Below are 142,913 nucleotides of genomic sequence, written 5' to 3'. Positions count from 1 at the left end.
CTTATTGAAAACTGAATATGTATATTCACCAAAGAAAATTTGGAAACTATATCAAACAGAAAGACAAAATTTAAAATCACTTCTATTTCCTATATTTACAGAGAACAATGTTATCAGTGTATCTTCTAGTATATATAGTTTTATATATATATAACATAGATATGTACACACTATAGATATGTACATGTATGTACATATACACATAGATATGTACATATATAATACACAAAATATGTAATACATAGTCTATATATGTACATGTATGTATACACAAATATGTACATAAAATACATAAAGTACGAAATCCAAACTTATACATCATGTATGTATATATATAAAGTATGCAATACACACATTACAGGTGTGTACATATGTGTCTATATACACACATATATACGGAGATAAAACAATATATGTTTGTTTTTTGTTTTAGAGGGGGAGGGGCAGAGAGAGAGGGAGAGTGAGATTCCCAAACAGGGTCCAACCTGTCAGAGCAGAGACTGATGTGGGGTTTGAGCTCCTGAACCAGGAGATCATGAATGTGCTGAAATCAAGAGTCAGAGGCTTAAATGACTGAGCCACCCAGGCACCCCAAAACAATAAATGTTAACTGTGGGAGGAGCCAAGATGGCGGAACAGCATGGAAGCTTTTTGTGTCTCTCGCGTCCGTGAAATACAGCCAGGCCAACATTAAACCATCCTACACACCTAGAAAACTGACTGGAGGATTAACACAACAATCTGCACAACCTGAACCACAGAATTCAGCAGGTACGCGGCGCGGAGAGCTGAACTTGGGGAGCGAGAAGGTGCAGGAAGGGAGGTGCTTCTGTGAGCGGAGAGAGGACAGAGACTGGGGGGGCGGGGGAGAATACGGGAAAAGCATTCCCCCCAAAAGCAGCTGGAGACAAAGTGGAAAAGTGGAAACAGCCGCAGGGACTGAACTAAAACGGGAGAAGGGAGAAAGGCGAGGGTTTAAATTCCATTAAGACTGTGAACAAGGGGAGCGCAAAGGCTGCAACTCCGCAGCTCCCTACCTGGCGGTGCTCTGGTGGGAAGGGCGAGTCCCCGGGAGCCGAGTGGGGTCCGGGAGGTTCTCGGGCCACACGGGGAGAAGCGGTTCCACTGCCGGAAGGACAGTTGGTGGAGACTGTGGAAGCCCCCCGGTCCCGGCAGACCCCGAAGGCGGCCACGTTCGCTGGTGCTGGAACAAGGTCGTTGAGGGTGAAGCCTGGTGCCAGGTGTGTGTCGCGATTTTCCATCATCCCTGAAAAGCTGCTGCTACGCTGTCTCGCGAACTTTTTCGGGGGGGGGGGGCTGGCACCCGGCCGCAGTCTCGGGGCACCGGCAGCAGCAGGGTCCCACGGGCGTTCCTGGGTGCGGCCGGCATTCCGCCATTGCTCATTCTGCCATCGCTCGGGGAGACCCTCCCACAGAGGGGCGGAGCGGGTCAAGGCCGCGGTCCTTGGGGAGTAAGGGGCCGGGGAAAACAGCCGGTCTGAGACAAACCTCGGGAGAGAGGTGCTGCCTGGGGCCTGGTCACAGACCAGGGGAGCGGAGGAGAGCTGAAGACAGAGGACGGGTGCGCGATTGCTGACCCGGGAGAACAGATCGGGTGGCTGGGTGACGCCATTTTTACCATTTCCGCGCAGGCGCATACGCACCTACGAGCACTGCAACACTCTACCCCAGGAGTCTAACAGCGCCATCTGGTGGAGAGCGGAGCCGTTACACTGAGCCCCGCCCAAATGGGCCAACCTCGTTCTTCAAGAGCAGAAGTCTCACCGCCTGCTTAGTTTACAGACTATAAAGAGCTACATAGACTGACTTCGAGGGGAAATGAAGCAATTTCAGTCCTACATCAATCTGTTAGCAGGTCCATCTATTCAAATTTCTTTTTTTTTTCTTTTTCTCTTTTATAATTCTTTTCTTTTTCTTGAATACAGAAAGAAAAAAATTCACTTTTATTTTTAATTTTTATTAAAAATGTCTTTCTTTAATTTTTATTACTATATTTTTTACTTTTGTGTAAATTTTTTTAAATTCTACTTCCACCATTTTATTTTAGTCTACTTCAATGTACTCACCTTTTCAAATTTTCAAACAATTTCCATTTTTTTCCTTTCTTTTTTTTTCTCTTTTTCATTTCTTTTTCTTGAATGCAGAAAGAGAAAAACTTCATTTTTACTTTCAATTTCTATCAAAAATATTTTTATTTAATTTTTATTACTATATTTTTTGCTTTCATGTAAATTTTTTCAAATTCTTACTCCCATAATTTTATTTTAGTCTACTACAGTGTATTCACTTTTTCAAATTTTCAAACAATTTCTGTTTTTTTCTTTTTTTATCTTTTCTCTCTTCTTTTTCTTTTTTCTTAAATACAGAAAAAGAAAAATTCATATTTATTTTTAATTTTTATTAAAAATATTTTTCTTTAATTTTTTTCTCTACTATATTCTTTACTTTTGTGAATATTTTTTCAAATTCTATTTTACCCCCATCATCTCATTTTAGTCTACTTCAGTGTATTCATTTTTTCAAATTCTCAAACTATTTCCTTTTTGTTTTCTTCCCCCCACCCTTTCTTTTTTCTCTAATCTGTCAAACCACTTTCAACACCCAGACCAAAACACACCTAGGATCTAGCATCATCTGTTAGATTTGTGTGTGTGTGTGTTTTAATTTTAATGTTTTTTTATTTTAATTTTTTTTAATTTCAATTTTTCTACCTCACTAATTCCTTTTCTTCCTTCAAAATGAAGTAATTCACCCCAAAAGAAAGATCACGAAGAAACAACAGCTAGGGATTTAGCCAACACAGGTACGAGCAAGATGTCTGAACCAGAATTTAGAATCACGATAATAAGAATACTAGCTGGAATTGAAAATAGATTAGAATCCCTTTCTGCAGAGATAAAAGAAGTAAAAAATAGCCAGAATGAAATTTAAAAAGCTATAACTGACCTGCAGGTACAGATGGATGCAGTGGCAGCAAGGATGGATGAGGCAGAGCAGAGAATCAGCGATATAGAGGACAAACTTATAGAGAATAAGCAGAAAAAAAGAGGGAGATGAAGGCAAAAGAGCACGATTTAAGAATTAGAGAAATCAGTGACTCATTAAAAAGGAACAACATCAGAATCATAGGGGTCCCAGAGGAGGAAGAGAGAGAAATAGGGGTAGAAGGGTTATGTGAGCAAATCATAGCAGAAAACTTTCCTAACCTGGGGAAAGACATAGACATCAAAATCCAGAAAGCACAGAGGACCCCCATTATATTCAACAAAAACCAACCATCAGCAAGGCATATCATAGTCAAATTCACAAAATACTCAGGCAAGGAGAGAATCATGAGAGCAGAAAGCAGCAAGGGAAAAAAAGTCCTTAACCTACAAGGTAAGACAGATCAGGTTTGCAGCAGACCTATCCACAGAAACTTGGCAGGCCAGAAAGGAGTGGCAGGATATATTCAATGTGCTGAATCAGGAAAATATGCAGCCAAGAATTCTCTATCCAGAAAGGCTGTCATTCAAAATAGAAGGAGAGAGAAAAAGTTCCCCAGACAAACAAAAATTAAAGGAGTTTGTGACCACTAAACCAGCCCTGCAAGAAATTTTAAGGGGGACTCTCTAGGGGGAGAAAAATATAAATAAATAGATAGATAGATAGATAGATAGATAGATAGATAGATAGATAGATACCAAAAGCAACAAAGACTGGAAAGGACCAGAGAACACCACCAGAAACTCCAACTCTACAAGCATCAAAATGGCAATAAATTCATATCTTTCAGTACTCACTCTAAACATCAATGGACTCAATGTTCCAACCAAAAGACATAGGGTAACAGAATGGATAAGAAAACAAGATCCATCTATATATTGTTTACAAGAGACCCAATTTAGACCTAAAGACACCTTCAGATTGAAAATAAGGGAATGGAGAACCATCTATCATGCTAATGGTCAAAAAAAGAAAGTCAAAGTAGCCATACTTATATCAGACAATCTAGACTTTAAAATAAAGACTGTATCAAGAGATGCAGAAGGGCATTATATCATAATCAAGGGGTCTATCCACCAAGAAGACCTAACAATTGTAAACATTTATGTGCCAAATGTGAAAGCACCCAAATATATAAATCAATTCATCACAAACATAAACTCATTGATAGTAATACCATAATAGTAGGAGAATTCAACACCCCACTCACGGCACTGGACACATCATCTAATCAAAAAATCAACAAGGAAACAATGGCTTTGAATGACACACTGGACAAGATGGACTTAACAGATATATTCAGAACATTTCATCCTAAAGCAGCAGAATATACATTCTTCTCCAGTCCACATGCAATGTTCTCCAGAATAGACCATGTACTGGGACACAAATCAGCCCTAAGTAAGTACAAAAAGATCGAGATCATACCGTGCATATTTTCAGACCACATTATGAAACACGAAATCAACCACAAGAAAAAATTTGGAAAGGTAACAAATACTTGAGACTGAAGAACATCCTACTGAAGAATAAATGGACTAACCAAGCAGTTAAAGCAGTTAAAGAGGAAATATATATGGAAGTCAATGACAATGATAACACCACAACCCAAAACCTCTGGGACACAGCAAAGGTCATCATAAGAGGAAAGTATATAGCAATCCAGGCCTTCCTAAAGACGGAAGAAAGATCTCAGATACACAACCTAACCTTATGCCTTAAGGAGCTGGAAAAAGAACAACAAACAAAACCCAAAACCAGCAGAAGACAGGAAATAATAAAGATTTGAGCAGAAATTAATGCTATTGAAACAAACAAACAAACAAAACAGTAGAACAGATAAATGAAACCAGAAGTTGATTCTTTGAAAGAATTGATAAAAATTGATAAACCACTAGCCAGTTTGATCAAAGAGAAAAAGGAAAGGACCCGAATTAATAAAATCAAGAGTGAAAGAGGAGAGATCACAACAAACACAGCAGAAATAAAAACAAAATAAGAGAATATTATGAGCAATTATATGCCAATAAAATGGGAAATCTGGAAGAAATGGACAAATTCCTAGAAACATATTCACTACCAAAACTGAAACAGGAAGAAATAGAAAATTTGAACAGACCTATAACCAGTAAAGAAATAGAATTAATAATCAAAAATTCCCAAAAACCAAGAGTCCCAGGCCAGATGGCTTTCCAGGGGAATTCTACCAAACATTTAAGGAAGATTTAACACCTATTCTCTTGAAACTGTTCCAAAAAATAGAAAAGGAAGGAAAACTTCCAAACTCTTTCTATGAAGCCAGCATTACCTTGATTCTAAAACCAGTGTGGTCCAGAGACCACACTAAAAAGGAGAACTATAGACCAATTTCCCTGATGAACATGGATGCAAAAATCCTCAACAAGATATTAGCCAACTGGATCCAACAATACATTAAAAAAATTATTCACCACGACCAAGTGGGATTTATACCTGGGATGTAGGGCTCATTCAATATATGCAAAACAATTAACGTGATTCATCACACCAATAAAAGAAAGGACAAGAACCATATGATCCTCTCAATAGATGCAGAGAAAGCATTTGACAAAATACAGCATCCTTTCTTGATAAAAACCCTCAAGAAAGTAGGGTTAGAAGGAGCATACCTCAAGATCATAAAAACCATATATGAATGACCCAACGCTAACATCATTCTCAATGGGGAAAAACTGAGAGCTTTCCCTCTAAGGTCAGGAACAAGACAGGGATGTCCACTCTCGCCACTGTTATTCAACATAGTATTGGAAGTCTTAGCCTCTGCAATCAGACAACACAAATAAATAAAAGGCATACAAATCAGCCAGGAGGAGGTTAAACTTTCACTCTTCGCAGATGACATGATTCTCTATATGGAAAACCCAAAAGATTCCACCAAAAAACTGCTAGAATTGATTCATGAATTCAGCAAAGTTGCAGGATATCAAATCAACACACAGAAATTGGTTGCATTCCTATACACCAACAATGAAGCAACAGAAAGAGAAATCAAGGAATCGATCCCATTTACAGTTGCACAAAAAAACCATAAAATACCTAGGAATAAATCTAACCAAATAGGTGAAAAATCTATACACTGAAAACTATTGAAAGCTTATGAAAGAAATTGAAGACACAAAAAAAAAAAAAAATGGAAAAAGATTCCATGCTCCTGGATAGGAAGAACAAATATTGTTAAAATGTTGATACTACACAAAGCAATCTACATATTCTAATGCAATCCCTATCAAAGTAACACCAGCATTCATCACAGAGCTAGAACAAACAATCCTAAAATTTGTATAGAACCAGAAAAGACCCCAAATAGCCAACGCAATCTTGAAAAAGAAAACCAAAGCAGGAGGCATCACAATCCCAGACTTCAAGCTATACTACAAAGCTGTAATCATCAAGACAGTATGGTACTGGCATAAGAACAGACGCTCAGATCAATGGAACAGAAGAGAGAACCCAGAAATGGACCCACAAACGTATGGCCAATTAATCTTTGACAAAGCAAGAAAGAATATCCAATGGAATAAAGACAGTCTCTTCACCAAGTGGTGCTGGGAAAACTGGACAGCGACATGCAGAAGAATGAACCTGGACCACTTTCTTACACCATCCACAAAAAGAAACTCAAAATGGACGAAAGACCTCAATGTAAGACAGGAAGCCATCAAAATCTTCAAGGAGAAAGCAGGCAAAAACCTTTTTGATCTTGGCTGCAGCAACTTCTTAGTCAACACGTCTCTGGAGGCAAGGGAAACAAAAGCAAAAATGAACTACTGGGACCTCATCAAAATAAAATCTTCTGCACAGTGAAGGAAACAATCAGCAAAACTAAAAGGCAACCGACAGAATGGGAAAGATATTTGCAAATGACATATCAGATAAAGGGTTAGTATCCAAAATCTATAAAGAACTTATCAAACTCAACACCCAAAAAACAAATAATTCACTGAAGAAATGGGCAAAAGACATGAATAGACACTTCTCCAAGGAAGACATCCAGATGGCCAACCGACACATGAAAAAATGCTCAACATCACTAATTATCAGGGAAATACAAATCAAAACCTCAATGAAATACCACCTTACACCTGTCAGAATGGCTAACACAACTTAGGCAACAACAGATGTTGGCGAGGATGCGGAGAGAGAGGATCTCTTTTGCATTGTTGGTGGGAATGCAAACTGGTACAGCCACTCTGGAAAACGGTATGGAGGTTCCTCAAAAAACTAAAAATAGAACTACCCTACGACCCAGCAATTGCACTACTAAGCATTTATCCACAGGATACAGGTGTGCTGTTTTGAAGGGACACATGCACCCCCATGTTACAGCAGCACTATCAACAGTAGCCAAAGTACGGAAAGAGCCCAAATGTCCATCGATGGATGAATGGAGAAAGAAGATGTGGTCTGTATATACAATGGAGTATTACTCAGCAATCAAAAAGAATGAAATCTTGCCATTTGCAACTACGTGGATGGAACTGGAGGGTATTATGCTAAGTGAAATTAGTCAGTCAGAGAAAGACAAAAATCATATGACTTCACTCATATGAGGACTTTAAGAGACAAAACAGATGAACATAAAGGAAGGGAAACAAAAATAATATAAAAACAGGGAGGGGGACAAAACAGAAGAGACTCATAAATATGGAGAACAAACTGAGGGTTACTAGAAGAGGTGTGGGGGGGGATGGGCTAAATGGGTAAGGGGCATTAAGGAATCTCCTCCTGAAATCATTGTTTCACTATATGTTAACTAATTTGGATGTAAATTTTAAAAAATAAAAAATTAAATTAAAAAAAAAAAAACAAGATAAATGGCAACTGTGATTCCCATATACATATACACACACACACACACACACACACACACATATACACACACACGCCTATAGACAGATAACTATATATAATACATATATCTATAGATAGACAAATATATATAATACATATGTCTGTAGGTAGGTAAATATGATTCACTTCTATCGTATGTATATGTGCATACCCATACATTTGTCTGAAGTACAATCATGTTTTACTTACAAATTAAGGTAACCTCTTTCCACGTAGACTGTGAGCATGTTGCCATCCATAAAGGACCCACATCACTGCAAGCACCTAGTTCTGCTTCGACAGCACAGCCATAATAATATCTGGCCTTGGGGGACCGTGGCCATGGGGGTTCTCAGCAATTCACATGCACCGTTCCAGTTAAAGCATTTAAAGCTTGAAGCCGCACTACGAAAACTGAGGCACCCAAACTTACACAGATAAAATGTGTTCAGCTGTTGAGATACTGGGGTATAACATGAAACGGATTCTGGTCTTCATCTCCAGGTCCTGGCACAGAGCTCCCAAAAGCCATGTCAGACTCTTGGAGGGTCCCCTGGGTAGCTCCTGGGTGGAGACCGGTCACCAGAAAGAACAAAATTTGATTGAAAGCTGGGAACGTTCAGCCCCACCCACCTTCTTCAGGGAGGGGAGATGGACTGGATATTGAGTTAATAATCATCCGTACCCACGTGATGAAGTTTCCTTTAAAAACATCCCTAAGTGACAAGGTTAGGAGGCCTTCTGGGTTGGGGAGTACACTCAGGTGCCTGGAGGGCGCAGCCCCCAGAAACAGATCCTTTTGGACCCCTCCTTGTGTACCTCTTCATCAGGCTGTTCACTTGTATCCGCAACGACATCCTTTATCATAAACCCATAAAAATAAAATGTTTCCCAGAGTTCTGTGAGCCCTTAGAGCAAACTGTGAAACCTGAGGCAAGGGGTGTGGGAACCTCCCAGTGGCCAGTTGGTCAGAGCCCAGGCGATAGACTGAGACCTATGGTTGGTGTCTGAAGTGGGGGCCGTCTTGTGTCTGAGCCCTTCACGTGTGGGGTCTGTGCTATCTTGGACTAGTTCGTGCCAGAACTGAATTAAATTGTACGTTGCCATCCACAGAGACTTGGAGTACTGCTTGGTGTGGAAAACCCGTCATTTAGTGGGTCTTCCTATCAAAACTCACAGAATCATAGCTGTCCCCAATGTTATTACTAAAAACGATCTAATGAATATCTTTATGGCCAAATATTCATGTGTATCTGTGATTATTTCTCTAGGATGACATTTTTAGAAGCACAATTGCAGAGCTTAAGTATATGATTACGGTAAAGACTTTTGGTGAGCGACTTCCTAAATTGTGCTCCACTGTTTCTTAATTTGTGGGCTGGTGGGGGAGATATGGCTATTTCTGCTTTTACCTGTCATATCATGTACCACAGCAAAACTCCTTGTCAGTCAGACAGGACCTCCATCCCAGAGAAGCGAGGCTCCGTCTCTTCTCTTTCTCTGGGTGGGCCAAGCTGATTCGGCATTGTTGCTGGTAAACCACATGGGGCACTTTTCTGGAGCTGGGGCGCTGTGTCCTCTGCGATCCGGGACTGGCCCTCCACCGCACCTCGTGCCGACGCACCAGTCTGGAAGCGTGGCCAGCTTGTCGGAAGGACCCGCCATCAAGGTCTAACAACAGCTTTATTTGAAGAGAGCCCGTGCCCCGAGACGGCAGCTATGAATGCAGATCAGCATGTGAACGGACACTAAGTCTATTTATGGTCCTGCCCAGCAACCCTTTTCTTTCATTTCCCCTTTACCAGAAGCTTCCGAGTATAATGTGCTCGGCACTGAATTCAATCAATATCTGCATTAACATCCTTTCAAAGGCAACGGCCCATCAGCGTTCTCGCTTCCCGCGACCTTGCTCCACACGTAGGCTTGGCATGTGCTCAGCACCATCCTCGTGACTGCCCTGTCAGCGTGGGGCGGCGTCATCCTCAGATAGCGTCCGGGTTAATTAACCTTTAGGTGAAAATGCCGAGGATCCCTGTGATACGTGCTTCCTTCTCGCTCATTACATTCAGCTGGAAAAGCAGCAAGGTGCTGCAATAAATGCATTCATTAGGAAAATGATTAAATGCAGTTGCCTTTATTACCTTGGCAGTTAATCCTCTCTGCAAGGTGCCTGAAAAGTCACCCTCATCAGGGGGGAGCCCATGCAGGGGAGAGGCAGCTGTGAGAAGCCCAGGGTCCCTCACTCTCTCACTAGAAGATGAACTCGAACTTCTACCAGTTCCACAAAAGTCCGGCCCGTCACCCAAGCACAGCATCCTCCCCTGCTTTTCCCCAGAGCCACCCTGCTGAGCACGTGTTAGAAGAGGGTGTGGACATCTGTCACCTGTCACCAGTGGGGAGTACAGACCGCGTGGCCCACAGGTGGGAAGGCTCCCTGGCTGTCTAGCATCTCTGGACACTCAGTGTAGAGTTCTACCAGTGGTGTGAGTGGAAATTAGTAATGACAACTGGTAAGATTGGGCAACGTTTTGAAAGAGAGGTGAAGGGTTTCATTGACAGATGCCCTTACCAAGGAGACATGACCAAGGCCAAACAGCATCCTTCTGGGATGACCGTGCCATCTGATGTGCTGTGTCTCACCCTGGACGGTATGTTGGAACCTGATCTACCATTGCTCAACCCGGAAGTCTCACGGGGTCAAGTTAAATTGCATCCAGTGGGTAAACCGTCCAGAGAACCACTTTCTCTCTCTGCTTTGGGATGCACTGCCTCTCCTCGTTCCCCTTCAAACCCAACCCTGACACCTCTCACCCTTCCCGGAACCACCAGGTTCCCTCCTACCCACACAGACACCGTTCCGCTGACCTTCCTGCCAATCTCACTGCCACACTCTTCCCCATAAAATGCAATTCATCCACTTACCTCACATTCATGCTCACAGCGTCCATTGTCCAAAAGGGGCCTACCGCATAGTAGGTGCTCAGCAAACGTTCATAGAAACCGACTTGGAAGCATAATACATGATATCTTCCGTAAAGATTCAAGGAAAGGGAATCCGCTGTGCTACAGACTCCATGTGAAGGCAATAACTAAAATGTGTAAAGCTGACTCTGCAAGCTGACGTAGGACAGAAGGGAGAGGGGCAGAGAAGAAACGATTCTCCCACCTCAACGCTCCTCAAGACGGACGTGAGTGTCCACTCAACACCAGCAAACCTCCTTATAAAACCACCTTCTGCCCCTCTCTCTGCAGGGGTCCCTGACCTCCTGCCTCTCTGTCCTATCTTCTGTATGCCATCCCGGAAAATGCAACTGAATCTCATTAAAGGTAAAGTCCGAGACTCAAGAATTGTGACATTTACCAATTTCTATGGGGAAAACAATATCAAATTATTAAAAATTAAAATTCTTACCTGCGATGAGTGAAAACCTCTTTTTCCCAGTCGGTTCTACACGTTTGCTGTTGACAGAATCACTGCAAAGCCCTGGTGCATCCTGTTCTCTCCAGCCCCCCGTCCCGCACCCTAGGCCTCCACCGGATGGGACCGGGCTGTGTCCAGCTGAACATATGCACTGAGTTTTCTCAAGGAAATCTATGAAGGAACTCCAGCTTCCTAAGACTGATCTTCCTTTTAACCTGAGAGAAGATGGTATTGAGTCACTTAACTATTTACAGAGTGATTTGCTACTCTATTTGGAGAATGACAACAAGGTCCCCCAAATCCTGGAAACATCTTAAAAACTAAATTAACTTCAGTGCCAGAAGGCTTGTCTACTTTGGGCCTCTCATTCACGGAAATTGAAAGTGATGTCAGTGCTCTGTCTACGAGGCCAGTCCAACGAGGGCAGCGTAGGAAACGCCAAGCCCTCAAAGCCGGTCTTGGCCCACCACGGGTTGACTTGCACCAGCAAATTGCCCTGTCTGCAAAATTCACTGAAGTCCCAACCCCCAGGACCTCAGAATGTGACCTTATGTGGAAACAGGGTCCTCGCAGGTGTACTTAAGCTAAGATGAGGTCATACTGTAGTTAGGGGGCCCTCTAATCCAACATGGCTAGCGTCCCTAAGAAAAGGGGAATTTTGGACACAGAGACAGGCATACGCCCACGGGGAGAATGCCCGTCCCAGAGGCGGGAGAGAAGCGACAGCCAGGCCTCCCACCCCGCAGAGCGGCAGGGCCCCAACCAGGCGCCTGGGCCTGACTTCCCTCTCGACCCCGGCCCACCGCCCCACCTCAGAGGGCTCCTCTCTCTCCTCCAGGGCCAGTTCTTCAGCGACAGGAGCCCCTTGGGACTGGCCTCCATCAATCCCACTTGGAGAAAGCCAGTGAGGACAGGACACAGGACACAGAAAACCAGTGAGGACAAGAGACAGGACACAGCGAGCGCGTGGGAGGAAAGGGGATGTCCTGGCAGGGCCCCGCCTCAGGGAGATGCCCCCAGGTGGCCCTGTTCAGGCCTTTGTGCTGCAGGGGCTCCCTTGCTCCGGCCCAGCTGGGGCTCAGAGCCAGAAGGAGGACATGCTTCTGCTCCTGACCTTCCCCACCCAAGTCCCTAAATCTCCCCGCCTGGATATCCTCTCAGGAAGTTATCTCCACCCTGGGACTCACCACAGGGGGATCATCCCGGGCACCACCCCACTTGGTGCTTGGCCAATGGGACTATTTCCAAAAGTGGTTCTTTTTTTTCGTGCGCAGACACATTCAAAGTGCTCGCCCACAGACGCTGAGGGATGGTGCCCGTGCCACCAGGCGCTGGCATGGACCCCACCCCCGCCCCTGGCCCCGCCGGGCCATCGAGTGGTTATGCACCAAGCTTGGAGAAAGGATGCAAAGCTTTTGTACCCCACCCCTGGGCACCGGAGTCCCCCCTCTCTGCTTCCTCGACCCCAGTGGAGATGCACGACCCAGGATGTCTCCCCAACCTCCGTTGCAAGAGCTGTGTGGGCTGAGAAGCGTGGAAATGAGCTCTCTATCACTCATCCGAGCCAATGTCACCGCGAGGCTGCTCTGACGTTCCCACATTGAGCTAACCTTGACACTGTGCCATCTGCGCAGAAGCTCCCCGCCGTCGCATCCTTGCGCCTGCGACGTTAGGGGAGGTCTGTTTGCAGCCGACTCACCTGAAGCAAGCGTCACTCCTTCCTGGTATTCACACCTAGGTATTTTTTTTTTGACATTCTAATGACTCTTAAATATGCATAATCATTTTCCAGAAAGGCATTCCACACTTTATAATCACTTGCATAAACCGACCAATTTTGAGAGCTCGCCCCTGGAAAGGGGGCACAAGTGAGCCGTAAATTTAATTTGCTCTCACATCTGCTGTCATTACGCCGGGGCCTCCTGGGCTCGATGACCGTCCAGGACTCATATGTTCTAACGCCTCAGTTTTTGTTGTGACTGTTTTTAATTATAAGCGCTTCCACCAAAATGAATCACCGTTCACAATTCCAGCCGGGGAAGTCATTTTTTTTCTGCTGAGCCACACTGAGCCCAAAGCACATTCCGGCTAGAAACGCCGAGGCTCAGAACGAATCCATTACAAGAGCGTCCCGGTTTGCTGCTGTCACTTTGTGTCCTGGCGTGGGGAGGGCCGTTTCCCTGGCTCAGTGCACCCAGCTAGAGCTCACCACCCAGCGGGAAGCCCCGGCCAGAGGATGCGGGGGGGGGCTGGTGCAGGAGCACAGGCCCCCAGGGCCGTGGGGGAGGCTGAGGTGGGCTAGGAAGGGGGGCTGTGAGCCTGGAGCCCCCTCTCCCCATCCTGGGAGGTCTGAGAATCTGTATTCAAACTGGCCTTCCCCAGACGCTCAGAAAGACCCAGGGACAGAATGTGTTTTATTCAGCAGCTGTAACTCTAACTGCCCTGGATTATAATCTGCACTGACTTTGAACCTCAGTGGGGAGATGGTGGGCGGGGCGGGGGGGGGGGAGGGTCTACCTTGGCAGCTGGCCAAGTGCCCGGTGCCCCCGTGCTGGCCTGCCCTGGCTTCCTCCAGCGAGGAGGCCCTCTCACAACGGTTCGGTGAAGTCTGGAAAGAAACAAGAGCCCCAGATCGTAAAAAGCACAGCCCTGAACATAAATTCTTGTTGAAGAAGAAAACAAAAAAGCCCCAGGGTGACCCCGCTGTGTTTTATATGGCTGAGGGGGTGTGATCTTTTTCTCTTAGAACCCAGCTTTTTTGAGGGTTAGTAAAGAGAAAAGGTGCTCTTTGGCTTTTGAAGGATAGTTTGAGTCTCCCGCGGAGCGGAGTCCTGACAGAAGCGGCCGCCCGTGCTGCCTCCTCCCCTTTCGTATTTGCATCGTTCATTCATTTTTCCTGCGTGCTGCCTGACCACTCTCCAAGTCTCAACTGGGGGCCGGGGGGCAGGTAGATTGCTACAGGGGCCCTGGAAGCTCACGGAGAGGAGATGTGGCGTGCCCGCAGGAGCAGCAGCAGCTTCAGTCGGCTGGAGGGGCCATGAGGCCTTTGGCGGAGGACAGAGTTGAAATGGGCTTGGGGTGTAGGGTTTGGTCATGGGGGGTGGCAGTGAGAGGCAGCTCCAGGCTACGAGGGCTGAAAGGAAGAAACAGGCAAGAAGTGATCGCAGACACAGCATGGGATCCAGGAGGGCGCGGATACGAGGGGATACGGCTGGGAGTAAAGGTGGAGACCAGTCACAACGGCTTTGCACAGCCTGCTGCAGGTGTGGGATGCTGTGAGGCTGCGGGCGAGGGCACGGCGTGAGGGAGGTGGCCCTTTCTACGTAAGATGCTGCCACTGTGATCATCCTTACAGGGCGCAGCCGATAAGGAGCCGGAGCAAGGAGCCAAAGGCACAGAACTGGGAAGGGAAGGCTGTGGCCATCGGAGGGCCCAGCGCGGGCCAAGGCCACCGCTCGACAGCCCAGCGGGCCTTTGCGGGTGGTGCCCACTGTGTCCTCAGGCCTCCGAAAGCGCGCGACGCCCACCTTAGAGACCCAGCAGAGACTGGGTCCAGTAAGTTGCCACAGAAAAGCCTAGATAAGACACCAGGATCTGCCCTTGCGTCTGCCTAACCCCGAGGACCATTTCTACCCCTTACTTCACAGGGAGGGTATTAGAAATTAAAAGTATATGTACCTATATTTCTGCAAGACTTGGTGATGCCTTAATCTGGGGGTTTGGAAAAAGAAGGAAAATAAACATGGCTCGGTCACCATACAAAAACATGGAAGTTCGGGGGGGGGGTGGTTATTTGGGGAAAAGATCCAAAGCCAAGTGTCAGGCTTGTGTGCTTTATGATGAAAAGGGGGCATCCGGGATATGCTCAGGGAACGAACTACGTCGCACCAGGGGCGAAGTCTTTGGAGACGGGGACCGAGAGGTTCTAGTCGTAGGTCTGTGCAGAAAAGTGGGGCCTGGGTCAAGGACTCAAGGGAGTGGTTCATTTTATCAAATCAGGAAAGTAAAAAAAAAAACAAAAACAAAAACAGTATGGCCTTAGTTTGGTGATTTTTCTTTAATCTGAGTAGAAACGATCCATGTCTCGCCCCCCTGCCAGGGCTAATTAGAATTAGAAGATGGATCTGTATACCACAGAGGAAACCAACCAAGCTAAGGCTATTCCAACACCCCATCTTCTAAGGACTGCCCCTCCAGGAGCGGGATGTGCCCGGCCCGGTGGCTTCTGGAGAGTGGGCTGGATTTAGTGACTTGCCTCAGAAGACAGAGCGTGGCAGGGAACCAGGTGTGAAGGGTCCGGGTTCACCAGCACCTCTGCCCCTCTCTCCAGGGATGTCTCCATTCTGCAGGTGCACGAGAGGTGACCCTGTCCGGTGGGTGAGCTGACACCATGTGGCTCTCTGCAGCGCCTCCCGTCCCCTCTGCCCTCAGCCAGCCGCACGCCTCCCACGGTGTCTCTGCGGAGAGGTGGGCACACAGACCAGTCTGGGTTCCACTGAACACAGACCCACAAACAAACGGATGATGGGAAAGGGAGAGCCGGCCGCTGGAGACATTCTGAGCCGGGGAGGGAGGGAGCGAAACCAGATAGGTCTTGGCAGCCTCCCCAGGGGAGGGCTGGGGAATTTCACATCCTGACTGTCCCCAGGGCCTTCCCTCCCATCTCTGTCCCCTGCAGGGAAGCTGGAGAGCAGTGATAAATGGCCTGTCACCTCCCTCGCCATCAGTCTCCAGCTGTTTACTGACACTGGGTTCAACTCTACGGATTCCAGTGACCCTTTTAAAATGGCTTCAAAATGCGTCATCCACCGCTGAACACAATCCCCCACTTTTGAGTCCTAAATGTTGTCACCGCTCGCTTTTCTCAAACCTGGTTTCTTTTTGCCCGGGAAAGGATGCTCGCAGAGAGGCCCCGGTCGGTAGAGTAAGCTGCAGTGAGGTGAGGCCAGCATCTGAGGCGGAGGGAGGGCTCGTGGGGCCCGCGCCCATGAAATTTCACCCCTGAGCACGCCCCTCCCTGATGACACTTCTTCCCCACGGGGGGGGGGGGGGGGGGGGGGGGTTACATGCGTCATCTCATTTCAAAGAGAAAACTATGAGGCAGAGGTGAGTAATTCGCCTGGTCACAAAGCCGAGAAGTGAGCAGGCCCCTCCAGACCCCTCTAGACCAGGCCCTGGCCTTGGGCTGTGACTTCCGGCTTCTCAGCTTGTAACCCCGCCTCCTTGCAGTAACCATTGTGCGTGTGTGTGCGCGCGCGCGCACTTTTTACAAAAATACAATACTGCATAGACTGCTTTTTCAAAAATAATTTTATGGAGGTGAAATTCACGTAACACACAATCAACCATTTTAACGCGAGTACTTTGGCGGCATTTAGCGCATTCATCATGTCTCGCAATCAGATCTCTGTCTCATTCCAAAACATCGTCATCCTGCAAAGCGAAATCCACTCATCCTCGGGCAGCGTCTTACCATTCTCCCCTCCCCCTCCGGCAACTGCCAGTGTGCCTTCAGTCTCGGCGGATCAGTATGTTCTGGACTTCTCCTATAAACGGAATCATGCAGTATGTGACCTTTGATGTCCGTCTCCTTTCGGCCAACACTATCCTCGAGAACACGCATCCACTTGATAGCACGGATCAGGACATCGTTCCATTTTACGGCGGAATAAGATACTACTGTGTGGATCGACGACCCTTGATTCATTCATCCCTTATGGACATTTGGGCTCTTTCTGCCTTTTGGCTGTTGCACTTGTGCTGATGGCTATAAGCATGTCCTTGTTGAGTGCTTGTTTTCAATTTTGTTGAGTCTATACCGAGGCGTGGAACTGTAAGGTCACAGGGTAATTGTATGTTTAATTTTTTGAGGAACCACCAAACTGTTTTCCACAGAGGCCTAACCGTTTTCCCCCCACAGGCAATGTACAAGGGCTCCAATTTCTCCATACCCTCATCAACACGTCATATTTTCCATTTTTTTTTTTTTTACTACTATTATAGCCATACTGGAGGGCGTGATGTGGTATCTCGTGCTTGTCGTGTTCATTTGATAACTAATGGTGCATTTTTCTTCATCAGCTTGGTGGCCATTTGTACATCTTCTTTGGAAAACACGTATGCACATCCTTTGCCCCACTTTCTTAATTGGCTTTTTCTGTTGTTGATTTCTAAGTGCTCTTTACATATTTTAATGTATATATCAATGATCGATGTATAATTTACAACCAATTTTTTCCATTCCCGTATGTTGCCTTTTCACTTCTTCGTAATGTCCTTTGATGACAATATTTTGACGACGTCCAATTTTTGTTTTTTGTTGTTGTTCGTGCTTTTGGTGTCATACCTAAGAATCCATGGCCAAGGTCATGAGGATTTACCCTGATGGATTTCAGCTCCTATATTTATATCACTGACCCGTTTTGTGTTAATACCTGCGTGTGCTGTGGGTAGGGGTCTGACTTCCCTGTGTTTTGCGTGTGGAGATCTAGTCACCCAGCACCACCCGTCCCAGAGATGATCTTCTCCCCGTGAGGAGGTGACTAGTGAGCAGTCTTGGCACCTTTGTTGAAAATCAATTCACCATAGATGTATGGGTTTATTCTGCACTCTCAGTTTTAGTCCATTAGCTATTATCTCTATCTTTATGCCATTTTTATTATTGTAGCTGCATATACGGGTTTATAAACTTTTTGGCTTTACTTAATAAACCGAATATGTTCTGCAATGACAGCACTATAAATATCCTCCTATAACATCATAACAAGTCAACCTTTTTTGGTTAAGTGGTCCATATTTCTTCATTATCAAGAGCAACATAATAAACATGCTTGTAGTTTCATAAATGAGATGAACCACAATCATTCCTCAGAATTGCTTCTTGCCCAAGATTTTGCAAAACTCTGAGAGTTTACATAGCTGTTGCTGAATTCCCTTCCTGAGAAGCTCTGCCAGCTGGTCCGGTCCCCGGACCGAAGCCACCAGCTCAGTCCCTGTGCCCCACTCTCTCTTCCCCGCTACCAGACCCCAAGGACAATTGTCCCCTCTTTTCTTCTTTTTCCAACTGCGTTCCGTATCATCTCTTCTTCCTTCCAGTGTTGACATGAATCACACGTTGGAAAATGTAGCACACCCTCCATATTTCTTTAGCCCAGAGATTGAAAAAGTCAGCTCCCTTGGAAAAGCCTGAAAGCCCCATTCCTGGTGCGATGGCCCAGTGAGGACGGAGCCTGATCACGAGTGGCTCCTGGCTGATGCCTCCACTGGGGCACAACTGAAATGATGGGTCCCTGCATCCCAACCGCGCAGTATCAGCTCTCGGTGATCACCTTCAGAATGGAGAGATGGTTGAAACTACCCAGCATAAATAGTTGCTAGTCTCAGCTGAATTATGCTGCTGAACAAAGTCCTCTCGCGCCCGCCGGTCAGGGATGACACAACAGAGACAAAAACATGCCTCCTTTGACGCCAGACATTGACCCTCCTCTCTGATTCCCTGAGAAGACACAGTTCTGAAAAATTCATGCTCTGCGGCTGACACCTCATCAAAGCCACATGGGCTGCGAAGGTTCAGTGAGATGGAAACGTCCTTCGCCAACGCACTCAGAGCAGGGACTGCTGGGCCGCACGTGGGGAGAAATGGAAGCGGGCTGGGGCTGCCGCCGTGCACAACAGGGGAGAGAATCAGGTCCCCCTCCCCTGCATGTCTGATTGTGAGATGCACTCTGCAGCCCGGGGCTGCCCTGCAAAGCTTCCTGCCCGGGTCCAGTCCCCGGGTAGGAGCACTGAACCACTCGCCACGCCGAGAAGCTGCTTCCGTAGCTGAGTCCCGGGGACAGCCGCTGGGAAGACAGAGCTTCTGGACTTTGCCTTTATTTGCAGGCTCTTTAAAGACTATGGCACAGAGCAAATGAAGAATTGGCAATGAGGAGGGACAGAAAAGCAGGTGGGGAAAGTCAAGAACGCGCGGGACAGCAGGAGAGAAGGAGTGACGAACTGGGGGGAAACAAGCGAATACAGACGCGACTTTCCGTTTACAGGTTCCCTTCACAAAGCACTTCAAACACCATCATCTGGTCATCTGCTAACTGTACCCCCGGGGCGGGAAGCATCAGCCCTTGTTTCCAGATGAGGCGCTGGGGAGGGGAGACCCCCATGGTCTGAGCGAGGTCACGGGGCTCCTTCGCAGCAGATGTTTGCTAACCCAGGTCTCCCGGCTCCTGTTAGCGTCTCAGCTGATGCCAGATAGACAAATAAATGCACAAGGAAGAACACGTTTAAGAGCCCTGATTTAAAGCAGAGCAGAAGGGAGTTAGCAGAACGACTTGGGAGGAAACAAAGGGGGGAAAAAGAATAGCTCTGAGCGGAGGAAGGGAAGGGGAGCGCGGGCCAGGAACAGGGCTTGGGGACACGGCCATCCCATCCCCACGGCCTCTGTGGGCGGCAGGGAACTCAGAGGCCGGGGAAGGTCACAGTTCAGAAGGAGCCGGCTGGAGGCACAGAAGCCAAGAGTCGAAAGGAGAGCAGCAAACAGCAGGTGAAGAGAAACTTCCAGATGGAGCAGAGGAAGGACGGAGCTCCACGGAGGACTATGCCAGGGCTCTCGCCAGGTTCAAAGCGGGAAACACCAGGGGTGGGGTGGGGAAACCGAGGCAGAGGCGACGCACACATCCGGGCTCTGATCACAACCTTACGACACTTGGGATTCAAGGAGGCTCCCCGGGTGCCTTCTCTGCCTATTTGTCACCTCCCTTCCAAAGGTGGATTGAGGAAAGGATATAAAAGTTCATCTAAAGGTTTCCACTGCAACTCTCTGATGAGGGACCGCCTGCCACGGCTCGTGTTTTTATTTCAGCGCTGTGCATTCACAAAACACGGTGATTTGTTTTCCTTGGAGAAAAATCAGAACAGAGTGGCTTTTAGTAGCCAATCCCTGCGACGTCATTTACCTTGCTCTTCAAAGAGGGCAGAACCAGAAACAGATTTCAAAGGACGGCTCCTCTAATGAGCAGAGACAGACAGGCAATCTGGGAGTAATGATCCCTGAGCCTGTAATCAGCCACTGTGTTAAAAAGTGTCCCCAGACAAGAAAACCCTCGGAATCCAAACAAGCACGCATCTTACCTGATGTGGCTTCCTCTCTCCAGAGGAACTCTTCCCCCTGTAATTTCTCACTTCCCCCCCCTCCCCGCCCTCCTTCCCACCAAGACCCAGGCAAGGGGTTTGGGGAGTGAGAAGTCTGTTTATTTTATCTCGCCCTGTGGTTCTCAAGCAGAGATAACCCCCCTTCCCCCGCCCCTGCCGAAACCACCACACGTACCACCCAGGAGACATTTGCAGCGTCCAGAGATACTTTTGAAGGTCATGACTGGGCAGAGGTGAAGGGTGCTGTTAACTCTGGTGGACGGAGGCCAAGGGATGTACCTCACCAGCCTACAGTGTGTAGGATGGCCCCTAGGACAGGGATCCCGGCCCAAATGTCCACACAGCAGAGGTGGAGAAACCACAGCTAACTGCATGACAGGAGAAGTCACACCTCGCCTGCCGCCTCTGACCTCAGAATTACTTCACACTCAGATCCTGGATCCGCTATCTTTCTCACAAGTACGGGTTCCAATATTCGTAAACCCAAATAGGGACGTGAGTAGGTGGCTCATTGTTGCCGCCTTATCTACTGCTGAAGTGCCATCTTCTTGTTCAAGATGTTGCTGGCAGAGAAGGTTGGCCTTAATTACACACTGATCTGGGTGGGGATGGCTCCAGAATGTGTGACTGCCTGGGGTAGGGATGCGCCACAAAGAGTTAACTTCGGCACAGTCCACACATCAACTCTTTTTCTGCAAGAATCTCAGAGGCTATATTCTTACCTGCCTCATTTGCTGCACTGCTTTCTAGAAGTCGGCTACCTTCTGATGACTCATCCCGTCCTGACGGGATACTAAGAAAATGAAAGCCCCTCTTTAACCCTGGGCAAGAGGCTGCTGGGAACTTGGAGACTATATGTGTCTAGAGGAAGAAAGGGTTGTGTAACTTTTTTTGATCGTGGTGAAAACAACAGAGAAAACATCCTTTACAAACTGAGCATGTAGAGGCACCTGGGGGGCCCAGTCGGTTAAGCCTCTGACTTCGGCTCAGGTCATGATCTCACGATTCGTGAGTTTGAACCCCACGTCGGGCTCTGTGCTGACGGCTCGGAGCCTGGAGCCTGCTTCGGATTCTGTGTCTCCCTCTCTCTGTCCCTCCCCGGCTCATGCTCTGTCTCTCTCTCAAAAATAAACATTTTAAAAAGGCATGTAACAATAGCTAACACGTGGAGACAACCCAAATATTCATCACCTGATGGATGGATTAACAAAAGCAGGAATGAAGGCCTGAAATAGTCTGCAGCGTGGACGAAGCTTGAAAATATTGCACTAAATGGAAGAAGCCAGATGCAGAGGCCACGAGTGATATGATTCCACTTATATGAAACGTCAGTAAGCAAGTCAGGTGAGAGAAGTGGATTAGTGATTGCCAGCTTCTGGGTAAGCAGGGACTGGAGAGTTTGGGGGCAGATCTTGGGGCCCTACAGGTGTATCAGGCAGATTACCTACCTAGTGCTAATTAAGTGACTTCTGATCGGCTTCTGGGTAAGCAGGGACTAGAGAGGGGAGTGGAAAATGTTCCCCAACTAGGTAGAGGTGATGGTTTCACAACATTGACAATGTACTAAAAACCACTAACATGTAGGCTTTCAAGTGGTTAAATGGTTAATTTTACATTATGTGAATTTATCTCGATTTCCAAAGGGGGGGGGAACATGTTTTGGGACCCTTCACTTGGGAAAATCTGATAAAATGAGCTCTCTTGAATGGGAGGGAAGTTAAGTATGAAAAACCATTCAGAATCTATTGACTGATGAAAAATAAAGCCAAACAAGTAGCAGGAATTATCACAACGCCAGGTGTTCGTGGATGGTAAATTGTATCATCCCCTCTTGGCACCCGGTCCCCCAGTTCTGGGACAGAATAAATGAATACATGTCACTGAACGTAAGTCAGTCCCTGATCTCTGTCCTGGCATATTGTTCTGTCATTTCCATTTTTAATAGCTTTATGCAGCTTAATTTCACCAAGACTCGGAGGGCTGAGTGTAATCATGGTCAATGCCAACCCCCGGCACAGGGGGCTGCCTATCCACTGGGACCCTGAGACCTCCCTCCCCAACCCTATTTCTGCCAGTGGCATCAATGGATCCCCAACTCTGGAGTCAAAACCCATTCTGCAGGTAGTCCTGGGGAGGAGACAGAGTGCCATGATCTGTCATCTGTTCTGCATGACCCTCAACAAAGTGAATAGCATACGGGATGGTGACCAGCCTCTGAGTTACCTAAACCACACTGCGCTTCCTACCAAAGCCTGGGTCAAGCTGGAGACCCTGCAAGCTTGCAAAGGCAGAAGACAAGAAGGAAAGGCATAGCCGTTCTGAAAAGGAGGTGGTTTTCAACAAAAGAAGATGGGGTGGGCTCCAAATAGGAAGAGGTAGGGCCCTGAAGGTCAGCTTCATTGCTTCCACCTGCCTGCAGACTCCACTTTGGGCTCAGTCCCCTGTCATCCTGTGGTTAGATCTGACCGTCACCTACACGCTCCAACCCTGCCTTCTTTTTGGATGCTGCTAGGAAAGGCAGACTTCAGGGTTCCAGAATCTTCCAGCAACTTGTCAATCCCACAATCAAATTCACAGGGTCAAGGTCATTGCAGAAAAGCAGAAGCCATTCCAACCAAGGCATTTTTTACAAAGGAGAGCAGGTGTGTCCGGACACTCAGACATTGGACATCGTTTCTCCTGCTCATTGCTCACTGCTATGCCGCAATCACATGTGAACATGTTTTGGGCATTCGGCAGTGTTTAAAGATTAACTGAGGCCTATTAAAAAATTTAAGAGCTTATTTGAGCAAAACAGCTCATTCGGATTGGCAGCATCCAAGCTAGCAGGTAGAAAGGAGATCTGGGGTGCTGTACGGAATTAAAGATTTTTAAAGGCAGAGGTGACTGGAAACAAGGAAGTTCTACCGGCAAAAAAGAAAAGCAGGTTGGCTATTGCAAGGTCACCTTCCTTTAGGGAATCGAAGGAGTTGTAGGAAAGGAAAAAAAAAATCCTTTCTACCCCACAAAATCCTTCCATCTGGTCTACTAATTTGACTTACATGAGACAGATTAACAGGAGGAAAAAAGCCAAAGTTTTATTACATGTGCTCGGAGACCCAATGACAAAACTGGGATCCAAAGAAGTGACCAAGGCACCCAGTTTTTATGCTTTTTAGACAGACAATAAATCTGGGAGGAATTGATAAGACAAAAATAACTTAACTTTAGGAGCTTTAATTAGTAAGGAATTCTAAACAGAATTTGGGCTGGGGTAGTAAAGTAGTAAAAAGTAACAAAGGGTGTTTACACAGCTTTCGGGCTGTAAGTTCCATATCTCTGGCGATCAGGGTGTCTCTTTACCTCGTGGTACAGGGAGGGTACCTTTCACACGGGACATTTATTTCCTGCTTTCCAGAGGCAAAGTGGGGGGCATAGTGTTCTTTTTGCACTGGCTGTTCTTTTTTTTTTTTTTTTTTCAACGTTTATTTATTTTTGGGACAGAGAGAGACAGAGCATGAACGGGGGAGGGGCAGAGAGAGAGGGAGACACAGAATCGGAAACAGGCTCCAGGCTCTGAGCCATCAGCCCAGAGCCCGACGCGGGGCTCGAACTCACGGACCGCGAGATCGTGACCTGGCTGAAGTCGGACACCCAACCCACTGCGTCACCCAGGCGCCCCTTGCACTGGCTGTTCTTAAGTATCTCTTAATTCAAAAGTAATTAATCAATATGTCAGAGTGGTGCAGTTTGGGGCAGGTCTTGGACCCTACAGGTGTATCAGGCAGATTACCTACCTAGTGAAAATTAAGCGACTTCTGATTGACTTATTTCTGCTTCCATTTCTGGGAGAGCCCAAACTTCAAGTCAGTTAGTTCTCAGCTTGGTGACATGGGGCTTAGCATAAGCAACCCTGTTTTGAGACTGTTGTCTTGTTTTTGACAGCAGCCTGGGTTATTTTCTTTGATTTGAAGCAGGGTTTAAAAATCACCATAGCCAATGGAAGCTATCCAACCCTTAAGAAAAAATAATGTCCGTCTTAAGATTGTCTCAAATGCTAAAATGGGTTTTGTTTTAAACGCTCAAACAACACCAGAAGGCTTTAATAAAACTGAAAAGAAAAACAAACTAACATATAAAGTTTCGAAAATCATAAACCCTCCTAGGCTCCTCCGGTGTGCACTCCGTATGCTTGTCTAAAAATGCACACAGAGGGGAAATGGAGGTTGTTTCGAGTTATTACCCCATCACATAAACAAAGGCAAACACCTTGCTTAGTTACATGCATGGTACCTGATGGCCAAAGCCACAACGTGATCCCTCACGCCGGTCAGAGTGGCTGAAATTAGCAACACAGGAAACAACAGATGTTGGCGAGGATGTGGAGAAGGGAGGACCCTCTCGCACTGTTGGTGGGAATGCAAACTGGTGCAGCCGCTCTGGAAGACAGCATGGAGGGTCCTCAGAAAGTTAAAAATAGAATTACCCTATGACCCAGCAATTGTACTACTAGATATTTACCCAAAGCATACAAAAACATAGATTCAAAGGGGCACGTGTACCTGATGTTTATTACAGCCTTGTCAACAACAGCCAAACTATAGAGAGAGCCCAAGTGTCCTTCGACCAAAGGAGATGTGGTATATCTATACAATGGGATATTACTTAGCCGTAAAAAAGAATAAAATCTTGCCATTTACAAGGATGTGGATGGAGCTAGAGTGTTAAGTTAGACAAATTAGACAAGTTAGAGTGTTAAGTGAGACAAAATAGACAAGTTAGAGTGTTAAGAAAGACAAATACCGTATGATTTCACTCCTATGTGGGACATAAAAACCAAAACAGATAAACATAGAGGAGGAGGAAAAAAGAGAGGGAAGCAAACCATAAGAGACTCTTAACCATGGAGAACAAACTGAGGGAGGTGGGTGGGAGATGGGCTAGATGGGGGATGGGCATTGAGGAGGGCACCTGTTGTGACGAGCACTGGGTGTTACACGCAAGAGATGAATCTTTGAATTCTACTCCTGAAGCCGGTGTTACACGATATGTTAACTCACTAGAATCTAAATAAAAACTTCAAATTAAAAAACAAATTGTGGTCCCATAGGCTACGAGAGCACAGCGGGGGGAGGGGGGCAGTCACACTGCACGGCCCCTCCTGCCTGCACTGACCTAAAACCCCTGTCTCCTTAACTTCCTCCTTTGGAACTTGATCTATTTTAAGACTGGGATCAAATATACAGTTGTGTACTAGAGTTGCTCCAAGTCAGTGCCCAGGCCCTTGCTGAGGGTTGCGGTCAACTCCCACGGGCCACCACCCGCCCCTCCGCACCGTGAGGGAGGACACCTGTAGATCGGTGACCGGAAGACGAGGGGGAGTTGGTGTGTCGACTGGGGTTGAGTGGATCCCAGGTTTCTCGTCACCCCCTGAGGGAGGGGAGAGGGAGGCCAACAGGGACTTCAGGGTGTAGGTGGGACCATTTAGGGACTTCTTTATACATCTGGAAGATGCACTGAATGTGAGCGTGTGTATGTGGTGCCCATGTGTGCGCACAAACTTGTAAACACATATAAGCTCATACAAAGATGGGGCTATAAGACACCACCGCCCCCTGTACGAGTCAGCTGGGCTGTCATGAAAAGCACCGTGGACTGGGTGGCATAAACAATCCTTTTTCTCTCGGCTCTGGAAGCCCGAAGTCCAAGGCTCCTTCTGAGGCCTCAGGGAGAGTCATGCCTCTCCCCTCACTTCTGGCTTGTGGGCAATCTTTGGCCTTTCTTGGCTTTGAACACATCACCCCAGTCTCTGGCTTCACCTTCCCTGAGCGTATGCCTGTGTTCAAAGCCTCTCTTTGTCATAAGGGCGCCAGTCACGCGGGGTTAGGAGCTCACCTCCTCCGGTACGACCTCGTCCTCACTCACTACGTCTGCAAGGACTCTATTTCTCAGTAAGGTCACGTTCTGAGGTACTACAGGCTAGGACTTCAACACATGAATTGGGGGGTTGGTCACGATCTCACAGTTTGGGGGATCGAGCCCCACATTGGGCTCCATGCTGACAGTGTGCAGCTTACTTGGGATTCTCTCTCTTTCTCTCTCTCCCTCTCTCTCTCTCTGCAAACCCCCCCCCAAATAAATAAATAAATATTTTTAAAAAGGGAAAAAGTATTCATGACACTTGGCAAGACGGTAAGGCAGACTTCCTTGAGGGGACTCTCACAATCGCTCCAGGAATCACCACAGTAGGGTTTTGTAGAAGAGGAGGGAGGATGGGCTCGACTCTGGATGTGAGAAGGAAACATGAGAAGTTACAGCCCGGGAGGGGTTCCAGCTCACCCGGCCTGACAGGACTCTTATTGGAGGTGGGCCAGGGGGTCGGGCGTCACCAGGCCAGTGGGGGGGTCAGAGACCTGAGAGATATTGGGGGTGACTAGATATGCAGGGAGGGCGGTTCTGGCTAAACCAACTTAGCAGGACTTTTGCTAAAAGTTCATGAAGCAGAGAGAGACAGGGAAGTCTGAAAGTCAGGGTCCAGTTGGCAAGAGGGCTCAGAGAGCCCTGACCAGAGTGTAGTCATCGAGGGGTCACTCGACCGCATTGGCCCATCGGGTCTGGCGCGTAACGGTCGTCTTCCCCATTGTTTCCTTGAAAGAAGCCCCCGCTTCTGAGACCAGCCCTCTCCTCCAGGTCTCCCGAACCATCTGACTCTGATTTCCTCTTTTGCCGGGACCCTGACTGATCCAATCCTGGGGTCCGGCCCTGTCCGCGATGGCCACCAAAGCCATCACCAAAAGCGCCCAACATGAGCTACTGTTTTGTTTCTCCCGGTATCATGCAGCAGAAATTTGAAGACCTCCCGACAACAGGCAGGTCCCTCCTTCAACACGGAGGCACGTGAAAGACAGGTGTCCCCCCCGCCCCACCCCATGCTCTCAAGGCCTCTCAAAGGAGTGGCTTGTGAATAGGCAAGATTTATCGCTGTCATCCCTGCTGGGGAAAACAAGTCCGCACCTCACATCAGAGCATTCCAGCCGTAGACAGCGAAGTGACACAAAATCGGCCCGTGAAGACGGCCGGAGAGGCGCCTCCCCACCGCCAGACGTGGGCTTGTCTCTCACGAATGCTGATCTGCCTCTAAAGGGGATGGCTCTGGCCTGCACCGCGGAGCCCGCACTTTCACTCTGAGCCTCCCTTTGTCACCGAGAACGAGGCAAGCCCACGAGCCCAGTGCGCGGAGTGACCCGTCTAGTCTTGCTGGAAAAACCCACCGCGACACACGGGTCAGTGGATCATAACTGGGCGAAACGTGGAGGCAACTGCTTGCTGGTTTTCTCTCACTCCAAGTGTAAAGTGACACCTTTCTTCGACTCATCTTCCTTCACTGACGCCAGAGAACAACCACAGCCTAGCGGAGGTAAACGCTTCATATCACGGTTGCTCACAAGCCACCTCACGGGGGTGCCTGGTGCGGCCCCTCCTCCACCCCACCTTGAACGACACTCTGCCAGAGGCTCTGACAGGGACCCGGGGCTTCCTCCGTCCGCCTGGTCATCCCAGCTTCCCTTCCGGCCCCATCGGTCTCGGCCCTGGCACGGCCCGTCTAGTTTTGCTGCACTTTCTGTAACTCAACGCCGGGCATCTCCCCCGCTCTGCGATGACAGCTGCCGGGACCGCCACATGAGAGAGCACTTGGCCCCCGTCCTTGCACAGCACTGAGCGAGAAGTCGGCCTACAGGATTCATGCTGAGCGTCTGAAAGACAAACCACCTTGAAGACAGAGACACTTGGAGCCCTGCTGAGGTTGCTCCGTGTTCTAGAAATCCAACGCAGAGCAGCAAGGTGCTTCCATTAAAGGGAATAAAAAACTTTTGTTCAATGGAAGGCTTACACGAGTAAAAGCCTCACGTCGTCAGCTGTAGGCACTGTTGGCTGGACACTAAATAATGCCACCGCCCACGAGTAGGAGTCTACCCAGCTCTCACGTGTCCATAGTGCATCTGTGGCCAGTAATGCAGTGAATGCACACCAGACCAGGTGACAGACAAGAGGCTGGCGTCGTGGCCCGTGAGCTAAGCCCACTCCGTCTCCTATGGTGCACGTGGCCCATCGAGTATTTGCAACCATTGATAAAATAATTTTGGGCTTTGGTATTTTGAAAAACTGGTCTTTCGTTCCATAGTGGGTCATTAGAAACGGTTTCCTAATGAACCCACGTTCCACTTACCGAACTTTTCCTCCTGTACATAATCTCTACTAAACGCGAGGATGTACAAAGGCCTGGGATTAACTCAGTGGTCTATTTACGAACAAAATACTTTTCCATATATAGTGTATTAGTCAGGTTGCAGAGAAACAGAACCATAGTGTATGTGTAGACAGAGAGAGATTTATTTTAAGGAACTGGCTCATGCGATTGTGCAGTCTAGCCAGTATGAAATGTTGAGGCAAGGCTGGCAGTCTGGAGACCCAGGGGAGGGTGCACTCTGCAGCTCAAGCCTGAAGGCTGTCTGCAGACAAAATTCCTTCATCCTCAGTGAACACCAGTCTTTCCCCCTAAGGCCTTCACCTGATTGGATGAGGCCCACCCACATTAAGTAAGAAAATCTGCTTTAATCAAAGTCTTCTGATTTAAATGTGAATTACTTCTAAACAAGTACCTTCACAGGGACATCTAGACTGCTGTTTGACCCAACGCTGGGTATCGTGGCATCGCCAAGTTGACTCATTAAATTACCAGTTACACGTACAGATATAGGCAGGTAAAAGTTAAGTAGTCAAGAATGTCCATAGAACGTGCTACCTGTCTACCTGCAGGTGCTAATATGTTTGAGCTTTCTGGGCTAAAGTCCTATTAAATAAAATCAAAGTCGATGGCATTAGACGTTCGTCATTCATAACAATAAATACCTCTATGCACCTAAGTTGTCCTTTCTGGAAATCGAGGTGATTCAGTTTGCACAAGATGTTTTAATAAAGTAGTGTAGTGCAAGACCCAGGGTTTTAGAGGCTGTCCAATCTCAGTTCACACCTTGGCTCCTTTATAGACTCCCTGCGTGATCTCGTACCACCGACCTATCTGCTGAGTGACCACAGAAGCACGGAACTCACAGAGCAATTGTGAGGAGGTGTGCCTGAGACCCATTAGGGAGGCACTGCTGGGCGCACAGTTGTGGCTCAGCAAACGGTGGCTGTAAAAGCAAGACGGAGAGGGTTTCAAATCACTGTCTACTGTCCACAGTGGAACAAAGACAGATGAAGTCAATGAGGATACCTGAGCGGTAAAAGTATCTGAGCTTCAAGGAGGAAGGGGGGGGGCGGTGATGGCCAAGACCCTGCAGAGTTTCTAGGCACGCAGGGACCTGGGAGATGTGACCAGATGGTCCAGCACAGGGTTTACGGGGATGACTGTCTCCACGCCGATTTCATGGCCAGTTAAGAGCAGAAAACACAATCAAGTTGGCAGAGTATCCGAAAGTCATGAACATTCTAGAACAAAAATATTCCAGTGCTGGCATGAGAGCAGTCTTTATTAGTTAGCATGGTCATAGATAGCTGTGAAGAAGAAGGTTGGTGGGTAGGTTCGATTACTTTCCCATGTATTACATGCAAACTTTCCATGAAATCGATTTATCTAACAAATGGTTAAGATATGGCTATACAGTTGAGTTCTAGCTCCACTAATACCAGACTAATCCTTCTCCATGAGAACACCCATAAAATCTGAGAAAATATTGTTGAAATGTATTTAAAGTTGTCAGAAAACTAACACAACAACAACAAAAAAAATTACAGAAACAAGCTTTGAGACCTGTTTAATTTGTTTAATTTGAGACCTGTTTGAGACCTGTTTAATTTAATTTAATTTTATTTTTTTTTTAATTTTTTTTTCAACGTTTATTTATTTTGGGGACAGAGAGAGACAGAGCATGAACGGGGGAGGGGCAGAGAGAGAGGGAGACACAGAATCGGAAACAGGCTCCAGGCTCCGAGCCACCAGCCCAGAGCCCGACGCGGGGCTCAAACTCCCGGACCGCGAGATCGTGACCTGGCTGAAGTCGGACGCTTAACCGACTGCGCCACCCAGGCGCCCCATGAGACCTGTTTAATTTTAACAGGTGAGTCTAGCATTGGGGGATTTTTGCCCTAGAACCTTCTCCTCCTGCTGAAATGATCAGCAGAACATGTAGCAATGAGCAGAGGCTTTGGCTGACTCCCAGGGATAGAGACAGAAACTGGAATTCAGGGCTTTCCTGGTATGGAGGGTGGTTCTGTAAGTACATCTAGGCATCGAGTTGGAACATCCGAGAGTTAAAACCTAGGACTAAAGATCAACCAGAAGTAGACTGACCCTCACAGAAAGACCGTAGTCAAGGCACCTGGGTGGCTCAGTCGGTTGAGTGGCCGACTTCAGCTCAGGACGTGATCTCACGGTTCATGAGTTCGAGCCCCGCGTTGGGCTCTGTGCTGACAGCTCGGAGCCTGGAGCCCGCTTCACATTCTATGTCTCCCTGTCTCTCTGCCCTTTCCCTACTCATGCTCTGTCTCTCTCTCAAAAATAAACATTAAAAAAAATTTTTTTAAAGAAAAAGACTATAGTTAAGCGTTGATCCACGCCTGTCCCTGAGAGTCAAGGTAACCCCAGCTTTGAATCTGCTCACCTAGTTATGGTCCAGAAGTAGACTGAAACCCCCTGCATAGGAAGAGAGCATCATAAAGAACCTCAAATTATCTCTACAACTTTTCAAATACGATGCCTGCACCCTGTCAAAAATTACCACGCATGAGGAGACAAGAAAGCATTATTTAAAATCCAGAGAAACAGTCAACCCACGAGGGATGCAGACAATGGCATTATCAGACACAGGCTGTAAAGCAACAATGCTCAACACACTTATGGAAGTAAAATACAGGCTGAGAAATTTTATAGAACTAGACGCTCTTTTTGCAGAGAATTTTGTAGACAGCTACGAATTATTTTTAAAAGCCCAGGTAGATCTTCAAGAACCAAAAAAAAAAAAACAAAAAAACCCAAAAAACAAAAAAACTACAGTGACACCATGTTAATGAATTTAACAGAAAATTATGAAGAGCTGAATATGGAATTAGCAAACGGACAGGTAGGGCAGAAGGAATCACCCAGACAGTATAATGAAGACGACAGAAAGAACATAGGAGATGCAGGGACATGGTGAGGAAGTCTACATGACCTATGCCTGAAGACCCAGCCAAAAGGGAAAAATAAAGAGGCAGAGGAAATAATGATACTTTTCCAAAACAAATGAGAGACCTAAGGCCACATATTCAATCAGCTCTACAAACTCAAACAGGGTAATTGTGACAACCCCACACCTACACACAGCGTAGAAAAACAGAAAAACAAGGGAGAAATCAGGCAGAGAGAAAAGACGAGTGGCTTTCAGAGCGATGTCCGTGAGAGTTAAAGCTGACTGTTCACGCGAAGTGACGGAATCCAGGAGGAAATGAAGTCATGTCTTCAAATGACAACAACAACAAAACGAAGAATTGAAGTTCATCCGAGTTCTAGGAAAATATATCTCAAGGATGAAAGTAAAACGGAAACATCACGGCAAATGGGCAGAATCTATTAGCCTGGAGCCCCACGGGCAGAAAGGCTCGAGTGCTCTCAGTGGAAGAAAAATGACTCCAGGTAACAAAAAGATGGTAAACATCAAACATGTGAGTAAATCTGAACAGAAGTGTCCATGTCAAGTGCTAATAGCGTCCAAGCAACGTAAGTGACAACAGGAACACAGGAGGTGGGACAAGACTACAGGCAGGTAGGATGGACCACCCTTCCTGCTGGGGGTGGAAACAAGTAAAAGCAGGACTTTATGTCAGACATCGCAAGTCACAATGCTTGTTGCATTCTCTAGGGTAATCACTTCTGTAAAAACAGTACATAACTGGGGCCCGTGGGGGGGTGGGGGGCTCAGTCGGTTGGGCGTCCGACTTCGGCTCAGGTCATGATCTCGTGGTCTGTGAGTTCGAGCCCCGCATCGGGCTCCGTGCTGACAGCTCAGAGCCTGGAACCTGCTTCGGATGCTGTGTCTCCCTCTCTGTCTCTGCTCCTCCCCCACTATGAAGCTAATGAGGGTGGGGGATGGGACAATTAAAAAAAAATACTTAACCAGTTTAATAAAAAAGGCAATCCTAGACAGAAAAACATCTCCAGGTATCAAGGAAAGCGTTCACCAAGGAACTGCCATGCACTGATCATAGAGCAGAGTGTGTTCTGGCCCAGTATCATTTTTATTTTTTTTTTTAAATTTTTTTTTTTTTTCAACGTTTATTTTATTTTTGGGACAGAGAGAGACAGAGCATGAACGGGGGAGGGGCAGAGAGAGAGGGAGACACAGAATCGGAAACAGGCTCCAGGCTCCGAGCCATCAGCCCAGAGCCCGACGCGGGGCTCGAACTCACGGACCGCGAGATCGTGACCTGGCTGAAGTCGGACGCTTAACCGACTGCGCCACCCAGGCGCCCCTATCATTTTTAAAAGTAGCGTGACACATTGCGATTTTGCAGCCTCATTCATATAGATAGTCTTATGATATTCATATAGATATCATATAGATATAGATATAGATATAGATATAGATATAGATGATATAGATATAGATATAGATGGCTGTATAGTCAGAAATCCTACTTGGGTCGGGAGTGGATGAACCACAGAAAAACAAAGATCTGCTAAGGAATCAGGTGGGTCACATTCTCCCTGAGAGTCTGTCCCAGATCAGGAATTTCTGAGACTCGTAGGGCCTAAGAGAGACAGCACGAGAAGCCCCAGCACGTCCTACGTCCCGAGGCTTTGTGAATAAGTACGTAAGGCTGATCTTGCTGCTCTCTGCTCAGGAATCACTACCCTGAGCTCATCCTTCTTTCGCTCTGGTCTTTCCAGTGCAGAAAACAGTGAAATCACAATCAGCCATGATAGTTGTGCCCCAACCCACACCTTCATCGGGAACTCTGAGAGAGCCTCCCTACCGCGGACGGCGTAAAGCATGGGACACTCCCGGTGGAGACTGGCCTATGAAGCTCCCTTCATCTCCTCCGACCCTTGTCCGAGCGCTTTGGCTCGGTCTCAGCCTCTCCCCCCATGGGTCATAGGGCAGGGATCCTGACTTCAACAACCACACACGTGAAGACAGATCCGTGAGCGGGCTCGTCCAAGAGTCCATGTGATAGCATTTCCAAAAGAATCATCCCAAACAAGGGAAATGAGAATCCGTTAAGGAGAGTTTCCAAGTCTACTAACTGGGCTCATAACAGTAACTATATCCTAGGGCTTGAGGCTTAAATTAAACTAGATGTAAGGCACCTGAAACAGAGTAAGTTCTGTAAACAGTAGGCATCACCATCATCGTCATTTCATTATCATCTCCACTATGCTTGTCCTCATCACCATCACGGCCACTGTCATCACCACGGCCATCATCATCATTATTCTGGAGCTGGTGTGTTATTTCTTAACTTCTTGGTTTTTTCCAGCCTCCCGCACTCTGGAGTGCTCTGCCCCAGGCCTCCGGAACTAAATGTGCCCAGCCGTGCCCACCACAGAGGCACAGGCAAGGCACTGTGTGCCCTCTGCCCTGACTACGTGAAAATAAGCAGGGATGCCTGTCGATGGCCAACGGCGCAGCACGTTAGTCAGACCCACCACAGCCCGGCCTGGACACATGGCTTTGAGCTCATGGACACGGACGAGGAGGACCTGGGTCCCGGGAAGCAGCGTGACCAGATGGCTAAGAATAAAGATATTAAGAAACTGGCTGCCTGTGATCTTGAAAGTGCAACTGACTTGTGGCTGCAGGGAGCCTGTTTTGAGACTCTTTGGCCTTGAGGCTTTGAATGGAGCTCATCGTGATGCGTGTCTGTTCTGCTTATTTATAGTGATGAGATAAAACCCAGGTGAGTTATTTGGCAGCAGGGAATGCTGCTGTTTTTAATCAAAGCAAATAAAAAGACAATCTCTTTATTGAAAAGATGTACCCTCAAGGCCTGTTACAGACTGCAGATGTGTGCACCTTAATCTCACATTCCTTTGAAAAGAGACCGCTCTTGAAAAGCAATCTATATGTTCCTAATGTCACAAGGAAATACCTGAATAGTTCTGTCCTTCTGAACCAGAAAAGAAAAGAAAGGGGGGAAAAAATAAGCCTGCTGGGACACGGGAGCCACCTCATGTCACAAGCTGGAAGGCCGCATGCTGGGGGGAAAACCAAGGTCAAGGCCATCAAAGCGGCGGGCTGCTAAGAGGCAAATTTGATTTGGCAACAGAAACGCGAGAAGTCAAGACAATGGCGGAAATGTGAGCACGGAAAGGCTGAACAGACCAGCAGAGCCCAGTGCGTCTGCGGTTACGGCTGCAGGTGCATGTACGTGCCGTCAGAAAAGACTTCACACCCACAAGTCAAGGAGAAGTTGCACGTCGTCTGGTATCTCCTATACAACGACGACGAGCAACAGAGGCACATGGGTAATGGCTCTGGAAAAGCAGTAGAAAGCACATCGGCCTCCGTGCGTGCTCCCAGGGAGAGACCTACAGGGACAGGTCCCGGGTCGTGCACACAGGCGCGGCACGGTCTTCTGCCGAGCAGGGCAGAGGGATGATCTCTCTGGTGGTGTTGCTAAGGAAAACCATTCTCTCTTACCTATTCACTTCTCGCGCCTTTATAGACAACAGTGTATATAAAATATATCTTTGTCATTGGGTTTCTAATGTGATTTCTTCACCCAACTAGATCAGAAGCAAATCGTTATGTCTAATTTTCTTTGAACGTTTCGTTTATTTATTTATTTTGAGGGAGAGAGAGCACAAGTGGGAGAGGAGCAGAGAAGGAGAGAATCCCAAGCAGGGTCCACACTGTGAGCGCAAAGCCTGAGGGATGATGCAAGGCTAGGACCCACGAACTGTGAGATTGTGACCCGAGCCCAAATCGAGCGTCAGACAGTTACCCGACGGAGCCACCCAGGCTCCCCAGTTTTTCTTTATTTTTTAAAATACCGGTTTGTGGTTGCAAATACAATTTCTCCATTTCTCCGGTGGTTTCACTATTCCCGCGTGACTCTGACCGCCAAACCCAGTGATACCTTGAGGAGTTTTCATCACAAAAAGAATATGCAGAATGAGCGAAGCTGAGGGGCACTGGGACTCGGGGGGCCTGAGCTCCAGGGGATAAACGTGTGTGTGCTCACAGAGTACGGACCGGGTAGGAGAGCGCCTCTCCCCGGACCCACGTCCACCCTGGGCTTCATGGTGTGACTTTATTTGAAAGCGAGGTCCTTGCAGGTGGCGTTGGTTCAAATGAGGTCCTTCTGGGTTCGGCTGGGTTCTCACCCAAGGACTGGTGTCCTCATACAAGGAAGACAGGGACGCAGCAACAACAGGGAAGAAGGCCACGTGAAGACAGGCAGCGAACGAGGTAACGTGTCCACCAGCCCCCGAACACTGGGGATTACCAGCAACCACCAGAAGCGGGCGAAGCAAGGAGAGATCTCCCTTCGAAGCTTCAGGAGAACACAAGCCATCAAGCGTGTGGCACTTTGTTACCGCAGCTGCAGGAAAGCCGTGCCCGGTCCCGTGTCCATCTGGAGAACAGAGTTCACAGAAGAGCACCCTCCAGGGACCCTTACACACTGAGCATTCAAGTGCCTTTTGAAATCTGTGAAGGGAAGCACCTGTGCGAGTAGATCAGGAAAGCCCTCCCTTGGGTGACTGTGCCAAGGCGCGGAGCTCTGACGGGTACTCTGTCCTGCCCTGCGTGACGTGCGCCGCCGGGGGTCCGCCAGTCCCGTGCGTGTGAGGACCAGGCTGATGGGAAGCGACACCTTTAATCATCTAGCCTGCGTTTTCAAAAGCCTGGACTGGCTTTCGCTCTACCGTCCGTGGTTTTTAGCTGAGGTTCTGGAAGTCTCTCCTGGTCTTTCCGGCTGCCTCCGCATCTGCCATGGCTCCTGTGCCGGTCCCGCCCTGCCCCATCTCTCCCTCCCCTGGCCCTTTTGCTCTCCCCCCTGTACTCCAGGCTTCCTCCAGCCCCCTTGCACCTCGTGAGCCTTTGTCGTTCCTGCACACACAGGTGCATTAGTTTGCTGGGTCACTGTGGCGCAGCACCTCTCTCTCTCTCTCTGAAGCAAACTCCGTGGCCGAAAACCACAAAAATTGTACCCTCCCACAGCTCTGGATGCCAGACGTGTGCAGTCAAGGTGTCGGCAGGGTCCCCGCGGGCTCCAGGGAAGAGTCCCGTGCCTCCTAGTTTCTGGCACTGCGGACGCTCCTCGGGGGTCCTTGGCTCGTGGCCACATCACACTGACCTCCGCCTCTAGCATCCCTGTGCCGCTCTCCCTCCATGTCTCCGTCTCTGTATCTCTCCCCTCAGAAGAACATCAAAGGCCGAGTAGGGTCCAACCTACCCCCGCACGACCTCACGTTGGCCTCGGCAAAGACCCTATTTCTGAAGAAACGCACATTCGCCCTGTACTAGGGGTAGGACTTGGACAGGTCTTGGGGGGGGGGGGTGACACAGGTCAGCTGACGGCTGGAGACCTGGGCCTCTCTCCCACTGTCACCTCTCCCTGCCTGCAGCCAGCCCTGCAGGGCGGGTGATGACCCTGTTTCTGAACCTTGCTCTTGCCCGCACAGGGTCTGGGCCTGGCGATCTCTGGGCCCCACCTGTGCTCTCAGCCCTTCTGCCCCTCAGGACACGCACGGGCCCATCTGCTGAGGGCCTGCCTTTTGGGGGGTCAGAGCTCCCCGGTGCCCTCGGCTTCAGGAGAAAGCGGCAGACCCAAGTGGGTCCCTGACAGACCACAGCTGCTGGGGAGGAGCGATTCTACACCCCGAATGACACGGTTACTCCCCACGCCGACACCAGCCAGGGCCTCCCTCCGTGACGGCCGTCCCGGAGCCCGCGTGGCCCTGCTCTGCCTGCCGAACTTGAGTGGGTGTGCCCAGGGGAATGAGGCTGCTGGTTCGGGAAGAGGGCTTTGCCCACGTGGGGCCGGGGTCGGCAGGTGCAGGCTGACTCAGGCCACGGAGGACCCTCCATGTGCTCGGCTGCCTTCAGCAGCCCCGTGTCTGCCTCTTTGGAGGGTGTCCCGTGTACGGACGGTTCCCCAAAGGAAGACCGAAGCGAGAAGGAGGCCGACACAGGAGAGTAAAAGCTAAACACGGGCGCCAGTTGTGAAGGGCTCGCGGATGACCTGAGCCCTGCGTTATCAGAACCTCGCCAGGGCCTGGAGGTGGGCGTCTGGATCTGATAAGGAGGCCGGGATGCGGGAACAGTGGCCTGGTCGGGCCCACGTGAGTCAGTCGAGGGCAGGGCTGAGGCCTGAAGCCCACAGCGTCAGACGCTGCAGTCATCAGCCACGGTGCCTCTGTGCCTCATCCCCGGCAGGCACCCGGCTCGGGACGCTCCCACGTCTGCTTCGTTTCCAGCTGCCACGAGAGCTTCCGTTTCAGCTGCAAACTCCTCGCCTCTCCAGCGAACGGGGTCAGGTGACAGCCGGAGCAGGGCTGCGGGTGGAGGTGTGGTGGGATCAGAGCTGGGGCCCTACGGCTGACCCCGGCGCCCGTGGCTGTGTGACTCTGGCACTCTGAGACTCCAAACACCTGCTGGTTCAAGTGGGTGGGTGTGGCCCCTGGGCTGGTGTCGCTGAGCGGGCGCTGGGGTTACCGTCGGCCTCCTCGGGAGCAGCGAATCACCACACCCTCTCTGACGTGGGCGAAAAATTCCCAGATCCTCACCGTCCTGAAGGAGCCCCTACCACACCTTGCTGGGGCTCCGTTTCTTTCTACATAAAATAGAGAGACTGGATTGTGCCATCTTTGGGAGGTGACATTAGTCTTTCACTAGAAAATTCCCATCAAGACCAAAGCTGACTTTGCCTCCAGTGGGGACAAACCAAAGCAAACCACGTGGTCACTGAGCCAAGCGCACGGTGGCCTCCCCAAACAGCGGCCTCCCTGCTTGTCCTTAAAGTTGCCAGCTCCACCTCAGGACCTTTGCCTCTGCTATTCCCCCTGCCTGGGATGCCCCTCGGACAGCGGAATGCCTGGCCTCTGGATCCTACCCTTCCTTCAGGGACAGGCGATCTGGGCTGTCCTGGGAGAAGCGAATGCATTCGGGATATGGGCCAAGGACACTGTTGTCCAGATTTACTGAGGGACAGGGACGTGGAGGGAATGAGAAATCAGTGTATGATCACTCTGAGTTCCCAGGCCCAGACAGTAGGCAGGATGGAGCTACTGGGAACCGTGAGAGCAGGAGATAGAGAGCAGGAGACAGGTAGCGAGGGCACGTCAGGGGTTATATCTAGACGTGTCACATCTAGGATGCCCCTTGGACTCACAAGGGAAGATACTGGATAGCCACTCAGAGATGAAAGTCTGGAGTCAACATATTGCTCATGGCTGGAGGTACAAATCGGGAACCAAGAGCTAACGTACAACGTTTAAAACCGGGAGAATTGGGGCGCCTGGGTGGCGCAGTCGGTTAAGCGTCCAACTTCAGCCAGGTCACGATCTCGCGGTCCGGGAGTTCGAGCCCCGCGTCGGGCTCTGGGCTGATGGCTCGGAGCCTGGAGCCTGTTTCCGATTCTGTGTCTCCCTCTCTCTCTGCCCCTCCCCCGTTCATGCTCTGTCTCTCTCTGTCCCAAAAATAAATAAACGTTGAAAAAAAAAAAAAAAAGAAAAAAAAAACCGGGAGAATTAAGTGTGAGCAGAGGAGGGAAGAGGCATGAAGGCTTGGAGGGCAGGGAGTGAGAGCGCCCACAAAGGAGGCTGCCCAGGTGAAGGGGGCTGGAGCTCCACCAAGCACAGAAGGTGCCGAAAGACAGGAGAAACCAGCTCCTTACAACAGTATGTGAAGTGCTTTTCCTTCTTTCATGTGAGGAAATGAGATAAGTAACTTGCCTAAGATCACTGAGCCGGTGAGACACTGATTTGGGATTCAAATCCAGGTCCGCTGGAGTTGAGAAACACAGATATTTCCACCACAGTACCCTTACTGCTCGATAAAGGATAGCATATTCTCTATAGTTGTCATGCCATATGTCATAGGCAGAGGAGTCCCGGGGCCACTGTATCATTCACACCCCTTCCGAGTGCACTGCTTTAGGGGTATCAATTCTTTGTTTTTCCAAAGTTTTTTAAAAATTAAATAGAAGAAAGTGGTGCTGGGTGGCTCAGTTAGTTAAGCGTCCGACTCTTGATTTTGGCTCAGGTCATGATCTCACAGTTTGTGAGATCGAGCTCCGCATCAGGCTCTGTGCTGACAGCGTGGAACATGCTTGGGATGCTCTCCCTCTCTCTCTCTCTCTCTGCCCCTCCGCTGCTCACACATGCGCGCTCTCTCTCTCTTTCTCTCTCTCTTAAAATAAATAAACATTAAAAAAAATGCAGGGGTGGGGCGCCTGGGTGGCGCAGTCGGTTAAGCGTCCGACTTCAGCCAGGTCACGATCTCGCGGTCCGGGAGTTCGAGCCCCGCGTCGGGCTCTGGGCTGATGGCTCGGAGCCTGGAGCCTGTTTCCGATTCTGTGTCTCCCTCTCTCTCTGCCCCTCCCCCGTTCATGCTCTGTCTCTCTCTGTCCCAAAAATAAATAAACGTTGAAAAAAAAAAAATTAAAAAAAAAAAAATGCAGGGGTACCTGGGTGGCTCAGTCGGTTGGGCGTCCGACTTCGGCTCAGGTCACGATCTCGCGGTCCGTGAGTTCGAGCCCCGCGTCGGGCTCAGTGCTGACGGCTCAGAGCCTGGAGCCTGTTTCAGATTCTGTGTCGCCCTCTCTCTCTGCCCCTCCCCCGTTCATGCTCTGTCTGTGTCTCAAAAATAAATAAACATTAAAAAATTTTTTTTAAAAATTCAATACAGGAAAATGCATCCAGATGTATACAGCTAGACGAACGTCACAAACTCATCATTATCAATGATCTCCTTATATCTGTGAGTCAATGTCCTTCATCAGTTTGGGGAAATTCTCAGTCATCATCTCTTTAAAGATCATCTCTGACCCATTGTCTGTTTCCTCACCTTTAGGGGCACTCACTCCAACAATATCTGACCTTTCCCTTATGTTACTCTGTCCTTCCATTCTTTGTCATATTTTCCATCACTTACTCCTTCTGTGATCCAGTCTGCATCGTGTTTCTTCTGTGCCCTGGTTCTCAGGTGAAATTCTCCAACCTGACTTTTGATTCTTGAACATATTCACCAGTTGTTTCACGGTCTATGTCTGCTAATTCCACCCCCTCTGTTTTCATTACACGATCAATCTGCAGGGAAGATTACCTCTCTCGTCAGACTGGTGGCCAGCGTGGGGTGAAGTCACAGCGGAGCTCCTTCTTTGGGAGACCTGACCGGTTTTGGTTTACCCCTACTCTTACATGCTATCCTGTGAGGGTCTCACCTGAAAGCCTGGACTTCTTCAAGATAGTCTCTGAGACTCCTTTCGTGTCCTTTCAGTTCTACAGATGCTGAGACATTTGGCTCCTGCGGTGTCTTGAGAGGAAAGTGGCACCTGACCTCAGGACTTGCCTCCTCAAATCCTGCACTGTTGAGAGCTCTGCAACGGCTACAAACCGATGAGTCTCTTTCCTTTTTATTGTGTTCAGTTTTCTTATTGTTCTCGGTGGAAAGGTTGTGCTGCGCTATCTAGACTTCCATCACCAGGAATAGAAGTCTCTTCTGAGTTGCTTAAAACAGCTTCACAGACGTTCCCCTGAAAGCATTCATCGCCCATCAGCATGGCAGATGCCTAGAAAGACACAGTTCACCACGCAGTTCCCACAGGTATAAACACAAATGACTTCATGCAGTGCCTTAAGCACATTATTTCAAGTAATCTCCTTAATGAAGTTTTCTTCCCCCTGCTTCATTTTGCATCATAAAGGGCCTAAAGTGTTCACTTTTTTGAAACAGTAAATCTCTCTCAAGTTTCATTTGTGTTGTGTTCATAGAAACTGCCCACTCCTCATTAAAGCATGCAGAGCATTTTACTGTAGGTTTCCAAGCAGCATTTGGGCCAGGATAAGGGGTTTCAAGATGGACAACCTAGCCTTAAACTTAATAAATGTATTTTTAAGGGGCAAAAAAGAACTTTAATCAAGAAAGCAAAATGAGAGATCAGAGAAGTATAATCAAGCAAGTCAATCCTACACAGCCTCATTTTTTTATCCATTTCCTCTTGAGATCCAGCTTGGAGAATGAGAGCCAACGATCAGTTTGAGTTGCACTCTTCCTCAGAGGTCGCCTGTGCCCATCCCCCCACCCCCCGCCCCCCGACCCCAGTCCTCGTCACTCCCAGGACCCTGTCATGCAGCCTGAGTGTGAGGGCTGGGAAAAGAGGCAAGGAAGGAGAGCTCACTGTACAAAGTAGAGATGGGGTTGGGGGGGGGGGGTGGGGAGGGCTGCCCCCGTACGAACAAGCAAAGATGTGCTCACAGATGCGTACGGGCAAGTCGGGGAGAAAACCTTGCAAGCTCCCTGCCTGATGAGTATTTTAGGTCACTCAGAAAACATACTCACTAAAAACATTAATCTCGTGTGCCAAACCTTATCAATTGGCAGGCACTGTGCTCAGAAAGATTCTGAAGCTGCATCAAGGTCAATGGCAAAGAACACTACTGCAAACGGGTGAAGTCAGCCACAGGCTTGGAGCTGCACCAGCCACTCCTCCCATTAAAATGTGTACGATGACAAGTATTCCAGAATTGCTGTGACACGTCAGGGTGCATCATTAGTTTTTCACTTGTTTCTAACACAACCTCGCGATGTAGGTGAGACAGGTATCATAAATCCCATTTTCAGGTAAGAAAACTGTAATATGGAACATAGTGGAATTTGACCACATCACCCACTGATCCTTACTGACTATTATCCCAATTTCGACTCAACTTTGCCACAGTTGTAAGGAAGACAGCAGGCACTGGATGACCAGGGCATCGTGTAAAAAAACTGACCAGGCAGGGGCGCCTGGGTGGCGCAGTCGGTTAAGCGTCCGACTTCAGCCAGGTCACGATCTCGCGGTCCGGGAGTTCGAGCCCCGCGTCGGGCTCTGGGCTGATGGCTCGGAGCCTGGAGTCTGTTTCCGATTCTGTGTCTTCCTCTCTCTCTGCCCCTCCCCCGTTCATGCTCTGTCTCTCTCTGTCCCAAAAATAAATAAACGTTGAAAAAAAAAAAATTAAAAAAAAAAAAAAACAACTGACCAGGCAAAGATATTCGCAGGGCTGGTCTCAAACAACACAACAAATAACTCTCTAAAGAATAGCAAATGATTCTGCCCATCCCTGTTACAAAAAATAAACAGATAATTCATATTCTTTTATAAAACATAATTAAAATCTAAAAATTATGAATAATCATGAATATAGACTTTTTTCATATTACTGATGGAATACCGTAAGTGGTTAGTGCTGTAAACACATAAGAAAATATAAAAGGTGCCTCCAGGATTGAAAACTTTAGCTGATAATTATTGTGCATACCCAAAAACAAGGCAGAAAAAAAGCAGTTCACATCAGTAAAATAAATGTTTAAGTGGACCATATGCCAAATGCATAGAGTATAATCTATGTACAGGATATACTAGAATATAATCTAGCATGGGTTAGATAAACGTACAAATAACTATAATCCGAGACTAGATATGATACATGGCATTGCAGAGACACAGAGAAAATATCACGGGGGATCACTGAATCAGGAGATTTGGAAATAAGCCTTCCGAATGATGACGGCAGGAGCGTGATTTCATTTTTATAAATATTTAAAATTTCCTCTCAAATTCCAGAAGGAAAAAGAGAGAGAGAGAAGGATTTCTTTCAACTTTGTGCATTGAACCCACTCCTGTTGTCTTTCCTAGAATCCTCAGACGGGTACGAACAAACCAGGGCCCCCCATGTACTCACGGCCATACCCAGGAACCTTCCTTTGTAGGATGGCATATAACAAGCGTTCCATAACAAACCGATTTATCTCAGAACTCATGGCATGCATTTTAGTTTCTGCTTAGAGATCTTCAAAGGTGAATAAAAAGGAAAACGTCTTCTCCAAACGAATCCTAGAAACCAAGAATTGGACGTAATTCCTTCCACCTCAAATAGAAATATTGTTAGACAATCCAACCTAGACTGTTACTCACCTTCTTTTATGGCTCTCCTGGAAACAAGATATGACAACTCCTTGCATCAAGCGTTTGGGCACAAAGTCCCTTTGGGCTGTGAGCTCTTCTTCTCTTCGGGGTAAACACATGGGCACCAGGCACGTGGAGAGAGACTTTAGAGTTGCATTACTAATTTCTAAAGTTGCCGGTCCATGGGCAGTCTCAACAGTGGCGTCTCTTTGTTGTTGCCTCCCCTGAGACCCCCCCCTCAAGTCGGGCAGGCTTGTGACTGCTTCAGGCTGTCAATGTGGCAGCAGGGACACCACCTGACTTCTGCAGGGAGGTCATACAAGCCACGCAGCTTCCACGTGGCCTCTTGGAACACTCTCTCCTGGAATGCTCCTCCTCAGAGCCTGACCAAGCCTCGTGGAGAGGCCCTGTGAGGGCACTCCCGCTCACCTGTCCCAGCAAAGCTCAGCCTTCAAGTCTCCCCAGCCCAGACACCAGATGTCTCGGTGAGGGAGCTTCCCGATGCTTCCAATGCCAAACTCAGGTCACCCCAGCCATTCGAGTTTTCCAGATGGGACCTCCAAACCTTCTGCATTCTATACAATTTCCTGAGCCGTTCTGGACCCATAGGGTTTGTGAGCATGATAAATGACTGTTGCTCTACACCTCTAAGCTTGGGTTTGTCTGTTACACAGCGCTCAATGACTACAACACGTATCACGATTTGGGCCACGTCACTCAAACTTGCCCAGTGTCTACGTCATAACCCTCTTCTATCCTGAGCACATGGTCTCTGTCAGTCCTTCTGCAACTTTTCCATCTTTCACCCAATTTGCACTAGTACTTTTCTCATTGTCGTATTTGGGTGTGCTTGTTTCCATTTGAAAGCCGTCTTCATATTATGCCCAGATTCTCTTCCACCGGATGCAATTAGGGACGACGCGATCACGAATAGCTTTGTGTGTGATTCTGTGCTTGAGTTTGGGATTGGTTTTATAAGACAGATTTTCAGAAGTTCAATTACTAGCTTAAAGAGGATTAATGACTGTAGGCTCTGGAGGCACACTGTCAGATTTATTTTCAAAGAGTTGTAACAACTCAGAGTGACACCAATAACAGAGGAGCGTGTCTATGTCACGGCACCCTCTCCAGCTAAATTAAGTTTTAAAATTAAGAAAAATATTAATTTGAAGCATCAAATGCACAGATTAATTTATCTCCCAAACACATGTGGATGAAGAGTAACAACAAGGGCGGCTAGAACAATAGGCACGTTCCAGTGTGGGATAAATAAATACCAGATGACGTATGATTTGGAAGTGAACAAAGCAAAAGAAAATCGTAATTGTCAAGCCCGAGGGAGAGAGAGGAGGCAGGAGGGAATAATGCAGCAGCAGGGAAACTCGGAGGCCATGGCTAGACGGCCGTGCCTAGAAGGGAGAGAGAGAAAAACAGAAAACTCTGAGTAGCTGCGTGCATCACTGTCTCAGGGACGATTCTGAGGCTCCAGTAAAGCCCCTGGAGGCTGAGTATCGAGGTGTGCTAGACGCGACTTCACTTCAGGGGGTTTTCGGGATCTCTGTGTCTGATGAGTAGACCAGGTATTGACTGGAGGGGCCCAGACAGGAGTCATCAAGAGAACGAGGGCAAATGCTGAGCCCTGGGGTCACTGGGATAAAATTTCCACCCTGTTTATCATCCCTTTAGATAAATAGCATTAGGGGAAAAAAAATATTTGGAATGGGAGCGAAATGTGGCCCGAAATGTGATTCAAATATCCCCTACCACCGTTTTCCAACTAACGGTTCGTCTTCTTTCAGGTAAATGTGGTTCTTAGAAGGAAGAAATTTATGAGGACATTCAAGATGGCATTTTAGGGAGTGTGTTCCTTGAAATCCCCCTGTTTAATGGCCCGCGTGCTGCGCTGTCCTATTTTTTCCCGGACACCAAGGGTTTGTGATAAAAACATCTGGTGTACGTGAGCTGGGTTTTGGCAACAGCACGTTATGTAAATAAATATCTGCTTCAAATGCATCACATGGTTGCAACTGATGTCATCGGCTACCCAGTTTTCCAAGAACAATATGAAGTAAACCCCCAATTAAGCTTTCTCAACAGGAAGAGGACAACGGATAGAATGATCCGTTTCGTTCAGGCTCTGCTGCGTGCTCGCAAGCAGGACCCGTGTAATTCAGGGCACGCGGCACTACGGCACTTGCAGAGAGAAACCCAGCTCCCCCCAGATCACGTGCACGTGCTCCGCACATACGCCCCACGTGTCCCAACAGAATTTGGGTTTCTGCTTGGCCGGGAAGTGGGTAAATTCAATATTCCAGTTGATAGGGTAAGCCATATTTATATATCAGGTGGATTGCCCATCACTAAAGATCACCTGTATTTGCAGACTGACCTCTGGTGTGAGAGATGCTTTCCCGTCTACCCCATTCCCCTCACATAATCCTGACAAAAAACGATTCATAGCCCCACTTTTCAAAAAGGTTCCCGGTGGGTCCGACTGCTCGTCTACACGTGAGGAGCCAGTGCTGCGGACAGAAACCACACAAGCACCACAGAATGTGCCTTCAAATGTGCGTTCTCCGCGTGCACCTGAGCTCCCAGCCTCCCCACCACACCCAGGCCCCGGGCCTTCACCATAGCCGGGTCCCCACCACGCCTGGGCACACAGGGCCCCACCACACCTGAACCCACGGGCCCCACCACACCTGGGATCCTAGAACTCCAGCCACACCTGGACCCACCGACCGCCAGGAGGCCTGAGCCCTCCTGCACGTCCAGCCTCCGTGGGGACTGCGTCTTCCGCCCGAGAGACCCCTGGGTTCGGCAAGCCCTCGCCCACTGTTCCCTCATATTCACCACGTGACCCTGTGGCACCTGCAGTTCCCCCGGTGAACCCAACACAGGCCCGTGGAGAATGAAAGACTTTGTAAGGTCTCAGGGGGTCTCAGGACAGCCTTCGACATCATTTCCTGAATCCCTGGTTTATGGGGGAACCCCTAATGGGACAGAAAGGCCTCTCTCCGCCCAGAGATCCCTGCTGCCCTCCGACCAGCTTTCTTCCCAGGTAGACGGCATTCCCGTTTGGCACCCATTGATTTTTAACGTTTATTTATTTATTGTTGAGAGTCAGAGAGAGGCAGAGCATGAGCGGGGGAGGGGCAGAGAGAGACAGGGAGACACAGAACCTGAAACAGGCTCCAGGCCCCGAGCTGTCAGCCCAGAGCCCGACGCGGGGCTCGAACTCAGGAACCGCGAGATCGTGACCTGAGCCGGAGTCGGACGCTTAACCGACTGAGCCCCCCGGGCGCCCCACAGCATGGTGGCTTTTAACGCTGCTTGGCTAGAGCCCGTGGAAGGTGCTTGCTGGCACCAGGGCCACGGACTGACCCCTCCAGCGACCAGCGGGTGCACCTGTCTCTGACCTCAGCTGACTTTACACGCGGGACAGGGATGTGGGCGGCTATGGGAGGGACAGGGCAGCACGGTGGGTTCAGTCCCAGAATCCCCAGCGCGGGGCCGGGCAGCCGTCGGTGATGTTTCCAGTCAGGTCCCCAAGAAGCAGACCTGAGACACGGGGTGACGTGCGTGTGATAAGAAAGGGGGCTGAGCAGAAGCCAGCGCCAGTCGAAGCCGGGCAAGGACGGGGAGCCAAGCGAGGGGAGATGCCAAGCAAAGTTCTCGATGGCAGCTCGGCTGACCCCACGGGGAGCCCGGGGTGTGAGCTCTGCCTCCCCCATCGAGGCAGCCGGCACCAGGCGCCACACCCGGGGACACGGTCAGCAGTCACCCTGGGCCAGGCACTCCTGCTCTGTGCACCTGGGAGGACAGGCCCAGCAGCCCGAGGAGGCCAGTGCATCAGGGAGGAGCCCCAGCTTCTGGCCACTGAATGGGCGCTGAAGAGGGGGACCAGCACGGAGCAGCACCCAGGGACCTGGGGGGATCCGAGCAAGGACCTGGCTTCATCCACCACAGGCCGTGACTATTTTTTTATCATTTGACACTTAAGCAATGTATGCATAGGAATTCACTTCACCCTTGTAACAATCCATTTTACAGACGGGTAAGTTGTGCACAGAGAGGTTGGTTAAGTGGCCAGAGGTCGCAGGGCTCCTCTGCGGTCGTATTCCTACAGATGGAAGAGCCAGGCCCCCAGTCCGCCCCGAGGGCCCGCGCTATGACCTCTCTGTTCTGCCTTCGTGTAACAGCCTGTTTCCTCCTCTGGAAAATGAAGTAACAACTAGCTAGTAAGGTCATACAGGAAGATCCTTGCTAATCACGAAACCGCTGATGAACCGCGTTCCGGGAGCAGGAAGAACCAGAAAGGGAACCTTGCTGGCCCCAGATGACCAGAGGCCTAGTCAGCTCCAGCCACGTGAGCCTCTGGTCCCCGAGTCCAGTGTCAAGCTGGCTCATGGACAGGAACAACTATGCACATGTTTAACTCCACCCTCACGACAGCCTCTGTGCAACGGACACTTACACCCATCCTCTTCCGCGTGCCAGGACCAACCTACAGAAGTTATCCTTAAAAACTGGCAGTTTTGTTTCCTTCACCTAATGGGGATTCCAGAGGCACTGGTTGCCAGCACTAATTCAGTGACTCAGTCCGGATGTCTGGAAGCAGTCTGCCAGTCTCTTGGCCTTCCCTCAAGGTCACAAGATGGCTGCTGTGATTCCAGCCATCACACCCAAACCGCAAGCAACAGGAAGAAAGAGCCGAAGGGCAAAGGGAGAATGCTAAGTGCCAGCTGAGCCTTCTGCCTTTTCAAGTTTTCCTAGAAAGCTCACCCCAGGACACGCATCTGTCAGAACAGTTTCACGTGGCGACATCGTGAGCAAAGGAGGCTAAGAAATAATACTCCCTGATCTGAGTTCACTGCTGCTCGAGAATGCTGTTTCCATGCGAGCATTATTTTCCTATTGCTTCCGTAAGAGAATACCGCAGACGTAGTGGCTTGAAACAACACACATGTGTTCTCCTCCGGTGTTAGAGATCGGTGTCTGACGTGCCTCACCGGGCTAAATTGGAGGTGTGGGCAGGGCTCTGTTCTTTTCTGCAGGCTGTAGCAAAGCATCCGTTTCCTTGGCTTCTCTGGCTCCCAGCGGCCACGTGCATTCTCTGGTTTGGGGCCCCTTGGGTCTTGAAAGCCAGCAAAGCCTCGTGGAGTCCTCTCGAACTTTGGTCTCTCTGCTTCTCCCTCTTCTGTCTCCCTCTTCCACTTTCAAGGGCCCTGTGGTTACTTTGAGCCAACGCTGACACCCCAGAATCCTACCCCCACCTCAAGGCCTTCAGGGGCCTCCGTGCCCCTGTGCCGCGTAAGGTGACCCATTCCCAGGTCCCAGGAAGTAGGTCGTGGACATCTTGGGGGGGAGGGGTGTCATTTTCCTGCCCACCACAGTTGGAAAGGAAATAGACACTGGCTGGGCCACCAGCAACGTCCACCCCTTGGGTAAGTGCCTGGATCCTTGCCGTAAAATGTTCAGCGAAAATAATCCCAGTTTCCTCTCTGGGCAGGGTTATAATATCAAGGAACGCAAGAAACAGCCACCAAGTACCTGGTTTTGTTTGGCACTGAAATTGGAAAGTGAGGCACGAGAGGGCTGACCGGCCTGCTCAGGTCACGGAGCAGCAGAGCTGGGGCTGTCCGTCGGGAATGGGGGGTGGAGGGTCGAAGGCGAGCTGGGACCCGGTGCTGGGTCTGCGTCCTCACGCCCCAGACGCGGCTCCTCCCCGGCACCCCGCCCGCCTGCCTTCCCCACCCAAGGCGTCAGGACTCCTGGGCTGTCCCTTTCCGTTTGTGTGCACGAAGGGGGTGGGGGTGGGGACTCTGCTCGGCAGGCCCGCCCGCCCCGCGCAAGGAATCAGATACTAAATAGTCACACTTCAGGACTCTGGGGTCTAGTCGCGACCCTCCCACCCGCGGTCCGCGAACGCAGGTGAATGGGCGTGGCTGCGCGACAACGGCACTCTGTTCCCCGAGGCACCCAGCCCAGCCGGGGGCACAGCTGGCAGTTTGTCTCAGAAAGCTGCCGTGGACGCTGTGCTGGCGGGTGCCGAGCCTTGTCGCACCGAGTGGTCACGCCAGGGGCAATACGGGGGCCTCCGGGCACCCTTGTCAACCTACCGGTACACAACCTTGTTTTCCGTGCGTCTTTGTTTCAAGACAGCTTGTCTGCAGTATAGTTGTTGCAAAATCAACACCGCGATGAGATACCACCTCACAGCTGTCAGAATGGCTAGAATTCACTCAGGAAACGACGGATGTTGGCGAGGATGCAGAGAAAGGGGGTCCCTCTGGCACTGCTGGTGGGAGTGCAAACTGGGGCCGCCGCTCCAGAAGGCGGCGTGGAGGTTCCTCGAAAAGTTAAAAATAGAACTACCCTGCGACCCAGCAATCGCACTACTAGGTGTTTATCCAAAGGATACAGGAATGCTGACTCGAAGGGGTCCACGCACCCCAGCACTGTCAACAATAGCCAAAGTATGGAAAGAGCCCGAATGCCCATCAACCGACCAAGGGATAAAGAAGATGGGGGTTTATGTACACAGTGGAACGTCACTCGGCAACCAACAAGAATGGAATCTTGCCATTTGCAACAATGTGGATGGAATTAGAGGGTATTGCGCTAAGCGAAATAAGTCAGGGAAAGACAAACGGGATTTCGCTCAGATGTGGAATTGCAGAAACACAACAGACGAACACAGGGGAAGGGAAGGAAAAGTAAGATAAAAACAGAGAGGGAGGCAAACCATAAGAGACTCTTAGCTACAGAGAAGAAACTGAGGGTAGATGGAGGGGCGGTGGGTGGGGGGCATGGGTCAAATGGGCGCAGGGCATCCAGGAGGGCACTTGTCCTGATGAGCGCTGGGTGTTAGATGCCTCACTAGATTCTCCTCCTCAAGCCAACACTACACTGTACATTAACTAACTTGAAAATAAATTAAGCAAAAACAGAATAAAAATAATAATAAAATATAATTAATAAAATAAAATAATAATAATAATTTAAATAATAATTTAAATAATTTAATATAATTATATAATAAATATATTATATAATATAATAATTATATATAATAAATATATTATATAATATAATAATTATATATAATATATAATAAATATAATATAAGAATAAGTATAATATAATAAATATAATATATATTATATTAATATATATAATAATATATATAAATAATATTATTTAATAATTTAATAATTTAATAATAATTTAATATATTAATATATTAACATAATTTAATAATTTAAATAATAATTTAAATAATAATTTAAAATAATAAAAATAATAATTTTTTTTAATTTTTTTTTTCAACGTTTATTTATTTTTGGGACAGAGAGAGACAGAGCATGAACGGGCGAGGGGCAGAGAGAGAGGGAAACACAGAATCAGAAACAGGCTCCAGGCTCTGAGCCATCAGCCCAGAGCCCGACGCGGGGCTCGAACTCCCGGACCGCGAGATCGTGACCTGGCTGAAGTCGGACGCTTAACCGACTGTGCCACCCAGGCGCCCCAAAAATAATAATTTTTAATAATAAAAAAATCATAGAGTAGACTTGCCTCATTAACACTGAAGCTGGGCCGCCTGGAACCATCCTGCGGAGCAGAGCGGGTTCACCTGTGTGCACCCACCTGGCTGTGGCTCCCCCCGGCACTGCTTCCCACCTGCTACTGACTGTGCCACCCCCCCCAAATTCCCATGAGGAAGCCTAACCCTCAGCGGGATGGTATCTGGAGATGGGGTCTTTGAGGGGACCTCAGGTCTCCCCGAGGTCCTGGAGGTGGCACTGCCATGATGGGAGCAGTGTCCTCACAAGAAGAGACACCAGAGAGGTTGCTTCCTCTGTGTCCTCTCTGACACGCAAGGATGAAGCAAGACAGCCCTCTGCAACCCCAGAGCCACCCTCTCAGAGTCCGCCAGCACTTCGATATCTAGGGTGATGAGAAATACACGTGTGCCACTCGAGCTGCCCAGTCTGTGCTGACTTGTCACGGCAGCCCGACAGACGGAAACAGTAGCCCCGCTCCCTTGCTCCCCAACACCACAGGCATCAGCCAGCAGCACATAATCCTTTCCTCAGGCTCCGCTTTCTGGAGAACGCAGGTTTGGTTCCAAGCATTCCATCTTTCAAATGGAGATCAGAAGGCTGGGGCCGGAATCACATGCAGAGAAGGCAACACTTCGTGGGCATGAGCCGTATACTGATACTGTGCTCAGCCGTTTACATTCAGCACCTAGTCCTCAAACAACCGGTGCGGGGATCCTGTTTCACGAAGCAGGAAAGTGAGGCAGGGAGACTTGGAGAGATTTGGCCAAGGTCAAGTTGTGAGTTCAGGGGCTGCACAGGGCTCCACACTTGCAGGTCTGGCCCCGGACGGCCCTTCTTTACATGATCTCTAAAGCCAGAGGTGGCTAGTAGATGATGGCCTCCCTTCCCCTGCATCTGCGTTTACCATTATGATAGAACATGGGCTTTCTTTAGCTGAACATACTTTTGTAACATGATAATCCCCAGATGCGTACCTCTAGCTCCCATGACATCTCCTATCAGCACCCTCCCACGCTGGGAATGGAGTCTCAGAAAAACACAAAATGAATGGACTGTAGAACGTAGGCCATTAAATTATTCTGCAAGATCCTTTAACGTGCCAAAGTGCCCGTCTCAATAAATATTTATTCTCAGAAGCTGGTGTTATTTCTGAAACGACGTGCAGCGTATTGGTTCTTATTATAGCCCTGAAAAATCATTCAGTTTGATCGTAGTTAGTTCTGCTTGACTTAACGATTTTGCAAGTCACTTTTTGATTCCAGGAAAACAGATGAATTAAAAGTCGACTGCAGGAATCGAGTCACACTTGAGTTCAGAGCCCTCACACTTTTTTCCCCGTATTTTCTGCCCACACTCTCCTCTCGCCCCTTTCCTTTCAACCTTAGGAGAAATGTATTATCACTCGTGGGAAGAAAGCCAGCATGATACGCTATTTCCAGATAATTGGAGATATTGACGCTGGCTACTTTCTGTGGTTCTTGGGAGGTTCTCAGGCACAAGCTGAGCCCAGGGCCCCAGCGGACGGCCCCCCGGGGGGAACAGCAGGTCGAGGAAGGAAGCAGGCAAGGATCTTCATGCCAGAACTAAAGGGTGAAAGCACAGAGCTTGGGCTCAGAGTGGGGGACAGGGAGGCAGCCTCCTCAGGAAGGCTGCAGGGGTTGAGCCCTCGGCTGCTGAGAAGCATGGTACTTGTCCAGAGACTCAAGGCAAGGGAATCCCAGATACAGGTTCCATGAGCAAAGCCACAGGGGATGGAAGTTCGCCCAGCTGGGTGTTCACAGCGCAGACGGTGTGTGACAAGATGGGACTGGAGACGCAAGGGGCGAATGCTGGTCTCCCGTGGGCCCATCAAAGAGCCAGACTGGCAGGTGAGTGGAGGCAGGTGATCTGTAAAGGCAGTGAAATTAGCATTCTACCAACCAGCAGGGGAAACCGATCCAAGCCTGGAACGAGGCGAAGGCTTCCTGGGCGCCATGTCCAAGGCGAGGGAGGGGTGCGAGGGGATGGAGGGGTTTCCCGGCCCCACCCGGACCCCCGCAGGTCTATGCCTTTGAAAGGGAGGGAAGAAAGAGAGGGGGCGAGGTGCCGGGACAGGAGCGCGTGCATCATCTGGAGGACAGCAAGGGAGGGTCCATCGTGGTGTGCAGCCAGGTCACGTAATCTCCTTAAGAGGAACCGGAGATCGGCTACTGCTTCAGCGTTTCTTTCTAAGCCCCAGCCTTCACCTTCCTTCTGCTCGGGAACCTGTGGCCTATCCCAGTTTGGATGCGACTGTCTTCTTCAATGGTGTGCCGATGACAACCCTACGCCATCGGATACACTGAGGATAGCAGGCTGCAGCTGGACCCCATTGTGGGATTCTGCAGTCCACCTGGTGACCCCACGTGAGACGGAAGATGGCGTGGCTCTCAAGAGGCAATGGTGCGACTATGAAAAGGAGCTGCTGATCTGGGGACACAGAAGCAAAGGGCTCCATACATCCCGAGAGGAGGGGTGAGTGGGGAGGCGGAGGGTGAGCGGGACCACATGTATGCTTTGTGTCGGCGTGGGCTGGGGTGGCAGAGTCCAGACAGGGTGGTCCAGCCCCCATACCCGTTCACTCCGGGGCTCCGGTCCCAACCAAGCAATTCATCCTATGATGACTCTGAGAACCGACATTCACCCACCCGGTGTATTCACTCTAGAGTAGCCAACGTGATTGCCCCCAGCAGAAAGTATCACACGGGTATCAGACTGAAACCCTCACAAACCAGAGATGAAGAGATTGCAGCTCAACAAGTTTGCAGTCAACCACGGCTTTTCATTGAGAAGATAATGAACAGGCACATCATGAAGAAGTATACAATGAGCACTACAGCACTGTTTTAGGGAGTCTGGATTCAGAAAGATGAATGCCCTGGTCCCCCAAAACGCCAGCCTGAAGACGCCCTCATCAATCACTTTAAGAATGTTTCTTTCCAAATAAATGACCTTCCCACCAAGTCACCTGCTTCCTCTGCATTGGGAGTATGGGTTCTCCAGAGACAGAGACCAAGAGGACATGCATTGGTCGGGAATATGTAGTTCTGTGTCTCTGGAGAACCCTGACGAACCCAACACCGACAGATGATCAATAGATGATAGATAGAAATTGGTTTCAGATATATCAGATATAGGTACACAGACATAGAGAGACCTAGATATGACATGTAGATCTCTGTATCTATTTGTAGACAAATAAATCTAGATATCTACGTACGTCTCTACATCTATATAGTTACCTAGATGGATACAGATTAGAGAGATTATGTCTATCTATAGATTTATATAAACCTATATATCTATTGCAGATGTGAACCACACTTGGAAAATACCCTCACGGTGACGTGGAGATGGGTGTTTGACCACAGCTGGGCACCACAGCCCAGCCAAGCTGATGCATAACGTTAACCATCCCAGCTGGTACATACTTCCTTCCCTCTAGAACTTCCATGGGGTGGGAACAGTCATCTTTCCCCAGAGAGCACACATGCCAGTGGGTCCACCAGCCACAGGTCCCAAAGCAGAGGGAAGTCAGGTGGTAGGAAACTGAGGAAGGTGGGGGGCCTGGGAGGGCAGGCCGAGCCGGCTGTTCTGGGGGTGTTCTGAAGGTCAGATGCTTTGTTCCCCAGGAAATTTCCCTGAAGGTGACTTCAGGTCTGCTCTGTGAGCCTCCAGGGTGGAAAGTACCCAATTTCACACAAGGGAAAAAAAGGTCAATGTAATATACACACATTGAAATGCTCAGATCTCGAGTGCATTGTTCTACAAGTTCTGTGAATATCCACTGAGGCACACAGCACCTTCCTGCATGGAAAGTTGCCTCGTCCCTCCCTGGCCAATCCCTCCCTCCCTGAGGCAAGCTCTGATCCTGATTCCTATCACCATAGGCCTCTTTTACTTATTCCTGAAGTTTATATCTACAGAATTACACAGTATGTGCATTTTCGCGTTTGGCTTATTTCACTCAGCCTATTATTTCTGAGACTTACACACTGCGTGTACATGTAGTTAATTTCTTCTCATTGCTGAGTAAAATTCCACTGTGTGGACAAAGCATGGTTTATCCATTCTGTTGATCAATAATCCACATGTGACTATTAGAAAGGTCTTATGAAAGACTTTCCATACACACGGACACGTTTATTTTGGACAATTTACCCAGGGGTGGGATTTCCGTGTCATAGAAGCAGATTTACCACTTTAAGAAACAGACAGCTTGCCACAGCGGTTATATTCCCGCCTACAACGTGTGAGAGTCACTGTGTCCTTTGTGTCCTCCAGGCTTTTCTGTGGTCACCCCTGTGCATTCCAGACATTCTAGTGCAGCATGTGTATCATTATATCATATTATAGCCAATGCTGCATTGGGTTTTTAAAGTGCAAGCTTCTTGATCATTAATAAAGTTGAGTAGGTTTTCACAGGTTTATTGACCTGTGTGTGCGAAGTGCCTATTTGCCTTTATCGCTTTTGAAACTGTATTGCCCCTTATTATTGAATCCAGGAGTCCCTTATATATTCTGGTTACAAACACTTGGACTTATGAATATGTCTTCATAGTCTGTGACTTGCTTATTTTATTGATAGTGTTTTGTGATGTAGAATTTTTTCTTTCCATGAAGTCTAATTCATCATTTTTTAAATTTTGTGAGCATGTCTTTTGACTCATTAGAAACCTTTGCTTACCCCAAGGTCACAAATATGGTCCTTTGTGTTTTCTCATTTTCTTGTTTACATTACCTTATTTTCTTGCTTACATTACCTTTACATTTTGGTCTGTCTTAACTAGGATCTTGTATGGAGTGAATTCCATACAACGTTTTATTTATTTATTTATTTTTTTAATTTTTTTCTTTTCAACGTTTATTTATTTTTGGGACAGAGAGAGACAGAGCATGAACGGGGGAGGGGCAGAGAGAGAGGGAGACACAGAATGGGAAGCAGGCTCCAGGCTCCGAGCCATCAGCCCAGAGCCCGACGCGGGGCTCGAACTCACGGACCGCGAGATCGTGACCTGGCTGAAGTCGGACGCTTAACCGACTGCGCCACCCAGGCGCCCCTCCACAGTTACTTTTTTTTTTTTTTAATTTTTTTGTTCAACGTTTATTTATTTTTGGGACAGAGAGAGACAGAGCATGAACAGGGGAGGGGCAGAGAGAGAGGGAGACACAGAATTGGAAGCAGGCTCCAGGCTCCGAGCTGTCAGCCCAGAGCCCGACGCGGGGCTCGAACCCACGGACCGCGAGATCGTGACCTGGCTGAAGTCGGACGCCCAACTGACTGCGCCACCCAGGCGCCCCCATACAACGTTTTAAATGGATCTCCTGCAAAGCACATCGTAAGACCTAAATTACAAGGTATTGATATAGTGGGATGGTGTACTCCTTCCTTCTTCAATCTGGCATTTAATACAGATTTTGACGACCTGGGGGCATAAGACAGCCCCCTGAGATCTGCCTGCTCTTCTAGCATTTCCAGCTACTCTCCAGGGCCCCACTCGGACCTATCGGCCACACTTGTCTATCGCTGTCCGTGTCCTTGCCACCGAAATAGCACTTTCTTTGCATCCCTTTCTCTGCATCTCCAGACGGATTCACCTCCCTTGATTTCTTCCTCTCTCTACTTCTAATACACACACACACTTATCATGTCCTTTATACGTATACAAATGCGTACTTTTTCTGGTGCTCTTTATTGCTTCCTACAGATTCAGAATTGGAGCTGACATTATTCTTCAGCCTGAAGAAATTATTTTAGTGTTTCCTGTAGAGAAGATTTCATCGGGAGAAGTGCTCTTAGCTTTTCTCGTCTCAAAACTTATTTAAGTTAATCTTTTCATTTTGAGATGGTATTAGATTCATAATCAACTTTAAAGAACAGAGGGATTCCGTGTATCCTGTACTCAGTTTCCTCCAATGATAACACCTTGTAAAACTACCCTACGATACCACAGCCAGGATACTGACACTGGGGCAGTCGAGATACGGAGCCTCCGTCAATACAGGATCTATTATGGCGCCTCTTTTAAGAAACACCTCACACTCTCTAACCCGTCCATGACCCCTAGTGACCACTAATCTGTCTCCCCTTTCTGCAACGTTGCCATTTCAAGAATGAAATTACACAGGCTGTAACAATTTGGGATTGTCTTAGCTTCGTTTTTTAAGGCTATTTTTCAGGATATTGAATTCTGGACTGACAGCTGTTTGCACGTGTACGCACGCACGTGTACATCCTCTATTTTTCCCGATTGGTGTTTTCCGAGCATTTTGGAATCGTGTGTTGATGTCTTTCGTCAATTTTAGACCATTCGGAGCAAATATTTCATTAAACTTATTCTTCCTCATTCTCTTCTCCTTCTCAGATTCCAATTACAATGCTGTGCCATTTGATATTGTCCCGTAAATTAAGACATTTTTATCTATTGTTTTTTTCTGTTGTTTTATTTTTTTTAAATATTTTTCCTCTTTGCATTTCAGTTTAGAGCCTTCCAATTAACCTGTCCTCAAGTTTACCAATCATTTCCTCTGCTGGCTCACTCTGATATTAAACCCAATGAAATATTTATTTCTGATATTATCTCTCTCACTACTAGCATTTCTACTTGATTTGTTTGATACTTCCCATGCGTCTGCTAAAATTCATCTGTTCATATCTACTGTTGAGATCTACTGTGCAGTAGATCTGTTCATATCTACCGCACACGTTTTCCATTAGATCATTTGACATATTTCTAGTTATTTTACAGCTTTTGTCAAATAATTCCAACATCTGAGCCATCTATGGGTCTACTTGTCTTTACTGTTTCCTTTCTTCATCGTGGTATATGAGAACAGTAGAGACTGAAGTAAGTAGTATTTTTATCTTAAAGGGCACTTCCTTTCTGGCTCACGCCACTGGTTTGGAGGGACCGAGTAAATGTGTCTTACCATTAAGCCAGGTCTGAGCTTTTTGGCAAGTGGCGTTAATTCACCACGACCTTCAAATGTTTTGAGAATGGCATTAGGGTTTTCCATTCTGCAGTGCCTGGGGTCTGGGCTGTGGCAAGATTTCCCAAATGTCTTCATGTTACCCAAACCGCCTGTTTTCCACACCAGGAGATCTTGAGATTCACAAGTCAACCGACATTTTGAGCTCCCTTTGCGTTCTGGTGCGGCCACGGCCCTTGGGGCACCTGTTCTGCCTCGGTCCGTGGACGGGCTCTCTCCGCTGTCCCACCCACCTGCAGCTAATGCCCGTGGACAATCCCCCAGGTCTCTTGCTCATGCCCAGCCCTCGGCAGCCGACAATCCACAGCGCCTCTGACTGACTGACATCAGTTCTCGTGTGCTGCTTCTCCCCTCCTCTTGTAGGTGGTTGTCTTGGACTTGGAGGAGGTGCCAGGAACGTTGGGGGAATCTCCAGCTCCCTGTCCAGCCCCGGCCCTGAGCACTCGAGGAGGGCCCGTGGGAAAGACCGGTTCTGTGACTGGGGCTCCTCGGAATTCCAATCTGTCAGCTTCGTGTGGCCATGCGAAGACTTTTAAAATTCACACCCACTTCTCCTTATCCCCATCTACGGCAGAATCCTGTTTCTCTTGTATGTACACCAAGAACGTGAGTTGCTCTGGGTCTCTTCTCGCCTCTGAAAACCTCGCCATTTCTTGGAATTAAGTTCCTTATGGGATTTTTCCCCCACATTTTAAGCTCTCTCACTGGTTTGGAAAGACCACGATTTCGTGGCTTATACGTCTTGTTTGGGTTATCAAGAGCATCAGTCTCTTGGGAGACATCTTCCACGCCTCTCCCCCTCTATTTCCTATCATTTTTTCTCTTGAGTTGTTTTCTGTAATTATTTGCAGGGCACTCTTATACCAATAACTCCTGATTTGTAAGTAATCTGCTCATATCCTGTCTCCCGGCTTTATACTTTGAGATACCCACGTGCGTGTCTGCGTCTTGGTTTTAGTTCTGTTTTGTTTTTCACACCGATTGTCTGATAAACCTCCATCATCCCTTGTCCTCCTGTTATGTTTTCATCTTCCCGTCCAATTTCTTTGAAATGTGAAATACTTACTGTGTGTATTCTAAATCTGGGAAACAAGACATACACAAAGTCCATAAATCTGGAGTTTGTTCTTACTGGAAGTTCTCGTCTCTTCAGTTGTTTTATGGGTATGAGTATGAATTCATGCTCCTTGGAACTTTACCTGTGGGAATTCTTTAAGGACTGGGCTTTAAAAACTCTTTCCTCCAACAAGGATTTCCATTCGACTTTTCCAGGCGCTTTAGCACAGCTAAATTGGGATCGCTGTAAACTCACCTGGAGGGACTGGGGCCACACAAGTGGTGCACATTCGTATCCACACTCACGAGTGCAAGACGTGGGGTAGGAATTCTCATGCAAGATACTGTTTTGTGTGTGTGCTGGGGGTGATTTTTCCTGTTCCATCCACAGCTGGGATGGAGGGGGGCTCCTGTCCCTACCTTCTCCTTCTGTGTTTTTTTTTTTTTTTTTTTTCCTTGGCTTGACCTAGAATTTCATCCCTACCTGTGTCCTGGCTTCATGGGGTGCGGTTGTCACTGATGGAACCCGTGTTCTTCTCTCCCCAGGCCTTGTCACCTCTCCCCTTCCGTGTGGCCCGCACACCTCAATCCGTCTGCCACCTGAGACTGGCTTACTCCCTCCCATTGTCACGCAGGCAGATGCTGAAATGATGCCTCCCCGAGTGGATTTCAGCTTCCTTGTCCTGTCTCACCTTCAGCAGATTTTCTTATTTTCTGCCAGCTCAACTGTGCACTGTTTTAAATGTCTTACTCAGCATTTGTGAGTCTGCAATTCTGCAGGGTTCCTTCTTTAACGTTTACTACCTCTGTTGGGCTTTCCTGACAACTAGTGTGCAAGTTTGTGCTTTCCAGGGGCCTCAGGATCTGTCTTTTTAAAGCACACTCCAGGACCTGGGTTAAGGGCAGGACAGTTGGGCAAACTTCCACACACTCGTCCGGATGACCACCTCCCGGAACTTTCGAAGGAGAGAGCCCGCTCCTGCCTCGGGCCACTGGCCCATTTTGACTTTAAAGCCTTTGGGTTAAAGTGGCTTTTATATTCGCCTTTACTTTGGCAGCTGTACATGCTGAAGCGAAGGTAGATATTACTAAGTTTCAAAGCAAGGTTGAATAAATCCGTGCCAGCTTCGTAAAAGGGAAGTGCGTCATCGATTCTAGAATTACATGGAAACGCCGTGAGCCGGTCCAGGGTGAAAGTGGAAGTAAGTAATCCTGGAATTCTGCACACACGGTCATTTGCCCTTTTTGCAGAGAAGAAACGCCTCCTGCACGGATACGCACGCTGGGTGCAGATGATGGCACGGGCACTAGGAACAGCGGGTTCGAGACTGAAGTCACAGAGACCTGGCACAGGGTCGGGGGGCAGTGGGGCCGAGAGCACTCGTCTGTCTGCCTCGTGTGGGCCACGGGCTGTCCCGCTCTACTGGCCGGGGCACACCGGCAGCTCCGTTCTTCTGAGACAAGGCGAGTGGCTAGAAATCAGGGCTGGCCTCTCAGATACTTTTGTCGTGCCTTTGCTCAGTCTACCTGGATCTGACTCAGGAAACACCGTATCCATGGCCACTGACACGTCACGAGGCTGCTAGAAACAGAAACAAGCTCCTACATTCTGCTTAGTGCTCTTTACAAGCCACGCTGTCACTGACTGGAGGTCACCTAACCTGCCTGCCGCTCGGCTCTGGAGGCAGCCGCAGCGATGCCCTTCCCTGATTTTCAAGCAGGCTCTAATGCAGAGATACAATATTCCTCTGTTTTAATAAAATAGTTTGTCTTGAAAAGCTCTACCGAGCAAACAATTTAAACGTTTAACCGAATGAAATTAGTGGCACTTAATTACTTCAATCATTAACACAGAAGATTGTGATATTTGGGTATAAACATGAACATTCAAAGCAAATCTCCCCTCTCCCCACCCCTAAAAAAACCCAACCGAAATCAACAAGAAGGCAATAAAGGCAAAAGAAAGCAATCAAAATAATTCCTTTCCGATGGTGAAAGGTTACTAGCTGTCAATTCCCAAACCACCAGGATCGTGCCCAAAAGCTATTAGAGCATTGATGGGCTTTGCTAATAAAAAGCAGTGTCTCCGAGGTGAATGTCTCCTTGATGGGGGATCATGGGGCAAGCTGAGGGCAAAATACAGGGCAGTAACATCCCCCCCCCCCGCCCCCAGCCACGGTGTATGTGTGATATTCTCTGGACACTCCTGGCTACCCAAGAACAAAGGAGAGGGGTTTAAGTGCTTGCTATGGTGGTGTGGGAAACTAAGGCAAATGAAAAATTAAATTCCCTTACCGCCTGCAGCCCACTGACAAGTCCTTGAAACGGGCAGAGTGACCTCCCTCTAGGAGCTCAGCTGCCTCGATGATGACACTTTGCTGGGGACAAAAGAGCCCCTTAGCTTAACACTGTCCCAACCTCGAGGACCCTGTAAGCCTACTTCCTTTATCTCACCTGCCCTGGGACATATGCTGGCAATCCTACTCCAAGCTTATGGTCCCCGATACACATCTGAAAGGGCTCATGACTGAGGTTTTATTAAACGGGAATAAGTGGTGTTTCCCCAGCAACAACAGCCAGCCCCTCAAGGTCCTGGAAACCTTGCTTCCAAAATACCTTAGAGACTTACTCTATCCCTAACCCCCTCCCAACCTAAGGTTATATAACGAGTTACCCGTCAGGACCCCAGGGCAGCTCTTGTGCCCACGGGTCCCGTCCCCGTGCTTTAATAAAATCGCCTTTCTTGGGGCGCCTGGGTGGCTCAGTCAGTTGGGCGTCCGACTTCGGCTCAGGTCATGATCTCGCAGTCCGTGGGTTCGAGCCCCGCGTCGGGCTCTGGGCTGACAGCTCAGAGCCTGGAGCCTGTTTCGGATTCTGTGTCTCCCTCTTTCTCTGACCCTCCCCTGTTCATACTCTCTCTCTGTGTCTCAAAAATAAATAAATGTTAAAAAAATTAAAAAAAAAAATCGCCTTTCTTGCACCAAAAACGTCTTCAAGAATTCTTTCTCGGTCGTCGGTTCCGGCTCACCTCACTATCACCCTAAAACTTCATCATCCTGAGCTCAAGTTCTCATGATCTGAATCGGCATCGTTCAGGGGGTACTGTCTGTATTTTCCATAGAACAAAGTTTTAAGCCCCACCGAAATTTCTTGGGTGACTCATAGAAAGATGTGACGTATGCGATGCGCGTCTTCTGTCTCGCTACACCCAGACAGAAGACAAGTCCCAGGGACGCCAACAGCCTCAGGAAGTCACAGGAGAACACAGACATTCCCCCACCCACCCTCCACCCGCAGGAGGGTGCGCGCTCCCGGCCCCAGTGGTCCCACGGAGGCTGCCCCGTGATTAACAAGGAAGGGTGTGATCTCTCAGCAGGGTCTCTAAAGGTCCCTGCCAGGAGCCCCTGCCCCAGGGGGAGCCCCGCCACACCAGCTCACGCCGCCTGTGCGCCCCGTTCCTGCGGCCGGTGCAGTGCGCCCCCTGCAGGCCGGCCAGGCTCCGACGGGCACCGCCTGCACCAGATTTCTTTTAAATCCCAGGCACCAGGGTTTTCTTATTTTAAGATTTTTCTTCTCCCTCTCCTTTCTCTCCACGCGGCCACACTGGGATCTCAGAGTGAAAGGGGCGCAGGTAAAGGGCACGATGTAAAAACAAACCGTTCGCCATATCGTTTCCTTGATCTCAAGCGGGCTGGGAAGATGGGGGTGTGCAGTTGAGCAAAGCCAGAAATCAAGCAACGTGAACCGAACAGTTCCTGGAATTGTATTTATCTCGCTTTATTCCCCCCCCCCCATGTCAATGTTTCTATTTACAAATTAAAGTTATGTATTTCACAACGGCATCAGAATCCAGAAAACTAATTTCCCCATCACTAAACAGATAGGCTGTCCGAACAGAAAGACGCAGGAACATTTTATTCTGGATGACGGCTTCAAGCTCCCTAAAAATACAAATCCGGAAAGGTCAGGAAGGAGTGAGTGCTTTAAAAACTATTTTCCGCTCCACCGCAGATTTAACAAACACGTCTCCAAGGTGCAAACGAAGGCTGGCCCTGGGTGACGGAGGCAGAGAGGAGGCTGTCTGAACAGCCCGCTGAGTCACGCCCCTCCATCCGCCCGCAGGTGGCTCCCCAGGACAGCACGTGTCCCTGGGGCCTCAGGCTGAAAGGACACTACAGACCCTGCAGGCATTCCGGGGACCGCCCTCTGAAAGGAGTCCCCAGCACTCAAAAGAGCACTTCTTCTGCATTTGAAGCGGGGGGAGGTCCACCTGGCTTTCTCCATCAGTCTCTCCCTTGATGTCCCCAGAAGAGAAATGACTCTGGAGCACTGGCTGCCACCACAAAGGACCCCGACTCTGCCTTTCTAGAGGTTTCCACACTAACGAGACTCCGGAGGAAGTGAACACCCGACGACTGGCAGGGCCTCCCCCTCGGGGTCCCTTTCCTCTTCTCCCCGAGGTCCCCAGGGTGACGTGAAAACGGATGATGCTGCGGACAAAATCCTGAGAGCCTCCGAGTTACTGGTGGGGGCGCCCGCCGCTCAGCAGGTACAGGGCTGTGGGGCTTCCCCTTAACCCTCCTCGGCCCAGGGCAGGCGGTGGAAGGTGGGGGCTGGCCAGGGCTCCAAGGAGCAGAAGAAACCCCCGCAGGCTAAATGCCTGTTTTTGAAAGACTCTCCACTTTCTCCACAAACGTACTTTTTCCCCAAAGGAGAAGCATTGGTGGGAAAAGTACAGACATGCAGGTCAGGAGACCCGACGTACCAGTAGTCTTCCTGCGAGGGAAGTTTCCGCAGCTCAGACTTGGGTTGTCCAGACACCTGCAAACATGACTGCTGTTTGCTATTAAAGTAAGGCAAGTCAGGGAACGCCTGGGGGGGCTCAGTCGGTTGAGCGTCCCACTTCGGCTCAGGTCACGATCTCGCGGTCCGGGAGTTCGAGCCCCGCGTCGGGCTCCGTGCTGACAGCTCGGAGCCTGGAGCCCGCTTCGGATTCTGCGTCTCCCTCTCTCTCTGCCCCCCACCCCCGCTCCTCACACTCCGTCTCTGTCTCAAACATAAATGAACATTGAAAATATGAAAGAAAATAAGGCCAGTCCTCAATTATCTGCTAGTGACTGATGGGCAGATGGAGGTGGGCTTTCCCCAGTGCCTGTGGGAGCAGGCGCCTGGGCCCCCAAGGGACACGTGGCGGTGGTACCCAGGAAGGGCAGAGTGCCTGGCACTTGTGGTTCCGGCCCTACTGTCAATCGTTTCGCTAACCCCCCTCTGTCACCTTCCATTGGTCCACTCGTTCAAGGTGGCCTTAAATACCGCATCAGACAAAGCAGGTGTAGACAGACACTGACTTGGTTGGCTCATCATAAACACAACCCCCCACCCCTAAAGTTACTAGGTGGTGGTGTTTAGAGGACTGTCAGGAAACCCGAAGTAGGATTCCTCCGAGGTCAGAATGGTTCCCCTATTTGGGGCTTGCTGCACACAGATTAAAGCTGATTTTAAGAGTCTGACCGGTGTTGGCTTGGACTTCAGGGAATCATACGACGGCCATCCGCCCGAGTTGGTGTTCAGGCGTACGAACCACCTGAGTGACAGCTGGGTTCAGAGCCACCACACGGCCCTCCCCGCCTTCAGGGGGAGCAGGACCCCAGCGGGAGTGCCCGCTCCCAGAATGCTAAGGCTGGAGTGAGGGGACAGCCCTCCAGACCGGACTCCCTGCCACCTTCAGCTTCTGAGGGCGCCCACTGACAAGGGTGCACGTGTCCCCCCAGTCACTGCGGGCCCTCCCATCCCCGCCAAGCCGGCAGCCTCCCCGGAGGACCTCGCCCTGCAGGCAGGGGAGCAGCAGACAGGAGGGCCCGCAGCCCCGCTGTCAGTAAGCTCTGGGTCGTCGGCAGAGAGGGGTGAGGCGGGCACGCGGTCCCCCACGTTGGCGTCAGGCCATCCGGTGGGAGTCGGGAGCGGCTGGCGGATGTGGAAGGTGCCGCGGGCCCGGGAAGCAGGCCGGAGGGAGACTGGGGGCCAGCGTGTGTGTGACCTGCTTCCCTTTTGAATTTGCTCCGTGCACACGGAACAGAATTAACACGGAAAATTAAATTAAACCTTGCACCGGGTCCCAATTTAAACTATTAAAAGTGGATACACGGTAACACACTTACACACAGAAACATGGCAACAAGCAGATCAGCTGTGAACGCGAAAGGTGTGGAGGGTTCAGGGTTGACATTTCTGAGCCCTCGCTTTCCTCTTCTGTCAGCTGCACACCCGTGATGCAGGGTGACGTTATCCCACAGCAGCAATTACCGAGCATGTATTAAGAAAAGAATATTCCAGGGGCACCTGGGTGGCTCAGTCGGCGGAGCGTCCGACTTCGGCTCAGGCCGTGATCTCACGGTTCGTGGGGTCGAGCCCCGTGTCGGGCTCTGTGCCGACAGCTCGGAGCCTGGAACCTGCTTCGGATTCTGGGTCTCCCTCTCTCTCTGCCCTTGCCCCGCTTGTGCTCTGTCTCTCAAAACTGAACAGACATTAAAAAATAAAAATAAAAGAATAAAAAAGAAAGAAAAGAATATTCCTAACGATGCAGCAACAACTTAGAACAGACCGCGGTTCCCGATGGCGGGAGGTTACCGGCCCCTCCTCTCCCGCTTCCCCTGAAGGGAATGGGGGGGGGGCCGTGCCTCTCACAGGAGGCCTCTTACCCGTGGCCCCAGACCCCGCACTCTGGCACTCGTGGGCGCAGGGGGGAGGCCGGGCCCTCCGAGAACCAGGGGTGGGGGGATCGGCCCAACGGGCCCCTGGCCCCCGAGCACAGAGCCCCCAACAGGGCAGCACCAGCCGCCAGGTATGGGCACCAGCGGCCCCAAGTCCCTCCCCAAGAGCCGGCAGACGCGGTCACTCTCCCAAAACCAAAGTCACACCCTCCGCGCCATGTGAGTGCGCCGAACACAGGACCCGGCTCAGGAACCGCTCCTCACTTCAGACAGACCCACGAAAGTCAGTCTCCTTCAGAACTCCCTTCGGAGGTACGAAAAGGAACTTTCTGCGTGTCACAACCACGCGCGGAATTCCTCCCACCAGGTATCCGGCAAACGGAAGGAAAGAAGCGAGGAAAGTGTATTTCAGTCAATGGCTCGGCCCTCCTTTTGAAACACTTTCCCCTACGTTTCTAGAACGTTCCACACCAAACCCCTTCTCTTCAGTCTCCGGCAGGTGGATTAAACTTACCAGTCTGAGCTCCACGTGCGCCACTGACCGCCTACACTATGGTCCTGCGCGAGAGGACGTGTGAGGGACGGCATCTGAACAGGACCCAGCGTGTTCAGGGTGGGCAGGGGGGTCTCACCGCCGTGCACACAGGACCGGGCTCGCCCCAGCCACTGTCGCTACGGCCTAGGCACCTGGCCACCTTATGCGTGTATCTGTTTATGTCCAAGCCCTTTGCTCCAGGGTCGCTAAAAAACATCCAGGAGAGAATCTAACAGGCAAAGCGTGTGCATTTGTGTTTGGCGGGAGGGGTAGGTATGCTCTCAGGTACCGCTGAGCTTACGTGTGACCCTTTCCAAACATTCTCCCCATTTGCTGCTGGGGAGAATGGGCCGAGGCAGGGGAATCTCACTCGGGAACCAGGTGTCCCGGGGTGAGAGGCTCTGTGAGTGTGCACTGTCCTCATCGGACACATCCCAGGCAGGTGCCCTCTGTGGCCCGGCGGGAGTTGCTCACGGGCGAGGCTGCAGCGCCCTCTAATGGCCACGGTGCAATTCTTCCCATTCCCAAATTAATCCAGGCTCCTAATTCTTGCAGAAGCTCAATATGTGAGTTACGCCAGCACATGTCTTGAAAAACGAAGCAAGCAGTGACCGAGTGCCATCAGGGTGGAAAATGGCAGCCTGAAGGGCCGCATGCAGGCTGATTTTCGGAACGAAGAGCGGGGACTTCCTGAGCAAAGTCCCTGCAGACAGGGCTCGGCAGTGAGTGACGATCACGGCCACACGGCTCACCGCCCCTGCTCACCGCCACTGTCCCAGGGACAGCTCCTCATCCTGTGCCCTTAGCGTTAGGGGGCCCAGCCCAGAGTGCGTGGCCTGGCCTGCCCCGGGCTGTAATCCTAAGCTGTGTGGGGCCCGGCTTGGGCTGCCCAGACCCTGTGTGGTTCCTGGGCACACAGGACCCCGCTCTAGCCTAACGCCCCATCCAACTCCAGGTTCAACTGCACATTCCCTTTGTTGTTTATTCGTTTCCCCTAAGTGATAAAACCTGCAACGGTGTTCTGCCTGGATGCCAGCATTCTCCACCAATGACACCTAGCGAGGTCCAAAAGCCGTTCTGAAGCCTATGACCAGTCCATTTACCAGGCAGATTCTCCCACAAGCCTGTCCGCGGACCCACTCTTCTCTCTCCCTTAACGCCCTCTCCTTCGGGAAAGGATCAGCGAGTCCCCGCCACCCGCGGGGGGCAAAATGCATCACCTCACCTGACCTCGCGGCTCCAGCGCAGAGGGACGGCCACCTGCCTGCCTCCCTGCCTTCTTAGCCTCGGCCAGGAAACAGCCGCCAAGGGGCCACCCCACTGTCCGCAGCCCACACAGCCTCAAATGTCAGGAGGTACCGAAGCTGGCAAGTTCTCCTTCCTCGTGATCACACACACAGCTTCAAATAGCCTCCCTACGCCGTCGACTCCCCAACTTCTGCCCGATCTCATCCACCCCCAGACTTCTGCCCGTAAAGGCTGCCCCCTCCACTGCCATGTCTCGTGGTCCCCACATCCCAGACGCACACCTAGGACTCGTGATTCCAACCACCAGCCTCTGCACCTGTCCCCAGCCCTCGTGCCCGACTCCGTGACCCGGGGATCCCGATTCCGACCTGCCCCTCCCGCAATGCATAGTTCAGCAGTGACCTTACTTCCAAGGGGGACTTGAAACCCCCCCACCCCTCGCCCCTGCACTGCCGCCCTGTACTCTCCCCCGACTTCCCGACGGGTCTCTGCTTCCCTCTTGCCCTCCTCCCATCATTTGCCACAGTGGAAGGTGACTTCGTGGGACACCTCGGTCAAACCTCCCTCTAAGCATGAATGCGCCCGGGGCCCCCGGGTGCCGGCGACGGGCCCTTGCCTGTGTGACTGACCGAACAAACACCACGCGCTCCCTTCCATCGCGTGCCTGGGCCACACGGGCCTCCTTCCTGCACGCAGCGGGTTCTTACCTCTCAGAGCCAGCCGCCTGCCCGGGAGGGTCACTCGTCTCCTTTCAAGGCTCGCTCCCTCCGCCCAGCTCCCAGCTTGCCGGCCACGGCCTCAGAGGGACCGGTGCAGACAGAGTCTCCCCTGCTGTTCCGGCACAAACCTCCACGTTGACCTCACTACACCTGCTCCAATTTCAGACGGCTGATTCACTGGGGGGCCGGGTTTTTCTCTCCCGGCAGCTCACAGGTCTTTGAGAACACAGCCCGGGCTGTCCGCTCCCCAGCTCTTCCCAGGGAGGCCCCAGCACGGAGCCCACGCTCAGTAAACACTGGTAGAAAGAACAACCCGCCAACAAAAAGCTTCCAAAGGGCAGAGCAGAGTTATTTATAAATGTCAATTATGTTTGTTATAACTGTTTTAAAAACATGAGGCAGGAGTGACAAAAGAGTTGTCGGATGTGATTTTTTAAAGGGCAGCAATATTCGTAAGTAAACAAAGAGGGGCCATCAGCACGTAATTACGCGGGATCCAGTGACGCCAAGAGCATCTCGGAGAACACTCACGACCGTCTTGATAACAGCACGTGGCGTATTCCTGTTTTGGAGCGGCCGTCTTCCCTTTGGTTAGAATGGAGAATTTTCCATCTTTGCTGATAACTAATACCCAGTGTCACTCTTGGCGGATGAGAACAATCACGTGCGTGGCTTACTTTTTATTTTTTATTATAAAAAACACATACAAGAGTTTTAAGAAATGATGAATATAAGACAAATCGGAACCACAGTGAGTTATTAAACCCATTTTCTATGTACAAATACTACAATTCCGAAAGTGGAATATCATCAAATGTGAAACACATTATAGCACTGTCCATATGTACACGGCACACACAGAGACCCACCCGCGCTGGCCTCTGAATCGATTAGATACACGTCGCGGACACGACCCTGCAAGTGACCTTTGCTCGGAGGCGCTCCTGGTCCTCCTAGAGTGACAGGGTTTTAAGGAACGGCAGAGACAGGAAGAAGACGCGCTACAACGGGGCCCGAAGGCTCTCCCCGGGTTCCCTCTCACCCGTGGTGCGCCCACCCGGAGAAACAATGGAACAGTCCGTTTCCAGCTAAGACCGCGGAAGAGTCTTCTAGCTCCTTCTTAGCCGATTTATTTTTTCCTAGTCAACCATTCCAGCGCAAAGTCCAAAATTAGCTCAGGAACCAAATCAATGCTTTTATATTAAATTCATTATAAAATGCCACTCAATTTTAAAAAGCGACTAAAAGGACACTTTCTGCAGCAAAAAAGGGCTAAGTTCAAGTTTTTGTTGTTTGACCAAGACACAATAATACAACCCACATGTCATGGAATCACAACAGCCTTAAGTGAAATGTATGCGGTTTGGGGGAGGGCGGCCCGGCCCCTGCTGGCTCCGGTGTCCTCGCCACAGTGACGGGCGCGCCTGGACATCCTCTCCTCTGCGACGACGTTCCGAAGCCTCAGTCGGGACTCTGCGAGCTGACTCAACTGTCCGGACTCAGACACGCGAAGGCACTTCTCTAGACGCAGGGGCGCACGGCTTCTTAGCCCACCTCCTCGGCGCACAGGCAGCTGACTTCCTCCAGGCAGCTGAGCACCGCGGAGGGAACGCTGTGAGAGGTCTCTCTGCGCCAGGCTTCCAGGATGCGGGAGATCTCCGCTGGGTTGCTGGGACTCAGATCGCAAAGCGCGTACACAGCTGCTAGCTGTATGCCCCACGGTATATCTGCAAAGAATTTTCCTATCAGTCGCTGCGCAAGAAAACGCTTGTTATTCAGAATCTGAATGCCGTAATCTGCGGGAATACTCCTCACACACAGGACACTTTCTGCCAGCAGTGAAAAGTATCCGAGAAAAAACCCACGGTGAAAAAATTAACAAAGACCCATCCACATGCGGCAAGAAACAAAACGGCAAGAGAGCCGTGTGCAGGCCGGCACCCAGGGCACGGCCGGGGTGTCCGAGCAGGAAGCTCCGGAAGGATCACGCTCCACATTTATGTTGCGATGGAAGCTGGATCCCAGAGCATTCCTCAAATAAATGATTCCATTACATAGCCACTGCAAGTGCTTGTAAAAGGGCTACTCTGAAAACGAACACAGACACGAGAGGAGAAGAAAAGCCCTTCCCCGGGGCCGCACTGCCACCCCCTCCCCCCCATGTGCCTGAGAGAGGCCAGACGGCAGAGGAAAGTAGGTTACAGCGAGGTCACAGACCATGTGTGCTAGGCTTCTTTCTCATTTAGCTTAAGTTTATTTACAAGTCCTTTAGTGAAAATTTAATTTAGCTGAATTTCAGTTAAAACTACAATTCAAAGAACACAACATAAAACCCACATGTGCTCAAACGTCAGTTCTGAAACATAGCTTTAAAAATTACTCACCCCTCAAATAAACATTTTAAAAAGGTGGGGGGGGGGGACGCCTGGGTGACTCAGTCTGTTGTGTGTCTGACTCTTGATTTCGGCTCAGGTCACGGTCCCAGGATCTTGGGATCGAGCCCGGTGGCGGGCTGGGGGCTGTGCGTGGAACCTGTTTGGGATTCTCTCTCCCGCTCTCTGTGCCCCTCCCTCCCCCTCACGCGCACGCCTTCTCTCGAAAATAGACACACATTTAAAAGCATGAAAACCACGCATTTCCCCCAGCCGAACGGCAGCGAGAGGTGCACAGAGCAGGGCGCACAGTGGGAACTCACAAGAGGCTTAACGGGGCCGCGAGGGGCTCAGAACAATCTCAGCGGACACGGGTCCTACCTTCGTCCTGGGCATGCTGAATAAACATGCCGATAACGGAGCTGATGCTTTTCACAGCAGACGGGAACCCTTCCTTCAAGCCCAGCTGGCCCAACCGACCTGGGGGGAAACAAACCGAAACGTAAACGGTCTTTGGTTACATGACAACTTTTCCCGAGAATGTAAAATTCACGTTTTCTCTCTTATGCCGTTCCGCACAGTAAGGTGAAGGATCCTCAAGCTGAAACGGCTCCCTGTCCTCACCCGAGAGCGGGCGGAACAGGAAAGTCGGGACGCCTAAAGCACCCCTTGTCCCCCTGGGGGGTGGGGGCAACGGTGGCCAGGATGACTAACCGTCCCTTCTTCCGGTCACACGAGGGCGGCATGCACGTGCGGCTTTCTCCGCCGAGGGAGCCGAGAGGGAGCTCAGCGGAGCGCGTGGTCTCGGCAGGCTCCGCGCGACACGGCTGACTTGTGCTGGGTCGGGAGGACCCAGGCGAGGCCGCGGCGCCAGCAGCCAGGTTCTGGACCAGCACCCTTCCGAGCGGCGCAGCCCCGTACGTGCCGCAGCCCGGGAGCGCGCGGGCGTGGTTTGCACGGTCCCCAGGGTCCAAATGATTTTCACAGCGGAACAACGTGGACTAAGAGGCGACCTGCCTCCTTCCCGATGCTGAGATAAGACCCAGGCTCAACACCAGCGCAGATGGGACGACTGGGTCCGCGGCACCAGTCACGGCAGCGGCCGCAAGGGGGCACTGCTGCCACCAGGAGCTCCCGGTCAAAACAGCTACTTTCACGGAACGATGCCCCCCTCCGAAGCACCAACAATTACTCAGCCCATAAGTTGCTGTGGGTGTGGGGGGCACACGGCACACCGGGGGCCTGGCCAGGCTCGGGCCGGGGCAACGCACCGAGGGGGCTGCCTGAACCGGGAGGGAGGCGGTGCTCTTCCGAGACACGCCCACATTTCTCTGCCGAATGACTGACAACCTACAGCTATTCGGACCCAGACAGACCTCTTCTCAAAAACGAGTAAAGCCAGGAAATTGATCACTGCTGTCAGTGACAAAATGTGCGCTCTTAAGCCAAATTAGAATTTTGGAAAAACTTCCCCCAGCCATCCTGCGCCTGACAGCTTCAAAATTTAAGACTTCTCTGATGAGATTGCGACGATATTAATGTCTGTCTTCTGGATGTTGTTGACGGCTGGAAGATCTGTGCAAATCAGTATTTTCCGAGGGAGCAGCGCGCCTTATGAAGTCGCCCTGGAGCCCTCAGGACCCGTGACCAGCGGGTGATGCGGCAGGAAGGCCCCCTGGTGACGGTTCAGACCCCACTCCATCCGTTTAGGGAGTCGGCACTTGCGAATTTTTTCGTGCTGTCCCAGCATATCCACAATGATCTAAAAGGGCTATTAAAACACTCAGGAGCTCCGTACAAAGCCGCATTTTCTTTACACCCTTCAACCAACAAACCCACTGCAAGAGCCCGGTGCAGCGCGGACAGGCCCTCGGATCCTGGCAGAAAAGAGGATCTGCAGCAAGTTAACCGTTCTCCTCGAGGTCGGTTTTGTTTGGCAACCACTTTCCACGGAGAACGTCATTTATGTTAACACCGGTTTATCATTACTGGCTTTAAATGCTAACGGAAGCTCTCCCCCAGTCAGTAGGACCTGCAGTGACAAGCCCTGGGGGTCCTCACCGGGGGTGGGGGTGGGGGTGGGGGGGGTGGGGCACATCCCGCTGAAGGCGGAGGAAGCGCGATGATGCCACGCGCCTAGCCCCGCCCACCTGGATCCCTCCTGTGTTCCGCGGTCCGTGGAGGTGGGGTCCGTGGAGGTGGGCTTGCTTCGAGGTGGAACCCCGTTCCCTCCCTCCAGGTGCGGCCTCGTGTTTTCCGCCCCTCCTCTCACAGGAAGGGGATTCCAGACGAACTTGGATGCCCTTTTATCTAAGTCCTTTTCCGGAGTTTTTAGGACATCGCCCTGCAATCTCACTCTTCTGTGTCTGCGTTTTCTCAACTCTACACACACCCTCAGCTGTATCTATGTACGAACCCAGGCCACCAGCTTCGTTGCCATCTTGAACACGGAGAAACTGAGACATAGGACACTGAAGTAACCTTCATCACTTAGCATTTCCTACAGGAACCAACTCAGTACTGGTTGCGTGCAGCCCAAATGCTGTCACAGACAGCTCGATAAATTCCTACCGATGGATGGATGCCTGGAAAATTTCGAATCCAGGATGAAACTATAGACATCTGGATAATTCCCGGGAAATCTCTCACCGAGGTTGAGAAGTAATGTACTTTAGAGATCAGGAATTTCAATCAGCGATCACTCAACTATCTGCTTCCAATTAGATCAAACTGCTGTCTGCCCCCATCTGTCCTCTGAGACAATCTACTAGGGGTGCTCAACATACACGTGGCAGCTGAGCAGGGGGAAGGGCGTGTGCCAAACAGACACGGGCTCGCTCAGCCCGGGATGCGCATGTCTTCCCAGATAATATAATGGCCCCTTTTCTTTAAATTCAAAGTGCTTGGGGCGCCTGGGTGGCGCAGTCGGTTAAGCGTCCGACTTCAGCCAGGTCACGATCTCGCAGTCCCGGAGTTCGAGCCCCGCGTCGGGCTCTGGGCTGATGGCTCGGAGCCTGGAGCCTGTTTCCGATTCTGTGTCTCCCTCTCTCTCTGCCCCTCCCCCGTTCATGCTCTGTCTCTCTCTGTCCCAAAAATAAACGTTGAAAAAAAAAATTTTTTTTAAATAAAAAAATAAATTCAAAGTGCTTAATGAACTGGATTTTATAAGCTCTTTACATTAATGGAACTTTCAAGGATCAAATGATCAGTAATCATGAGTCGGAAGTAGGTGGCTTGGGGGAAAGACCTTAATGCACGAGAACAAAGATGAGAGACAAATCTGCCCTACAGACGGGAAAAACAGTCCCCCCAGAAGGAACCTGAGTTCAGGGGATTCGGCCACGTGAAAACACAGGTAAGAAACACGGAGTTCACCTCGCTGTCAAAGGTAACAGCCCCCAGCACTCAGGGAAGCATGAGGGAGGCAGCTGGGGGCCTGCGGGGAAGGTGACCGAGTAGCCCCCCAGGGTTCCCTCAAGTCTGCAGGTGCAGGCAGGCCACGGAAAACAGGAGTTGAGGCGACGTCAAAGAAAGGGTGAAAGAAAGGCCTGGCAAAAGGCTGGGTGGAAATGGACAAGCAGAGGCTACTTCAGCCTGGCCTGCAAACGCCTGATGTGGGCAGTGCTCCCCTGGCTTCTAGGCTGAATACCAGGTGGGCCCCGGAGGGTTCCCCAGCTCTTAGGGGCAAAGGTGGCGCTACACGGCTTTGCACTCGACCAAGTCCAGCAGCAGACAGACTTCTGTCTCCGCTCGGCCACCTTCAGCGCCGAGGGACCTCAGACCCTCGCTTGACCTTCCCTAGCCTCACCGCTGCCCTGAAATGAGCAGAGTGAAGCAGGTTCTAGCACTTCTCCACATCCCCCTTGATCTAGAACAACCCAAACACTCCCCAAAATGCTCTAATACGCTATCACTCGAGCACGTTAGAAGAAACCCCACTTACTAATCATACACGACCACCTGCGGACAGCACTGCTCATCCCCCCCATCCAACGTCAGGTAACCCCGGGCTGTTCTGACAGAAAGCGTCTTGGGTTTCCCGTGGAGTGAAAATTCATTTGGGATTTTGCCAATTTGGAAATAAAAGTAAAGACGACTCCTCTATTCTTTGAATGATGAGTGTGTCACTACTAGGAAAATCACGGCTCACCCGTTTGTGTGCCGACTTCTATAGCGTCAGCTTCAGAAACTGCAGGAAGGTTCTCTAATGGAGTTTCCTCTCAGAAACGGCTCAAACTCCAAACGGGACAGCTGTGCAGGGGGTCCGTGCACATCCGGCCCGGACGCAACTTCTCAGAGCTCTGCAGTTCTAGAACACAGGCCTCACCCGTCTCTGTCCCCACCCCCCGCCCCCATCGCCCAGCGCCACGGCTTCAGCGCCCACAGACGACCAGAGCTGGCCAAGCTGCGCCGCCCTCTCTGGCACCGGCCTCTGCCCGCCGGCCCTCCCCACACCCGCTTCGGGCAGGGGTGCTGCGGCGGCTACGCCGGGTGTCTGCAGACCCGAGGAGAACCCTCCAGGCCCGACCCTGTGCTCATTTTCACCCTCACCGCTTCCTAGCTATCCATCCTCCGAATGACACTCATGTGTTTACATATTATCATCTCATCCCGTAACGCTGTTAAGTACACGTCATCGTGTACTCCTAGCTTATGTAACTTCATTACATATGGCTTAATTATGTAAGTGTACACATATTCTTTAAGAAGCTTCTCAGGGAATCTGGACGACCGGCCAAAGGTGGAAGGCACGGACTCCGGAGAGCCAGCTTCAGGGGCGAAGCACATGTGGGGCCGACGCTCCACCACAGGTGCACGGGGACCGCACGGAAGCCACCAGAAGCGCAGCCCTCTGCTCTCCCACGCCCACTTCCTCTCCCATCACAACCAACAAGTGTGTAAATGGACAACCTCCTGCAACAACAGCGGCAAAAATCACACAGTATTTTGTAAGCGTGACTTCAAAAAGTTTCGTGTTCGTTTCAAAATCCAAAGATACTTTATGGAGGTTGATATATGTATTTATAGACTTAACATCTTTTCCTAATTTTTTCTTCAAGGTTTCTCGGTTTAAAATAAATCAGTTCAAACTATGAACATCTGTAAGAGAAGATGCTACCGAAAGGAGAATGTGCAGACACACACACGGCCCGTCTGCCGCCCCCTGGCCCTCGTGTCCTTCCTGCTTCCTGCTGTCTCGGACTGTCCCGGGGGCCTGCAGGGAGGGGCTCTGCAGGGCCCGTGTGGCGGCAGTGCCCACGGAGCCGCTCGCCCCCTCCACCACGCACGCCTTATTCATCTCTGCAGGTGGCTCTCTTCCTCCACGGTCGCGGGCAATCACTCCGGGCTCGCACACTTCACTCCAAGTGTATTTTCTGTCCTTTCCAGTGAAATTAGAGTCTTCCTTGAAAGCAGGTTGCCGTCTTGAACCATTTTACACATTTACTTAGCGCAAGGTTCTTAGGTTTGCATGTGAAGCAGATACAGAGCAGGAATACCTTCTTGCTGAGACGGTAACAAACGCAGCCACAGACAGCTCTAAGTAGAAGACTTACTTAGACAACGTAAATAATACTCTCAAATCTTCTTTTGAGCGGTACTGTCTTGAAGTTCTAAATAATTCAACTCTAGAGATACTTGAAAGTCGCAGGAAGTACCTTCAAGGATCTGAGGGGCTACAATGCAGGTTATCAGACAAACCTTGTTTGTTGTGTGTCGGGGGGGCAATGCTACATGCTGCAGACAGAGAAGTCAGTTCCGAGTAAGGAGAGCCTTCTGAAAGGTAACAGATGTCATCACGTAAATCCCGCAGGGCTTAGAGAGCACCTCATCAGAGATGAGGCAAAGAGGAAAAAATGAGTAACACTAAGAAATAAAAATCTGTGGCAGACAGGGAGGAGCAGAACCAAAAAGCCACTGAGGTCGTCCTTATCTGAGATGCCTCATTTAAAATATGTTTACACAACGATTTTCATTCCTACATATCAGCTTGGAGGAAAACAAAGTTGGTTCCCAGTCACGGCACCACAGGACGTGACCCTGCCTAGGCAAACAGGAAAGAACCTGGGTGCCTGGCGGGGAGGCAGCCGACTTTCAGGAACCAAATGAGACCAGAGTGTCCTTTAGAGCAACTCTGTGCCCCGGCTGGCGTATGGCAGTGTGTGCCTGTGCGGCTACGAACAGTACGAACTGAGAAGCACACGTTCAATCATACACAAAATATACTGGCACGAAAACTTCATCTCTGGCAGAGTGGGAAAAAACAAGAATTTGTAAGAGTAGGAGTAAGGAGAGTAAGTGAGAAAATATCTACTGTGATGGTGATAAAGTCACTCGTTATGGTCAAGGTTCCCCCAACGTGTATTATTACACCTTTATTCCCCTACCAAGATACAATCAATAACAAGAAAAGGCTTAATAAAACAGACAACTCACCAATCAGCCTCAGAATTGATGCTATAATAATGTCGGGAGTATATGCAATGTTTGCATGTCCTTTTCGGTATTTTATCCACTTATCCATGACGGGCCACAGCTCTTTACTACAAAACAGTAACAGCACGCATGCGTGTTCATGTGCATGTGCAGGAAAAGAACATATGTGTGTCACCGCTCAGATATCAACAACTTGAAACTGGCCCATAAAAGACAGACAATTAGTCAAGAAAAGGGACTTCTTAAAAAAAAATTTCATTTGTTTATTTATAAAAACAGGCTCCATGCCCAACGTGGGGCTCGAACTGACAACCCTGAGATCATGAGGCACACACTCTACCAAGTGAGACAGCCAGGCGCCCGAGAAGAGGGACTTCTGAAGATGTAACTTTTTAGGTTAAAATGAGGACAGTCACGGGAGGCTCACACACTCTCCAACTATTCGGGGCGTCTCTGCCCACACTGGCTTCAAAGAGGCTACAAATAGCTATGTTTGCATCTTGATTCTGTTTCCGCCCTTTTCACAAGGCTTTGAGTGGAGAAGCTGAACAAGGTCTCCAGGTCCCAGAACTGGCGGCGGTGGGGGTCTGGATTTTCACTGGGACCCTCCAGACGTGCACGTGGCCTCTGTTTCCCAGAAGCCTAGCGTGTCCTCGGAGGAGCACGGAGCTCAAGAAAACCACACTTTCGAAACTTTCTACTGACTGAAACACTGCCAATTCCTCTTTGCCTTCTCTCCTTCCAAAACCCGATTTCCTTCTTACATAGCATTTGTAGTATTCGAAAAGCTGAGTGACAACACACAGGAGAATAATGTAACTTAAAAGTGCCCCAAATAGCACATTTGCAGAGAATGTTACTCCACTAACTCCGGATTTTTCTTTCCACATGCTTCTCCATGTGCATGTACATAAAAACCTGGGGAGGGTGACCACAGCGCTTAGGGCACCGGGACTGGAGTTGCTCAGGCAGAGATCCCGGCCTTCCACACCCTGTCCTCACGCCCAGCGGGGGGCACTGGCCAAAGGACCTCTGGTGAGAACCACTTCCAGTGGTCTCATCGGTCACCCTGCCCACTGGGCTCCCACCAAGAGCCAGGGGATGAGGCCCACAGGAGGCCCGCGTGCCTTTCCTGACAGCACTGGGCAGACGGCTGTCACTTCCTTACTTGTCAGCAGAGGACTGTGAGATGCCATCATGTCACTACCCGAGCATCCGTTTGTAGCTGTGTATTTTAACACAGCCGTACCTCGTTATACAGAAGTACCATCGTTCGATTCCCTACTGTTTCACATTTAGGAGTATAATCTTTCCCTAGTGTTAAGGAGAAAAAAGGAGAGTACGCTTTCCCACAGAATACATTCAAGTATCTCCAGGATACGGACTATCAATCCTTTGTGAATCCTTTTTCGGGTCATAAACTCCTTTAAACCAGCCTTTCTGGGGCGCCTGGGTGGCTCAGTTGGTTGAAGTGTCCAAGTCTTGATTTTGGCTCGGGTCATGATCTCATGGTTTGTGGGAACAAGCCCTGCATTGGGCTCTGCGCTGACAGGGCAGAGTCTGCTTGGGGTTCTCCCTCTCCCTCGGGCCCTCCCTGCCCCCACACAACCCCCCTATGCACGCACACGCACACACGCGCACACACACACTCACTCTCTCTCTCAAAAATAAATCACCTCAAATAGATAAATTAATTAATTAAATAAAATCAAAAGACCCCCCCAAACCCTTAGCCTTTCTAAGTCAGGTCCCCAGACAATTAAGATCTAATATAAGAACAACTGTTTGAGCAGCTATTTTTCTCCTTCCCCCCACCTCCCGGTCTCCCAAAGATGGCACGCTGCCGGTGCCAGAATTCTCCAAGCCCAGAGAAAGGCAGATTCGTTACATAAAACAGATGCCTGGGACTCCGTTCTCTCTGGAAAGGCCAGGTGAGGAGAGCCGCTAATCTGGACTCTCACTCTGCCTGTTCGCGTGGGTTTCCCCAAGTATTTGAAGGTCAAGATGCGATCGTCACATTTCATCCTACGCTACTAGCTGAGCACTTCCCTCGGTGGACACTGCTCCGCATGCCGGCTTATGCCAGGGGCCCACACCCCTCCTCCAGGAGATTCCTTTCCCCCTGGGACAGAGGTGGTAATAAAACAATCTAGGGGAAGAAGTCACAGGCACCACAAAAAAACAACGCAAGGACATGTGACGATAATACGAGTCCTTCAAGGGTAGTTTCATCAACTCTGACCCAAATCCAAATGTCATTTGTACATGTTTCCACTGCCTTCAACAGCAAAATCTGCTCCAACCAAATTCAGCAACCATTCAACAGACTACCTTCCAATCCAACAGCCCAGCTCTGAGTCAGTGAAACGGCCGCACCTTATAATGTTGTCGTGTGTCCAAATCCACTTCTGGTGACAGCACAGCAGGTCGATGGCAAATATGTACTCCCAAGTGTTATCACTCAAATCCTCACCAAATTTTTCACTGGACTGGAATTCTGTTTTTGGACACAGCTGTATGGTCAAAAGCAGCTTAGAAACCATGAAACCCACATCCACAGGAGCATTCTAGCAAACGAAAAAGGAAAAAAACAAAATACAATTTAGACTTTCAAATACAGCACCTTTCATTTGTAATCTCGAGTGTAACAAGCATCCCATGAATAATCGTTTAATTTTAAGACACCTTTTGAAAGCTGTATTGGAATAAGGAACTACGTTTATCTTAGTCATAATACTTGTCCTAAGCTGATTATAAACCGGTGGTGGGTAGGCCACAAAAAAAGCTCCGGGCAGGATGCAGAATCCAGTCAGGTAGAAAACAGAGCAGCTGCAATCCAGATAGAGATGCAAATTGTCATTACCTCAAAGCAAAGAATTAAAAAGTTATAATAAAAAAAAGTTTTTAACTTCAAAAAAGTCCTTTAAATTCTAACATCTTCCCGACTCTAGGTATCAGTCTTGTTACCGAAATCGATACAATTTAGTTAGCCAGTACTGGACTCCTTGGCCTGGCTGTATTCACACCTGCGCACGTTTGTCGGTATTTACCCACGTCCTCGGACCTATTGGCGGTCTGCACGCTCCTTGCTGCTGAATAGCTCTCCATTACATGACGGACCAGTGTGCTTATCCACTCACCTACTGACAGGCTTCTGGGCTATCCCGGCCTCAGGTGATGCGCGAGAATGCTGCTGTGAACACACATATACCAGTCTTCGTGTGGACGTTAATTCGACTTCTTGGATAAATACCTAACGGTGGACTTACAACTTTTCCTTTCTCGTCCTATTTTCCATTGGGTTTTGTTATCAACAGTAAATAGGAAGCTTTCGATCTTTTCTTATACTTGCAAAAGACTAGAATAACTTGGTTCTTTATAAGGTGAAGCAAAATTCAGGTGGAGCCTATACATGCTTTTTATGTTTTACATCAACTTTTCCACCTATTCTATAAATGTTAGCTGAAAACAGCTGTTTCTTCAAGTGTTCTGCCCCAAAACCAAATCTGATGCTGTTTATTCTGTTAGAAACCGTCCTTGGCTTCCAAATCTGCCGCCATGGTTGTGGCTACTGGTCTTCTCGCACTCTTTGTCCTACGACCGCAGTTCTATTTCCTTTTTCATTTTGAAATCTTCAACATTTTCCCTTTTCTCTTTTTTCATTAGTCTGACCTGAGAGCTATCTGTTTTGTTACTATTTTTTAAAGGCAATGTGTTTTTCTTCCATGTGTTTTCTTTTTGTTCACTGCTTCATACCTTTCAAGCTATATTCTTTTTTTTTTTCAGATTGCTTCTCAGATTTTTAATTTTTAAAATAATTATCAGCCACTTTATCGGTTTAATAATGAAAACACCTAAACTATGTTAGTGAGTCTAAGTTTTCCCAAAACTAGAGACCCTTGGTATGAAGGGTCTTCCTTTTCAATGACTTGCGAAACACTGATCTTACTTTTGAGTTCCTTATTCCCCAATTGTCCAGGATCATATATGCCAACTTTCAAGATGAGCGGGGGAGGGCACAGAGAAGGAGACACAGAATCGGAAGCAGGCTCCAGGCTCCGAGCTGTCAGCACACAGCCCGACGTGAGGCTGGAACTCACAGACCGCGAGATCATGACCTGAGCCGAAGTCAGATGCTTAACCTACTGATCCACCCAGGTGCCCCGGGAATCTTCACTTTTTAAGAATTAAGGTTTTCACGTAACCAAATTCATGATGGGTTTGTACGTGTGCTATAGGCAAACAGAAAAATAATATGCTTCACTCAAGTTTACTTTACATATTAATGAATTCCAGTGCGTCTACTCTTTTTTGTCTCTCTGAGAGAGAAAATCAGCAAGTCTTGTACTATAATGGCATTCTTCCCCCAAGTATTACTCGTTTTTGTGTACCTTGGACTTGATATTTTTATTTGATATATGGCAAACACATTTCTTAAAATTCTGCTTTTTTCATAAAGAATGTCTTTTATCATCCAATCACCCGTATCTGGTTTCATCCTGAACAGGCCAGAGGAGCAGGCTCCAGTGCACAAGCAGGGGGACCAGGCAGAGGCACGTGGCCCCGCAGGGGACCTGGGGGTGGGGGTGTGATGGTGGCCATCGTGGTCAATGGCAGGAGACGGAAGCGCCCTTCTGACTCAGTGACTGATGGGAAGCTGATGATGCCTCCCAGGACTACACTCTGCTTTGTCTAGACAAGTTGCTAAACAGATGATAACAGACTTGCTTTTAAATATTTCCTTAACTTGTATCCACCAGTAGCCCTTTCCTGTACTTTTCATAAGAAGATAGAAGTCTAACGAATATTAATATCAAAAAGTACCAAAAAGGAAAGCAAGACGGCATATAAAATTCCACTACGTGCATGAGCCAGGATAATATTAAGAGGATATTAATACACAGTCATTTAAAAACAAACCAAAGTCAACCCGTCACTGAATTCGACATCTCTTCGAGTTTCCCGCTGGCAATTCAACATCCAGAGATTCTCATTCGATAAAAGCTATACATAAAGGAATACCAATCTAGATGCCGTATTAGCACTCAGTTACCAAATAAACACATAGGAACAAAGTACTTAAAGAAATAAAAATCCCATCAACCAAAAAGAAAAAGAGAGTACAGACTGAAAAAAATCAAAATGAGGAGGTGAAAGTTTTCACCTCACCATTTTTTTTTTGCCTCTCCAAGTGCCTACTGCAGACAGCCCCTCTGGGCCCTGCACACATACACGTGGACTTCATCAGCGGTAAACCAGTGGACAGAAGAAACTTTTGTTAAATCAACACAACACGTAAGTCTACAATTCTTCCCTAGCTGGCCCGTGCACATTTCCCGAACTAAACGCATAAGCGTGGGCTAAAATGGTATTTTAAAGGATCTCACACAAAGAGGAACGTCTCTGAAATGCTGACGAATGAGTACTACCCGAGTGAGTACATTCACGTAAGATCTAGGAGCACAGTTATGACAATAAGTAAAAGCCAGCCTCACCTTTTCCCAGTTGAGGAACGCTCTCAGACAGTTCCGAACCTCTCCTTTCGCACGCTGCCTGGCAACCAGCTGCATTGCTTTATTGATCACCGACTGGGAAATAAATATATCATGCCACATGTTTGCAATGAACAAAGTCAATTTTTCTGATTCCGGAAAATCTATGAGAAAGACAGACAGACAATAAACCTTTACGTCTGATCAAATGAATAAATTACAAGCTAAGAACAAATTTTAATAACTGTGCTTGTGCCTCGCAAGGCCTCCGAACAGTGAAGGGAGGGAGCCCGAAGAGGCCCCGGCCGCAGTTATTTCAAAATCTGCTTCCTTCTCCCGCAAACCCTTTGCTCTGGCAAACCTTCCTTAATTACATCTGAACCATGACAGCTCAGAAACACCACTGAATTAAGAAAAGAGCCATGGAATCCAAAACACGAAGCCAAGGCAAACCGCTCTCTCCAGATTCTCCAACCCTAGAACCTTCCCATTTGTTAAGTGTCATTTCAGGCCAGTTTTTATGCATCTGTAAGAAAGAACTCACCAGTACAACACTTTTATAAAAGGCTTATGACTTGGAGAGATGTTGTTATACACTGTGGAGGATGATCTTCTATCGTGAATGCTCTTGCCCACGTCGGGCTTTGTTTAATCAACCTAAGCCACGTACAGCTCACACACAACAAAATGCACCCTTTTCAAGCAGACGGTTTGGTGAATGAATGGGTCTGCGTGGCCCCCAGTGCAATCAATTTAAGAACATTTCCGTCACCCCAAATTCCCACGGTCTGACCCTTTCCAGTGCGTCACTTAGTCCCAGATGCAGACAACTCTGATCCGCTTACTGTCACTTTCAATGAGTTGCTTTTTCTCAAATATGTACGAACGGGTTCGGACAGCACGCACCCCTTTCCGTCTGGCTCCCTGACTCCACAGAATGCTTCTGCAGTTCACCCGTGTTGCCACGCACATCAGTGGTCCCTCGCTTTGCGTGGCCAAACAGTGGTCAACTGCTTGATGTAGCACAGTCGTTCTTTCACCTGCTGAGGGATGTGGGCTTCCAGCCACGGGCCACTGCAGATGGAGATGCTACGAACAACCGCGAGCCGGTCCAGTGAGCGCATGTCTCTACTTCTGTTAGGTAAGGACCTACGAGTGGGATTCCTGGGTCATTTGGTAAGCAAGTATTTGAATTTTATAAGAAACTGCCAGTGTTTTGCAACGTGGCTGAGCCAGCCAACACGGACTTTTACCCTGTTTGGCAGGAAGCGCATCTCTTCCGTTTCCTGTTCTATCTCATCTAACGCTGCAATGTGTTGAAAGAGCAGACGACCAAAGCATAAACTCACTGCACTCTCTTGATCTGTTCTCTCTGAAATCTTGGGTCCTGCCCCAGGACCTGTGCACATGCCGCTTCCTCTGCCTGGCGTTCTCTCCCTCGCTTTTCTTGGATACACTGCCTGGCATCTTGCTACCTCAGGCTCAAAGGTCACTCTGACAAGAAGAGCTTCTCTGACCCCACAGACACTCACAAATCCTCCCTCCACAGCACTATTCGTTCACTCACTCAACAGATACTCCGTGACTGTGGACAGCGCATTGTTCTGGGGTTGGAATAAGTGGGGACAAGAGCAAGTTCCTCCTTTACAGAGCATGCAGTCTAGTGGAGGAGAAAGACAAACAGATTCAGACACAATGGAAGCGGGGGTGAGGGCCATGAAGAAAATGCCAGGAGAAAGACCGCAGGAGTCCATGTGGGAGGTACCACGTGAGCCCCAAGAAAGCTAAAGGGAAAGCTTCCCAGGGGAGAAAACTGTGCCCACGAGCCTGAGGGGCACGGGCTGAACCCCGGAGGGGGCTCAGCAGAGCACACGCAGCTCGCCTCTCTCCTGCCCAGCACTGACGATGCCCTACGCGAGCCGGGGTCACGTTGGCTTGTGCGCATCTGGGTCGGGCTGTGGCCACCACCCAAGCCCGAGGCCTGGCACGCACCCCGTTACCACTGCTGAGGAAAGCAGGGCCTGAGAGAGTAAACAAGGCGAGGGAGAGGGCGACACACAGCAGCCTCACTCGCAGCCCCCCAGGCAGCGGACATGTCCCGTCACCCGATGCACACGCCCCCCCGTAAGATTAAAACATTAAAGGTTAAAAGTCTTCATGATCCAGGTCAGACTTTCTGGGCTGCAGTCAAATCGCATTTATGCGCCGTGTCACCGTTCACAAACATTGCCACCGATGATGTGTGATCAGGAAGGAGGCTTCTGTGCTGACCCGTCTGTGGGGACAGAGGGAGCGGAGGGGCAAGGGGGGCCCAGGGGAGCCCTCCTAGGATTCCACATCTCTGGTCCTCGTCTTGTGGGCTTTACGGCTCCATTTCAGACGCTGCCTCTTCCAGCCAGCAACACAGCAGCACGCTTTGACTCCGACCTTATAAAACCATCCTCCCGTCTCGTGTGGCCTACACCTGACTCTTGAGTGGCTACACTAAGAACAGACAGGCACATGTCATGACGACACTCTATGCACAAGCGGGAACGCGCGTGCTGCTACGAGCAGGTAAGCCACGGAAACTGCCCCCCGGGCAACGAGGCACGGCTTCACCCGGCCAAGGTTCTTCACGGCCTCGGGTAAACGCACCAACGTCTTGCGTATTTGCAAAGATACAAGCGATCCCTCGGCTGCAAGGACAGACCAAGTGTCACGGGGTAAGTACACAGATGTCAACACAAAACGACCACCGTGTGAACGCACCTTCCTTCAGTAGGCTGTAGCAAAACAGGCGGGCTCGCTCCAAGTCTCCCAGTTGCCGGCATATGCCCACGTACACCCTGCAGAGGGCGTGAATGTAATTGCGCTCCAGGGAGATCTTCTGAATCTTCAGTTCTGAGAGGATGGAGTGAAGCAAGCACTCTGCTAGATGCTGGGTCGAAACACAAAGAGAAAACACAACGTATACCGACATTTCTTCTGCTTACTAAACAACGGCTACAACTTACAAATGAAGTCTGTCGGGACCACACAACGTGCCCCGGAGCAGCAAGCCTGGGAGAGCGGTGACTGCAGAAGACAACCCGCCTCGCTCGGCCCAGTGAGCCACGCGGCGTGGGGGTCAGGGGCCGCGGCCGCAGGCTGCCTGCGCGCCCCAGCACGCCTGGGCCCCTGAAGCCGCCACCTCCCCACCAAAGTACACTTCCTTGCTTTTCGCTAAAGTAACTCTCTGATCTACTCCAGTTCCTGTTTTCTGAACTCCTTTAGATCTTAAAAACACCGGGCAACGTTTGTCTCACTTTGGAAGAAGGGTGTTAAATGATTTGGTCCATTCGTTCGTTTCAAACGAACCTTCCAAAGTCACTCGTACTGCTCTTGCGCTTTCTGAAAGTACGTGACCCAGGAAAACCACGTGCGCGTTTCCACCACTCCACTGCGAGGAGGTGCGGGTAAGCAACACAGCAGGGGCACCGGAAGTAATCCGCACAAGGTGTCGACATGGGCGCTCAGAAGACACAGCCCTGTGAAGGCCCCAATAAACCACCTGTCGGTCTACACGATGCTCCCATTTCTGTTCTCCCCATCTGGAAGCCAGCACGTGGTCCTGCTTCGTGCGTGACGTACATCAAGGGAGGGACGGGAAACCCTGCGCTGTCTTTGCGAAAGACGCTCACTCTCGGGTGTGTATATGGTGCAATTCATGGAAAAGAAAGGCTCCACTACAGGAGACAAATCTGCTGCTTTGACACAAATCATTTTGAGCCTTTCAACAGGCCAGAATCGATGGAAAATGTGCAACTGTGGTCCTGACAGACACTTTTTTCCTTCCAAATTATCAGGTATTTAATAAATACAAGTGATCAAATCTCCACTGCCTTACCACATCCCGCGTGTGTAAAATGCTGACTAGAAACCAAGTATGGGTCACAATGTGGACACGGGCAACTGTCCACCTCTGGAATAAAAGTCCTGTTCAAGGCCATCTACCACCGGGCTGCGAGCAGACAGCGTCTCCAAGCACATGCAGTTCCTAACGTTCAGACAGAAAAGTTCCACATACCTTTTTGGTTGTGCTGAATTCGTGAACAACTTCCTTCTCTTGATCTCTCATTACGGGCTTTTTGGAGATATTTCCCACATACACGTGACTCCGAATAACAGGCAGGAGATCAAAAGACGACTCTGCAATCTTCTTCAGCGCGTCAGCTATGGCTTTGTCGTGGGACTCTACGGTTTCTTTCGGGTTTGGAGGCAACTGCGAGGCTGTACTGACGGTCGGAAGAGCACTTCTCTCCTCCTCTGTCGCCACGCCTTCAGCCTGAGGGAGGCTCCTCCGGAGGGTCTTGTGGACTCCTTCTGTGGCAGTGCTCCCGGGTTCTGGTTCTGGGGACCCGCTGTCCAGACGCAGTCTCTTGGCGCTCCTCGGCGTCGATGCAGACAACGTCCTTTTCCCGCCTGAGTCCTGGTGAGTCCCCGTATCTTTGGACTTATCCTGACTGCCGTCGCTCCCAGAGGTGCCCCCCGTTTTCACAAAGGCGGTTGACGCTGACGTGATTGCTTTGAATCCTGTAATGGCGCCGACGGGCCCTGCTAAGTTCTTACAGTCAGCAGGTGGGCCCCGGGCGAGCTGAATGTTCCCTTTGAGGATGTTGAGGGTGCGGGCCCTGGCAGACAACTCCGGGTACATGCTGTCAAGGATTTTGACGGAATTCTCCTGGGGTCCGGCCACAGCCGTGTGGGCAGAAGCAAAAGCGGGGAGGCGGCCCGGCACAGGGAGGGCATGCTTTGGCGTCGCAGCACAGAACTGCAGGGGAGACGACAGGATCCTCTCGCCGGCTGCTGCGGTCGATGGGGACGGGGACGTGTGCGGGGGCGAGGGGCATCCGGGCTCTTCCGGCAAAGGAGACATCACAGGAGGCACCGGGATTTCACACAAGGGAGAAATGGGGCCGATGGGAGAGGCGGGGGAGGAGGGAGTGGAAGCGGCTATCAGAGGAGACACCGGCCGGGAAGTCCGTGGGGGGGTGGCAACCAAAGGAGCAAGCAAGGGTGGCAGAGGGGGCCCCACCTCCTGCCGTATTTTACTCAGGGTGTCAGAACAGTCCGTGGGGGTCGACGTGTCCGCATTGGCTAGGATGGTCTGAGTTTGATTTCTCTGGGTTTTTGTGTTCTCTCTTTCCCCTAAAAATGACTGGGAGCCTTCACTCTGATTAGCTTCAACTCTGCTTGACGCTGAGGTCTTTGCTGGCTTGTTTGACTGATCTTTGTTGGTCACCTTGGATCGATTCTTATTCTTGCCAAACGGCTCCAGTTTTGAGTTAAAATACGTGTGATCGGACGCAACTACCTGAGACTCGAAGTTCTGGTCGTAGATTTCGGAGCTAAGCCTCACACTAGGTTTGACCGGCCTGTTGCGCAAGCGACTTTTATCGAAGTTGGTGTTCTGACTACTGCTGGAGATTTCTTCCTGGGCACCCGGGAGGCTGCCGCCCTGGGGCTCCGGAAACGCAAGGCCAGGGTGACCGGTCTCTGGAGACTTGTCCACAGCAGTGACGGAGATGAAACCGGCTCCCGGGCCTCCCGGCTCCGGGGAGACAGCGATGTCCTCGGGAGTGTCGCACAGTATAACCTGGTCCACGTTTGGCATGAGAGCCACCCCGTTGATGATGGTCCAGTGGTCCCCCTTTTCAATGACTAGATTCTGATCCTTGTTGATCAGCACATTGATGACCTCGGAGGTCACTGTAGAGATCTGGCACTGGAATGTCGTTTCCGCCTCCCCTTCGGCACCGCGCTCCGCCGTCTGCCCCGCTCCCGAGTCGGCATCCAGGGCTGAGGGCTCCGCCGCTTCTGACAGGCCCTCCTCCCCACCACGGTTCGGGCTGGTGACGTGGGAAACGGCCTCGGATCCGCTAGGGGCATTTCCATTCCCCGCGGGACCGCTGCCGGGAGAGCCGCCCTCGCCGGCCAGGCCGGCTGCTGGAGGGGGCGTACCCGTGGGCAGTGGCGAGGGGTCCCCCGCTTCCCGAGGTGGGCCGTGCTCTCGGACGGGCCCGGCGGTCACGGCGTCGTGCACGTTGAAGAGCACGAAATCGGCAGCATCCTCTCCGGCGGGGCCCTCGCAGCTGGCCTGAAGCTCCTGTCCGATCTTGGTGAGGACCTCTGACAGCGTTTCCAAAGAGCGCCGAGAGAGCCGCCGCGTGCCCCGCAGGGGCCCGTCCTCCTCCTCGGACTCGAGCCACTCTTCCGGGGTCTCGAGCGCTTCTTCTTCACACAGCTGCTTCCTGTACTTTTCTCCTGATGGCTCACCTGGCTTTAACTCTTTGCTCATGTCCTTACTCAGGGTTCCTTTGCTAGAACATTCTGAAACAGAGTCCCCGGAACTATAATCTCTTAACTGACAACTTTCGAGAAACATGACGACCTCGGACGTAGAAAGTCCGTCTATCTCCGAGAGAGTACTGATGTTGAAGTCCTGCAGGGCCGAGGTCAGACACCCCACCTCCACGGAGGGCCTGCTCTCCGCCGCGCCGGCCCCCAGGGCTCCCCCACCTTCCCCGGAGGCGCTGGCGGCCCCGTGCTGGGCGGCCCCCGTCATGGCCTCAGGCTCGCTCTCGCCCTCGCTGCAGCTGGGCGCCTCGCTCTCTTCCACCTCCGTGTCGCCGCCTGCCGCCTCCCGGATGCCCATGTAACAACACGGGGCCGCGGCCAGGGCACCCGGAGGGATGCCACGCGTCTCTTCATCTTTCCCGAGACCCGCCGACAGGAGCGCCGTCCCGGAGGTGCCTGGGTCTCCGGGAGAAGCGCCGCCCGGGGTCGGCGACGGCAGCTCCAGAGACCCCCTCAGGCTCTGCCGCCCGCCAGGAGGGTCCTCGGACACGGCCAGGGCCCCCCCGCCAGATCTGCCCGAGCCCCCACACGGTGCTCCTGCACCAGGAAAGCTTCTCGACACGGGTGCCGGCGTGGCCGGAAGGCGTCCATCCACAGGCAGCCCGGACGAGTCCAGACTCGGGGCACGGAGGGGCAGACCTTGCTCCTGCACTGCCTCCTGGGCCGGGGCTCCCGTCAGGACATCCTGGTTCGGGACTGGGATCTTCTCACAAGGGAAAGACAGTTTGCTACCTGTGGAACAGTGAGGATTTTCTACAGGTACAGAACCGCTTGGAAAATTGAAATCTAATTTTCTCCTTGAGGCAGAAACTTGTGGCGAGGTCCCCCCCGTAGCAGCCGCCCCCGGCACATTCCAGGCCGGGTCCTCTCTCTCTCCACCACGTCCCGCTCCAGATGCCGTCGCGAAGGCAGGCTCAGTCCTCTGCGGCCCCCAGTGCTCTGACCTAGCCCCGTATGCCGTTTCGGGTCTGGCCTGCTTGGTGATCACCGAAACTTGGTTAGGCAACAGTGACGGAGCGGCCCTGAGCCCCGCGGGGTTATTTTCTCTGGCGAGTTCAGGCCTGGACGCGGGTCCCCTGTTTTCTAAGGCTGGCACTGCCTTTTGTAACTGATGGTCAGTCTTGTGTTCGTGTTCTGATTTAGCTCTCAGCCTTTCCTCGCTACCTCTCCTTAACAGGTCACTCTGGTGCCAGGAAGGGCTTTTCACGAAGCCAAACCCACTCTTGGTCAAGCCGCAATGAGACTCCACCAACGGCGTGGAATCCACCCTGGTGAGGGTGGGCTCAGTTCTCGGACCCTGACTTCGACACTGAGCCTCTTTCGCAGCTTTTATGAACACCGACTGCGGAAGTGAACAGACTCTGGGCATGCCTTTCCCAACGTCTGTGCCCTCGACCTCACTGCTACTCAGGTTATTAAAATGTGATGTTCCCAACTCGGCGCTCAAAGCATACAAGCTGTTTTCCAGATGGTTCTCTCCGGCAGGACACTCTGGGGGCTCGGGCTGCAGGTCCAGCAAGGTGAAGGCCTCAGCTCGTAGCTTCTGTTCTGAGCAGCGCTGCAGCTCAGTGGGGGCGGAGTCAGGAGGAAGGTGTGCATCAGAGCAAGGCTGGGAGTCACTGCACACAGACGATGCCCCCGAGGTAGGAGAGGAAGAAAGCCTGGCGTCAACACCGAGCCCCGTGGTGCCCACTGTGTGACCTGCGTCGTCTGCTGGTTCAGGCGAGGCTCCTAAAATGAACCTCCGAACATCTCTGTCTTTTCCCAACACTCTACACATTCCCTGAAAGTGGTCAGAAATGGATACATGATCCGATTCAAAAGGGATTTCATTTGTCAGTGTCCACGTAGTAAACTGTGGTTTGGGCGATCCTATCATTTCAGACAGCAGGGTCTTTCCTTCAGATTCCACGAGGTCACTGAATGGTCTGCTGCCGAGGGGAGGGTGATGCACGTCAGCCCTCCAGAGGGCCGCCGCCCCGTCCTGGACCTGGCGGCCAGACGTCCCCCCACACACGCTTCCTACGGTGTCATCGAGCGTGTTCTCTGTCTGCACCGACTTGTCCGCCTCGCGACCCTCTCTCAGTCTCTGTGCCTCATCTAAAATGCCTCTTGCTCTGTCACTCGTGGCTTCCGAGGACACTGCCCAGGGCTGCTCGCGAGCTAAAGCACGTGTGGCTGAAGGCTCTCTCAGGGCCGCTGTGACTGTCCCAAACCCAACCGCCGTCACTCCATTTACTTCCAGCGCAGTCAGAGTTCTGGAGGCTTCGTGCGATGTGAGCTTTTCCTCCCGCGTATCCCTCCTTCCATCACTTCTTCTGGATGAGCCAAAGTAATGTGATTCAGACGTCTCATCTTCTGAAACAGACGCGGCAGAATTTCTAGGTTGGGACGACTCATCGTCACTGGAATCCGTATACTCTCCGAAGTAGGTTTCCTGAAAAACGAAGGAGTTGTTCCCGTTAGTTAAGACTAACTGAACCGAGCGAACACAACTTACCAATCGCATGCATCACAGAACACACTCCTGCTTCCTGAAGAGCCCGTAACACCCATCCGCAGAAGGGGCATCTCCTCGTGTGCAGCCCACAGGTGACGGGCGAGCGGCAGCGGGAGCACAGACAGCACCGCCTCGCTTCCACCCTGACCCTGTCCCAGAGCCCCACCCCCACCGCCGGCTCCTCCCACAACTCACAGCCCCACGTGGCCTGCGGTCTGTTCTCCTAAGGCCCAAACAGTCCCTCTCTCCAGCTCTTCTCCTCCGTTTCCCGGCACAGCGGTGTCCAACTCGGGACACACTGCCCTCTAGTCCCTGGCCTCCGGGTCACTCTGGCCCGGGCGCCCAGCTCCGGCCCAGCACCACCCGTGTGGGCGGTGCACCTGGCCCCCGCTCTGGTGACGCCACGTAGACCTCTCGTGCCAACAGCCCCTCTCACCAGGCTGCACCCGGGCTGCCACTAGCAAGCGGACGGGCTCCACTCTTTCAACGGTGCACACACAACAGTGCTCCTTCCCACACAACCCGCTCTCCGCCTCCGCTCCAGAAAGCCCCCCACCACCCCTGGGCAGCCCCATGGCCCAGGTGAACCAGCCCCCATCACACAGCACCTCCAGGAGAGCTACCTCCTCAACCGCGGGGCCTCGTTCCACAAGGGAGACTACGGACCTGCGAAGAACAGCACGGACGTACGCTTGCCCCACTAAGCCAATCCTTTCCTCCCCCGAAACCTTAGGCGCTTTTATCTGGTTCTCTTCCTGTCCTGCCACTTGTCCGCAACCTCCTCTCCTCTTCCATGTGGCCACCTACAGGTGGATGCGCTCCTGGGACCCCAGCCTCTGCTGCTACCCACCCACACCGAACAACCTCCCGGTCCCACGGCTTCTGTGACACCCCGAGGCTGGGGAGCCCCGACGTCTGGGCCCGCTGCGGCCTCCTCCCGGGCCCCACGCCCATGGGCCTAACGTCGCAACGCATGTGTCCGCCTGGAAACCCACGCACACCTCTATCCGCACCTGACACCGCGCCTTCCCACCCACGCACAGTTTCTTCCTTCCTCTCCTTTCCAGCATCGCTGACTCCTGAGCCTCCCTGTCCACCACGTGGAAAAGCTCGCCAGAGGCCGCTCGTTCGCCTCCTACCATTTCTCAAGCCACCCCGCCTTGAACCCCAGTGCCGCTGCAGGGATACGACCCGTGGAGAAGGCCGGCAACGGCTGAGTCAGTCAGTGACGTCCCCGTCCACGCTCCCACCTCCCTCCGGACTCTCCCCACCGCCTACACTCTGCCACACAGCGGCTAAGTGGAACCTTCCAACTGAAAACCTACCAGCCGATCCGCCTCCCGGGATCCACCGCTTCCCAATGCCCCCACGATCAACTGGAAAGTCCCGAGGCCTCAGACGGCCCTTGCACGCCTGGTCGACGTGAACATCCTCTGGCACGGGATCACCTTCAGTCCCACAGGTGTGTAAAGAGCTCCAGCACCGGACACACCCTGCCCTCCTGAACACTCAGCAGGCTCCTGTCCTCCCAGAGCTTCTCTGCCCGCCCTGGCCTCCCCGTGGGCCGAGCCTCCGGCCTGGGTCCACTCCAGCCCCACGGTGTCCATCATGGCCGCGCAATCGCCTGCGCCCTTCCCCACCCCACTGCCAGGAGCGACCCCGCCGAGTGGTAACCACGTCACCTCGCGTTCCCAGTGCCGGGCACGGCCTCCGGAACAGAACGGACACGCACTACTTCCCAAATGAAGGGAGCGACTCAGAGGAGCAATGCTTTTATCTGCTCCTTAAGCCAAAAAGCATACAAGTCTGCTTTATCGAGACTGGCTTCCTAAGAAATTACAACAAACCATCGTGCAAACACACAAAAAGACGACGAATTCATCAAGCGAAGGTGGGGAATTTGGCAAACGCGGGTTAACGGGTATGCGTGCTACAAACAGGGATGCCCCATCTCTGAAACCAACTCTGTGCCTACACACATTGTTTGTAGGGACTCAGGATTTGGTTGTGAATAAAGACAAACAGAACACGACCCTGACACAAGCCACCAGTGTCACGGCAGCCACGCTGGTCCCAAGAACACGGGCACGCCTTATGCAGTTCTCACTTCGTTCCCAATAAAATCTGGCCCGAGTATCACCGAGCACCTCCCACCGAGCACGGCTAAGTGCCCACTGGATAACTCAAATCCAAAGCGCAAACTCACAGGTGCGAGCGAAGAAGGTAACGTGCTCAGGTGTGGTAAGGACACCAGAGGCGGGGACGGCACGGGAGACAAAAGAGGAGGGGGAAGTCTGAAGAAGTCGACTGCAGCCTGGAGATCTTCATCAAAAAAGCGATCACGATCAGAGAAGTCAGCGCTGTCCTGCTCACTCCTGTGCAGCGAGACCTCAGGATTCCGGCCCTCGGGAGACACGCGTTCGGGACGGTGAGCAGCGGCAACGGGCCCCTCTGTTCCCACACTCTTACAGGCAGAGAAGTCACCCTCTATCTCCATGGACAGTTCCGTCAGGCACGTCTGCACGGCTGCGGCTCTGAGGGGACCGCCTCCCGCCGGAGGGGGTGCGCCAGCGTCCCGGGACTCTCTGGGTGCGGGGGGGTTTTCTTTGGCGGGTTTTTCTGTGGGAGACAAAAGCTGATACTAAACATCTATAATATCAAGAAAACTTACAAAAAATATGCTAAACGTTCAAAATGCTTGTATTATTGAGTAAATTTGAATCAACAGAAACATCCTTTAAAAGGCAACCTACCAATCCCTCCCCACAGATCACCCTAGAAGACCCGAGCACATTTCCCATAAGCACAGCTCCCTAGCAACAAGCAAGCCAAGAGGGCTGGCAGGCAGAGGGAGGGGATGCCCCCCGCCCACCAGCAGCACGGTGCCTGAGCGGGAGGGCACCACGACGGCGGGTAACGGGCCTGGACGGCACGTGCCTTCTCTCAGTAAATCTTCCACACAGTGAGTAGTACTGGGGAGGAACGGCTCTGTGCATAGAGGCTGACAGGGAACATGATCTTCATGTCTGAAAAGCAATCAAAGATCAGCCAACATCAAGCCTATCCAGTGGTCATATTTATACAACGCTCTAATTAAGGGACTCGGCTAGGTCACATAAATGCTTTGTATCACAGCGCACCGGGAAAATTACAGTAAAAAGCCAATGGTTTGGGAGTCTTGATTTTGGTGAACTGTAGCGAACTGTCAAGGAAGATGTTTGTGTCCTGGGAAGTAACTGGAAACAACCATCTGTCATCTATGAAAGTTGTAAACATATGTTTTACACAAGGACTCAAGGCTGCCTGGAGAAGTGACTGGCTGACTGGAGGGCTGGGGGTCGGGGGGGGTGGGGGGGGGAAATGAACATCTCACAGAGCCAGAAAGAAATTCTCCAAACAGGCTGGGGGTGCCTCAAGGGCCCCGGAGCCGACCTGAAGATGGACCCAATCACCAAGTGGGAAAAATCTGAACAATGAAACGATATGATGAGTTATGATGCAAATACAGAATCCCGATCAATGTGTGTGGAAGGGATGAGAGAAACCCAAGATCGCTAACACGCTAAGTAGTAGTTGCAGCACAGGGGCTTTGCCAGTGGGCTTGACTGGGAGAGAAACAGACTGTCTGCACAGCATCCCAGTGTCCCCCTCCAGGCGATTCACGGCGACTTGCGGTGGAGAACCCTGGTGGACGCCACCGTAAAGCAGCAGCCCTGCCCCCCCCCCCCGTACGCGCCCCCTCCCCTGCAACGGCCCGAGCACAGCGCCAGGCGCTACTGGGGACCTCTTGCCATAAACACAGTCTTCGCCTAGCACGACACGACGGTACGCAGACGAAACCGATGGGTTTCCTCCCTCCCTGAAGGCGTCGCAGACAAGAGACAAAGCGAGACGGACGGACCGCGGACTGGGGGCCGAGATGCGGGCTGGGGGCGCTGCGAGGGGCAACGAGGGCTCGGGGATGGAAACACCTGGAGCGGAACTGGAGGCGTCCGTGTGAGGCCCAGCTCGGCTCAGAGACCCGCGCTGAGGGTGACATTCAGCGGAATCTGGATGAGGAGCCTGAGGGGATTCTCTGCCTTATTTTTATGAATTTTCTCATAGAAAAAAAAACTCGAAAGAAAAAGATGTTTTAGGATTTAAGATTCCAAAGATGCCACGTTTTCCTTTTTACTTGAAAAAGTTAACATTAAGCCATAGACTTACCCCTCAAAAGAGTTTGCTTTTAAATAAAAACATCGGATTATTAAACGGAAAGCCCTCTCAATAACACCTTTAACGACAAGAAGTCGCGTGCTCCTAATGAAACACGACTACTGCCTGCCGAGGCAGGCGGAAGAGTCCCAGGCTGCTTCCGCCTGAAGGCACGAAGAGAGCGATTCGGGACCGCAGAAACGGACTCACGAGACGCAGGCCCCACCGGCCCGTTGGCGGTGCGTCTACCCAGAATGTGACAATCTGCTTAAAAGCACCCCATCACCGTGCCTCTCTTCGCCTCACAAAACCTCACAAGTTCCGAATTGAGCACTGATGAGAACCAGGAACTTGTCTAGCAACCTTTTTCTGCAGGAACTTTGCCTTCAGAGCCGGAGAGTAAAAACTAGGTCCACGTTTCTACAGATTTAGATCCTCAATGATCTGGCAATTCACAGCAGCTAACCACAAGAAACTAGTTACACGAAAGAAAAACGGCCAAGAAACACTTTCCTCTAACGCGAGACCGCTAACTTCTCCCCATCCCTGCTGGTACGACCAACCCCGATTTCCAAATCCTAAATCCTGGGTCGGGTGCACGTGGGCACATGGGAGAACGCCTCCACGGCTTTCCCCTGCAAATCGGGGTGTCCCGCAGATTAGGGTTGGCGCTGCGCGGTGACCACGTGACGTGACGGCGTGAAAGGAAACGGGCTCTCGTCTGACCACAGCGGTCCTCTAAAGGGGCCGACGCGAGCACGGCAGGTGGAGGCGACAAGGTCAAGCAAAGGCACTGGGTAAGTCGCAGGAGCACTACGCGCAGCTGGGCTGCCGCTGGATTCAGAAAGGGCCGTGCTCCCCGCGTCTTGCCGGCTCCCGCCACACGCGCTCCGTCGTGCGTCCGTCCACTTTCTCTGCATGTTCTCTGCTGGAAGCCGCCATTTAAACGGTGAAAGCCGAAGGCGCTCTTAATTTTCTTTTGATTTGAATTTCAGGCCCCGCTGAAGGGAAAGGAGCTCCGCGTAACGAGAAGTACCCACGCCAACCCATCTCGCTCTTGTAACGGGAGACGTCACAGACTAAAGGCATACGATCCCCCGGGCAGACGCTTCTACGGTCACGTATGAGAAGTGCTTGCGGAAGCTGCGCTCTCACCTGGGACACACCTGCTGCCTTCACCAGGTAGTCTGTGTGTTGTGTTTATACAGAGCCAGAGTTCCTTCAGAAGCAGCTTTACTTTTCCTGTGAAAAAGAGCAAAGTATTAAAGACAGGTCACTTGGCCCAGTCCACCCAAGGCCAAACACACTCGTAGGAAATCGGGAGTTCCAAGACTAGGTTCCTGCAACACCGCCCCCCGAGCGCAACCACCGCGCGTGACACGCTCAGCTGCAGACGGGAAGGCCTGCGACGCTTCAGCTCAACACTGAAGGCTGAATGCACGCTTGGTTTTGTTCGAGGGGTGGGGGAATGAGAGGGCACGGGATTCGCAGGACCAAATCTACTTGCTGTCGAAGGCCTCTATCGTCTTTGTATATGCGTGGGCCCAATACATCTCTGGCCTTGTCACGGAAGGCGGGGAGAGATGAGGGACGGAAGCACGGCCAGAATGACCGACGTCGGAGACGCCGGCTCCCCGTATACGACAGACAACGGCAGAGAGGCACCCTCGGTCACAACAGGGTGTCAGAGAACCCGTGAGAACTGACCACGCTGTAACTGACCCGGGGGGCTTCGCGGATAATGGAAAAATCCATTAATGGTTTTCAGGGGTGACAGGGTGGGAGACAAAAGTACGTGTGTATAAACACTTGGAAAGGAAGGGATCATCACACACACAGACACACAGAGAAGCGTATGCTTTTATAAGGAAAAGTGAAAGTCTCTGAATTTGTATGAATTTTCAAAAGGGTCTGAATTCCTAAAATAGTTCAGAACCATCGGATCAGGTTGAAAGGTAAGTATTTCTATAGATTTAGATCCTTGATGATCTGTGAATTCAGATTTTTGTAACTAAGACAGGCCTAACGAAATTCGTGTAACATTAAAAATATGACACTATGGGGGTGCCTGGGTGGCTCAGTCGGTTAAGCGTCTGACTTCAGCTCAGGTCATGATCTCGCGGTCTGTGGGTTTGAGCCCCGCATCGGGCTCTGTGCTGACAGCTCAGAGCCTGGATCCTGCTTCCAATTCTGTGTCTCCCTCTCTCTCTGACCCTCCCCCATTCATGCTCTGTCTCTCTCTGTCTCAAAAATAAATAAACATTAAAAAAAAAAAAAAAAGAATATGACACTATGGTTTTTAAGTGAGTTTAGCATTAATGTGTACATACATTCCAAAAAACTCCCAGAACAAAAATATTCTTAAAAACTTAAGTATGAACGAAGAGCCTGTGGTCAAATCTGCATCAAAAGACCGACCACGCTAAGGAAAGTTCAATTAAAAACGCGCTTTAAGTGTTAGGTAATTTCAGGCCATCTCAAGCAAGCTCTATTATAGTTTCCCTGAAGCTCTTAAATTAGCCGGAAGCACTTACTGAAAATACTGAAATCTTTAATCCGGTTCTAGAGAGGATAAAAGACCAACCTTTTAAGCCAAAGTATCTGCAAGAATTCATACTTTGAAATAGGTCGGCTCTACGGAAGCTGGTGGACTGCACGGCCCCAGAAAGGGGACCAGGATAAGTGGTGAGAACACGGTAACAGGCAAGTTTAAAAGTCTAACATTTCCAACCTCTCTTGAGCCAGGTCAGCTTCCGACTTGCACTGTTTGTGAGCCACATCCATTCTTGAGTTCCAAAATTCTTCAACAAGCAACTTATCTACGTGGCGATTTAACCTACCCCCAAGCCTCCTTCCAAACACTGTAATGCCCTTTGCTTAAATGACCTGACCGGGATCCCTGCTTATTACATATACCCAAAGCAGCAAACAAGGAACCTTAAAAAAAAAAAAGAAACAGAGTTACTTTTCTATCCTTACGGAGGCTACTGCCCACAACTACGCCTGTTCTAACTGAGCATTCATTACTTCTCATCGGACAAACACAAAACAAAAGTAGCCCTTCCCAGTAAAGCAGGAAAAAATCCACCCTGTGCTTTCCTTACTCAGCTGTGAAGAGGAAACCTCATTGGGTCCAACTGCACACCTTCCCCCACGCCTGTAAAGTCCTCCCTGAATCAGAATCTAAGGCGTCGACGAGCATCTCTGAGCCTGTCTGCTCCACGGATTTGTCAGTTACACCACATGAACACCACGCTTCCTTCATCATGATGAGCTCGCAGTTACGTTTTGATGTCTGGGTGGGCGTGGGCTTTGCTCAGGTTCTTCCTTCCCAAACACTCGATTATTCTGAATACCTATTCTTCCTGATAAGCCTCGACCGCCTGCTTGTCCTTCCCCATATGAAACCGCAGCGGGGGTCTGTGTAAGACGGGAAAACTCACAGTTCGAGCCCCGCATCGGGCTCTGGGCTGATGGCTCAGAGCCTGGAGCCTGCTTCCGATTCTGTGTCTCCCTCTCTCTCTGCCCCTCCCCCGTTCATGCTCTGTCTCTCTCTGTCCCAAAAATAAATAAAAAAAAAAACGTTGAAAAAAAAAAATTAAAAAAAAAAAAAAAAAAAAAAAGACGGGAAAACTCACATCTTTACACAGCGAGTCTCTGATCCAGGAACGTAACGTTCTCTTACACGTTCTGGTCTTTAACGCTCTCCACGGGGTTTATGGCTTTCCCCGCCGAGGCCCGGCGCACACGGTTTATAGATTTTCTCTTCCTAGAGGGCTGACGGTCCCGCCGCCTTTGGAGGATGGGCTCTTCCTGTCCCGTCCCTATTCTGACAGGTCATTGTCGGGCACCGCACATCACACTCTGCCAGCAGAGTCCAGAAGACAGTCTTACCATCTGCAATGATGACAACTCTGAGCCTTCCTTATCGGATCTACAGCTCGCCCTCGTCTGTGCTGGCCCTGCTCCACTGCTGATGGCCTCCAGCCCACACAGAGTAGACGGCACAGAAAGCACGCGCGTCCGCTTCTCACGGTAGTGACAAGGCTCCTCCGTTTCACCTTTCTCGATTTCAAAATGTGTTGTTCTCGGGGCGCCTGGGTGGCTCAGTCGGTTAAACGTCCGACTTCAGCTCAGGTCATGATCTCGCATTTCATGAATTCAAGCCCCACATCGGGCTCTGTGCTGACATCTTAGAGGCTGGAGCGGGCTTCCCATTCTGTGTCTCCCTCTTTCTCTGCGCCACCCCACCTGTGCACCCTGTCTCTCTCTCAATAATAAATAAACATTTAGGGGGTGCCTGGGTGGCTCAGTTGGTTAAGCGTCCGACTTCAACTCAGGTCACGATCTCGCGGTCAGTGAGTTTGAGCCCCGCCTTGGGCTCTGGGCTGACGGCTCAGAGCCTGAAGCCTGTTTCAGATTCTGTGTCTCCCTCTCTCTGCCCCTCCCCTGTTCATGCTCTGTCTCTCTCTGTCTCAAAAATAAATAAATGTTAAAAAAAAAAAAATTAAACAAAACAAAACAAAATGTGTTGTTCTATTATTACCTCACCAAATATTTTTCCCTGAGGAATGGGTACTTTTTCTCTTCGGCAGCTGTTGTGGTATTCCTGAGACAAATCTGTGAGTCATAACTTGTGTGTGTTCTCTACTGCTACTAAACTTGAGTCCCCAAAACTTCATCTAGTGCCTTGCAGCCACGTTCCTGAGTGACCGCGCTTGGAGTCTTGAGGATGTGAGCACGGGATTCTCAGCCGCCTTTGGTACTGGCCTATTTGAATTCGAGAGAATGACATGGAAAGTGGTCCGTGTTTTTCTAAGTTCCGAAATGAATACATAACAATAAAGACATTCGTCTCATCCACTGGCGCCTTTACAGAGCTCCCTTGTAAGTCATCTGGATCTTCGACGGTGTTAGATCTTTATTTTATTTTAATTTCTTCTGGGTTATTTTTCCCGTTCAGGTTTACAAGTATCCCGACTCAATCTGAGCATGCTTTCCTTGAAAATGGCCCATTTCACAAACACGATCAAATCTGAATATAAATCTGTGAACTAAGTAATTCTCTAACTGCAGTTTTGTCCCAGTTTTCCCAGTCCTCGGGCTTTTGTCCCTTCCTGTCTCGGTCACACCTGCCGAAAGGAGCTGTGGGCTCCACCGGCCTTGCAAAGATCCAGCTGTTCCATTTAATGGTCCCAAATCAATTGCTTTGTTTCCTATTTCATTAACTTAGGCCCTTCCTTCCATTTTCCTTAGTTTCTGTTTTCCGTTGCATTTTCTTACTTTGTTATTCATCTTCTGTAGGTCTTGCTTTCTAGAATAATCACATAGGCCCATTCGTTCCTGTGAATGCCATACTAGCAGGATCGCAGAGACTTCAATACTGCCCTACTGTTTACTTCCAAAAGGGCTTAGTATTTCAGTTATTTTCTGTTATCCAAGAGGTGGTTTGTGTCTATGCACATTTAGTTACCAGATAGGTTTGGTAAGTAATTTTCCCCCCTTTGGGCGAGGGCAGGATTTTTGTTAACATCTTATTAAATATCGGTATCTTAATGATGTATTAGGCTATAGTTCCTGTTGTCTAGTAGTCAACCTTCATATATGTTTGAAAAGTATTTTAAAGAATTCTACATTTGTGGTTTAAAAGGACTAGATGGAAATCACCAATCTGCAATTATGAAATCAACTCTACCTCCTACTTTGTCTGCTTTTACAAAATCAACTGTTTCTGCGAAGAATACTAAGGCCTCTTATGGAAACAATGTGACTATTCCCTCTAGAATTTCCAGGCATTTTTACTTGATGCAGTTTCATGATTTTAGGTCTATGACCGTAGCATTTGCTTGGCGAACTGATCAATCACCAACTGATCAATCAACTTAATCAACCTGGATATTCCCTTTTAATTCATGTAAACTCATTTCCAGGCTGGAATTACTTTTTGCCTGATTACGGCTTCAAGTTAGCATTTGTTTGAAACTTCTTTATCCATCCCTCTATATTCAACTCCATTTGATTTTAAAAATACTTCCTACGACATGCCAAAAACAAAGGTCATGCACAAGAAGTCACACCCAACACCTGAAAGGCCTTTCTAACACAAATATCACGTGTGTGTCCTGCTCCTGAGTTTCCTTCAACTACTTCTTGCCGACCTTCTGTCCCGAGGGCTCTGTCCTCCCCTCCGAGAGGTCCTGCTGGAGGACCATGGGGACATCGACGATCTGGCTTTCCACAGTCGAGAGCCCCACTGGCTCAATTTCACAGCAGCAGCCGACGGCTATGCTCTTAGACTTTCTCTAACGACATTACCTCTATTTTTAACATTTTCTCCTCGTTCATGATTTAATCCTGTTTCTTCAGGGTTCTTCTCCTTGAGTGTGGTGGCTTCCTTTCACATGACTGCTGCCTCTCAGTTTTAAATGAAAATCGAGGCAGGACATCTTTGAGAGCCAGTGTCTACTTCTTCAGCCTCCGTTTCCCTGGCAATAAACGAAGGGTCCCATCTCACGGACCTACAGGTCTCTACCTTCGGACGGAAGGGATGCAGAGTGAACCAGTTACGAGGATTTACCCGGAGAACGTAAGTAGCCCATTTTCTGGGAAACTGAGTGGCTACCCTTCAAAGCAGCCATAATTCCTCAATTTCCTGATTTCCTTACATCCACACCCACTCCGAGTGCCTCCTGTGCCACAAATGACACTTCACACACCCGAACTCTGGGCCACAGCGTGTGGACAAGTTCCAGAAACGGCTTCTGACATGGAAAGGCTACAAAATGTTCACCCTTGAATCAATTACCTGGCAAACCTCTCCTGTCCTGCTCTTTCTCCCACTCCCCGTGCCCTGAGTGGAAGCAACATAGGGCTTCTGCGATAAAACTTGCTTTTTGAGGGCTGCTATTCTGTGTCGTTTTGGGTTTCATCACCAACTGAAGCCACCTGCTTTACACCTTCCTCCACTGCATACATGTTTAACTCTAAAGGAGACTTCTGTGTTATTTTTTTTTTCCCTGCCATCTTTAATGGAACTCAGAAGGAATAAAAGGGAAATGTGGCATTCAGGCAGACTTTTTAAAAATGAAGTCAACCCAATACTCTAACTTACGAATTCTTTCATAAGTATAGATGGCCCTTGAATGGCATGGGGGTCAGGGGCACCAAGCCCCGGCAGTTGAAAATGCACATGTAACTGTGACTCCCCTAAAACCTAACTACTAATAGCCCACTATTAACCTGAAACCTTCCTGATAACATAACAGGCAATAACACATATTTTATGTTATACACGTTATATGCTGTAGTCTTACAGTAAAGTAGGCTAGAAGAAAGAAAACGTTGTTAAAAACTCAGAAGAAACATTCACAGTGCTGTACTGTAGTTACAGGAAAAAAGAATACCCACGTATAAGCGGATACGTGTGTAATTTAAACAAGTGTGAAGGGCCAAAAGAGTGTATTAAGAGAAAAAGTGTTACTTGGGAATTAAATCCACCAAGGTCCTCAGTGAAATAATTCACAGATGCCCCAAGACTTCACTTACTTAGAAGAAGTAAAACGTACAGCAGACAATATGCTCAGCATCACGGTGTGGGGAGGCAAAAGACCAAAGAAAACAGAACACGGGGCTACGGAGCAGCCAAGGGGATGGGGTGGGAGGGTTCGGTTTGAGACGGCGAGGCCTGAGCACATCAGATCCTCAATCACCCGTCAGCGCAGAAGAGAAGATGGGGGCACCGGCAGCCGGCAGGTGGCTGCGAGAGGCCAGCCCAGCGTGCCCGCTGCTTCCCTGGGCAGCACGTCTGCCCGAAACCTGGCTTCCCACATGTAAGGGCAGGAAGAGCAGGGTCAGAGCACACGGAACGTAGCGAGAGCAGTGAACGGCCAACCGGGGTCCAGGCAACTGCAAGGCGTCGACTATTAAAGCCTCAAGCCCAGGAAAAGCTGGTCCTATGCTCGGAATTAAAAGAAAAAAAAAGGAAGCAGAGACAAGGTAAAGGAGACTTCCGAAGAGACACTATCTACACGCCCAGAACAACACGAGTGGTTTTAGTAATTTCCGTTTGGATGAGAAATAACACGCTGGTGAATGAAAATACCATTAGTTACTTATTTACCATTTTCAATCCATCCTTTCCCGAGAAAGTGTGAGACAGTTAGAGCAGAAATTCACAATCTAGGTTTTATTTTTTTTTAACGTTTATTTATTTTTGAGACAGAGAAAGACAGAGCATGAATGGGGGAGGGTCAGAGAGAGGGAGACACAGAATCTGAAACAGGCTCCAGGCTCTGAGCTGTCAGCACAGAGCCCAAAGCAGGGCTCGAACTCACGAGCTGTGAGAGCATGACCTGAGCTGAAGTCGGCCGCTTAACCGACTGAGCCACCCAGGCACCCCTCACAATCTAAGTTTTAAAAGTGAAAAGCAAGGGCGCCTGGGTGCCTCTGTCAGTTGAGCTTCCGACTTCAGCTCAGGTCATGATCTCACAGCTGGTGGGTTTGAGCCCCGCGTCGGGCTCTGCGCGGACGGTGCAGAGCCTGCTTGGGATTCTCTCTCCCTCTCTCTCTGCCCCTCCTGACTCTCACTTTCTCTCTCAAGAAAAATAAAAGTGAAGAAAAAAGAAGGAAAGTAAATGGCCAAAGATCAAACAACAAAGAGGAAGATTAAAGCAAAAACTCCCAATTTCTCAACTTCCAGAGTTAGACCTTCTTGCCTACAAGGCAACACACCGAACGACAAACGCACACGGACGCAACCCCTCGCCCCCCCCCCACGACTGCCCTTTTACTTTCCTGTATAAGTGCTGGCCTCCCCCAAATGCTTCTGTCCCCCAAAAATGCAGCAGAGGGCTTTGACTCCAGTTTTCCTGCCTGACTTTAATAATCATTATACATCTGGCACCTAAGAAAGTTTATAAATTAACTTGAGAAACTTCGTAAGAAAACTATACTTATTTATTGACAAGTATGGAAATTATATCTCTGACAGTTTCCTTTTCCAAACAATATTGCTTTCTGAGTCTTTCATTCGCTATTTTATTTGATCAGACAGCAAGGTGGTAACACGTGCAGACCTGAGGGAGACGTAAAACAGGACAGGACGCCTCGCACATGAACACCCGCTAAACCTCAGAATCTTCCTAATTACAGGTGAGAGCAGCGAGCCACCTCCCAAACCACCGAAATCACGCACAAGTAAAAAGAAATCTGTAATATACTCACTTTTATCTATGCTTCCGTAAGAATCGCTTGAAATTTGTGTTCCAATATGTCTCAACTCTAAAATCATGGAGGAGAAAACTGTTAATAAAGAACACTGCATGTCGAGCCAGGATTTTTAAGTAGGCATGAAGTGAATACTCACCCTTTGCAGTTTTCTGTTTAGAGAATTCATCCAGCCGTTCCTGTGAAAACAAAAGGCTGCCAGTGTCTGTAGGGGACAGAGGGGGACACAGAGCGCAGGCGCCCCACACCCAATGTGAGACAGGGAGCTGAGCGGGTCCTGCGGACTCTTTCGTGGGGTGGCCCCGCTCTTGACTCCCGTGGGACCAGGACCCGCTGGGCTGGCGGACAGTACGAAGCCCCGAGGCTGGCAGTTCCCACGTGTGTGTGTTATTATCTGTTACCTGTGTCTTCCTAAATTCCTTCTCGAGTATCTTCTTCTCAGTCCTCAGTTGCTTGAAGTCCTGAGTTTGCTTAACAGCAGCCTCTTTCAAGAGTGCAACGGAGAGAGAGAACGATAATTTACCAACTTTACAACTACCGTTAGCATAATACTCAAAATATAATCTGAGTTTTCCTTACTTCACAGAACTTTAACACAAATTTTCTAAGTCGCTGCTCCTTCAGCGTGTTATCGGTCAGGGATAAATGTAGGAACGCTTCGCATTTACCCTGTTGTCTGTGAAACCACAGACTTGGCTCAGACCCTAAGACTCATTTCCGATCCCAGCACAAGCCAGCCCGTGCCCTCTGGTCAGGCAAGAACCCAATACACATGAACTTTCCAGAAAGAGGGGCACTGCTCCCCCTTGCTCTTCGGCAAGAAGCAATGTTCACGCTTCAGACGTGTCAGAAGCGTGGCTTCATCTCGGAATAGCTCCTACCATTCTCTGTATTGGGGAGGGGCGCAATCTTTGCCATGCTTCTTCTATGTTACGCCTTCCTGGAGTTCCCTTCAAGTACATACTTCTAGCGAGTGTCTTTGCTCTAGATCTACTTTTAAGGAATTGTTATAGTTCTTCCCTGGATCTTCAGCAAATTCTTCAATCTGGCTTTTGGTTCTGAAGCACACGCTCCAAATACATTAATCAAGAATTTAGGGGAGCCTGAGTGGCTCAGTCAGTTGAGCATCCGACTTCAGCTCAGGTCATGATCTCGTGGTTCATGTGTTCAAGCCCCACATTGGGCTCTGTGCTGACAGCTGGGAGCCTGGAGCCTGCTTCGGATTCTGTGTCTCCCTCTCTCCCTGGCCCTCCCCTGCTCATGCTCTGTCTCTCTCTCTCTCTCTCTCTCTCTCAAAAATAAACATTAAAAAAAAAAAAGAATCTAACCAGCACTGACTTCATCTGAATATGTTCAGACACAACTGCCATGAACACTAAACTCCCATAAACCACTGCAGTAACGAGCCATCCCTGACTGCTCCGACAAGCCTGAGCATTTCCTTACCTGATTATTATGCCATATCACTTACGAGGAAAAAATATTTTTGTCACACGGGAAATAAAGGCTACACTTCCGCTTCAAAGGAAATCTGTTCTAAGAGCTATACACAGTCTCCCAGGCATTTCAGATGTCTTTGAAACATTCCCTAAAATAGACACTTCTCTCCACACACTAGCAAGAGAAAGCAATACTTAACAAACACAGTCATATCATGTTTACTACCGTATTGTCAGTGTTTGTGCAAAAACCCAATCAGAGGAAAACTTGTTAAAATATTTATAGAGTTTAAATCTAAAAATGTAGGCTCAGTCTAGGTAAATTAATGAGAAATATTTTCAGCTAAGTCTCTTCTCCGTGCCCGATCCAACTACGTTGAAATTCTTACTCCTCACTACATGAAAAATGAACCACGCTCTGAAGGAAGGTGGGATCAGCTTGATGAAACAGCCCACGCAGGAATGAAAGGGGGACGCGGAGACCCACAAAGCCCCACTGGTCTCTCCCTGATGTATTTCCGTGTCCCAACCACATAACGAAAGGGGAAAGAACCCAAAGGAAAGATCTTGAGATCAGTTCCTGAAAGGGCTATTAGCTGTCCCGTGAGGACTTAGCTGACCCTCTCGCGGTCCCTCTGTGTTCTTCCTACTCAGAGTAGAATGAGCCCGAATCCAAACGCTGGGGCGGGGAGGGGGTCAGAGACAAAGGGATGACACCCAGGGCAGGCAATTTCTCAGAACCTTCCCACGGATGTGTCATAACTGTCTAAAAACATCAAGTTTCCTGGCACCAGAAGTAGTATTTTCTTTCTACTAACCTCTTATTTCAGGGAACAATGAGAAAGCCTCCTCAAACTCAACTTCCCGAATTAAATCCTTTTCCTGACTGCTGCTTTTGAAGGTAAAAACACGGGCCGCTCCTAGTTTGGGCCACGTTTCAGAGATTTGCCACACAGTATGCTCATATTCCTATTCCTCCCCCGGAAGGGAGCGTTGCCGTCGACCCTCCCGCTAATTGTGCCCTCGGCACGGCCACTCAGGGCCCGCCCTCGAGAACCACGCAGCCACCGGGCCAAGCACTACAGCTCTGTGAAGTCACCGGTGGGACTGGTGAGAAGAGCAGTGACCCCACCAGCGAGGTGACAACAGCGCCCATTACCTTCCAGCTTCTTCACCTTGGCTTCTAGCTTCTTCTTCCTATTGAGACAATTTTATAAGTTAAAAAGGTAAAAACGGTCAGCTTTCAAACCAGAAACATGTACGTTACAATTCACGGCACATAGATTTTCTTAAATCGCTACAGTTTACACAACAAAGGCACGTCGGTCATGATCAGTCATGACGAGCCTCGCACCTCGACCACTGAAATCACCAGCAACTGTTCTGAAGGCAGAGGAAACCCAAGAGAGAGCGCTACGCGGCTTAGCGTGCACTGGTTCTAAAAAAACTCTCTTTCCGCCAAGTCTGGGGTTTCCCGGAACTGCAGCGGCCTCGCCGCCAGGCCGAGCCGAGGCGTGCAGACGGGCTCCCGCAAGCGGTGCGGCACGGATGCGGGCGGGGGGACTTCTGGGGCGCACGTGCCGGCAGTGCTCACAGTCCCACGTCCCAGGAGGCAGGGGCTGCCGAGCTGCACCGGTTTTCAGACGGACTTTGGAGTCAGAGCGAGTGGGAAACTCCAAGAAACCGTCTCTGAGTAACCACCGCGTCAGGTCGACGTCACCGCACTGTGTGTGTGGCTCCCAAGCTTTGTGAGGAGAGGGGAAGTGACCAACTGGGTGCCTTCAGACAGCTCTTTTTATTAATGGTAACAAAGACCCCACCGCACAGGGCACAGGGCAAGGAGCTGACGGTCGTGTCTGAAGGCACATGGAGACGCGTGCATGCACGCGCAGACAGACGTCAAAACTCTGGAGTTCTTTCTCTGTGCAGCTCTTCAACGCGCCCAGGCTTCTTAGTCCTTCTTATAACCTTCACGCGAGGTGTGATCTCCGTTTTACAGATGTGGAGACTAAGGCTGAAGGACCGACTCGTTTACAACCACAAGGTTAGTTATAGGCAACAACCCAAAGACAGAGAGACAAATGGTACCGATGGAAGCATTAGCTCTTTTGGAAAAGGAAAACCGTATTTCCACAGTTATCTTAACACTTACTGAGCATCTGTTTTCAAGCATTCTTCTTTCACACGAGCATACTCCTGATGAGTGTCCTGGTACAACTTCAGAGAACTCTGAAAAAAGATAACATATCTTATCTTATCACCATCAGTGATAACTTATTTTGACCTTGACCAGCAAAATTATTATCACTTAACAGTAAGAAGTTAACCAGATGAATACATACATTAGGCAGGAAACCACCATATAATTCTTAGAACATTTTAATAAAGATAACCAGATCCTTAGCGTAAATTTAACACGATTAATAGTCTCATCAAAGAAAGCTGCTAAGAATGTGAAAATGTACTAATTTTAGGGCAACTCCAAATCTCTGTAATACGGATTAGCAAATATTTTGGTCTCAACCAGTTAAAATTCAACAAAATCTGAGGAAATTTTAGAGCTTAATAAATATAAGCTATCATTTTTACTATACAAAAATATAAACAAACCATTAGACTTAACGATAACTGGGAAGAATGTGTTAACACCCATTAACGTGTATGTCCTGATGGCCAGCACAGAACGGGAAAGACTGTCACTGAGCACTGTCTCCTACTACGTGCACATGCGGGGTCTCTAACTGCCACAGCGCCGAGAGGGGTTTCACGACCCCCTTGTACACATGAGGGGTCTGAGGATCCACAGCTGACTTATTCCTCTAGAGCCACAGAGAACGAGTGACAAATGAGGTCTTGTCACTGGGGTCTGACGCCAGTGTTCCTGCTTCCTCTCGGCTGTGGCTGCCGACATGATTATGCGTCAGAGGCAGCCAAAATTCAATGTTGCGGCTGTTTCCGTTTCACCTTCTTCGCATCATTCAACACAGAATAAAGACTTTCTACAAAAGTATTACGACCGGTCACTGTTGAAGCAGGTCAGACAACCGATCGGTGCACGGCATTGCTAGAACAGCACAAGGTGAAGACTGGGAGGCACAGACACTATCGTGACAAGGGCTTGGAGAACAGGCTGAGAAGACCAGCGTTGTCCCAGCCTAGCTACGACATGTCTCAAGGAAACCAAGCAACCAACTTTACTGGCCTCTGACTTACGTTACCTGTAAAAGCCATAAATTCTCTCCTAAGACTCCTGGGAAGAGTAAGCCGAAATTCATACTGAAGTGCAAGTTTACAGCACTTTTTTTGCACCACCCCCCAGGTTTACAGAATTTTAAATAAACTGCAACTTGATTTTGAAACAGAGAACATGATCTCTCTTCCTTTAAGTTTGAATGTTTGTTTTTCATTTTGTAAGTAAAGCAAGACCAACGTGAATAGGCAATCAACGCAGGACACGCAAGAGCCCTAAAAACCCACAGTTAGCAGGTTCCTCCGGAGAACCTCAAAGAACACAGAAGCCATGAACACAGCATTACAAGGCTAGCAATTACCATGAGGATCAAGCCTTGAATCAACCCGTGCGACCTTCTCTAAAAATAGTAATACGCTTAATGCTTCTTGACTAGCACCTGTTTCCTTTGTGAAGACGTAAAATGCCCCCTCATTCCAATGACAGTGAATAAGCAGACCTTAGTTTACGGAAGGTAAAGCTTTGTGGGAAAATCCCTTCAGGTACCTTCTTCTCCTCTAGCTCTGCTTTTAAAGATCCCAGCTCTTCCTGACATTTCTGCAGAGGAGAGATTTTCTGAAGCATCTGTTCCACTTGGTGATGCAGAGTACTGTTCTCTCTAAAAATGGACAATGCGTTAGCGTCAGTAGGCAAAAGTATCTCCAGCATGTTACTAAACAGACCTACTGATGATTTCCTGGTTTCTCTAACTTGGAACAAAAAAGAAACCAGAGAATGTCTCATTTGAAATGCCTTCTATTTACATCAACATGACCTTCATGCTGCCCTTTGTTCCTCTGACAGGATAGTCTATTTCTAATAAAAAGTATATGAAACAGCTACCTGAGACACTCTCAGTCTGACGGAGAATATATTAAAGAACAATCTGTCAGATACTCTGGCTTTTCCGATCTGGAAGTCATCTCCATTTACTCAAACTAAGTGACGGGCAATTTTGTGATCCAGGTCATAACAATGTTTTGCCTTCTTCTAGGTGACGAATGTATTCAGAGTATGAGACACTGCTAAATGTTAAGTCCATTTAAAATTGTTTAAAATGCACAAGATAACCGCACTTAACAGTCCAATTCATACAGACTACAATTTTGATTAACAGTAAACTTCATTTCAATGGCAATGTCATGGGTTCAAGTTTTGAAAAATCAAATGCCAGGCGGTAATTTAAGACCTTGATAACAAATTGATTTGGATAAAAATGTAAATCTTCTTCTATTATGACCATCAAAGCAACATTGTATACAATGGATCAATCCTATGTGACACTTTGATTGAGTCTGTTTAAAAAATCTAGTCTTTTAAATGTCTACCCCAAAACAACGATGAAAACAGGTAGCTTACCTTCTTGCAAACTGCAGCTGTGAAACTTGTTAAAGAAAACTCTTGAGAGTTTTATCTACTGACACCTGTCTGAAGATTAAACTCACTTTAAAAGTATCTGTAATAATCTCTGTTCAATATACATACAGGCAAGATCACAATTCCTAGAAAACAATTATTTCACGTGCCACTTATAACACAGCAATAAAAATTTTTACTACGTTATTCTATTTACCATACCGTGTACCTAAAGTCAAAACACCTACTTCTCTAAATTGAAACAAGGTATTCAATGAAATACAGATTAATATGAAATTCCAAGAATAAACACAAGGTAATATTCAACCAACGAGCAACACCTCCAATCCTGTAAGTAACAAAATCCTGAAACAACCTACCCTGGATTTCTCAGATGGTCCCCAGCATAATCCCAGCAAACAAGAGTTTAGGTTCTTGCGCAAACCATCTACCACTACACTTAATGAGCAAGGAGAAGAGAAACACAGGGAGAACAGGAAATCTAGACGACCTTCCTCTGACAGCGTCCATGGTATGATCACTTCACCCCCATCTCATGCTGCCAGGAAAACGTGCTAAAAGAACAAAACAATTATCCCTTTAAATTTCACCTCCTGGAAGTTTCCACGTTTACAGCACAACGTGGCAAATGTCTACAACATCACACCTCCATCCTCCTCCCAGAATACAGACTGCTCCAGATCAAGGACTATATTCACTCTTGCCAGTCTTTGCAAGAAAGCAAAGTTCAAAAATATCGAAAGGAAAAATAAAATATACTCTCTGTCCTTCAGAAAAAGGAAATAAACTTAACACAACAACCAGAATTACACAAAAAAGTAGGAAATGAAGTTACACAATAAAGCCATTTAAACCTGCACCACGAGCACCGTGGGCTGCGAGAGCAAGCTACTGCCCACGCGAGGTACAGAAGTCCGTACTTGGGACCAACGCCAAGTACGCAGCTAGGCCGCAGAGGATCAGAGCACAGAACGCGCATTCAAGAATTAAGCCCGAGGCTTACCAGTTTTTAATAAACTATTCTAACAATTTTGACTTTAAAATTTGACAAATTTTTGAAGAGTAAATCAGTTTTCCTGCTAGATTACATGTGTTAATTACCTCAAAAATTTATGCCAAAAAAGGATATAATGAAAGTATATACTCTTCTAATACTGGAATCGCCTATTTCCCTATTCAGCTAATTAAAAGTATTTCTATTAATTGTTTCTGTTCAGCTTTCATGATCAAAGATGTAAAAGATATTATTACTATCAAAGATATCATTGCTCTTACCATAATATACATTTAGCTAAACAGACTGCGAATTTCAACAAATAAAGCACAAGGGACTTTCACTGACCTATTGTTTTTAACATAAAAATCCAGTACTAAAAATAAGTCTAAAGCTTATGCCTTCATTTTATTACTCGAATCACACAAGTTAGGTACGGTAGCACCAACACAAACAATCAGTGATCACACACAAGCTCAGGAAAGTCAGAGAGAGTATCGAAGCAGGCCTCAGGTTCCCGACAAAGCTGAAGAGCAGAAAGTGTCCCGAGACTGAAGCCGAACTTCAGCGAATCCTCACAAATACACCTGTGCTATTTTTTACGGGGGAGATTTCCTTCGTGATGAATGTTTTCACCACAAAATGCAGAAAAATGAATCACACACACCATCTGCACCGTCGCAACAAAATACTTTGACGGTTACTGAACAAATGCTGACCACGAGTCCACACCTGTCTTGTCAACACAAATCACCCCGATGAGGGATAATATCTATAGTAATTCTCTACAAATCAGAAAGCTAATTAACAAAAGTCAATTTTCCAACATTCTGACTATTCCTACAGGGCAAGTCTTTCAGAAATTCCAAAACATTCTCACATTCAGCTTCACGCTATTCCTAAACCCGCAGAACATACGTCACACCTCCTTAGGACAAATGAAAGAGACCCACGCGTTAGAAAGTTAGGAAACCTGAAGAAAACCGAAGCCAGGGACAAAACCAGACTGTTCTAAAACGGCCACTCACAGTCTTTGTCATTCCACGCGGTCACAGGAAGAGACTCACGTCCACGCTGTGTTCCTTCCTTAGAGGCTGTAAATCCCACCTTCCGAAAGATAACTAAAAATCCCCACGGTTCATTAAGAAACTATAAAGATGTAAATGTTACAATTCGAAGGAAAAAGCTGGTAAAAGGATATCATCACATTTCTTCTGATATTCTGTTAATAAATTACTGCAACAAAGAAAAGAATTACGTTACCTTTTTGATCTGGAAAGTACATTGTTAAAATCACATTTCAAAATATGCCAGGCACCCTTGTTCCTAGGTTTCTGGCAACAGATTTATGCTTAATACGTATGCGTGTGTGTGTGTATATATCGCAGCTGTATCATATATTGAATATATATATATACGTATATATATATGTACACATCACCTTCAATTCCTTAGAGGCAGCGTTGCACTGATACACGAACTTTTAATTTAAATCCCTTTGACTGGAGTAACATCTTAGCCTATAAATTCATGTGACTTTTAGAATATTAAAAAAAAAAAAAAAAAAAGACTAAATCTCATCCCATGACTATGAAATACTTACTGTGAGGAAACCTGAGGTCCAGTCCTAAAGCTAAGAGGGCTTTAAAGACAGAAAACAGCTTGAAACAAAATGTCCACTCTGTCTAGCAGAGATCACTTCCCAAGCTGTAAGGCTGGCTGTGAAGGCCTGTGGGCCAGTAACGCAATGTGAGTTGCACCGTGGCCCACAGCACGCGGGCTCCAGGTGACAGACTCAAGGTCTCTTTGGCCCAGGGGTCTAACACACCACCTGCTCCGGCTTATCCGTTGGGTTCATGAAGTGCAACCAAACACTTGAAAACATACTCACTCTGTATTAATAATTTTTTGCTTCAAGGTAATTAATGCTTCAACATACTCGTTTAAATTCTGAAAGACAAAAACAGCTACAGTCAGCTACTGGTTCCATAAGTTACTCTACACAGATTCTCTGTGCAACGTATCATGAAACACGAACATGTTGTTCATTCACTCTGTGACATAAAAGCAGAAATGAAGACGCTACTGACTTCACCTATAAACACAGACCCACAGACTCCGAGTGATCTTGAACCCACGCTGTATCTCTCTGAATTTTTACGTGAATGACGCTCTCTCCCCGACAGCATGGGAGCCGTGCTGAGGCCGTGACTTGTGCTCTCAATGACAGTCTGGTGAGTAGTCAGTACCTTAGCTCACCAACTAGCAGTCCTCACCAGTCTACAACTTACTCTGCATTGTTTCTGAAGGGATTGAAGACAACCGAAAAGACACAGAAGTTACACACACACACACACACACACACTAAAAATTAAAATAGCACAGGAAGGACAAATAGGAATATTAAAATAGGGACAAGATTCAATAAAAAAAATTCATTTTATAAGGATCTGTAGATTTTAGGGACGAACTACAAATCCGGCTATGCATTGCTGCTATCGACAGGGAAAACATCATTAATTACACTGCTCCAAGTGTTTCTAAGATTTAAAAGCAAAATTTTTTTTCCTTACGTGACTTTTTTCCCCTTCACGTCTGCACATTTCATTAGCAAATATTTCAGAAATAAGTACTTATTTTCACTGATCATACCAAAACACCTTTTTCTAGATAATGCCAATGATTTTGAGAATTAAAGAAACGTCTCCCTCTACAGTACCACATGCACTTTCTTCAGTCCTACACGTAACGTGATCGCTAAAATAAAAACCGTATACACTGAAAGACACAAAGAAAAAATCTTAGCTCTCTTCTGGCCCCACCCCCCAATGAAAGATCTTGATTCCACGTCGCCCATCTCCCTCCGGAACCGCTCCCACACACGACACTGGGTGTGCTCGGGCACCAGGGGCCACTGCGGGACACGCGGGTTCTCCTCAGCCTTCACCCGCGCCCCACGAGCGTCCCTGCCCATGCCCTGTGAGACGCTGCTCCCCGTCCTTAGGATCAAGTGCAGACAGGCTCCTGCAGCAGTGACAGTTACGGGCAATGCAAATCTCAGGGCCCTTATTTATTTTTTTTAACGTTTTATTTATTTTTGAGACAGAGAGAGACAGAGCATGAACGGGGGAGGGGCAGAGAGAGAGGGAGACACAGAATCGGAAGCAGGCTCCAGGCTCCGAGCTGTCAGCCCAGAGCCTGACGCGGGGCCCGAACTCACGGACCGCGAGATCATGACCTGAGCCGAAGTCGGACGCTTAATCCACTGAGCCCCCCAGGCGCCCCATCAGGGCCCTTATTTTTTCATTTGTGTTTCTCTAGGAGCGTGACTGACAAATCTCTTCCGGCTACTCACAGTTCTTCTCTTAGTTAACAGTTCCTTCCCACTGTTTGCTCACGGGGAAGTTGCCCTTTCCGAGGGGCTGCCACATCTAAGGCACGGTGACATTTCATTAAATGTTACAAATGCATATACGGTATGTCAGGTGGCCACTGAAATACACCCACGTAGGCATGTACACGTTTTAAATACTCAGAGTTGAATCCGTCACTTTTTACAAAATTTCAGCTTCCTGATGTATTTAGAAAGTCCTATCCCACCCATGACGCTAAAATTAAAGGATTCTCCTCTATGCTATCCTAGTACTTTTAGGCTTTTGTATTTTGTATTTCTAGGTTTAACCGCTCTGGTGCTGTGTACAATCCAGACTCTCAACGCTGACGGTCAAAAGGGCAACAGGGGGCCCATTCATTTTTGTATTCAATGTATACTTGGCCTCCCACGTTGAAGAAACAATCTTCCATTAACAAATTTGGGGCGTAGCAACAGACTTCCGGGCCCAGAGGGTAAGGAATGCATCTGCTTTTACGCCGTCCCCAAAAACCAGCTAAAACTGAAGTCAAGGAACTTTCCGCCAAAGGCAAGACCCACAAAGATGAGAGCAGAATAAGAAGCCAACGGCAACTGGAAAGCAGATTCAAGAACACGGATTCAGGGGGCTCAAGAGAGCAGGGGGGTGGGGGCGGGGAACGGAGACACCAGGTTCCTCTGAGACCAGAGGCCGGCAGACGGCGCTAACGTGAGAACTGGTCGCAAGCTCTCTTGCAAGCATTTAATCCTCAAATTCCTACCTCTCTGCCACCATCCAGGAAAAGGTCTGCTGTGAGGAATTCTCTGCCCGGGACACTGAACGCAGTGCCAGAAACAAAGGGACGAGCCGCTCCTAAACACAGAGGGGACGCTGACCACCTCCGGGCCCCACGAAGCTCCCAGACACTGGCAGCCAGTCCTTTTGCCCTCCGGGCAGGAGACTGACCACACTTTGTCGGAGGAAGTGTAACCAGCCTGCAGATGAGATCTAAAGGTACTGACAGGAGATCTGCTTCAAATAAACGGCCCGCCAGACCTTCTGCGTGAAGCCCGGGGTCCTGGAGCCCCACACTCAGCATTTCCCGCCAGCACCTTAGCCAACAGTTTTAATATGAACAAGTAATCAAGGATTTCCGCCCATCAGAGAGAACCCTGAACGTGAGCGAGAGACACCAAAAGAAGACCAAGCAACTTGGAGTAAATAAAGACTGAGACGAAAACCGCAAGAACAGTAGTATGGGCGGAGGTTAAGTGATGTTACGTTCACGAAACATCATTTGTAAAAGGAATATACAGAGTTCCTAGGAACTTTATTATAGCTCTTAAAAATTAAAAACATATACACGCACGAGGATGGCTAAAAAAACCAAAGTGACAGACAACAGCAAGTGCTGGTGAGGATGCAGAGGCCGGTACCCTCCGAGTCGGGGGTGGGGGGCAGGAAACGGTGCAGCTGCATCGAACGGTTGGGCAAGGGCTCAAATGTCAATCACCTGACCATCCAGCAATTCCACTCCTAGGTCCGTGCCCCGAGGAACCGAAAACACACGTCCCTGCCAACCCCGCACACTGTGGTTTACAGCATTAGTCACGCTAGACAAAGAAGTAAAAAATAAGCTAATAGAACGGATAAACAAAATGTCACACAGCCACGTAACGTGATTACTCGGCAATGAAACGGATGAATGCCACCCGCTACCACAGGGGTAAACCTAGCAAACACACGCTACCCACACGAGCTCGCAAAAGGCTGTATGACTCCATTCACGTGAATTGCCCATAACAGGCAGATCCAGAGACAGAAAGGAGATTGGCGCTTGCCAGGGACGGGGGCGGGGGAGACAGGGAAGGACCGCTAATGCCCAAGAGGTTCCTGGCAGGGGCGAGGTGGGGGACTCGGGTGGAGAGGAACGTGTTTTACAAAGTGGTGACAGGGTTGCAAAACTGTGACCGAACTAAAAACCACTGAATCGCACATATAAAAAGGATGAATTTTATGGTATGTGAATTGTATCTCAATAAAACTGTCAGAACTAAATTAAAAACAGGAAAGCAAAATAAAAACCTCAAAAGAGTTGAGGATAAAGTTGAAAATAAAAGTTCCCCAGATAAAACGAAACACAGACCTAAGAACAAAGTAAAATAAAAACCAATTAAAGTTGTCAGGGCAAGATCCCACATGCCCAACAAGTAAGAGTTCTAGACACAGTAACAGGAAAGATGGACAGATGATCAAAGTCATTCTGATACTCAAGGAAAACAAATCTCAGAACCAAAGCCAGACATTTCCAAACTGAAAGGTCCCAGCACATAAATAGAAACAGAATCCAAACCAGGAAACATCAGCACCAGGTTTCAGGGCATCGGAGACACAGCAAAGACCCTACAGGCATGCTGAGAGAAAAATGAAACCAGCCAAGTCGCATGCAGAGAATCTGGAACCAGAATGGCTTCAGCCTTCACAACAATCTAGAAACCTAGAACCCTGCAAGTTTTGAAGGAAAAGTGAATTCCAAGGTAAAATTCTGTGCAAGCTAGCCATCAGTTGGGATGGTAAGACTGACACTCTTGGTTTTTTTCTTCCAACAAGATTTTATGTAAATTCAAGTTAGCTGAAAATAGACTCTTCCCAGTCAGAAGTTCTACAAAGTTCTACAAAAGTTCTACATCGCAGACATCCTTACTGAGGGAGGTACTGCAGGTCATGACCACACGTGACCCCCCCAAACTCGTGGAGGAAACCCAGAGAAGGCGACGTGGCACAAAAGACAGAGGTGACGAGAATCGAGAAGGCGGCTGCACCCCGGAAAGGAGCAGGCCCCAAGGCTCTGCACGGAATTTCCCCCTTAAGGAGCAAACGACAGAGCATCTGGCGGAACGAAAGCCCTGAGGATATTCTGACCTAACTGACAGAGAGCTGCAAGTAAACGTGGTTGGTTCGCACCATGCATTTAAATTATGATTTTTTAAGCACAAGTGATTCTTCCTTTTTTCCCCTCCTCTTTCCAGTTCTTTGCTAGTGGATTTCATCTTCCCCACCTTGCTTCCAGATGCCGTTCTATAGTGCTAAGTACCATGCAAGAGACATTCCAGAAACCTCTAGAGTCCCACACAGCTGGATTCAAATTCCTGCCCCACCTCCTTCCAGCCCGGGAACCTCGGGCAGATTTATTTAGCCTCCCTTTGCCTCAGGACCCTTTCCAATCCTATAGATAAGGAGACAGAGCACTGGGAAGGACAGAGCTGGCCTGCTATTAGAAGTAAACAGGATGAGCCAGGAAAGGGTCAACCCATCCCTGGCATACAGCAAAGAGTCCTTAACATGTTCAAGATGAGCAAGCTGAATTAAGGCTAGAATCACTCATCCGGGGAAACAAACAAAAAAACACAAGAAAGGAAAAGTAATCATGATTTACTCCAGAGTACAGCTCTGAAGACCATACAGTCAGAAAAACATCCGCTCGGAGCAGGGACGGAACCGAAATTACACACGGGCTGAGAAGGCAGGGGAGCAGAGGGAGGGCAGGGGCCTCAGGGGCAGCAGGGTCCCGGCTGCAAGGAGAGCTCAGCGTGCACCTGCTGAGGTCAGCCGTCCGACAGGACGCCTGACACTGAAGAGCTAGAAGCAGCAACCCAAGTCTGTCACTTGATGCTATTAAGGTTCATCACAAAACGCACTGCGAACAATTCAAAGTGGGACGGGAGGGAGGTGGGGCTGGGGGCTGCTGGCTCTTGTCCGTCCGTGGACACATCTTGTCCATCTGGCCACCTCTCTAACCTGTGTTCACCCACATTTGCTACAGGTAAGAAATGAAAACCACAAAACACAGCACCACACAGGGGAAAAGCAGACGAAGCAAAGACGAAACCACAGCACTCGAGGCCCTGACTTTTCCCTCTGAGCCCGCCTTCACGGCAGCTCAAATCCGGGCAGATCCTGCAGCACCCTGACAAGTCTTCTGTGCCTCTCCAATCTGGTCCAAACCGTCTCCAACCAGCACATCTCAGGGCTGTGAGTGTGCAGCGGGCTGTGTCTAAGTGACTTGCGCTCATTTACGAGTGCACACGGCCCTCCGCCGCCCAGCCTCGGGAAGGAGGCAGGTGTGGGGAGCTCCCCTCCAGGACAGGCTGACGTGACGGGGTTCCCCTGACCGCGGCTTCTCTCCCAGCCGTCTGGCTCTTCTGGAAGTCGTGCTGCAACATCTGCCGGAAGGCTCGGGCTTCCTCCCGGTTGTCCCCCATCGCTAACCCCACCTTGAGTCTCCCTCCAACCCTACGCCGCACTTACTCACTCGTCCACCAATACGGCTCCCAGACCAGCACGTCCTGTCACCCCTACTTACTCCCCCACGTACTCCTCTGCCACAGCGCGCTGTTTCAATCTTATCCACGAAGATCCTCTGGACGGTCACTGCGCACGTCTAGCACTTGACGGAAGTAAAGGGCACCACCTTTTGCTTACCTTCCCTCCCTTCTCCCAGGGACGTGGAACGGGAGCGGCGGCCGGAGGGCACAGGGCGAGGAGGGGCGGGACAACCTGGCAGGGGGCCGGCCCGTGGGCCTGGGGCAGGCGAGATGCCGGTGCAGTTAGGAGGTGCGGTTAGGAAACCGACACCGCCGAAGGGGTCAGCACACGTGCAGACAGACAGCAAGTCAGTTAGCAGAGGTGGCGACAGGAGAAGTAGGGTGCCCAGGTCGACCTCCACACTCACATCCGGGCTGGCAGATTCTTGTCTGCGGTGGCTGTGCCGTGCACTGTGCGATGTTCGCGGCGTCTCTGGCCTCGGCTCACGAGGTGGCGGGAGCACTCCCTCGGCCCCCCCGGGGCACATGTGGGAACAAAGGACACGGCAGGTCTGAGAATGTGCCCAGAAAGGCCTGCTACAAGGGTGCCCGTGGTGGTGTGTGGGGAATTGGGATTCCAGAGGGTTCCCACCCTTCGCTCGATGCTAAGAGTGGCTCCCTGTGCTGACCTGCAGCGTGGTTTCTGCCGAAACTTGCTTTCCTTCTGGAATCTGAGTGTGTATCCGCCCGACCAGCCCCCAGCAGACACTCCATGTCACTGAGCACTGCTGGGTAACGTCACTTGAGTCCAGTCACCCTCGCTGGGCTTCCTCAGGGCCTTTCCGCCCAGCAGACTCTGCTTTGTGCCCTCCGGCCGTAAGGCCCCTGGCGAGGAGGGGGGCGCACTCACGTGCATGCTCCTGGCCAACCCCTGGCCCCGAGTGTGGGCTCACGGAGCCCTGACACAGCGTGGCCCCCACAACGTCTGCAGACCCCGCCAACGAGAACACAGGCTATGCTCCTGAAGCTTTCAGGGACACGAAATTCAGAGAGAGACTCCACGGAGGAGGCTGAAGAGACACAAGTGCTCTACAACACGTTTTCCTGACTGGGCCTCGAACCAGCGAGAGGCAGAAGCTCCTCCTTGGCCCGGAAGCAAACTGCGAGGGGCCCAGGGACTGGGCGAGCGGCTGCACCGACGCTCGCGTCAGGACTGGAGGGCAGCGGGCTCACCATGCTGAAGGGTGCTCGGATTTCAGGGCAACACAGCCCGAAGTTTGCAGGGAAGGCGTGTGTGCACAGCAGGGACGAGGCCCACGAACAAACCCCTGGACAATCGGCGAGTGGGGTAAAGAGAATGCCGGAGTTCCGTGTGCTATTCTGGTGACTTTCTTGTACGTTCTAGGTTAAGTCGTTTTTTGTTTTTTTTTTTTTTTCCAAAAGAAATTATTTTTAAAAATCACAGTAATCCATTAACCCCTAGGCTGTGGTGATGTGGCTCACTGCTCGCCTTGAATCCTCTCCAGGGTGCCACATCTCCACCTCCTCGTCCTGGTCAACTTTTTATCAACTGCAATCATTTAAAGTCCACACTGACCTCCACCAGAGTGGAGCGTGTCTCCTGAGCAGTGAGCGAGGACCCCCCTGTGGACTCCTTGGCGTCGAGTGGCCGAGAACACGGCAGGAAGGTAGGGATGCCCCCCTCCAGCGCTGCTCCGGGTACTTCCCCACCAGACCAGCTGAGTGGCTCCGCTTCCTGGGAAGGCAGGACAACGTGGCCCCCCTTCGGGCCACAACACTCTCCCTTCACTCTTTCTCCTTACGCAGCTAAGAATCATCCTCAGACCTCAGTTCAGATTCACTTCCTGTAGGAAGCCGCCTTCCGCTGCCCCGCCCCTCGGTGCTCTTGGGGTACCCCGTGCATCCCCCAACGTGGTCCCTGTTTCCCACATTTGTTCTGTGGTTTTCTCGCCATCTGTAACCTGAACTAGAACATGAGCCTCAAGCCCCTTCTGTCCGTGACTGTATTCCAAACTCATACCGTGACGTGACACGCACACACATTTGCTAAATGACCGACAATGCTGGACAAGGGAGTGTCCCTTGTAACACAACCACTTACAAACCACTTACAGTATGTCTAGGAGAGAACAGGTTTCAGGTTCTAAACTACAGGCAATTATCAGTGGGAGTCCAACACAAGTTTACATAAATCACAGGCTCAATTCTGCTCTGAGGACGGCCAGAGAGCATCTGTCCCGCATGCAGTCCAGTGACACGAGCGCAAAAGGATCACCATGTGCTTCGGCCTCTCATCAGGATTCCCAGGGTTAAACGGTTTTGCTCCGCAGGGAGTGGAACCGGTGACAAGGGGGCCTCGCCTCCACCAGAACACAGCAGCCTGTGCCAGACCTAAAACAACCAGCTCAAGAACGGTCACTGGCAACGGAGTAAGGACCCACACTGGATCCCGTGGCGTCTCACACTCAGGAACCCATACGCACCTTGGGCCAGAGCTCAGTGACAAACCATGATCACCGCTGAGGGTGACAAGACACAGGAGAGGAGGCACGAGACTACAAAACACAGAGGATGCAGAAGATGTGGTTAATCCGCACCCTGCAGGACGCAGCGACGACCGTAGGGTACCACGAAAGAGAAAGACGGAGTGGGCAGGAGGGAAGATTTCCAGTGCGAGGACAGGGCCGCGGGACTTAGGACAGACAGCCAGCTTCCCAGCACGGTCCGCAACAAAGGCCTAGCACCCGCCTCCCGCAGGGATGACACCTGCCTGCTTGCCCGTGGTGTGCGAGATGCGGGGAGCTGTGCGACACTACACAGCAGGCCACCCTCTCTGTGCCGGGCACCCCCTTAGTTTCTCTGGCACAAGGTTGCCTCAAGTGTGGAACCCGCTGCGGCCCTGAGGCGCCTCTCCAAAAGGTGACCCCGCTCAGGCTGTCAGATCCCTGCTCCCTGTTCTCCACGTTCCCCACCCTGACTTCGCGGGCTCCCATTCCCCTGTGCCCTTCTGTCCCCTTCGGTCCACACTTGCCTTCTGCCAGCAGCTTTCCCTTCATGGACCCCTCACGACAGCACCTCGTCTCATGATTGCCGCAGACGTTTCCAAAGTTTCCGTAAGTGATAGAGCGTACCCCTCCGGGCCGCTTCTGTTTTCCTAGAAGTCCCCTGGGCACCTGGGGGCACCGTGTAGCACACAAATCGCCACACATACCACGTGTGACTGCAGCTGCGGATCCCCAATCCCGCGGTGGTTCCGGAACCTCACTCCCACGTTTCCAACGTCTCTTGCGGCCACGTTTCTACTCCCCTTCCCTCCACCAGTGCTCAGCTGCTCAGGTTTTACTCTCTGGTCTTCTAGTTCCCAGACCTGGGACCTGTCTCCTCTTTGTAGATTCTCACATTTCAACCTTTTTCTTCTTTGTTCCCATCCCTGGGAAGCTTCAGTTCCCCCGGGCTTTTGTTATCACTAGCACGTACCACAGCTGGTGGCACCCCCTCCAATCCAAGCAGTACATCACCACCTGCTATTTTTAGGGAAGACACGGCTACTACGTGGCCATCGTGCAAGACCTCGCTCTAGCCCATGAGCTGAGAAAACTAACGCAGAACTGTAAGGTGGTGACCGTCGAGATCTTCAATCGCCTGCCACAAACCTATTTTCCCAGCCTCACTTTGCAAAATTAAAGACTTGCTCAAGGCTCTACGCGTATCTCATCCTCCTCTTCCCCTAAAAAGACGATCCAGGCAAAAACCCAAATGCAATGAATGGAGTGTCCTGATTTAGGGAAGAGGTCTCCAAAGGCCGGCCCTGCTTTTGTGAATCACGTTTCCCTGCAGCCCAAGCATGCCCGCTCCTTGCCTGCTGCCCGCACGGCGTGTGCCCTGCGATGACCCGGGGAGGAGCTGCCAACAGCCTGGATCTCGATGACCTTGCCCCCCACGGAACCAGTCTGCAGGCCCCTGGATTGAAGAGACTTCACAGGAGACGGGGAGTCCTCGGCAAGATTCGGCGAGAATCTCTCGGCCAGAGATCGCCTGGGTCACACAGGCTGGCAGCAGTGGGGAAGAGCAAGGAGTGGGGGAAACGAACGCTCGGTCAAGGGAACGGGTTGACAGACTGGATGCAGGATGGGAGAGAAAGACAGGAACCAAGGATGACACTTCGTTTCCGGCCTACACACGAGAAAGCTACAGTTGCTACTTTCAGCTACCAGAGGACGCGGAACCACGCTCCTGAAGGAGGACCAAATCCACAACTGAAAGGTGAAATTCACACCAGTTGTTCTGCACACAAGCCTCCAACAGCTCACTGTTCTTTCAGAGTAGAAGCCAAAATCCTTACAGTGGTCCAGAAGAGCCCCACAATCAGGCCCTCCTCATTCTGCCTTCATCAGACTCCCTGACTGCTGATAAACACCACCCAAAACTCACAGGTTGAAATCTGATCCCCAATGTGACAGCATTTGGAGGTGGGGTCTTGGGAGGTGTTTAGGTCATGAGGGCAGAGCCCTCAGGAATGGGATTAGTGCCCTTTCCAAAAGACCCCAGAAAGCTCCCTTCCCTTTACACGGGGTGAGGACACAGCGAGAAGACAGACACAAACCAGGAACCAGAACCACGCCCCCCCCCCCCCCCCCCGCCCTGAGCCCTAAATCTGCCTGTGCTTTGATCTAAGACCTCCCAGTCAACAGAACTATGAGGAATGAACTCCCATTGTATTTTACGGCGTTTTGTTACGCAGCCTAGAAGGGCTATGACATCCACGTTCACTCCACTGCAGCGACACTGGCCTTCTCTTCCCAAGCACATCCAGCATGCTCCTGTGTCGGGCGTCCACACCTGATCTGCCTGCTGGACGGGACGCTCTCCTCCCAAGATGTCGACGGGGTTCATTCTCTCACTCCCCATGCTCAAATAGAACCTTCTCAGAGAGGCCTTCCCAGGGCTTCCTACGTAAATTCCACCAACCAGTGGCCCCTTCCTGGCCCATTTGTTCTTTCTACCCTCCTTTGCTTAATTTATCTCCAACGTATTTATTATTTTCCCATGTAACTCGTTTAATCTGTTCCCTCCCCCCACCTCCTAAAATGGAAGCTCAAGAAATCAAGAATGTTTGCCTTTTTCCTCCTGCTGCCTAAAACACAGCAGGTTACCTATAAATAGTTTTGGATGAAACTGGCCCAAAGAATGTGGCTTATGAAAGATCCAAGAGACCTTCACTCAAGTTCCTGGGGTTTTGAGGGAAAACAAATGCACATTACAGACACCTATCCAGCGCAGCAGCTGAGCTCAGAAACGCTTCTCCTGCCAGTGCAGGACTCCCTCTCTCTCTCCCCTGCTCTCAACACTTAACGTTTGGGATCACTTCACAGATAGCGCCCTTAAAAAAAAAAAAAAAAAAAACCAACAAAAAAACACCTTATCTCGATGGCCCATCTGGCCTACATTCTTTTCTGGTCTCATCCCAGCAGCCACTCTCCCCTCCACACTGTGCTCATGCCAAGCAGACGCTGTTCTGCTCCCCAAAGACCCACTGCTCCCTCCCACCTCCGAACATCCCACCTGTTGGCTCCTCCATGTTGACCCCTCCACGCAGGAAGGTCCTCTCCCGCTCTTCGGCTCAACATTCAGGTCTCCCTACCTCACCCCCTCAAAAACCCTCTGCCCCCACCACGGCCAAGAGGCAAGACCACCACTCCAACTCCTCCTTTATTTTCCTCCCAATCCTTAAAATCCTGTAAAGTCTTACTTGCACACACGAGTCTTACTTATAAAAGCAGATCGTGTGTTCTGCTCACTATGTCCCTGGTGCCTAGAACACCAGGCAGGAGTGACAACTTCATGACATCTAGTAGGTAGGGCAGGGAGGGGCCCCACTTCACCACTAATGGTGCTGACAGAAGTTAAGAGACCCTCGATATCAGACAGCTAAGAGGATCAGGTCGGACACAAGTGCCTGGGACCGTTTCTATTACCTCACAAGACTTGGGGCCAGACACTAGTAACTCCTCTCCTGTCACCGTAGAGAACAGTCCCTCCTGCTGTTAGAAACTTCCAGTACGTGCACGCCTTTGATGAATGACCCTCCCCGCCAACCAGCACGGCCTGCCTCCGGGCAAGAAATATTTCAAGATGAGCCAGAGCAGCCCCAAACCTCGTCTTCGGAGAGGCAGCGGCCCCGAGCATTTCGCCCATCACCCGTCGGCCCCGGGGAAGCCCTGAGACTGGGGGAGTGAAGCAAGGGGCCCCGCCAGCGCTCGCTCACGCTGTCCCCCGCTACCACCACCGCATCCCGGTAAACGAGTGCCGGGTTGCAAGCCTAAATAAAGCAAAGGAGGCGGTTCCCAATACAACTGCAGTAGAAAGGGGGGCGGGCAGGGGAGGAGGGGGAGCTTCCGCCGCGGAGCGGGCGCAGCGCGCGCGGCGGGACCCCCAGCCCCACGCCCCGGCCGGCCGAGCTCCTCCGCGCCCCCGGCCCGGGAAGGCGCCGCACCTGCTGCAGGGAGGCGCAGCCCTGACACCGCGAGAGGTCCGCCGCCGTCCCGGGCGCCGCCGAATGGGTCTCGCCCGGCATCATGGTGCCACCGCCGGGCCCGGTGGGCCCGCGCGCCTCAGGGACCCGCGGCCCGGGCCCTGTCCTCCCTCTGCTGACGCCGCCGGGGCCGCCGCCTGCCAGGCCGCTTCCCGCCGGCTGCGGGGGGGTCCATCCGTGCACAGAGGTCCCCGTGGAGCTGGCGAAGGGCTCTCCCAACCGGAGCCGCCTCGGGCACTGGAGAGAAACGCGACCCGGCGCGGCCCCCGAGCGCGACAGCGCCCAGCCAGGACCCCGCCCCGCCCTAGCTCGCCCCGCCCCTCTCCGCGGCTTGGGGCTGCCCGCGGCGCCGCCTGAGCAAAATAGGGAGCGGAGCCGAGCCGAGGCGGCGGGAGAGGCGCCCACAAAGGAAAAGTCAGGAAGAGCAGAGGCATCGGAGGTGCACCCCTTGCGCTGAGTAGGGGGTTAGTCTTTTATTGCCGGCTGGCTCTGTGGCAGGTTCCCATAGACACCTACAGCCCTCAGCGAGGGGGCGGTGACCCCCTTGATGACGTCACTCAGGCGCCTGCAGCAATGGAAGGTCCCGCGCCGGGTCGGGCAGGTGTGCGATTTGGAACTGGAGGGAACCGCTCTGTCCGAGCCCGGCCGGGTACCCGGAGGGGAAGGACGGACTACGCTTCCCGACGCCCCGTGCGGCGGACGACCCCGGGCGAGTCCTCCCGCCGTGGCGCGGCCTTCGCGACAGCGGCCGCTCCTTCCTGCGGGACCGTCGTTCTTCCCGGCAGCTGGCCGCGCTTGCGGCGGTCGGCCGGTCGGTCTCTCTGCCAGGCCCTCCCTGCGGCCCGAAGCCCTGGCTGGGGCGCAGCCGGTGACCCCAGTCACGGACGGTAGCAGGCCGCTCCCAAATCTCAAGTGTATACCCCTTGAGAGGGAAAAAACAAAACTCCTCCCCCTGGGTTTTGTTCCTGGGTAACATTCCTGGGTAAATTCGGGCCCTGATCCTCGGCTTGGACCGAAGGTCTTCACCTTATCCCCCGGCAGCAGAATTCTCTTCTTAACGATCCCAGCTCGTTGCCGTATCACTGGCTGGCTCAGAAACTTCCCGCGGCTTCCCAACGTCCAAATTCTTCGCATTCGATACGAGCATCGTATGTGCTACCTAGACACCCAGACTTCACCGGCTTTTTCCAAAATGTTCAGTACGGACACTGCGACGGGAAACGGCCCTCCCCAGAGAGCAGTCTGGTTCCTCTACAAATACCGCACCCCTGCCACTTCTTACACAATCCGTGGCTGCCACTTGCTGTGGAGCAAGGGACCAGGGCTCCGGACCTGACAGCCAGATTTCCTGTCGTTGACACCTAAGGCGGTCCAGTACCTGACGGATCCATTCACCCCTGAGCGGAAAACAAGACCAGGGTTTACGGGGAAAGGAGATGAGCAGCAACGCAGCGGGAAGCAGATGTACCTCGGAAGACCGTCGTGTGACCCATTAGAGAAAGGGGAGAGCAGACCATGTCTGCGTCCCGGTGACTCTCCATCTCTGGCTTCTGATCCAGACAAACGTGTCTTAACAGTAACTTCCCTTTTATTTAAAGTTTCCCAAATGAGTGTTTTTTCCCAGGTTATTTGAGTGGAGGAGGCACCAGCTTACCCTCCAGCCTTATCTCCCTCTACATTGCCCTCCACACCCACAGCGCACCTGCTGTTGCTGGAACTCAGAACTCTCACTGCTGCCTTTCTGCCTTTGTCTTTCGGCCCGTTTCTTCCCCTTGCCTGGAACACCTTCCTGCCAGGTCTACTGGTTGTCATCTACCAGGTAATCCTTCCAGGTCCCACATTTTATTCCACAACCTGAAGTGACACCTACCTTCTTTTCTTCCCCTTAGCACCAACTGATCTTTTTTTTTAATTTCTTAAACGTTTATTTATTTTTGAGAGAGGGAGAGAGAGAGAGAGAGAGACAGAGCACGAGCAGAGGAGGGTCAGAGAAAGAGGGAGACACAGAATCCGAAGCAGGCTCCAGGCTCCGAACTGTCCGCACAGAGCCTGACGCCCGACGTGGGGCTCGAACTCACGAACCGCCAGATCATGACCTGAGCTGAAGTTGCTCAACCGACTGAGCCACCCAGGCGCCCCCTGACTGATCTTTTTGTAACCCTGCATTTAGACTTGGATTACAGTGATTGTCATGTCTTCTGAGACCTCAGTTTTCCTTATAAACCTCGTGAAGTGCTGTACACAGTAGGTACTCAATGAATGTCAGAGTGAATCAAATTTGCTGCACCTAAGTGAAGGTAAAAAAAATAAGCATTTAACATTCAAAACTGAATGTGCATTTTCTTCTTTTCTCAAACCACTCCTGAAGACGTTCAAAGAAACAAACGTTTTGTTCGTATAACGTAGGGTAGACAAACTCTACAAAGGGCCACGTAATAAATGCTTTAGGCTTTTGGGGGCCACATAGATCTACTGCGTATTTGTCATTTTTTGGTTTTTAAAGAATCATTTAAAAATGTAAAACTTGGGGTGTTTGGTTGGCTTAGTCCATGAAGCATGCGACTCTTGATCTTGGGGTCATGAGTTCAAGCCCCAGGTCATGTACAGAGATTACTTAAAATTATATATTTTGGGGCACCTGGTGGCTCAGCCGGTTAAGCATGTGACTTTGGCTTAGGTCATGATCTCGACATTCGTGAGTTCCAGCCCCGTGTGGGGCTCTGTGCTGACAGCTCAAAGCCTTAACCTGCTTCGGATTCTGTGTCTCCGTCTCTCGCTGCCACTCCCCCTCTCACGCTCTGTCTCCCTCTCTCTCTCTCTCTCTTTCAAAAATAAACATGAAAGAAAAAATAAAGTCTTTTAAAAAAATGTAAAACTCATTCTTACCTTGCAAGCTGAACAAAACCACATGTTATATGTGGTGATGGAAACTGATGTAGGGCCACTAATTGAGGAATGCCAAAAATTACATTTTTCCTCTTTCTCCCATTTCCCACAGCCACACCTGTCTCATTGTTGTCATGGAAAAAAGCCAGCAAACGTCTACACTACAGAAAGTGGTGAACAGTGAATTTGGAACCACATGCCTGCCTTTAAATTGTCAAGTGAGTGGCCTATTTGAGCCGGTGTTTTCTTATAAAGGATTACCTGTCATTTAGGGGAAAAGCAACCAGGGCAGATCCAAATCCATAGGATCTATGAAGCAGAGAGTACTTAGTAACACGTTATCGATGGTATCCATTTCGGAAAACGAATATGTCTAGCTTACTTGTAGAAACCTAATTTGTGGTCTCTTGGGTTTGGTTTTGTTTTTTTTTTTTAATCATTTTTTCATAACAAATTTACAAGAAAAACATTGCATTTTTCTGTCCGAGCCTCCTCAGGCCTGGAGGGATGTCTAGATTCTGGCTTCTGATGTGGGGGCTCCCTTGTACATGTGGAGCCCAGTCGGTTGTTTAGAGGAACTGACTCAAAGGCTCAGTTCTTGCCTCACGGCCTCCCGTATACTCAGTAACATCTCCAAACTAAAGCTTTAGAACGTAACATAATTCGGAGGTTAGTTACACTGATGACTTAATTCATTAATGTAGTCTTCCCCTGAAATGGTTAATAGATTTGGTCTAGAAGCCAAGGAGATACGAACTCAAAACGGAAAGATACTTGTTCTTTGCAAGTTCCTATGTTTTGCTTTACGAAGAACTATTCCTTCATCTGATGCGCTTCTGCATAATAAAAATAAACCACATTATGTCTTTTGAAATCCCTGGCTACGTTTCATGGAGTGGTTTCCAGCTCTGACAGTTTATAATTCAGACAGCATCTGAAGAAGTTAATTTCTGGACCTGTGATGTCATGCTAACAAATGGCCACCAGATGTCAGTCTTTCCTTGTGTTTTTAGACACAAATGGACTTTGGAACCACATTTACGGTTCTATTTGTGTGGCATCCTCAGTGGAAGGCACTTTTCAGGGAGCATCTGCCCCCTCACAGTCCATCACGCATGGTCCTAAGCTCTCTTTGCTCTGGTGTCACTGTCCTGGGTTACGGCAGTGACTTGTCCCCACGGGCCACTACTCGGCCCTGGGCCCTCGCTTAGAGCCCAGCTCCCACCCTCGAAGTGATGCAGAGTTGGGGGGAAACGCGGCCGCTTCCTGGAAGATGGAGCTCGCTCAGAAAGCCGAAGAATCCATTTTTCAAGACAAGCATCATTGGGAGGACAATGCAGAACCCATGTGAGTGTTAATGATGAAGCATGACTTTAAAGGACTTTCACGGTTGTATAATCCTTTCCACGGGAGTTCAGGCTCACTCCCCTCGTGGGGTGTTCTGTGAACACCAGGCAGCAGTAAACCGCTTGTCCCGAGTCGCTTCTGGGGATTTGCAGAGGGAGGTTGGGGTCTCGGGGGCAAGGGAGAGAGGCTTCCCTCAGGGAGGGCTGGTGGGCGGGGTGCGACCCACCCACCCCAAAGGAGAGGGAGGGAAGGAGGGAGGGGGCTGTGGGATGGCCCACCCCAAGCCAGGCACGTGCCCTGGTGTCATTCCAAGGGGACCCACTCCTGAGGCTGTGGGAGGTGGGGCGGGCGGGGGACAAAAGGTGAGGGTTTTCTGCCCACTGGATATCGTGGGCCTGTTGGTGGAAGCCGCCGGGGACCCAGAGGGCGGCCCGAGGGAGGCAAGCTGCCTGGCAGGTGTTCCCGATGCCACGGCCAAGGCAGAGTGGAAGCAGGCAGCCGGACGCCCAACGTGGCTCCTCAGCCACCGTCAGAAGCACTGCCGCTGGGAAGGGTTCGCTTGGGCCCCCTCCTGGGTCTTGTACCAGCCGCAGACCACGGCAGGGCAGCGGCTCAACAGCGTCAGGTTTTCCGAGGCATTCGAGAACCCCCCCCCCCCCCCCCCCCCCCCCCCCCCCCCCCCCCCCCCCCCCGGCCCCTGGCGTGCAACTACCTCCTCCCGGTTGACTGTCAGCAGCTGGGGCCTGGCCCAGAAGACCCTCTGTGCTCCTCACTTGCCCCCCCAGGGGGCAGAGAGGAGCCCCAGGGCACTGAGGGGTAGGGAGCTCCCGCCTCCCAGCCCCACCCCTCCCCTGCTACCCGCCCTGTGGTACTGGGACCCTTGAGCCGGGCCTGCTGGGCTCCCGCTGCTGGGGACGCGCAGACTCTGCCCAGAGGCTGCTCCGCAGCGATGGGAGGAGGGAGAAGGGCCTGGGCCTCCCTTTTCGTACTGGCGGATTCCAGGCCCTGTCAGTGTCTCTGCCTCGCTTTGCCCTGGGCCACATCTGAGTCCTCGGAGAGTCCCTTCCCAGCCCCACAGGGCCCCTTCTCCCACGTCCGAACCTGAGCTCCAGGGGGCGTCCTCCAGGCGTCCCTTCTTGCAGGTTCTGTCCTTTGCCCGAGGTCACCTGCAGCCTGCGGGGTGGCAGGTGCCTCTGGCAGCACCGAGGTCCCCGTCCTGAAAGGAGGGGACTCCCCCCACCAACAGCCTGCTTGTCCACGTCGCACTCTGACCCCAAGCTGAACAGCCTGTGAACCCAAGTCACTGCAGAACCAACCACGAGGGACCGTAACTTCTCCTCCGCCTGGAGGGCCCAGGCCCTGGCTGCAGCAGAGAAAAAGCCCGCCAGGCCTCCCCTAACCCTAACCCCTCCCCCTTCCCCACCCCGCCAGGCCTCCCCCTCCCCCAGCCTCCCTGGGGCATCCCAGCACAGGCTGGAGCTCAGCCGGTGGGAGAAGTCAAGCCCAAGACAGGAGGTGAGCGGCCAGCAAGCTGTGCTGGGCTTCGTGTGGACGGAGACGCCTGCGAGGCCACGGGCCCAACACGGGGTCCAGGGTACCAGGGGCCCCAGACAGCCCGCGCTGTGGGGACCGGCGACAGAGGGCTCGGTCAGTGGAGTGGCTTCGCGGTGGCTCTGCCCAGGGTTGTTCTTGCCCACCTGCTGCACTTGTGCGGACCCTGCGGTCACCGCCCTCCCTCCTCTGCCCCCCGGGCCGTGCCTCGAAGGGGGCTCCAGGCACCTGGCTGCGCGGCCGGCCTGCACAGGACGCCCCTCTGGGCCGCCACTGAGGGGCGGTGCCGGGCGTCCCGGTGGCGGCTCCTCCCCTGGGAGTCTCCTTGGTGCTGCCGTGCAGGCCTGGTGGCTCGTCCCCTTGTCTGATTTGGCTGTCCTCCCCGCTCGGCCCCCTCGCCTCCCCACACGGGCCGATCACCTGCGGCCCTGCTGGTGCCACGTCCCCGCCGTCCAGCTCCCCTCCACGGCCACCACTACCATCCGGGGACCGGCAGCCCCTGGACGGCCCGGGAGCCCCCCACAGCCAGCTCCCGCCCTTCGCCACCAGCCGAGATCGGTGTCCAGCTGTCCATGAGGACGACACCGCCGACAGGAGAGAGGCGGACAGGCTCTGGATCGATGCACCGTCTCCCTCTCCGCCAGAAACAGGATTTGGACTCCCCTCCACCGTCGCCAAGGCTCCCCGGGCTCCGGTCCGGGCCACGCTTCGTGCCACGTGACCCCACAGTCCTCCGGATCTGGCCGGCCCTCTGCCTCACCCGGTCTCAGCCCAGATGTTACCTGCTCAGACCTTCCAGGCCCCTGTCCCCCCCCCCCCCCCCACGGCTCCTGCGTTTTCCTTCCCCACAGTAGCCCTGTTCTCCCAGGAGGAAGATGAATGTGAGATGTGAAGGGGCCTCGCTGTGTCCACGCCAGACCTCATTCGCTGTCCTCCCTGGACTGGGGGCGGAGGGGCAGCCGCCTCCCCAGCCCCTCTCCGCCTCCCCCAGCTCTTCTCCGTCTTACACGCTTCCTGCAAATGTACCTTAACAGGGGCCTCTTCCCTGCTCACCTCCAGGTGCCCTGAGACCAGACCCAGAGACCACGCTTCGTCCACCTTCTGTCTTCCCTTCCCCGGCACTCGTTCATCACGCGGCAAACGTCGCCGGATGACCGCGTGCGCCAGGCACACGGCGCCTTGGGGAGGGGAGGCCGGACACGGCCCTGCCCTCGGGCCGCTCGCTCCCTGGCTTCCTGCGCAGCCCCTTTGTCTGCCTGGACCCTCCTCAGTGACTCGCTCTTTCCAGGCGCCCGCACCGCAGGCCCAGCCAGCTTCCAGCACCTTCCAGCGCCAAGACCTGCTACGCGATTTGCGCGGCCCAGTGCAAGATGAAAACGCCAGGCCCTGTGTTCAAAAGTACTGAGGCTTCAAAGGCACCGACAGCAAAGCGTGAGAACGAGAGCGGAGGGGGCACCGCACGCCCAGGGAAGCTCCCTGCCAGCGGCCTCCTGGCCACACCCCTCCCGGCCCCCTCGCCTGCAGGGACAGGCCTCCTCCCAGTCCAGAGTCACAGAGTCACCCCACCCTCGCCCTCAGATTCTGCGCACTGAAGGGGCGCTTTGCCTCTAATGGCCCAGCCCTCCCTGTTCTAGGCACGTCCATCCGGCCGGTCCACGGGCACCGACCCATATCACCCTCACCAAATTCGGATTCCAGGTCTCACATTGCCGTTTCTGTCTGTCCGTCCAGGCCCTTCGTGATTCCAGTTACACAGGAGCTCTCCTGCCTGCCCACGCTGGATGTCTGTCCTCTCTCCTGGGACCATGGACATAAGACCCAAGGGAGCCCTGGGACACCTGCCGAGTGACCCCAAGAGGAGCCTGAGAATGGAATGTTCCTAAGAGGGAACGTTGGGGGAAAGGCGGCTTTGGGAGCAGCTGACCTCACAGGATTTTTAGGCAGATGGAGTGACCACGTGTGACCTGGGGGACAATGGACTCGATATCAAGGGGGTCAGACCTAGACGGTGGGGGATTCTGGGCAAACACTTAGCAGGACTCTTGAGGACAATGCAGAGATGAGCACGGAAGCCCAGAAGGCGGGGCCTGGCCGAGCAGAGGGTCAGAGCCTGGCCAACGCTGGGTCAGGAGAGACTGTCATGATGGGAGGCAGCTACTGTCACGGGGCTCTGGTCCCCACCACAGCACACCTGCCACCAGGCCTCCTCCGGGATGCCTCCTTGAGGAGGGCTCTCACTCCCAGAGAAAACGGACCTGCGCCAGAGTGAGAGCCGAGGCCTGGTGAAGGGGGCTCCGCTCCGAGGAGGTCCCCCAGGGCGTTTCCACATCAGACACCTGGTAAAGAATCTTCCAGCCTTACCACCTCGGGGCTGAGAGGGTGGGTCCCTGCATTGGGGTGACAGGAGCAAGGCAGGCGTCACAGGGATCCCTGCTCACCGATGCCCTCGCTAAGGCTGTCCGCTGCCTTAGTACCTGCCTGCTGGTTTAGAACTGATCCCCTGGTCCTTCTAGGTAAGTCTGAAGGAGGGGGTCTCTAAGGGGCGCTGTCCAGGGAAGGCTGCGCTCCTTCAAGGACGGACTCCCTCGTGGGAGTCCCAGCTGCTGAGTCGCCCAGAACCCAGGGCAGCTGTCGCCTGCCAGCTGCACTGCCCACCCTCTCCCCCTGCCGCGGCCCTGGAGGTACCTCCCCGGGGGTCTGGTGCCACCTCCCTACGTCCAGCACAGAGGCTAAGCCCTCTGCTGACCTCTGGACGTGGGCCTCACAGGGTGCCAGGCGTTCTGTTGTAGGGTTCCTCGGAGACCGCTCTGATTTTCCATCCCTCTCTGCGTGGGGGGCCCTCGTGCCGTCCCCTCCACCCGCGTCCACCGTGCGCCCTTCCAGCCCCGTGGGTTCAGGTCCCACGGCCTCCGCCCATGCGCCCACATCCTCATGGCCCCGAGCACCTGCTCTGGAACTGGTCTGTTCCTGCACTGCCTGACGTTTCCTGGGCTCCCCTCCCTTAGCACCCCTACCTTGCTTACCATCATCCACGGGACTGCCTGAGGTCTGGTGAGCCCTATTCAAGGTCTGGCACGACCTAGCCCCCTGGTGTCTTCAGTCCCACACGGGCAAGTATTGTCACAGATTTGTGTGCTTGGTGTAGGGGGTTTCCACTGGGCTCTGCTAGGGGGCCTGAGGCTGGGGGCTACTCCGAGCGGGTCTCCTGGGTCTCCAGCCGGGGCGATCCTATACCCTGTGCACCGTCCCCCACGTCTCACGCCAGCCTCCAGGAACACCTGGCCCAATCCCATGGTCGTCGTAGCTGTCTCTGGACTTGCCCCACCACCCGGGGCGGGGGTGGGGGTGGAGGGGGGAAGGCACAGAAGCTCCCTGGTGGGGAACTGCCACTCTACATCTAAGCAGTGGCTTTTGAGATGTTCTCAGTGGCTGGAAGAGGGCCATTGGAGTCAAGGGAAAGGCTTTTTTTTTTTTTTTTTTCTGGAGAAGGAGTGAAGAAGCAGTCATTCACCAAAGAGTCGTTGAAAGGATCAATGAGCACATGAATATGTGGATATTCATCTGAATAAAAGAATAACCTTGTGAGAATAAAAAACAGCGGGAGCTCCGGCAATCACACTCCTTGGTATTTAAACAAATGACTTGAAGACGTATCTCCATGAGAAAGCCTGCACACGTTTACAGCAACTTTATTACAAATTGTCAAAACTTGGAGGTAACCAAGATGTCCCTCAGTAGGTGAGTAGATAAACCGGGGTCCATCCAGACAATGGAATATTATTCGGCACTAAAAAGAACTGAGCTGTTGAGCCGTGAAAAGACAGAGAGAGGAATCTTAAATGCGTATTTTTAATTTTATTTTTTTTAAGTTTATTTATTTTGAGAGAGAGAGGACACGATCGGGGAGGGGGCAGAGAGAGACGGAGACAGAGAATCCCAAGCGGGCTCCGTGCTGTCAGCACAGAGCCTGACGTGGGGCTCGAACTTACAAATTGTGAGATTGTAATCAACAACAGGACACTTAACCAGCTGAGCCGCCCGGGCACCCCAAATGCATATTTTTCAATGACGGAAGCCAATCTGAAAAGGCTACATGTTGCAGGACTCCAACTCTGTGACCTTCTGGACAAGGCAAGACCGCGAAGACAGTAAAGGGGTCAGTGGCTGTCACAGGTTGGGGGAGGGGGGACTGCATAGATAGAGCGCAGAGGATCTTGAGGGCAGTGAAACTACTCTGGTGCTGTAATGACACATACACGTCATCCGTACGTGCATGAAAATCCATACAGTGTGCAACACCAGGAGTGGACCCTAATGCTCCCCATGGACGGGGTGTGAGGATGTGTCCATGCGGGCTCATCAGCAGTAACAGACTTACCACCCGGATGCTGACGATGTCGGAGGCTAAGCACAGTGTGGGGGGCAGGGGCACGCGGGAACCCTGTACCTTCTGCTCTATTTTCCTGTGAACCTAAAGATGCTCTAAAGAGTAAAGTGTATTAAAAAAAAAAAAAGTTGCAGGCGCTGGAGGTGACAATAGAGAGTCTCCAAGTCAGAAGTGAATTTGGCATGTCGAAGCATCAGAAACCAGCTCAGAGTCTGGAGTGTAGAGAGTGGGGAGCCACTTACCTGGTGTTGATTGCTTGGGGGGCAGGGTAGCACCTGCCGATGCCACCAGGGTCTTGGAAACCAGGGTAGACACGTTTCACACTCTAGGTGCAAGGAGCCGCCATAAAGAGTTTTCAGACACGGGGGTGGCATTCTCAGATTTGCATGAAAACCTTTGGTTCCGGCTGCCTTCTGGAAATAGACTTGGGAGCCTGGGTGTCATCTCCCCAGTTGGGAAGGAAGAGTTGGTGCTGGGTAGGTGGGAAGTCAAGGATGTGTTGATTCAATGACGTATGCAGCCTAAAAGAGGTTTACTTTTTTTCGGGGAAAAAAGCACACAACACAAAACTCTCTGGACCCCAGAGTGACAAAGAGCTTTTTTGAAAAGCAGTGTTTTGAGTTTCTAAGTGGTCTTGAGAAGCCACGGGTCTCAAAACTTCCTTATTTCTGAAACTGATGATTCAGATTGTGAGTTGGAATGGTGTTATTCTAAGATCGTGAGAATATAGTACATTCTGTAAATTATCCAGGCAGAAAATTATTGCCAAGAAGGGGGTGGTGGCGAAAGTGTCTTTCATTTAGAATAAGTGTGTAGCAATTGTTTGAATTTTAGATAAAATGATACCAAACATCTTCGGCCAGAAATTGTCCTTTGGGCTCATCTTCAAACCCTGCTGTGAAGAAAAATGGTGCTGACTTGAACAGTGCATTCCAGATGTGTAGCGAGTGCTCCAAGAGTTGGAGACCATATACCAGAATAAAAAAAGAAAATAGCTTAATGTTCTTTATCAAAAGAAAGATAGGGAAGTATGACCCCCAAATGTCTCTTGGATGCATCCCGTTGAACTTGTGGTTATATCCTGCATCTCTATTTAAGAAGAGATTTCGGATCCAGTAAGACATTTTATGGTTGATGAGGGGAAAACTTAAATCTCTACTTAAACACCACTCTCTTTCTTCCCTTCTGCAGAGAAGATGGGATTACTTCTCACTTGCATGAAGAATAAACAAATCCGCCACGTTGGGCGGGAGCATCGGGTGTCCTCACGGCGGTGCGGAATCTTCGGTGCGCGATGGTGTGTAGACCCTGAGTTGGCAAAGGAGTTCCTAGGGCGCATTTGGCACGTGGGCACTCCAAGTCCATTGGACACTCTCGCAAATGTGACTTCCCAGAGGTCCAAGGTTGAGGCGGTGTTTCTGTCATTTTATTCCAACTGCGTCACGCGGAAGTTAACTTCCAGGAAGCAGCCACCCGCATGGGAAGGCTGCCGGGCAGGGGGCAGCAGGGAGCTGTCGCCCTGGCCCGTGGAGCTGGCAGGCAGGACAGAGATGCTGGGTTTCTGCGGCTGCAGCCTGCTCTCTGGGCCCTCACTGCCTGCAGCCAGAGGTGGCTTTCTGGTGCCCCGGATGCAGCTGAGGGTGCGTGTTCCCGGGGACGTGGCTAAGGCTGCGCGTTCCTAAAGCAGGCTTCCCGCAGCGGCCTCCCCAGGCCTCACCTTCCTGCCCCGGGTAGGGGACGTAGCTCTACAGAAGGCCTTCCAGACTCCTTCTTGGAGCCTGGGGCACGGACCACTCCTCCCTTGGACGCTGATGGCAGCACACAATTCTTTGCAGGAGATCTCTTTCTGCTTAAAATAGCTAGTGGGGCGCCTGGGTGGCTCAGTCGGTTGAGCGCCGGACTTTGGCTCAGGTCGTGATCTCATGGTTGGTGAGTTCTAGCCCTGCGTTGAGCTCTGTGCTGACTGCTCAGCTCCTGGAGCCTGCCTCGATTCTCTCTCTCTCTCTCCCTCTCTCTCGGCCTGTCCCTGCTTACTCTCTGTCTCTTAAAAAGAAACATTAAATGGGGCGCCTGGGTGGTGCAGTCGGTTAAGCGTCCGACTTCAGCCAGGTCACGATCTCGCAGTCCAGGAGTTCGAGCCCCGCGTCGGGCTCTGGGCTGATGGCTCAGAGCCTGGAGCCTGTTTCCGATTCTGTGTCTCCCTCTCTCTCTGCCCCTCCCCCGTTCATGCTCTGTCTCTCTCTGTCCCAAAAATAAATAAACGTTGAAAAAAAAAAAAAAAAAGAAACATTAAAGGAGCGCCTGGATGGCTCAGTCGGTTGGGCGTCCGACTTCAGCTCAGGTCACGATCTCACGGTCTGTGAGTTCGAGCCCCACGTCAGGTTCTGTGCTGACAGCTGGAGCCTGCTTCAGATTCTGTATCTTGCTCTCTCTCTCTCTCTCTCTGCCCCTCCCCTGCTCTCACTCTGTGTCTCTCTCTCTTAAAAATAAATAAACGTTAAAAAAATATATAAATAAAATTAAATTAAATTAAATTAAATAGCCAGTGATTCCTGCTGCTTGCGTGTTGACGTGGCGTGGCTTTGGAGGCAGGAGCACACGCTACTCCCGAACCCGGTCCCCAAGCTGGTTCCCTGCTCACCCACCTGACTTCTGCCAACGACAGCGCATTCTCCCCACCAGCCCACGCTTCCCCTGCTCCCTTGCTCCTGCCTCTGCTTCCCTTCCTTGCACCTCATCACAGCAAGGGTGCACCCCTGCATCGGCTGACTCACAGAGCCCCACACTCCACCTGTTCCACATCCCTCACTGCTCTACACGCTAGTGCTTTTAAAGAGCTTTTTTTTTTTTTTTTTAAAGCAAGTCACTGTCTTGGCCTAAATACTGTCACTACAGTAACCTACAAGACAAAGCCCTGCTACTATAGAAGGAGATTCACAGCCTCCTCTCCACCCCTCGCGCAGCCTTCTGGAAGCCCTTTGGAAGCTTAATATCAATTAGAACATTAAGTCAACCCTCAAACTCCCAATCATGCCTTGGATGATGTCACCTTTCATTCGAGACGTTTCCCTCCTGCCCATAACTTTGTCCAAATGCTGCTGCCTTTGACTCCGTGCCCCAGTCCCCCACCCCGCCGGAGAGGAGAGGGCTGTACCTGGCCCAGAACGGCGCCCTGCCCCATACCTCCGAGCCCTGCGCTACATGCTTCGTCTTGAGCCACCCCACACTCTTCAACAGGTAGGGCGCGGCCCCTCAGAACCACACAGCAGCACTGTCTTCCCCAATGCACATCGCAAAGTGACTCCCAAGGCTATAATCTGTGATGGCGCGAGGGGAGCAGGCACTTGGGGATGATGGATGGAACTATAGCTCCGGCCATCAGACCTGGAAGATGGTGGCAAATACCTTATGTCTAGTACCCAGCTGGTCGTGCCTTTCCTGTGTGCTTAAAAATATTTTCTTCGCCCGTGTTTCAGGTTTTCCGCCCAAGAAGCGGGCGTACGTATATTGTCTCACCGAAAAGGAATCCTTGAAGTGCGGTGTTATTCATAAAGCACTCTGTTTCTCATTGATAAATAGCAACATGGAGAGGACAGGGTAATCTTCTTTATGAAGTATGTTTAAGTCACAGATCTAAAATTTGGGAAAGGCGAAAGGAGTTTGATAAATTTCAAACTTGACAAACATGATCTATCGTCTTTGAACCCAAGTGGTACTAATTTAGCAAAGAAGACCAAAAAAAAAAAAAAAAAAAAATCTTTGTTCCTGCCAGAGTTTATGTTTTTAATTCACTTATCTAAAAGTCTTTCCTATTCGTTTGGAAGGGAAATTCCTGTATTGCACCAGGTTTGATGATACATCTGTATGTTCTAGGAGGAGAATGCACAATTTCCTCACACCAGCGTCTCCCCAGCACTAAGGGCTCACGTCAGGGCCTCGCCTTGCCCCCGCTTCGGCTCACTGAACCGTGCAGACTGAGCGTGTGTTCAGGCGGGGCACTGCTCTGGGATGTGGACGTGCTGGGGCTGCTCTCCTGGCCTGGCACACACCTCCCAAGCCGGGACACTCTGCACTGTGCGTGACACTCGGGGAACAGAGAGACACCGCAGGGTCAGAGGCAGGAATCTCACCGGGTGTCCGGGGATGATTCACAAGAGCGAGGAGTAGGAAATTTCAAGGTGGCCATTTAAAAAGGATTTTTCCAAGAACAGGGCCATTCGGTCTAGGGCGCTCCCGGGGGAGGGATGGCTTTGGCAGACGTACTGGCTTCAGGAGGGGAGCTGGAGGGTAGCACAGAGCTAGAAAGAAAGGCGTACTGGGCAGTGAGGATGGGCTCATAAAGGTGGGCTGAGGGGCCCCTGGAGTTCCAGAAATACAGTTTGGCCACCAAGGACACCGTATTCTGTGGGAGGTGGGGGAGGAGAGGGGTTTTGTATGACAGTCTGGGCTTCAAGGGAAAGGAGCCTCCTTGGGATAGACGTCTTCTCTCTTCAGTGGGACAGAAATAAAAACACACATGGCGTACAATGCGTGATTTATGGCAACACGTGTATTTATAGGTACGTATTGTGCAATCGCTGCAGAGCGTAAGAGCAGACCTAACAGTGACTTTCCAGAAAGGCCAGGGGGCAGTATGGCATTGTGCAGAGGCTAAGAGTTTAGGGTTTAGCCACTCGCTGTGTGGCCTTGGCGGGATACTCAGCCTCCGGGAGGGTTTTTTTTTTTCCTACATCTGTAAGATGCGGCTACGAGACCTTTGTCTGTGCTGAGTTGGTTGCATATGCAATGTACCTGAGCAGCAGGTAGGTGCTCAGCGAGCGGGAGATGTTGAGCTCTGAAGACACACTATGTCCGTAGATTTGATACTTGTGGATTTCTACTCCTTTGCCACAGGCTGTGCTCTCTCACTGGAAGCAGAACGAGCTACCAGAACACTCCCCTGGTTCTGGATAATAAGGTGAAGGGCTCACGCTTTGTGGACGTTCGAACTCGCCCCAGCGTGCGGCCCCTGGCATGCGCACGCCTGGGTGCAGGCCCTCCGTGGTCAGGTGGCAGGCAGCACGGGTCTGTGGCGGGGCTGCCGCACTTGCCCTTGTCACTTACGGAATGCTCCCCCCTTCTGTCTCCAGTTCCACACTTTCTGTCATTTGAACACACCCTTGGAAGTCATTCGGGGTGTGGGTTTGGGAAGTCATGTGGAGAAAATGTTCCGCTCGGACAGCTGCCTTCCTTGCAAACTACGCAGGTGACCCCCTCCTGTCCTCACATGCGTCTGACTCTCTCACTTTGTACTTCTGGGTTTCCTACCAAGGACGGACCTTCCAGAGGCATGCCCCGCTCTAATGTGATTCAGGAATTTGGGGTGGGCTGGTTCTCAATAAGATCCAACGCATCTATACCCATAACTGACTGTCACCATTAACATCTACTTGCTTTTCCTCTGTCTTAAGCAATCTGGCTTCACCGCTCTAGGTAAGTCTAGCCCAGAAAGATAAATGTGCAAATAACTTTATTACTAATATCAGGAACTTCCCCAGTATTAATTTAAATGGGTATCAGGCCACTGAACGTACAATGAACAGCAGTGCCCGACGGTGTGCTTCCAGGGCTTGTCGCGTCCGCTTCTGCTAAACTACAGGTGACCCTCCAACAACGCAGAGGTCGGGGGCGCCGACCCTCTCTCTGCACGGGCAGAAATCCACGTATAACCTTGAAGCTTCAAAACTTCACCACCAACAGCCTACTGTTGACCACAAGCCTTACCGCTAAGGTAAGCACATTGGCACACATTTTGTATGTGACAGGTGTTATCTGCCGTGTTCTTACCATAAACGAAGCTAGAGAAAAGAACACATTGAGAAACTCATAAGGAAGAGAAAATACATTTACAGTGTTTTTTAACAAATGCATTTGCCGTATTTATTAAAAATTCCACGTGTTAATTCAACTGGATTATATCATGGATCGTGACCGGTAACGCAGCTCCAATTCCACTTGAAAGACCGGCCTTGGACCAGAAAGCAGAAACCTCACAACTATGTCGCCTTTGTCCAAGTCCCTCCCAGACAAATCCAAGACCATCAGGGCAATGCCTGCCTGCGCCAGGGTGAGCGAGCAGCCCCCTCAGCCCTGCTTGTCCCCAGACGGCACTGGTAGGATTTTCGGGGAGCCAGCCTTCAGCAGCACGACACGCACGCACAGGCACTTTTGGTCACCTCCCTGGGGGCTCTGCCCTCTGTGCTGAGCACGTGGATCTCTGAGGACTGGCCACAGCCATGTGCAGGGCCAAGCGTCAGCAGCAGGGGGCGTCTGGGTGGCTCAGTCGGTTAAGCATCCCACTCTTCTGTTTCCGCTCAGGTCAAGATCTCACGGTTCGTGGGTTTGAGCTCCCACTCAGAGCTCAGACTCTGCGCTGACGATGAGGAGCCTGCGTGGGATTCTCTCTCTCCCTCGCTCTCTGCCCCTCCCTTGCTTTCTCTCTCTCTC

At 50.6% G+C, this 142,913-nt stretch overlaps 2 protein-coding genes across 8 annotated transcripts; one reads left to right on the top strand and one right to left on the bottom strand.

Moving 5' to 3' along the window:
* Positions 1 to 69,087: 69,087 nt before the first annotated feature.
* ICE1 (interactor of little elongation complex ELL subunit 1) lies at positions 69,088 to 126,537 on the bottom strand. Of its 5 annotated transcripts, XM_025924819.2 has the most exons (19): positions 126,218 to 126,537; positions 113,941 to 113,999; positions 113,251 to 113,285; positions 111,038 to 111,056; positions 110,186 to 110,297; positions 108,602 to 108,678; positions 107,609 to 107,646; positions 105,412 to 105,494; positions 105,150 to 105,189; positions 105,008 to 105,064; positions 96,941 to 97,027; positions 93,798 to 94,210; positions 86,762 to 91,528; positions 85,465 to 85,633; positions 82,717 to 82,877; positions 79,598 to 79,788; positions 77,222 to 77,328; positions 71,168 to 71,266; positions 69,813 to 70,141 (listed from the first exon to the last, which is right to left on the bottom strand). In XM_025924819.2, exons 1-19 carry the CDS (start codon positions 126,299 to 126,301, stop codon positions 69,960 to 69,962), a joined length of 6,780 nt encoding a protein of 2,259 aa, XP_025780604.1. In that variant the 5' UTR covers positions 126,302 to 126,537; the 3' UTR covers positions 69,813 to 69,959. The 5 variants fall into 5 exon arrangements, with proteins under 5 accessions (XP_086531769.1, XP_086531793.1, XP_025780604.1 ...); XM_086675643.1 differs by lacking the exon at positions 77,222 to 77,328 and having other exon boundaries at positions 69,088 to 70,141; XM_086675651.1 differs by lacking the exons at positions 69,813 to 70,141; positions 71,168 to 71,266 and adding an exon at positions 75,732 to 76,561.
* Positions 126,538 to 126,757: 220 nt separating this feature from the next.
* On the top strand, positions 126,758 to 137,904 carry LOC147583994 (uncharacterized). Of its 3 annotated transcripts, none has more exons than XR_015240351.1 (6): positions 126,758 to 128,075; positions 129,255 to 130,489; positions 131,921 to 132,136; positions 133,100 to 133,471; positions 133,772 to 136,196; positions 137,619 to 137,904. XR_015240351.1 is itself a non-coding variant. In XM_086675672.1 (6 exons), the coding sequence occupies exons 1-6, from the start codon at positions 127,719 to 127,721 to the stop codon at positions 133,192 to 133,194; spliced, it is 789 nt and encodes a 262-aa protein (XP_086531798.1). In that variant the 5' UTR covers positions 126,802 to 127,718; the 3' UTR covers positions 133,195 to 133,462. The 3 variants fall into 3 exon arrangements, 2 of the variants coding, with proteins under 2 accessions (XP_086531798.1, XP_086531799.1); XM_086675672.1 differs by lacking the exons at positions 133,772 to 136,196; positions 137,619 to 137,904 and having other exon boundaries at positions 126,802 to 127,832; positions 127,954 to 128,075; positions 129,255 to 129,360; positions 130,354 to 130,489; positions 133,100 to 133,462; XM_086675673.1 differs by lacking the exons at positions 133,772 to 136,196; positions 137,619 to 137,904 and having other exon boundaries at positions 126,803 to 127,785; positions 127,881 to 128,075; positions 129,255 to 129,360; positions 130,354 to 130,489; positions 133,100 to 133,462.
* The last annotated feature ends 5,009 nt before the right edge of the window (positions 137,905 to 142,913 follow it).

Source organism: Puma concolor, chromosome A1 (assembly GCF_028749965.1).
Source record: "Puma concolor isolate L17-30 chromosome A1, mPumCon1.1.hap2, whole genome shotgun sequence".
NCBI classification, from domain to species: Eukaryota; Metazoa; Chordata; class Mammalia; order Carnivora; family Felidae; genus Puma; species Puma concolor.
This window is presented reverse-complemented; position numbering and strand designations above follow the sequence as displayed.

What these genes read in the sequence shown, in the direction of transcription:
- LOC147583994 (XM_086675672.1), top strand. Translation starts at nt 127,719, where the DNA reads ATGTACCTCGGAAGACCGTCGTGTGACCCATTAGAGAAAGGGGAGAGC. An exon ending in TACTGGTTGTCATCTACCAG is followed by an intron (nt 128,076 to 129,254) that starts GTAATCCTTCCA and finishes CATTTCCCACAG; the next exon opens with CCACACCTGTCTCATTGTTG. An exon ending in GCCTGCCTTTAAATTGTCAA is followed by an intron (nt 129,361 to 130,353) that starts GTGAGTGGCCTA and finishes GCCCTCGCTTAG; the next exon opens with AGCCCAGCTCCCACCCTCGA.
- ICE1 (XM_086675643.1), bottom strand. Translation starts at nt 126,301, where the DNA reads ATGATGCCGGGCGAGACCCATTCGGCGGCGCCCGGGACGGCGGCGGAC. An exon ending in AGGAATTTAGGAAGACACAG is followed by an intron (nt 105,190 to 105,411) that starts GTAACAGATAAT and finishes TTGTTTTCACAG; the next exon opens with GAACGGCTGGATGAATTCTC. An exon ending in TAAACAGAAAACTGCAAAGG is followed by an intron (nt 105,065 to 105,149) that starts GTGAGTATTCAC and finishes CCATGATTTTAG; the next exon opens with AGTTGAGACATATTGGAACA.